The 101845-nt window shown below is 41.6% G+C and overlaps 2 protein-coding genes across 4 annotated transcripts; one reads left to right on the top strand and one right to left on the bottom strand.

The window, feature by feature from the left end:
- The first annotated feature begins 15281 nt into the window (after nucleotides 1–15281).
- On the top strand, nucleotides 15282–57706 carry SMAD9 (SMAD family member 9). 3 transcript variants are annotated; one of them, XM_056487625.1, is made up of 7 exons: nucleotides 15282–15455; nucleotides 29539–30165; nucleotides 36266–36523; nucleotides 38999–39136; nucleotides 40918–41139; nucleotides 45259–45515; nucleotides 49903–57706. In XM_056487625.1, exons 2-7 carry the CDS (start codon nucleotides 29754–29756, stop codon nucleotides 50044–50046), a joined length of 1431 nt encoding a protein of 476 aa, XP_056343600.1. In that variant the 5' UTR covers nucleotides 15282–15455; nucleotides 29539–29753; the 3' UTR covers nucleotides 50047–57706. The 3 variants fall into 3 exon arrangements, with proteins under 3 accessions (XP_056343600.1, XP_056343619.1, XP_056343609.1); XM_056487644.1 differs by having other exon boundaries at nucleotides 15337–15455; nucleotides 38999–39109; XM_056487634.1 differs by lacking the exon at nucleotides 15282–15455 and having other exon boundaries at nucleotides 29516–30165.
- Nucleotides 57707–58171: 465 nt separating this feature from the next.
- On the bottom strand, nucleotides 58172–67945 carry RFXAP (regulatory factor X associated protein; the record flags this gene model as incomplete). The annotated part of the gene is made up of 3 exons (XM_056491660.1): nucleotides 58172–62855; nucleotides 64720–64827; nucleotides 67298–67945. Coding segments are annotated over 3 exons (867 nt in total), but the record flags the coding sequence as incomplete, so codon positions are not given.
- Between the last annotated feature and the right edge of the window lie 33900 nt (nucleotides 67946–101845).

The raw sequence follows: 101845 nt of genomic DNA, 5'->3' as shown, positions 1-101845 counted from the left end.
GAACAATCATTCAGAGGCAAGAGAATGGGGTTTTATCTTACACTGAGAAGACTGAAGGAAGGAAAATGTAGTGTAAGGCTCACTCAATTCCCTGAAACCATGGATGCTCTGCCTCCAATAATGAAAGGTTTTGAAGAAAGTAGTGAGGGAAGAGTGGTCTTGCTCTGTGCACCTTTGCCCATCACAAAGGAATTTCAGGAGTGCCTTGAACAGATCTACATGGTTACAGGAATCTAATTTCACATGTAATGATTTCTCTGGGTTGTAAAATAATGAAGCATTCTTTCTATTCCTGGCTACTCCTTATTTACTCAAGATTATACAGTAAATCAGTCTAGCCCTAATCTGGAAGATGGGCATGATAATTTAATTACCCTCAAAAAACCTCTACTGAATTTTCCAGTGGTAGGACAAAAGATTTTAATATGTTGGAATAGAAGCACCTTGCTGTGAACAGCAAATATTCACAGGGAATATGAAGTAATTTTGTCAATTACCTGGGACCCCAATTACCCTGCCTGCAGGCTGCACTAAAGATCCTGGGGTTTTAGCTCCTCTCCTCCTGAGATGTTCTCTATCAATGCAAGCATTAGGCTTATAGTTCTGTAGGTGTGCAGTCAACAGCAGGCAATTACACTCCCCACTTTAAAGAAGCTTTATTATGCACTGTGATTACTTTGGGGAGAATACTGCCTTTCCTACTAAGTGCAAATCTAATGGATAATATCACTGCACAAGTTCAAGCAATGTGCACGAGCTTTTATTTTTCTATCAAGCAAGATGTTTGATGTTTGGGGAAAAAATGTGCACAATGGTCATTCATAAAGCCACTGCTGCACTCAGTCAGATATTTTAGAGTTAGGAAAATTCAGCAGGAATGTAGGCTAATGTTCTCAGCTGTGCCTAGATAATAATTTACAAAGACCTTTAAAGTTTCTTAGGGAATTCCTAGCTCTACAAAAGTTTTATTTTTTCCATGTTGCTAGTGCATTCTTGTCAACATTTTTTCCCCAGTTTGATCTGCATTTATATTCACTCAGAGTTGAATCCCATACTAAATGGGACTGTGTCCTGTAGAGATTAATTCTTTATTCTCTGAGAAGAGGACAGATGAATGTATTCAGTGCCCCTAAGATGGCTGCTGTCTTTGTAGTCAATATCACCATAAAGAACTTCAAAATAAATTGACTCAGGTTTCACAGGTCTTTCCTTAACACAGGTAAAATCTTTCAGGAAACATTCACTGGATGTAAAGTCAGTGGCAAATATTATCCTTCATATCTGAGAGATAATGTAATTAAAACAAACAAAAGAAAATGTGGTTGTTACTTTGCTAGGATGCAAACCTGACATCAAAATGCTATGTGGCCAGCATACCATTTGGTGTTTGATAAGCACCAAGTGTGAGGGAGCAGCCCTTCAAGAAGAAGGGTGTGCAGCATGGCAGTTTCACACCAGAAACTGGCCAAATTTCTGGTGTGGAGCTGCAACATGGCAGTGCTACCAGTATTTTGCTTTCCATTGTGAGGCATTATACATGCACACTGTATTTCAAATATAGCTGTCATTTAGTAGATTGATTACATTAGTTCAAGGCTTCTCAAGTTTTATGATGCCATGGCTTTCTCAACAGCAGGGAGCAGTCACTCTTACAGATCTACTACATTTTTGCCAGAAAATAAAAGGCTAATGACTTGAAATATGAATGCCACAGTAAGGCCCATGATTAATAGCCACTGAGTAATAAAATCATTGCTGACAAAATATGTCGAATGACAAGTTTAAATCTTTTCCAATGAAAAGTTTAAATGTCCCCTTGGGAAAGGAGTCCTCTGTCTTTTTTCCAGTGCTGCAGAGGCATTTTATTCAATTGCTTCTCAGGCAAGTGTTGTGAAGCAGTTTCCAGCACATGGACAAGAACCAAGACTTCCCATTCTCAAACACATTTTTCTGTTAAAAGGGAGGGTGTGTAACTCTCCACTTTGTCTGTGTCCTCAGGAGTCCTGCACTCCTTGCTGAACAGTGGCCCAATAGATTTCAATGGCCTCATGCTGAACTTTCCATAGCTCAATGACTATTTCAGAAAGGAGGTACCACAGATTAAATTCCTTTAAACTAAGCTGGATCCAAAACCTGTCTGCTCCATTTTGTTGTAGCCATTATGTTGCTGTGGTGACACAGCCCCTACTTCCTACTTTCCTCAGATGATGGTCTGGTGCTTACTCCCCTACAACTAACAAGCACCACCTCTTATGCCCAACAGCTCTCAACTGAGGGACTAAGGCAGACAAAGAGAACTGCTCTAATTCATCAAGGCTGTAAAAAAATGAATTATACACCCACGTTGTGGAAATCAGATCTGTTCCCCAGCTCATCACTAAGAGGGAAAATTAATTGGGAAACCTATGTTTTTTAGCATAAGACTAAATGCCACAGAATAATTGGTTACTGCTGCTAGAGAAAACTAGATAGGAAGTATCATGGGAAAATACTGAACTAGAAAATTTTTCTAAAATATGCTCATTTCTTCATCCCCTGAACTATATGGTAGTTGTTTAGAGTGGTCAGTCCTAAGACTTGTCTTCATAAGATACACAGTACAATACCCCAGTAAATAGCACCAACCTGCTGGAAATACCAAATTACATTAAAGAAACCTGAAGGGAGATGTTGCTTCAGCCAAGAAGAATGTGGGGTAGGTGACAGGCTTCAGCTTTTGGAGAGTCTGCCCCCCAGCTGAAGAGTCCTGACTCTGTCTGTCACATAGTCAGCCAGAACACAAGGAGAAGATCTGACCTGACATCCAGAGAACAGAGGGTAACAGCATCACACCCTGGCCCCTACCCACACTCTCTTCACATTATCACCCTTGACCTAAAACCATCCCAGCTGTTGGCCCAGCTGGGTATAAAGGGAAAATAGCAACCACCTTTTCTTCTAAAACTTTTTGAGTAATCAACTTAGTTGCATCAGTTGTCTCTAGGGCACAATACATGAGAGTGCAATAAGCATGAAGTGCCTGCCCCTCATCTTCCCTGTCAATGTCTCTTCCAGCAAAGCCCCACAAGGCTAAACCCACAGTCCAGCCAGTCCCAGTGCAAGCAGCCCACACAAGCATTACTGCTGGCTCCTCCTTGCTTTCAGGACACCTCTTCAATGACTGTCACTATTTTTACTGGTCCAAAGCTCACAGCTGCTGCTCTTTCCACGTGGGGATTGCTGAGTCCTTATTTCCCTAAACTCCTGCCTCTCCACCTGCATTTTCCATCACCTGGAGGCTGCCTGGCCAGAGAGCAAGTACCTCATATATGCTGATGAAGCCTTCATCAATGTTATCTAAAGCCACAGAGGAAAGGGGCAGCCCTATCCAAATGCCAGCAGTGGCACAGCAGGCCCTTGCCCGTTCACATCACAAGTGCCATTCCTCTAGGCAGACCTCTGTTTCCCAGGACTTCCCCACACAACCTTCAAAAAGCAAGCAAACCAAAAAAACCTTTAAAAATAAGCCAGCTAGGGTACAGATTCCTGCTGGCTCCTTAAGACCTGCAACCTAGTTTTCCAGCACTGCTGGTCTGCTGGTGGGCCCACACACAGGCTCATGTCAATACAGGCTGATGTACAAACTGAATTAGACACACAGCCCTTAAGGGAGCAAAGGGTAACAGAGCGGTGGTGGCACTGCAGAATGTATTGAAAATCAGGCATCTTTGCCTGGGACCTGGTATTTTGCACAGTATTATGATGTTTTGCACACTGAGACAGAGATGCCCAGACCACATCATATTTTCTCTCTCATAAGAGCTTAAGAACTCTGGCTTCCCTAAATGTACATGGAGAGTTTGAGGAAACACAAGCCTTTGATGTGTGTGGGGAGATGTAATGCATTTAGGCAGAATATTTTAATTATGTGAATTACAACAGGACAGCCTGCTCTTTTTAGCATGCTGAGTCATTTCCACTTGGACTCTGCAAACATGGACCCTTGCTCTGAGTGTTTAAGTATTTGGAATAAACAATTAATGCTGTGCTCCATCTTTCGCAAGCCTTGTGCAGAATAAAGAGATCAGTCATTTTCTTCTCTCTTTCCTTGTGCTTGTTAGTGCCTCCTTTGGAAGAGACTGGAGCTAGCTGGGCACCCCAGTTTGAGATACACAGTGCCAAGGGCCAGTTTGCTGAAACTATCTCACCCAGTTCCCAGGGACTGACTTCTGAGCCTTCTCTGAAGCTTTCAGTTGCCATCCAGTCTCATTTGTGTACAAAATATGGAGAGATGAATCAGAGTAATTTCTCGCCCTTTATGAAGAAAACCTGATACCTCGTGCATAGTTGTGGTAATTCTACACAGTTTACATACTAGCCACCAGCCTAGTTTTATTTTTCCTTTGAATCTTTTGATTTTTTTCATGCAGTAATTGTTCTGCTGAACTCTGTAGCTAAATGAGGTGTTTATTCAGCATCTGTGCCTTCTAAATATTTACTAATGAAGATCTTTTTAAAAACTTTTTCCCTCAGCTGGTGTACTGGGCAGCGTAACTTTTTCCATTTCTTTGATCATGAAGCCCCCTTTATTTTAATTATCCTCCCTTTGGCAGCCAAAGGAAAATGTAATATATACTGAGCCCTTCCTCACCCCTCCAGTTCACAGAGATACCGGTTGTAGATCAAAGAATCCATCAGAACAAACTGCTTCCTATGCAATAAGCCCTCTGTCTCTGGAATAAGTGAGTTTATCTTCATTGTGCATTCCGATAAGATGTTATTATAGCAGTGACTTTAATTACATTTCTCATTATTACATTAGTGTGCAGTAACATAGAGTTTCACTGAATCTAAATGTGTTAGATTGTAAAATATGGTGCCTTTAAGTCTTGTGATGGAAGCCACAAAACAAAACAAAATAAAACAAGAAAATAAAAGGCCCATTTTATACTTGGACAAATGTTTCTGTGAAAAGAATGATGAAATTTTTCTGGAATACGGTCCGGAGCATGGAAAAAGATGAAGAGACATCATGAAATAGCAACAGTATATGCATCATGTACTGTAATTCATCTCTGTAATTCAAATGTGGTAAGACTAGAAAATAAGAAGCTCCTTTATGACTTAAGGAATAGATACTTTTTGTCTGAAGATCATACAGTGATATACCTACAGTTATGCTTTAGTGGCAAATCTTTCAATATTGATCTGCTTTCCTCCATAAGAAATAGCTTCTTTCCCCCTTTTTTCTCTTTTGGTTTGTTTGGGGTTTTGTATGGTAAGACTAGAAAATGTAAGACTAATTAACTATCTCAAAGTATTTCATCTTAGGCATTGAGTGGGTTAAAAATGTTTGTAGGTATAAAAAAAATTCTTTAGGATTTGTACATTTCAGATGTCTAATAGTCACTGAACAGATGCTGAGTAAAACAGTTCTTTATGTATCTCAGCTTCTCTGATAACTTAATTAAATGTGAGGCCTGGTATTTGGTGCCAGGTGTTTCCCAGAGGAGTGAATTTATCACATGCTTAGTCTTGCAATCCTTATTTAATGATCTATAACTTAATGAAAATGGTGGTGGTAGTTCCTATGAACTGCAGTCAACTTTAAATCAGAGCAGGTATTACCAAATGCATCTCCCTTTGAAAGGCACAGACCTCCAAGCACTGTTTCTGCTTGTCCTATGGAATGGCAATAACTTCATCATCTCCAAGACAACAATATATTTGTAAGAAGTGGATTAGAGTGCAGTGGTCTCCTCCTTGGATCTCCTAAGCAAAATTCTTGGTCAGTACCCAATTTGTTTCAAAGCAAAGCCAGGGTAAAATGATGCACTGCTTGACCCCTATTGCTTGAAGCAACTATAAGTTTGTCTTTTTCCTTCTGTCAGATAATAAAAACACAGATAAATCTGATCCATATAAATCCAGTTTTTAATTAAAATACTTTGAGTTTTCTAATACAGATGGCATTTTCCCTTCTGCTCACTGCAACTGCTTTAATGCTAACACTGAATAAATAAGATATGTTTATCAGTGCAGTGTTCTTGTCTGTCAGATATCACTGAGGGTTTTTTCCTCTTTTTATATTTTGAGTTTTAAATAGTCTAGTTTATAAGGATATCTTTTTCTGTCCCCTGGCAGAAATGTATACTGTCTTTCTTTAAACTGTGGGAGTGTTTTAAAATAAAATATTATTAAAGAGATGTTTGCCATCAACATTAATTTTTAACATCTTTACATGTTTTCATCTGGAGAGGGAAGGCCGAGGACACTATTTAGTGATAAGGGTTTCAAAGACCTTCCAAGATGGGTTTTCTCCAAAAGTGAAACTCATCTTTGCAGTCTCTGTTTTAAGAAATTTGTTAATGAGCTTTTAAGTCCATTAAAAAAGAAAGGGTGGGGGAGAGGGGAATTACTGGCCTGTTGTTGTTGCAACTATTCTTTTCCCTTCTAGAGCAAGAATATGAAGAAATCATAAGCATGTGAAAATCCAAGTAATTATACCTTCTAAGTAAGCAGAACGCACAAGGGCATTTTAGGATAACTGCTCCACTATGAAAGATAAAGACAAAATAAAGTTTCAAATAAGATTGGAAAATACCTCCAAGACCACAAAATTCAACCTCCAACCATGCCTACTAGATCATATCACAATATACCAATATATTTTCTTGGGTTTTGAGCACTTGCAGGGATGGTGACTCCACCATTGCCTGTTCCAATGCTTAACCACTCTATCCCCAGTTTTGCCTGGGAGAAGTGACCCACCCCCACCTTGCTGCAACCTCTTTTCAGGTACTTTTAGAGAGCAATGAGACTGTTCAAGCTGAGTTTCAAACAGAAGGAGGCACATCAGAACTGAAATTAACACATCAAGATGACCCCACTGAATATTTCCAAAATCTTCTTCATACCTCTTCATCATTGACAATGTGGCCAAGAGAAAATAATATCTCTAGAGACGCACTTCCAGAAAGCAGCAGGTCAATAGTTTCTTCTGAAACGTTCTGCTCACTAAGGATGGCTTCCCTGGCTCCAAAAATTTAGTATCTAAGATGGAAGGAATATTTGTTGGACTAAGTCTTGACTTGCAGAGAAGCCTAACACTAAAATACAGAGATTACTTTACGGAGATTGCTTTATTGCAAGGTATCATGACTTAATTGCATTTGTGATATGTGATCAGGAGATAGTTCAAACAGCTATACATGTTCTTGGAAATAAAAAAGAAAAGAAAAGAAAAACTTTCACAAAACAAAACAAAACAAAAAAAAAAAAAAAAAAACACAAAAAAAAAAAAAAAAAAAAAAAAACACCAAAAAAACCCCACATCAAACCAAAACCAGAAATTCAGTCTTACAAAGCTGAAAGCATTTTGAAGCAAAATCAGCTGAAAAGAAAGAAAATAAATAGAAAGGGAATAATAATTAGGAACTGCTTAAAACATTCTAGGAGATGCTTTCAAAACCACAATCCAACTGAGAACGGAGGCTATTCTGGTTAACAGAGAACAGACAGACCCTGAATGAGTATGAATGCAAATATGTTCTACAAAACACACAAGACAAAAAATAAATTGAGATTTTAGAAAAAAAATCATAATGGAAAAAAAAAAAAAAAAAGGAGGATAAATCCATGGATAGTGAAAGTAACAGTAAGAAAGGAGTTCCAGAAGTTAAAGTAATTCAAACAATTATTTGTTCAGTACTAGGTAGAAATTATAGTACTGGGAAAAATAAAGATTTCAAAAACTAACTGGGAAAAAAAAGAGTTTGATTATTTATACTGCAAGGTAATAACATATTTTCTATCTTCACAATAACTGAAGATGATGTTTAAAAGCAAACCCTGACTTAAGACATTTTGAAATCGTCAGGTCAATAGCTTCTTATGAAAAGTTCTGCTTACTGGATTCCCTGGTCTTAAAAATTCAGTACCTAACACCTTGTTCTTAAGGATTTTAAATCTGAGCACTAATGAACTCCATGACCAACTCATGCTACTTCAACAGATTTTGAAAGGCCAGGAACATGAAACAGAAGACAGCTAATATTATGCTGGCATTTTGAGATATATGGAATATGTGATTCGAGGTCTTTCAGAGTTAAAAACAGTTCCAGGTAAAGCAATGAAACAGTTAAAACAGGTCATGGTCACTAAAGGATTAAGGGAGGACAACAGGAGGACAACATATGTACCACCATTCAATAAATATATCTGGTGAAATTAAAACTGAATTAAAAGATTAGCTGGTAAAGGAAATGAGTTTGATATTACAGACTTTTCTGAGGTATTCAGCTTCACGCTACCTGACATTTTAATAAGGAAATTAATGTAAGCTGTATTGAATTTGTATTATTTTAAATTGATTAAAAACTGACTAGTTCTTAGGTCTGAAAACGTCACCATAAATGGGGAAAATTTTATCAGCTTGATGGATTTTTAATGAGGGCTCAAAGACATAATTTCTTGACCTAGCAGTATTTAACTATGTTTTTAATAATGACACAGAGCAATCTATGAAGTTGTTACTGAGAACTTTGCCAATGACACAAATTATGGCATTGTTGAAAAAGGAAGAGAAAAAAAATTGAAGAGAATATGTAATTAGTCTGTCAGTGGGGCAGGTGAGGAACTCAGTCATTCCATCCCTTCCCATTTCCAAGAAAGAACCAGCTGTTCTGACAGATTTTTGCCTAAAATGTTCTTCAGAGGTAGAGTTTCTCCCTCAGCAATGGGGAAGTTATTCCAGTACTTGCTTGTAAACCTGGCTCAAGAAAACAGCACGTTTCTGCACACTGTTCCTATCTGTAAGGTGATATGCTGGAGTGGAGAATTTTTGCAGGTCAAGGTATGAGAGGATGGAGAGTCTAACCTAGAACCTAAATAAATCTTGGGCTTCATCTCAGCAAGAACCAAAATTATTAAATACTGGTGTGAACTCCATAGGTTGAAATAGAGACATACAAGGTCAACTGTTCTCTGTGTATGTCCCCTGATGTCTAGTAGCGCTGGAGAAGGCTGGCTTCTTGATGTCCACCATTCAAAAAATGTTGAAAATTTGAAGACTCAAAGGGGAGCTCAGTAACTCTTAAGATGATAAAATCACCTGATATTTAAGGGTCATTTCCAAGTGTATGGAGGAAAAGGTAGCATAAGCACCGGCTGTAAAGGAATAGACATGCAGAAATAATGAACTTTTAGTCCCATGTGAAAAGACACAAGATCAAACTGCTAGCAGCTGAAGCTAGAAAAGTTCAGAGCAGAGAAAGACATTTTTCTTTACAGCCAAGGATAAGCCTGACCACGGAACAACTTAGCGAGACTTGTAATGGATTTTCCTTCACTAATGGTTTCAAAATCTCTTTTTCCAGAAGATTTGCTCTATCTCAACCATAGCTGTTGGCTCTGATGCCAAGGTTCAGGGAAATCCTGGGACCTCTGTATATATGTGAAGTCAAACACAGTGGTTCATTCTTACCGCCAACAAATCTTTGTGTATTGTTTCTTTTCTATACCCTTTCTTTTCATCCAAACAAGATCAGCAACAAGAAAACTGCTCAGGTTAGTAAGATAAAGAATGGACTGAGATAAAATGGCTGAGAGTTCATCTGATTGTTCTCAACATTAGGTGTGAAGTTCAGAAGGTGAAGTGAAGGCAGGGGATTACAGTGGTTCTTGAATCAATGCCAGCTGAGCCAGAGGCACATAAATATTTCATCCAGGTCAATCAAATATCAGGGAGATGATTTATCATGGGTTTCAGCCACTGATGGCTAAAAAGGTGGAAACAGAATCCTTCCAGATTTTGCCTTCTAAGATTCACTAAGTCATCAATGCTGCTGTGCTAAAGGAACAAGAAGAGCAAGTAGGTTACCTCTGCCCTTTTCCTCCACATGGTCTCATAGTTTTGAGGAGAAAGTCTGTCAACTGGAAGATCTTGTTCTTCCCACTAATCTAATTCTGGGGTCGATCCACATCTCTTGGAATAAAAAGACATCTCAACAATCATATTGTTCTGAGCATCTCAAGTCTTATTCTCTGCAGCAGAGAACAAACTGCACGAATAACAAGGCAGGTAGCTGGATTTCAGTGTACTAAAAGCTTTGGAGAATAAAAGCCAAGTCATTGTATGTTGACCAAAGAAAAGGAGAAAATCAAGGGACCCTGTGGAGCTTTGATGTTATAAGATGAATACAAATTTCCCTGGAATTTCTTAGGATTTATGGGGTTTTAGCTCAGAGCAGAAATCGCCCCCAAAATTTTTAATCACAAACATGATTTCATTCTTGTGCAGTTACTTTAGCCAATACTTACATACACACACTAACAAAAATCTTGTTATGGTACTGGATAGGAAATTATTCTTTTCACTTATGAAAACTAGTAACCTGGCCAGTCCAAATATTTTGCAGAGTCTTTTTCATCTGATAATTGAAAGGTACTGAGAGCAAGTTCATTTGTCCATACCACAGTGTGTTCATTCACTTTTTGACACCTCTTTCAACCCTGGGTGAAAAGTGCCATGAAGCAAAATGACAAATTTCAGATCTCACTGGTCATCTGACCCAAAAGGGACAGAATCTCCATTCTGATGGCAGTACATGAAGCCACTCAGCCTGCTCACCTCTGTGTCTCCCAGTACTTCTGAACTATTGTTTTTCAGTCTTCTCAAGTGGTCCTTGTTACTCCATCAACTCTACTGCTGATTCCCTTTTTTTCCTTCTCTCCATTTAAGGATGTACCTCCAAACCTGCCTGCCTACCTCTTTCTTCTGCCTCTCTGGATTTACAGCTTCACTTGCAGAGTCTGAAGCAAAGAGCAGTGAGATGAGCAATTGTAATGCCTTTTCTGTGACAGAACAGACCACCCAGCTGTGCAGCAATGCTGCATTCATCAACATGTTGCACAAGATTGCAGCTACTTTTTCCACCTGTTACTCTTCTGAGAATTAGCATCTCAAACCATAAAAATGCAGGAAATTGATGTGAGTAGCACAAAACATGTTTGTAAAAGCAAATGTTTCATCCTCCTGGAAAATATGTGTGAAGTAAGACTCCCTGATGGTTCAAGCGTTTATTTTTAGACCTGATACAGATGTGTCCAAACTGTCGGGAACTTGGTTAGGATACTGAGATATCCAAACTGCCTGTGAATAAGAAGCAGGGTAAGCTCCAAGCTTCCAGACAGCACAAGAAATATCAGTCAAACCTGAGGGTAAGTAAAAGATGTGGAGCTAGGCATCCTGGCAGGGTTTGGGCTTGTGGAAGAGTGAGAGAGTGAGGTGGTGACGGCTGCTGCCCGAATAGTCAGCTGCTTCTTGGCAATGCTGCCCCGCACGTCTGACCCCACCCTGCAATACAGGAACAGCCCGCACTTTCCAGGGCTCTGGCACAGGCAAAGCGGGCAACAGAACCACAACTATGCTGTTCCCAGAAATCTGCAGCCAGAGGCAAGTGCCTGCTGTGTCTTTGCCTGGAGAAAGCCCTTGAGGAGAATGTAAGTCACGCAGTAAATGCGAGATACTGTGGCCAGGAGTCCTCTGGTGCCCGCAGCAGCACTCTTGGAGCTGCTCGAGGGATCTCCATCGCACGGCACACGACACTGCTGTTATAACAGCTGCTCCTTGTTCGGTGGGGACAGCGCCAGTACTTCACTGGAGCCCTGCAGCAGCACATACAGAGCCAGTATATTTACAGTTCTCAGGAACTCGCAGTTCCCTCCAAGTGGAAAATTCATGTTATCCTATGTTTTACACAGTATCAGTGCTAAAAGACATTAGAACCCTTCCATCCCTTTTACAGCTACATCCAGTCTTTGCTATTTTCTGTGTAACTTTATACTGATTATTTTCTTTACAGCATTACCCAGTACAAAAAGACAAAATACAGACCAAAATAATAAGAATACTCAGGGTGTTGCTTAATGAGTAAAGAAGGTTGGTCCATGTTTTACAGGAGGGGATTTGAGAAGGAAAGTTACATCATGTGCAGGCTAAGGGAGGGCTTTTACAAAGGGCAGGATGGGAAATGAGGCACTGGAGAGAGATAATGGCAAATGAGAAATGGAATTAGCAGGGCCCAGGCAGTGCAGAGTAGTGACAGGTGATGAGTCGCACTGGCAAGAGGAGCAGAGCCTCACAAAGGGGACCCAGGCTTTGAAAGCCATGCAGAAGATGATCTGGGCTCAGGGATTTGGGCTCTGAAAGTGTGTGTGGAGAGAGTGGAAAGGACAGACAGGATATATGGGCACTTCTCCTGAGGAGATCCATAGTTCCAAAGGTTTAACAGATCACAGGAACACGAGTATATATGCAGCTCTTGTAATAAAATGTGTGTGTGCATGCCACATCATCTGAAATACAACTGCATACAAAAAAAATATAATATATGCTATATAATCTATAATATATCAAACTCTAGTAAGATATCTACAACTATATATATATATATATATACACCCATGTTACCTCTGTTAGCTAGACTTTTTTTCAACATGGCACAGTTAAAACCACCATCACACAAATAGAAATGCAATTAAGCCATTTCACAAATAATTTATGCCTGTTTAAACGGAAGCTTCAATCCAAGTAAAGTTTTAGGAACTGACAGCTCAATCTAGGCAGCAGCCCTGCTGCTATCTCCTCCCTCCACTGGTTGGGATCACTCCAATAGCAGTACTGGTATTTTAATGTACCTCACCAATGAAGATAGACTGGAGATAGCACAGCAGGCTGTGCTCCAGAGTGGCAGGAGTGAAGACCCACCTAAAGACTCACTTTGTCCTGCCACCCCTTTTTTTGTTAGCAGAAAATGTGAGCAGAGGCATGAGAAACCCGAGGTTTCAACACCTGGATGAGATGCAGTAAGACCCAGCAGAATTTGGTTGTGCCACAACACACCACACCTCTGCTGAGCCATCCCCCCTACCCCACAACTGCCAGTGCATACATTTGCAGTGTGATGTCTCCAGCCAAAAATAAACAGCATTGTGGACATAAAATCTGAAAGCATGCCGAGTTAGAACGTATGATTGGCACTTTATGAATATTTACAGTGACTTTAAATTAACAGCATTTCTTCTGCCACTCATCTGTCGAGAAGTCTGCTGTAGGAGAAGCCCGACAAGCAGCGGGGAAAGCGCTGGTATTTGAAGACGATTTAGTCCAAAGCGGGAAACTGAGATATTTTGAGTCATTACATTGTATCTCCCTATTGCACCACAGCCCTCACCCACGCATGCTTCGATAAAACTACGCTGCGGAGCTCTAATTGCATTGTGGCTTTTTGATGTCTACTCAAACAACATTAGCTTTGCTGTCATGTTTTACAATGTAAAAAATTTTGGTGAAAATGTCAGCAAGATAGTATCTTTAATCATATTTATTGATTGACCTCAAAAGGCACAGTGCAATTTAACTGGAACCCCTCAATGCAGCCAGGGTCAGGTTCAGACAGTGCCTGTTCCTTGCACTGCCTGGAGCCCAAATTTCACGAGTAGCTTTTATGTCTAATGTCCTTGACTTCCTTTCTTTCAGCCCTTCCTTATTACGGCTAATGCGATACGCTGCATAGCTAGAGATGCTTACTTCTAGGGAATAGGAGGGTTTGAAAGGTAATCTCTGGGGCAGGAAATGCATCTGCTCATCGGTGCCAGCTGCAGTTTGCTGTTCTCTGACCAGTCCGATGCGGGATGGGACCCCCGCACAGCCCGGCGTGGGAAGTCGCAGTGTGATCCCCAGACCCGCCGCAGCTGTGCTGTCCAGCCGTCCCACAGGGGCGCGTCGATCCCAGCTCCTTGCGCGCAGCCGGCGTTTGTCGCCTGTGCCCAAAAGCCGGGGCAGCAGCGCTCGTAGCAGCGCAGGACGGGGCTGGAGCTGGCCCACGCCCCGTTTGGCCTCTGTGTCCATGCTCGGGGCTCGGAGGCTGGCGAGAAGCGCCCCGGGGAAGGGCCGGCTGCGGGGCACTGGGGGAAGGATCTGTCACACGCACAAGTGCCTCGCCCTCACGGCACGGCCCCGGCAGGGCAGGGCAGGGATCGGGGCAGCCCCTCCGCGGGCAGCCCGGCAGGAGCGGCGGCTCCCGAGGCGCCGCGATCCCGCGGGGCGCGGGGCTGGGGGCGAGCGGCGGCGGGGGGTGTGAAGGGCGGGCTCCATGGGGGTTCGTGTGTGCCTGTGCCTGGGGACAGCTCTGTCACCGGCAGCCCGTGTGCCGGAGGGGCACAACTCGGCGTGTGCGGAGGGGTGAGCCGGGCGAGGGCCGGCGTGCGGGGAGGTGCACGGTGCGAGTGTGCGAGTGAAACTCACCGCGGGCGCGTTCCTGAGCGCGGCAGTGTGTGCTTGAGCGTGTGTGTGTGTCTGCATCTGCATCTGTGTGGATGTGCGAGCCTGTGAGCGGTGCAAGTGTGCGAGCGGGTGTGCGCTTGTGTGCGAGTGTGTGTGTGTGAGGGTGTGAGCGATCCTGTGCGTGTGTGAGCGATCCTGTGCGTTTGAGCGATGCTGTGTGTGTGAGCGATTTGGTGTGTGTGTGTGAGCGTGTATGTATGTGAGCGTGTGTGAGAGATGCTGTGTGAGTGTGTGTGAGCGATGCTGTGTGTGTGAGCGTCTGTAAGCGACGCTGTGTGTGTGAGCGTGTATGTACGTGAGCGTGTGTGAGCGGTGCTGTGTGTGAGCGGTGCTGTGTGTGAGCATGTGTGAGCGCTTCTGTGTGTGTGAGCGATGCTGTGTGTGCGTGAGCGATTCTGTGTGTGTGAGCGATTCTGTGTGTGTGTGAGCGTGTATGTGTGTGACCGTGTGTGAGCGATGCTGTGTGTGTGAGCGATGCTGTGTGTGTGAGCGGTGCTGTGTGTGTGAGCGATGCTATGTGAGTGTGTGTGAGCGATGCTGTGTGTGTGTGAGCGATGCTGTGTGTGTGAGCGATGCTGTGTGTGTGAGCGGTGCTGTGTGTGTGAGCGGTGCTGTGTGTGAGCGTGTGTAAGCGATGCTGTGTGTGAGCGATGCTATGTGACCGTGTGTGAGCGATGCTGTGTGTGTGAGCGATGCTATGTGAGTGTGTGTGAGCGGTGCTGTGTGTGTGAGCGGTGCTGTGTGTGAGCGTGTGTAAGCGATGCTGTGTGTGAGCGATGCTATGTGACCGTGTGTGAGCGATGCTGTGTGTGTGAGCGATGCTATGTGAGTGTGTGTGAGCGGTGCTGTGTGTGTGAGCGGTGCTGTGTGTGAGCGTGTGTAAGCGATGGCGGGGGCGGGCGGCCGGGGGGGCCGGGGGCGGGGGGCCGAGGGGCGGGCCAGCGGCCGCGGCGCTGCTGGCCGCGGTCCAGCCCGGCGCACTAATACAGCCTGGCGGCTCCCGCCTGACTGACGCCGGCCGGGGCTGCTGCTGCCGCTGCCGCTGCCGCTGCGCCCTGGCCCCGCCGCCGCGCAGCTGCAGCCGCGCTCCCGCCCGGCGCGCCGAGACCCCGGCCCGCGCCCGTGGCAGGTAAGAGCCGCGCTCCGGCCGCGTCCCGGGAAGGGCGGAGGGGGAAGCGCGGGGGACGGGGAGCGCTGCCGCCGCCGTCGCCCCGTTCTTGGCGCCGGGGCTGCCCCGCATCCTCCCCGAGCGGTGCGGGCGCGGGGCGGAGGCGCAGCCGCAGCATCCCCCCGCGCTGCCGGCGGGGCAGGAGCGGCGGCGCCCCGGGCCGGTGCTCCCCCGGCGGCGGCCCCGGCCCCGCTGCGCCGGGGCGGTGTGCGGGCGGGGGCTGGGGCCGCGGAGCAGCGAGATGAGACAGACCGACGCCAGGACGGCGAGCGAAAGGAGGAGCGCGGGGAAAAACATTTTTATGGATGGCTAAACGCTGACAAGTCTTCCCGCTGTCAGGGTTTCTTTCTTTCTCGTTTAAGTAGGAGAGAGAAAAAAAAAAAAAAAAAAGAAAAAAGAAAAGAAACAACAGAGCCCCACATGACACGTTTGGAAATACTTTTCCTTTCAGAGGTTATTTTCTGTTCAAGAAATCCCGCTCCTGGACGCGCTCCCGGGCACAACGGAGCAGAATTGCTACGATTCGGGGTTTTTATTCCAGCTACGAACGGTGACTCCGATTGGCTTCTTGTCTTTTGGCTCCGAAGTTAGAACGCTACATGTTAGCAAGTAACCAACATTTCCAAAAACAATAGCCCTCGATATGGCAAATTATAAAACACTGTAATTTTATCTCCGTGCCCAGGCAGCTCTAAATGGGGGGAATTCGGAGTTGGGCTCATTGGTAACAATTCGGATATTGTTTGGTAACTTTGTGTTTTCCTACTTCGATTTTATGGGCAGATTTATTTGATGCTAGCCAGGTCTGCTTTAAAAAAAGCATTAGAGTGAATAAAAATAAATGACACACACATGGACACGTGTGCACGCAGAGACACGCATGCTTGCTGTTAATTACTTGCCTCTTATAAATTAGTGAAAGAAATATTTCAGCCCAGAATGGTCAACTATTTAGTGAAGAAGATCTCCCTTGGCAGAAGTGGGAAACTGTGTGCACGGCTTGGGAATGTGCTCAAGTTTGCAGTGGTTTGGGAAGGACACTGCAGATAATGCAAGTTTCGGTACTTTTCAGCATCTCTGGTGTGTAGAAATGTGACTCTCTATATGTGCAAGTCTTTGTGCAGTAGGACTAATTTTCCCATCTTCAGGAGCATAAGATGAAGAAAGTGCTGCAAAATTATTCTCCTCAGCAATGGTAGGACAAATGTCATCACTCAAACAAACCTCATCCGTTTTAATCTGGCCAGACAACTCCCTTCTTTCAGATTTGATAAGTACCAGTGTCTGGCTGGTTCATCTTTGCTTCCTGTTAGATTTTAAAGCAGAGGCTGGGGATGTTTGTGGTTTGTTTTTTGGTTTTTTAAATATTGAGTTAATTTGACTTAGTAGCTAAAATAAACATGCCCAAAAATACATTTCAAGTCAGTTGTATCAAGAAGGATGTGTTGTATTTACTGGGTTTGGCAGTAGTTCCCATTCCCGTCTGGCCTTTGTGATGGAATTAGAAACATTTTCTTCTTCACTTTGTTAACTTGCACATAAGCTGATAAACAGTAATTCTGCAAAAAATGCCTGGAATAAGGGTCAAGTGTATTTTATCACAAATCCTTATCGTATCTGTATGATATATGGGAACCGGGAGATTTCCCGATGGATGCATAGAATCTGTGTCAGTATTTGTAAACTGATACAAGGTGCAGATAGCTTGTATTTACCTGCAGCAACTGAAACGAATATGCACAAAGCTGTCAACTGCACCACTTTGTGAAGAAGTTGAGAATTAGTATTTCACTAAGAGTCATGCACACACACTCCAAGTATCTGCAGAAGGTGGGGATGTGGTGTAGAGGAATTCAGTAGCACTTCGGGTTTGAAAGCTGCTCTCACAGAAACTGGCAGTGCCCCATCTTCTCTTCAGTGCGTACAAGATGAGGCCCAGCTCACTAAAAGAGGAGTGTAGAAGTGTCAATATAATGTATCACATAACATCTGGGCAGTTAATCCTCCTTTCTCTCCTTCTATTCTTTTACAGGCTTTCTGCATCTCGCATTTGAATTCTTAGCTATCTGCTGTTATCAGACAGGGAGATAGTGTGTCATGCAATCCTCTCTCCTGAGTGCTAAAGTGCTGTAATTTTGATGGCCAGGCTAATCTGTCGCTATAAAGTTTTATTTTTCCATTGTTAAATTCAAAGGACAATGACTACTAATTACAAGTGACCTCTAACCAAAACACTAGCACACTAGCTAGAGTTTATCACCAGTGCTGATACTGACTAGCAGTAATTCCAGCATCAGCAGTACTGGGTAGCCTGTTTCAAAGAAACTTAAAAGAATAAGGGGAGACAGAAATATATGATATTTCACAAACACACACACATATATATATATATGCTCTATAATTTGTCTGCTGCAAAAAATACAGTGATAGCATAGAGAGATTCAATTTTTTGTGTAATATATACATGCACTTTACAAATAATAATTACATGGTTGGGAAGAAAAATACCCCAAACAACACATCATAAATATTTTAACTGAAAACAGCACAGCAAAAATATTCATAGTAAAGGTTGTTCTGCCTGATTTCCTGATATAGCAGGTATAAAGAATCATTAGTGTTATTGTACATGAACAGCAAGGGATAGTAATAACAACAATTTGACATAATCATTGCAGTCCTATTACTGTCTTGAGAACAGTTGTAGGAAAGCACTAGACTTTGAACACAATGCAACAAAATTAATTTTTCAAAAGTATCCCAGATTATTTCCCATCTTATATTTTGTCTGCAATGTTTGAATGGTTAATACTGTGGGAATTTTGCAGGTGGAAAGGTGACTTAAAGAGACTTGAGCCCTGCGTATTTATTATAGTAGCTAAAAATCTGTCTGTGCTTTTGCAGATGAGTGGATTTAATAGATTGCAGGATCAGAGCCCAGACAGAGATCCTGACTAGTACATGTTTGCATTTTAATTAATGCAGATGAAACATCAGGCAGATTGTTCTACAGGACTTTTTGCAGGTTTCTGCACCTTAGACAGATGTAAGGTTGAGCAGTTCTCTTTGAGGTTCAGTTCCTCTGGACAAGGGCACAGCAAGGATATGGTGGAGGTGGACATGGAGTGAAGACTTCCCAATTTATACAGCCCCCCTACTTAAAAAAACAAGAGAAAAAACAGAAGAAGAAAATCTGCTAATTGATCTCTGTTTTTCTGAAACAGCATTAAGATCAAGGTGTGTTTCTGATTGGGACAAGCAAAGCTTTATCTTTCCCACATCTTTCTATCCAGAACTTGTTTCCCTCCCACTCTTTTTACCTTGTCAGAAGCATCACCATCCTCCCTCTGCCAAACATAGCATCATCTTTGCCTCTTCTGTTTCCTCACAGGTCATGATATTCCAGATATCTCTTGACAGTTTTTCTTCGTGTTACTTCTTACATTTCTCCTTCCTTTTGTTTTCAGATGCCAAAGCATTAGTCCACACTGTGGCAACCTTCCAGCTTGATACTGCAACCTCCCATTTCCCAACAAGCTCTCTTCTCCCACCTACATTCTGCTCCCAGTCACCATGACCCCTGCCAAAATCCTGCATCTTTTGCTTTTCTTTCTGAAACATCTCCCATTCTGGAGTCTCTCTATATGCCTGGCCTTTGTATAGGTTTTGAAAATACTCCCCACATCCTGATTTCCCCACAGCTGTTGGCCTCAAACTCACTGTCCATTAAAAGAGAGAAATGAGGAGGAAAGAAAATTAACAGACCCGTGGGTCATTAGAGTTTGTTCTGCTTCAGGCTTCCTTTCACCCTCATTACCTGGCTACAATGGGAGCCAGATTGGCCACTTCTTGATGGCAGTGGCTGTGTGTTTGCTCGGGCTGGTGGTGTGCTGGGTCACTCACTGTGCTGTGCAGAGCAGCAGCAGGAGCTGGCATGGAGGTGCCCTTTGCAGAGGGCCTTGTCTGCAAGCAGCAAAGCTCCACCTAATGAAGAACCCTTCATAATGTGAATAACCCTGCAGCTGAGGTCAATACATTTCAACAACACTTAATCTTTTCTTACGTGTGTTTTCTTGCTGTGCCTTCACTTAACAACCCCCCCCCCCCAAAAAAAACCCCAAAACCAAGTCAAACAAAAAACAACTAAAAGAACAAACAAAACCCCCCAAAAACAAAAAACCCAACCATTTTATCTTTTCTTTTAAACATTCTTTTGCAACATTCCTTATCAGAAGAGCTGATGATGCTTTGCAAAGCCATCCCTGTCAGGTACCCACCTGTGGCACAGATGCAGAAATTGAGGCTCCTGAGGGAAAGCTGTTTACCCTGAGGCTTGTGGCAGGAAGCAATCCCACACACTGCCCAGCAGGCACTAAACTGACCCGAGGCACAAGCAGTTCATGTGGCTTTTCAAAACTCTCTTAAGGTTACTTGCTGGTCTTGCCTGTCCAAACCTACTTGTCTCTGTCAAATTGCTCTGGCCCAGCTGCCAACGTGCAGTTTCTCACCCTGCAGCACATATGAGGTAGCTGATTATCTCTCATCAACAGATCTTGAATTACTTCACAGAGAGGCCTTCACAGAGACATCTAGAGTAGAGAAACCAAAATCCATTCCCATGGGAGACTGCAGCTGTGGCTCCCATGCCTATCCTGCTGCATGGTCCTACAGGACCACCTCAGGTTCCTTGGGAACCTTAGGCTGCAGGGGCTGCATGGGCCAGTGGTGAGTGTTAGTAGGGGAGAGGAAGGGCAGAAACAGCCATGAAGAAATGGGGTATTCCTTGGAATACTGAGATGGATTTGGAGAGTGAAATATTTCTTTTAAAGACTCAGGGCCTTTGTGCCTTCAGCTCAGTGTTTTCCAAAGCTGGTAGTTAACATGACGTGTCATCTAACATGCTAAAGAGAATCCAGCCTTTGTTTTTTCACTCCCAGGCTCAAATGTAGGCATATGAAGCCTGCTTAATCTCATAAGCAGGTCTTCTGGTTTACAGGGAATCTTTGGCTGAAGTCACTGGGAATGGCCAGCTATCTCCTACTTTCCCCCACAGGAGGGAACTAGATAGGCAAGTTCTTGCTCCTTTTGTTCTTAGCCCTGTTGCTGGGAAATAGCTTCCACAGACACTCCAAGCATATCCAGATATTTTTTATAGAAAATATCCTGGTGCCCTGACCAAGGCACTCCCTGCCACTGCATCAGATCTTTACATGGATAAAGCACACTGATACTAGTGCTTACCTCTTCTCCACACATTTATTTGCTGCAGTTCTCCAAGATGTAGGCCCTGTGGATGCTCCACCCTTCCTCCCCCTTGCAGGGTTTCACAAGCCTCTGAGGGCTCAATTAGCACAGATGACTGCAGATGTTTTCAGGAGAACCTATATGTCAATCTTATTGCGTTAGCAATTTCCCACAGTGATGCACAATGGAAGCTTTTTAGGAAAAACAGATTTGAATGTGATATGGTTTGAACACAATGAAATGCTGATGTGATTCCATGGACACCTGCTAGTGTGATGTGTACAGAAAGTGTTTTGTGTGTGAAATCTATCCCCCCTATGCAGTTGGCCAGGCTGTCTCACCTGGAGAGAAGGAGAGGTGGCCAGCAGCACTGTTGGTTCCTCCCCAGGTCTGCTGCCAGAGGGGAAGCACTTCTGGAAGTTCTTCCTTTTGAGTATTTTATCCATTATCCATATGATTGATTTATCTGTATTTCACTTTCCAAGCTATGATGTGCTAAATCATCTGCAAAAGATGTCTGCTGTGTTAACACCAGAACTGAGTAATGCTTCAGACAGACCTCTCTGAGGTGGGATGGGCTACCATACAGTATGAGGAGAATATTTGCTTTATCCTTTTCCCCATGTGCTCTGTAAGGCATAACTAGGTCTCCAAAAGCATATTCTTTTCTAACAACTCAAGACATGAAACTTCCAGAATAAGTTTCCATCAGACTAGAGTGCCACATCCTTGGTGAAGTAATTGTTCTTTAGATATATCCTTATTCACAACATTCTTAACATCTAAATCTAAGCAAATCCTAAAATGAGTATTTGGGAATGACTCCAAGAATGCCAGTGATTGATAACAAGGATTACAGGATCTGATTAGTGTGGCCATAAACTTTAGAACAGCATTGAAGCTGAAATTCTTTTCAAGTCCCCTTCTTCCTTTGTGAAGTGTTTGTTCTGGAGGCACTTGGCTGCATGCTTTGTATTAGAGACGAATCAGCTTTTATTTTAAAAGCAGGAATTCTATTTTTTTGCTTATTTCTAACCATTCCATTTTTAGAAACACCAGTGGGCTTTTCTACAGTTCCTGGGAATGGTGGGCATGTGAAGAATGCAGGACTGACTGGCTTTGAAATGGGGATAGCCAGAGCCATTGAGAAGACATTTTGACAGACATTTTGAGAAGACTTTGGGCAGGTTGATGCACCTCCTCATCACCCCAATGCCTCCTGCCTTCTCCCACAGATACATCCCCAGAGCTCCTCCATGGCATGAGTGCTCCTCAGCCTTCAGCTGAGAGAGGGGCTCTTCCTCAGAGGTGACAGTGTGAGTCTGAGCAGGGCAGCCTCAGGAAGGGGTAAGGCTCTGGCTGAATGGGTCTTTTTCCTGCCTGCAGGGAGCAGGGTGTGAGGCAGAGAAGAGGATGTGTCCCTGTGGGATTGCATCTTAGAAACCTCAGTGTGGCCCAGACAGGGAGCACTGTGCGCTTCACTCCTTATAAACATCACAGTCACTGGTTTCCTTTAAATTTAATACCAAGGAAGGAAGTGCAGTCAGAGAGAGATCATAGTGATAAATTGGCCCAGTTTAACAGTTTTACATAAACTTTGGTTGTGGTAATTTTGTGGGGTGCCTTCAGATATTGTGGGGATTTTCAAAGATTGGTGGGAAAGTCCAGTGCTCTGGTTTGGGTTGCCATCCCCAGCAGCTGGATGCAAGTAGCCCAGGGGTCAAAGCCAATGCAGCCATGCCAGCCCAGTGCTGCACCTGAGGAGAGGGGCCCTTTTGCTTGGTTGTAGTAGGGGATGTAGGGACATAAGGGCTCATCTCAAGGGGTTTTCCAGTCCCTTCTTCCTCCCCAAGGCCAGCACAGTTATTCTTGAAGCAAGCTGTGTAAAATGCACTCACAGACTTCCAGCAGCAACTGTCCCAACATATATCCATCCTACTCGTGTACTCCTCCTGATTTTTCAATAGATTGCCCCTATCCTGTCTGCAACTGCCTTGGCACATGGGGCACTGTCACCATGCCCATGCACCCCTGTTCTCCCCATCATATACCACAATAACAAAGCTTTGTAGAAGCATCTGCCAATGTGCTCATCCAGAGCAGTCCCACAGCAGGAATTGGTATACACCTCCCTAGTCAGGCATCATGGGCATACCAAACATGATCTGGGTGCTTAATTTTCTTTTGCAACAGAATTTATGCTTTGAAACACTTGTGCAAATGTTTGGCCTGTGGAAGTGCATGTAGCTGTGTTAAGGTGTGCAGCTTATATGCTTGAATCTTTCCTTCTTTATATCAAGTAACAGTGTGGTATTCCTGTCAAGAGAAGCTAAAAGATGCTGAGTAGATGAGGTAATAACTTGAGTGGCTACAGGAGCTCAGAAAAATTATGTGGATGTCACAAATTTTTAGTCACTAGCATCAGATTTTGTTTCTTCTTTATTTGAAAGGCAGTGAGTTCAGGTGGAGGCTCCTCAGGATGAGCAAGTGACTAGAGAGTCAGATTTGCTGTGAGATTTGCTTTGTGATATTGATGCATGCCCATAAAGTTCAGTGTAGAAGGGCTTTCTGAACAAACTTGAAAAAGAGTCAAGAAAATGAGTTTCAGAAGCTTGCATTGTTCATTTAAGCTTATACAAATAAACTAGATGTTGCCAGGGATGTGTGGAACACAAATAAATTTGAGCCTCAAACACACTATCTCCTATAATTACATTTTTAGTTGGAGCAGTCCAGGGTCAAACTGGGAAGAAATTTAATTTCTTAAATAAAAAAAAACCCAAACCAGCCTTCTTTACATCTTATTAAATGAAAATTCTAGGTGTTAGGTTCTGTGGTTGTGGAAGAAGTTAGTAACATTGTAATGAACAATTCATTCACTGTATTTTCAGTGGTTCCAGATAGATTCATAACAGCACTCTTGTCCAGTGGGTCCAAAGGACAGCAAGAAGCTTTGGGGGATCCCAGCTGATTTTGAGGATGCCATGAGTGGAACAAGTGATTTACATGCTTCAAAAATAGCATGTGGCCAGTGATGCTGAGCCATGAGCTGATGACTGGACTGTGCTGCTCAGGCATCTGCTTTCACACTGCTCTGCTGGAATGAGAGTGCCTGTGAAACCTCTGCTGCCCAGCTCCAAGTTGCTCTGCAGGCACCAAAACCAAAAAGGGCTGGTGCATGAGGCCCAAGGGAGGGTTGGTGAGGTTCACCACTCATTTGAGACCCACATATTTGTTTGTTTGTTTTTTGTTTGTTTTAAACCCCTTTTCCCTGCTGATGTTTAGAGATCCCCATAGTGAGTGGCAGTGATGATTTGACTCAGGAGGTTCTTTGCCAGCCCTGGGTGTGTGTGGGCTGCTGCCAGCTGGGCACATTTGAAAATACACCAAGAATCAGTTAATTTCAGCAAACTCACATGATTCTCTCTTTCATAGTAGGTAGAAGTAACTGAAGCAGTGCTAGGTAAAAATAACTCACCAAGAGCATGGTCACTGCATTCCTCTTCACACTGATTGACTGAAACAATTTGCTCCCTTCCAGTTCTGTTGTGATTTAGTCGCTGAGTGTCAGACTTCCAGCTATAATTGTCACACTGCTCTGTTTTCCAGCCACATGCATCTCCAAGAACTGCTCAGCTTATGTCTAGACAACCCTCTGAGAAATCTCCCTCTGTGGCCTTACTTAGCTGTTGCAGTGACACTGAGACTGATGATGTCAGGCATTCTCGAGACAGATAGCCATGCCTCTCACCAGGCAAGTGCTGGAGTGGAGGCAGCACCTTGAAGCTTTATGCTGAGAGCAGAAGCACGTACACATCTGCCCACACCTGTACTTACATACACAGATATGCTTTTGAGGGAGGTTGGACACTCTGCTTTTACACAGTGGTGTCTTAAGTCTGTTTTCGCTAGCATCTGTGAAAATTTTCCTGTTTGACTTCTGCAGAAAGCTTACAGTGAAATTTAATCAGGACTGGTACAATTTCCCTGCTGTGCCTATGGGAGTAAAATTCCCCCAGCCTGAGGAAATGGCCTGAAGCTTTGTCAGGGGAGGTTTAGGCTGGATATCAGGAAAAGGTTCTTCACCCAGAGGGTGACTGGGCACTGGAACAGCTCCCCAGGGCAGTAGTCACAGCACCAAGCCTGACAGAACTCAAGAAGTGTTTGGACAATGCTCTGAGGCACATGGTGTGACTCTTGGGGTGGCCTCTGCAGGGCCAGGAGTTGGCTTTGATGACCCTTGTGGGTCATCAGTATATTCTATGGTTCTGTCATTCTGTGACAACTGCATTAGTGGAAACTCATCAGCGTGTTGGACTGCACAGGCATTCTGCTGAGGTGTGATGTGAGTCTTCCCTGACACTATGGATCCTTTTTACATTAGGTAAAATCTAAACTTCACAAAATCTTTCCACAGTGGAGATGTCAGCATGTTGGCACAAGACACAGAGGAGGGCATGTTTAATTTCCCTTTTGTTGACTTCATCAGGACCTGGCTGCAGTTAGGAAATCATAAGCCCACAATTATGGTGGGCTTTCCTCTGCTTCTGGTGTATCAAGCTCTTTAGTACCACAGTAGAAGTTACTGAAGTGAAGCTTCTAGAGCATCACATTTCTCCTGTTCACCTGAGGACCTACAGACTGTTTCTACTCTGGAAGGTGAAAAATGGGCATAGGAAAAGGAGAAAATATCCTAGTCCCTTCCACTCCATGTCCATTTTCCTGGCTCTTAGTCTTGCAGTCATTCAGACTTGAGGTGCCTCATCTTACATAGAATTAGCTGTATGCAGTGCCTGATTTTGCTATTTTTTTTCCCTAGATATTTACCTTTAGGTGGAATGGTCCATGCCATGTACACACATATTTTTGTCAAATACATATTTAGGGACTTGGGGATGAGTAGGTCAGATATGTGTGTCAGAAATTTGTGTTTATGTGGCTATGTAAACTCTACTGAAAGACTGCTTCTACACCAATAAATTAATCATGTCTTATACTCTTCTTGGCCTTGAGGCTTACTTGCAATGTTTGTCTCACCCTCCAAAACATGGTGGCTCTATGCTGACTTATTTTTAGGAGTGACCCCTGTTCCCTCCTAACTCTTGAACTATGCACAAGAGTGGTTTGGAGGAGTGCTGCTGGAATAGACCGAAGCCATTCCAGATGCTGTGGTAATAACATGCTACAGGTAATAAAGTGCCTGTGCCCAGAGATGTTTCCCACTGCTGTTGTGCCACAGCACTAGTAGACAACCCTATGTTTAGGGAGAATGGAGCCTGTGAACTGGGCTGACATGTTTCCAGTCCCACCTTCTGCAGGCCACAGAAACAAAAGGGTGAGTCCATGCTTACTTCCCATATGTCTTCTACCTCTTCCCTAAATCAAGGCTAAACTCAGTGATGGAATAAAGATTTACAGCATGGAAGACTGACTGTGTTTCGTGCTGCTCAGTCACTTAGCTGACAGATAGACAAAACCTTCCTTGTAGTCCCAGAGGAAGGAATTGTGTTAGGAATGTATCCTGAAAGATGCCTGACTCATCCTCATGGTAGCACATCATATTGTCACTGAGGGAGATGGAGCTGACCAGACCAGAACTCCCATCATCCTATAATGGACATGTGCTGGGAATATGGATCAAAACTGTAACACTTCCCTCCCTACTGCCACTCTAAACTGCACCGAGCATCAAGAAACCAAAAGGATCACCAGCACAGAAAATACAGCAGGTGTGGGTTTGAAACATTCCAGCTGGGTAGGCAAGTTGCCTGTTACCAAAGGCTTACAGCTTAAGCAACTGCTGTCCTGAAAGACTGTTAAAATCAAGCTGTGAATTGACATCTCTGTTGTTGCAGCCCTGGAGCAGAGGGGCTGCCTCGCTGTTTCGCAATGGAGAATCTAAGCGTAGCAACACGAGGCTTAGTCTGCTGAATAGTGTGCAGTATTATGTAATTTAATTACATTAAACTAGGAGGCTCTGATAATATTATTTGAAAGCTGTTTAGTTTATTTAATACCATTTATATTTTATACGTCAGTTGAATTTGGGGGAAAAAGATTTTAGAAGAAGCTGGGGGGAGTGCGGTAGGAAATTGTGCAATGTACTTATCTGAGACTACATCACATGGTCTGCAAAGCACAGCTTTTGCTTTTATACACATACTCTTGGCGACTCTCCCACTAGCAACAATAGTGCTCAGACTCATACTGATGTCACTGTTGAGTTATTTAATTTGACTGAACGAGATTAATGTGTTTATTTAAAACCGTGGTCAAAATGGAAAAGAAAATCTCGGGACAACACTTTTATGTGAACATGTATGTTTTCACATCTGATGATTGTAATGCTGCATTAACTTATCAGGAGCAGTTGTTTACACATGCCAATGCCCAGGAGACCCCCTCAGATAAGAAGTGTGAGCCGTTTTCCCTCTCAGCATAGAGCAGACTTCTACACTGCTACTGGTCCAGCTTTCCTTGCCATCCCAGGCTTTCCTTGCTTCCTGTTGCTGCTTTTAGGTTGATCCACAGTGATCCCAGCATTGTTTTATTTTCTCAGGTGAGGATGGTGCCGCCAGGCAATGACAGCAGTGGATCCTCCACAGGCTCTCACCAGGGCAGGGAGGGCAGACACCTCCACTGCACAGGATGTCTGGATGGGGCTGGCACTGGGCTCTGTAGGCTGGGCCTGCTCCTGCAAAGGCTGGAGCCTTCCTGCCTAAATTTTATCCACATTATATTTTACAAACAGATTGAGATTTTTTTGTTTTTTTTTTTCATGTGATAAATTGCTCTGACTTTACTTCATTCTCAAAGTGTACCCTCTAAGTGTTTGGAATAGAGTTTGGTTTTGTCTAGAGGCATTATTAACTATGTAGTTAGATACTCCAGGTCATTGGACTTTTACTAATACAGAGCAGGAAAAAAATCTGAAATCTGAAGTTTCTTTTTGTATGGTGGGGCAGGTTTCCACAGTTCCATGGAATTGATCTTTGGCTGATGAAGAGCACAAGCGAGGGGGTTTCTGCCGTACTCTTGTCAGTCAAAGTTGAATGGACACACACATAGGTTGATAATGTAGAAATTGCATAAGCCAGAGCTCAGTGCTCTGGTGGGTGCCTGAAGCAAGGTGTGCCTGTTCTGCCTTCCAGTTTTGTAGTTCCTCTGTGCATATTTTCATGGTGCTTGGCACATGAAAGTCTTGGGGAGAAGCAGCTGCTGCTGCCAAAGGGTTGCTTCCATGATTTCTCCTCTGTGGGGCCAAGTGCTTCCATCCTCCTAGTGCAGTGGAAGGCTTTTGGGACTTTGAGCCCCTTCCTCCACCACTGCTGTTGTGGAGGAAGGGAAAAGGCTTGTTATGTTTCCATGTATCTGCATTTCTCAGGGTGATGGGCATCTGAAAGGGTAATGCAGTGGGGCATAGGGATGGGCATGAGAACAGAACAGAAGAGCTGAGAGAAAAACAGCTGTAGGCAGTCCTTGGTCCTCAGTAAACAGCAGAGCCTGTCCAAGAGGCTGTGCTGCCCTGGGCCATGAGTGCTCACACTGCAGCATGCTCCAGAGCTGCGTGGCGCCGAGGGTATCCGCGTATGCCAAGGAACCAGTCCTTGGGACTGGCCTCCTGTCTCACTGTGCTGTACCTGTGCCTGCACACAGTGTCCCCAGGTGCCCTTTGGACTCTTACAAGAGCTGTACATTCAAGGAAATTGCACAAAAATACGGTTTGTGAAGCTCTGCCACTCCTTGTGCTGGTCAGTGGCTGCACCTACGTGGTGCTGAGGACTGAGAGCAGGGCTTTACTTCTGGGGGCAAAAAAGTCCACAGGGATGCACTAGGGCAGTCATGGAGCTGCTTTTCCAGAGGCACCCATTTGGAATCTGCTCCCATCTCCTGTGCCTTCTGTGTAGTTCAGACCTTTGGACTTGCCATGCACAGGGGTCCACGAAATGTATTTAAAGCAGTAAATAGCTTGACGTACAAGGGCATTTTTCCTCAGAGTTCCAGTCAGTGGATATACGTAATTTTCAGCTAAAATTAGTCTGGCTCCAGTTATATGAAGAAAAAAAATAAGGAAAAACCCTCAGGAACTAAACTCTTTCTGTTGGACTTTGTCTACCAAAAATAACTCAGGATCCATCCAGCACAAACTATGTCCAAAAGTCTGTGATTTGGATCCAGAGAGCTGTGAACTGTTGAAGAAAGAGAAACAGAATGTGTAGGCAAAACAGGTTCTTCTCTTCCACGTAAGAAAATATAAATAAGTTTAGAGAATACTAGTAAATCTTTCAGAAGCCTTAAATGAAAACTAGGAGTAGTTTAAATTAATTTTGCAGTTAATATTTTACAACTCTTGACAGTACAGCGAGATTGGAGTGGTAGAGAGGGGGTTGAAATCAGGACAATATTCTATTCCTTGCTTTCATAAAATTTGATATTACAGATTCATTTTCATAGAAGATGATTGAGCTGAACCTACAGCTACCAGCATATAAAAAGGAGGGTTAATTTTCTTTTGTACTAAAAATAATCTTATCCCCCCCAGCCATTTGCCTGGTGCATTGAACTCTAAACACAAGTTGAAGTGACTGGATAGTTAGCAATTTCCATGGTCCAACTCTAAAATGAGTGGGGTGAATAGTGGGGAGGAGAGGCTTGGGCCCAAAATAAACATCAAAAACCAAACAGAAAACCACTGAAAATTAACTACACATTTAGAATAATTTCTCTTTCAAAATATTTTATTGAAGGAACAATGGAAATAGTGTGTGAAGCCTAACCATGTATTGTGTTGCTGTTCCAGGCTTCATCAGCAGTTTCTTGATGTTTGGAAAGTTCTGAGACCCACCCTGTTGGACTACTTGTAACCAGTGCCTAAGACTACAGAAACGTACGTGTGGAAGAACCTTTCCTTGAAGGAAGTGTCCATCACAGCACTGTGGAAACTCCTTGCAGGCCTAGCAAGGCAGGAGAGCAGTTTGTGCTTCTGCTGAGGCTCGTGTGTGATCTCTGCTTCTTATGCACTCCAGCACCCCTATCAGCTCCTTGTTCTCCTTCACCAGCCCCGCAGTGAAAAGGCTGCTGGGCTGGAAACAAGGAGATGAAGAAGAAAAGTGGGCAGAAAAAGCTGTGGATTCCTTGGTGAAGAAGCTAAAGAAGAAAAAAGGAGCCATGGAAGAACTGGAGAGGGCTCTGAGCTGCCCGGGCCAGCCCAGTAAATGCGTCACCATCCCTCGTTCCTTGGACGGGCGGCTGCAGGTGTCTCACCGCAAGGGGCTTCCCCACGTCATCTACTGCAGAGTGTGGCGCTGGCCTGATTTACAGTCTCACCATGAGCTGAAACCGCTGGAATGCTGCGAGTTCCCTTTTGGCTCGAAACAGAAAGAGGTGTGCATCAACCCCTACCATTACCGGCGGGTGGAAACCCCAGGTAATTATGTCATCTGCAAATGATTCGCATCCCTGTGTTAGCGCCTGCTCTGGCAGGTCTAGTCTTGGTGCATCCTACAGCTGAGCTCTGAAATGTGAAAAGGCAGGAAGCATGCTGGGTCTCACCTGCCTGGTGCTAGCACAGCTCTGGCAGCAGGTCTAGGGAGGGAGAAAGGAGCCCCGCTCCCCTTGGGCTCTGCATCCCTTCGGACCCCTGAGGGCACACGGATCTTGTCCAAGGTGCTGAAAGCAGATTCCTCTCCCTGGTGGGTGCTGATCCTCCCTGTCTGAACTGGTGGCCATTCGCATGAAGTCTGGCCGCCAGCCTGGCCTCACCACCGTGGTGAGATTTATGTCTCATAGAAAACCAGCAGTTGACTCATTAACCCCCAGGAAACACTACCTCTCTCTTTAAAGATAAGAGTTGCAGTAAGATGGCATATTTTGCAGTGAATACGATACCAGGTCACTTGATTCTTCCTAAGTTACCTGGTGGCCTGCCTTAAGTGGAATTTACTTATCTAAATGGAGAGTTTATGTGAAATAAATCCACCAGGTTGCCATAGAACTTTGAAATTTTCCACTGATAATCCTCTTTGGACTGTACTAAAAACTTATGACCTCACTGAAAGGTCATTTAATTGGGCTTTATGTTAATTAAACAGGTGTTTTAAAATTGTAGTGTTCAGTGTTGACTTCTGTAGGGATCTTAGAAAGCAGGACTGGCAAAGGTCTTGAGCAGTCATCCTGTTTTCCTCTGCCCAGACTCCCAACCAAACCAAATTACCAGGTACATTCCTGACAGATCTTTTCTTAATGAGCTCTAAAAATCCCATGTGATAAAGGCTCTACAACCTCCCCAGGCAAGTGAATCTATTGCTTTGCTATCCTTACAGTGCAAAATGATTTCTAATGTCAAACCTAGCTCTCCCTTGCTGCCAAAAATCACGGTAATTTAATTTACTAATGGATACAGTTGGTAAATGTATACTTTTTATTCTGAGATTACTCCTTGTCTGGCATGAACTTTACTTTGAGGTGACATTAGGATCAGATAAGTGAACTGTGGGATGTTTCTTTTCACACAGATGAAATAAAGGAAGGACATTTGTTGACATTTGTTAAACACCAGGGGCTGCTTCCTCTTCTGATAATCCTTCCAGTGCAGCAGAGCTGTCGCTGTGAAGTTGCATCTGATCTGCTGTAAACATTGTCAAAACTTTTACGTTTCACAGCTACACTTAGTGATGCTTGTTGTCAACAGTTTTCAGTGGAAAGAGCTGATCTCAGCCTTGCTAAAGTAAACTCTTCAATAATTTAAGAAAAGATGCCCATAAAATATCCCATTTTTTGTTTATTGCACTTCTTTATTTGCAGGCTGCAGTCTTTAGTGTCTTCTCATTTCTTCTAGTGTAACTTTGGTGCAGTTAATGGAGTTTCCTCAGCACAGTATCTGACAGCACTGAGCAGTGCTGATTTCAACGCTGGTTTTCTCATCTGTTCAGTGCCAGCTAACAAACACTGCTAATGGAATAGTCCAGCAGCTGCTAAATGGCTGCCAAAGCTTGTTGTTCTGATCCTGAATCTCAGAAGCTTTCAGCTGTGAACTTCTCTGTTTGTCTGTGCAGCAGACTGGCAGTATCTCTGCTAGTAAAGGGGACAAGCTGCTGGTCTGGCTGCTGCTGAATTGGTGACATGATCCCAGGAACAGCTTTGACCCTGTGGACTTGTGTGGACTAGCAGCTCTCTGAGTGCAGGGGTTAGCCCACAGGAGGGCACTTTGGACTTGGCCACTTGTTTTGGTGGTGAAAGTGAGTGCAGCAGTGAGGATACAAGCTGTGCTGTGCCAGTTCTCCACAGGACCCAGGAATTGTTCTCAGGCTGTTGTGTTCACTCCTACAACTCTGCTTACAGGGACAACTGAGAAGCTGAAGCTCACAGCTATAGTACATATTTGTACAGTTTAGCAAAGAGTGCAGCCCACTCAGGTGTTCTGGGGCAGCAGCAGCAGGAGACAGAACTTGCACTGCTGCAAGTGGCGCAGTGCATCTACAGGAAATCTGCAGCTTGGCTGTTGGTGATCTTCAGCTTATATGAGATTCTCTGAGTCCCATCCTCTGGAGTTGAGGAATCTACCTATTGAATAAGTCAACACTATTTTTTATAATCCACCAGAAAACAATACCAGTTCTGTTCTCATACAAATGTCCATCCTTTGGGGGATCAGTTTCCATCTTTCTTGTGTGAAACAACTAACCAGATCCAGTAACTTCAATCCAGAACTAATGAGTTGTATCAAAGCTGGGAGGGCCTCACCCTTTCTTTGACAGCCTGGCAAATCTCTAGACCTCTGTCACTAGAGTACATCTTTGAAATCTGGTCAGAGATTCAGGGATTTCATTGCTTCTGCTGTGTCCTCAGGCTGTCCAGTCCCATTTTAGGCTGTGCTACTGATATGGCATAGATCACACATGGATTTATTGCTGCTACAGGTATTCCTGGCAGATTTCTTCTCAGGTCTGCTGAATAGCAGGTGCAGAAAATATTTCCTCTGTGTGTGCAACATCCCACTGCAGAGAGGAGTTAGGCCACCTAATCTGAAGGAGGTAGGTATGCTGGTTATGCTCTGCTTCCCACTTCATTGTTGCCTTCAAAGAGCTCCACAGAAGTCTGGTTTGTTGTCAGCAGAAGCTGCCTAAACATCTACCCTATTGTTTTTATATGAGATCATTCATATGTAAGTATTGCAAATTTGAGGGGGCACCATTGCTGTAGACAGGACAATTTTTTACTTAGACTCACTGACTGCTTTCATGAAACCTGAGTGGGACTAAGATGTGATAGCCTCCCAGGTGGAAGATCTCCTGATGGCCTCACTGTTGGCCATGTGTTTGGGAGTAGTCATGGGCACGGGGAATAGGTGGATCTCACCAGAGAATGGTCTCCAAAAGCAGTAAACTATGCAGAGATGGATTAATGTGTGAGAAATTACAGTGTGGATGTTGTACCTGAAATTAAAGTGAGGCAGATAAGTTTGCCTGCTAGCATGTGAAGTCACAGGCTCTGGGCACAGCCAGGTTCCCAGCAAGGACTGTTGAAGCTAAAGGGAATGGGAAAAAAGGCATGAAAGGCAGTGACATGAAAATATTTTTCTTCAGTTGAACAAAGATCATCAACACTTCAGTATGCATAGAAGGCAGGACCCACCTCTGGCTCTTGGTGGACAATAGCAGGTAGAAGAAAAGGACCCCAATGAGCAGAGAAAATGTGGGTAATTCATGAGGACAGACAGGTCCCAACATAATCAGTTACTCAGTTTTCTGCCTCTGGTCACACTTCCTTCGGAGTGGTTGAGCCCTGGAGAGTGACATGTTACCAAAAGAACAAAGAGCATGAGGCCCTGAGGGGTACTTAGCCACAAACAACAAAATCTCTGAATGCCTGCCCACCACAGAGGCTTTAGCCCTCTAGGCATTCACAGAACAGTCAGTGGAAAGAGTGAATGAGGTGGCAAAAACTGTTCAGCAGAGCAGAAATTAAGACTGCCATGGTCAGAGTTGGGAAGGAGTTCAAGGCTTGAAAATTCTTGCTGCTGACTCACTCAAGGCGAATCAAAGGCTTTCCCTGGCAAGCGCTGTTCACACATCCAGATTCTCAGCTTTCACTTAGAGAAGGAGCTGAGTTCTCCCAGGGCTGAAGGAAGCAGCTCCCTTAGCTGTGGTACCCACAGTGAGGTGTCAGCCTCTCAGCACTGCAGACATTGCTATACACAGCTGCCCCTTGCTCAGCACCTCTGCTCCAGAAGCAGCAACAGCTCACAGCCTGCAGCTGTTCACAGGAGCATGGGATGGGAGGAATACAGCTCACCAAAACCATATCTGCAGTGATGGTACTGGTCTTGTCCCAATAAATAGCATTTAAAGAGTTTATTCCTCTCCACTGGCTGTGAAGAGATCCACAGGGGACTGAGCAGTGCATGTCAGATGTGAATACTTGTATTGCCTGCATTACCTGGATGTTTGAAGCTAAAAGAACAGTAAAGAAACAGAAATACCTTTCTCTACTAAACGACTTAAGAAAGTGGCAGCAGATTCTTCATGCCACAAATGGAGAGATATGAGGGGCAGAAAGAAAGAAAGTAGTCTCCAGAGCACCACTCCTTGTCCTGGCCAGAGGCTAATCAGCAATGCATTGGGCCAGAGAAGCATGCATGTGTAGTGTCCTAACATATCCCAGTGTTTCCAGGCAGGTGCAAAGATAACTTCTGCAGTGAACTCCCTGCCATCAGTCCAATCTTTTGCACAGTTTTAGGGCTCAGATCTTCAGGTCATGGGTGACAGGCAAATTCCCACTGGCATATTCCAGTGTGTGGTCAGACAACCACCCTGCCCAAGGGTTAACCCTTGTTTAACCCTGCCTCTACTGCAGCGTGGTGCTAGATCAAGCAAGAGGCTGTAAACCCACTGTTGGTACCAGGCACTGTAAATGCCCCAGCTCTCTGAGTGACTGGTGTGCATTCCAAACAGCCTCTTCTCAGGCACATGTTTTGCATTATCTATACATTATTTGCTTTATTCAATAGCTATTATTACACTCTTTCATTAAGCTGGATAAATAAGAGTTTGCTGTAATTAAAAGTTGTTAGCTAACCTACCTAAAAAGAATTTGCCTTACCTAGACAGAGCTTTTTGGCCCAAGCAATCTGTTAAAACATGTTCAAACTGTATACTCCCATCAACATTTAAAACCAAGAGTGCACACTGCTATTTGTTTCCATGAACTAGTAAGGATAGACTGGAAGATGATGTGCTGATGGGTTTTAGGCCAGAGGAACTCTGAATACTGGGGCAGTCAGTACAAGCCTGCTGAATTGTCCCTAATGCTGGGACAATTCATCCTTCTCACACTAACTCAAATTGCCTCCTTATCTTCTTTGGTGACTTTTAGAGCTGCATGATACCAACTGGGAAATCATTCCCCCTACCTGTGTTGAAAGCCTTAACTAAGATAAGTAGGCACTATGTGAGCCAGTAACTAATAAAGAAATTTTGGTTTACAGAAATCACCCACTGAAGGTGCTGCTCTCCCCACCAAGAGTATGGAAGACACAGTTAAAGCATCAGCTTGAACTTTCATATTCAAAATTATTTAGCAAGCCTTCTTGTGTTCCAGCCTAGGGGCTGCATGTTCATAGGTATCTCACTAGTCAGGATTTTCAAAGTGTTTTGAGTCTTAATTCTACTCTTGCTTCTCATATGTTAGAATCCAAAGTAATTTGGATCAGCTTTGGGTTTTTCAAAGGGGCAATGCTATTAACAGCACTGACAGTGTGAGATGAAAGTGAAGAGAGTTTGGGGATAGGCAGTATCTTCTACTAGACTAATTTTTAAATGGGTTAATTTGGATTTCAGTTTTTTGTTGTGCATTTTTCAAGTCTTAAATACCAAACACTGACATATGCCTTCTTCTGCTAGATCTTTTCTAACAATATTGCAAGAGCTAAATTGATATTGCTGCAATGTTTGAATTGCCATTTACATTTCCTTTTAAAGATCCCACTGTCTGTCTGGCAGCATTTTCAAGTACCTGAAAGTACATTTTAGCTCTGGTGTCTGGATTCAGGTCTGTACTTCCTTTTATCCATCTGTAACAAGCTGGTGGTAAAATATGCAGTGTATTGCAGAGCACTATTAATTGTTGTTAAACCTGGCTGTGAATTTGGCACATCCTGGTGATAATATTTAGAAAACTCCTGATGTATTCAGTTTGTGAAGAAGGAAGGAAGGAAGAGGTAATTTTTAAAGGGAGAGATGTACCGCCTGAATTTCTGCATACTGTACCTGTGAATTTTATGGTATCTTGCTCAAGTTAAGATTCCTTATTTTGGATGTGGAACTGCTGTAGCTGGCTGCAGATCTGGAGGAAAATGTCCAAGAATTCAGCTTTTGATTCTTGGGTTTGGATGGGTTTGTTACTCTTCGGTGACTTGTATGCAGACAGCAATATTTGAGCAGCATGGAATATGCCTCTTTCTAACTTACAACAAGATAAACTTTCAAGAATACAGCTTTAATAATTTTTTCTGTTATTTTTGTTTTCAGTCCTACCTCCTGTACTCGTTCCAAGACACAGTGAGTTTAACCCTCACCTCAGCCTGCTTGCCAAGTTTCGAAACACTTCTCTGCACAGCGAGCCACTGATGCCGCACAATGCCACTTACCCGGATTCTTTCCAGCACCCTCCTTGCACTCCTTTTCCACCATCCCCCAGCCACCTGTTCTCCCAGTCACCCAACAGCATCAGCTACCCCAACTCACCAGAAAGCTCCTCTGGACCAGGAAGTCCCTATCAGCTCACGGGTAAGAATGAGCTTTGGGATGCCCTGACTGAGGCATTTGAGCATCTTGCCAGGGCCTGGGGTCAGATGACAATTCTGTGCTCCCCTCAGACTGCAGCTGCAGATTGAGTGTTGGATAGAATGGACTTGGAATGTGATTTCTTGTGATTGTGTCTAGTATATTGTCCCTCAGTCCTTCTGACAGATGCTCAAGAGATTGAGAACTGTAGTAGTGCCTGGGTGAGGTGTCATGATTACTGTGGGGGAAACACTGGGGAGAGAAGGTGCCAGGCCACCTTCTGTTCCAAAGCTGTCCATCCAAACTTCTGGTACAATTAATGGGAAAGAGCACTTGCAAGACCTAAGTTAGGGACTTAGGAGGGTCAGGGTAGGAACCTTTAGAAACTCCATCAGGACCAGGATAAAATGGGGAAATGGGTGTGCAGATTTTTTTTTTTTTAAGTTTATGGAAATCCCACTGATTGTAGAAATTTCAGAAAATTAAGATGTTTAACAATCTGGCCCAACACTTGGAGAAATCACCAGGCAAGTTCCTATGCCTTTGAAACATGTTCTGCAGTTCTGAGATTAGGTTTATGTCACTCAGATTATTTCTGATGTGAACTCCTGACTATAGTATAGCTCTAATTACCTGGAAATTTAACCAGGTAATTAAAATCCTTAGCTCTGTTAATGCAACACAGCTAAGAGCTAGTTTTAATATCACAGCATTGTTTGTATTCACTTCAGCACTCTAACTTTCAAATAGTTTCATTTATGTCACCTTTTTCACAAAGATGAATTTAGGTCAGAATCTTGTAATTTAAGATTTTAGTGTCTCAACTATGAAACATTTAAATTCAGGTCCTTAATGATATGCCTATTTAATTTTAAGAAAGGTGTTTATTTTACAAGGTGTTTGTAGCATTTGAACTTCATTTTAAGCTGAATACTTTCAACATGGTGTGATGTTTTTCCTTCCCTCTTCATTCATTGAATGTGCCTTCATTCATTTCTTCTCTAGATCTGCATTTCTGATTAAATCATATTTAGCAACACTGCAACTTTTCATCAAGTAGTAAGACTTGTTTGTCTTCTCCAGTATTTTTCTTTCACCTCTGTGTAACTAAGCTGGATTTGGAGGAGCTGGTCCTGACAGGTAAATCAGGCCCATTCCAGCTGTGTAATGACTCTGACTCGTGTATTTAACTGAACCTGGGACCTTGCAAAGCTGCTTAATAATGGAAGTGGCTCAACCTGAGCTCCAGTATATCACAGCACACAGCATACTGATAAGCATAATTTGCCTGTGTAACAATCAGGGATGGAAGGCTATCTAATGCAAACTGGAGTGACATCAAGAGCCTTGAGAGGATTGCTGTGACCAAATACAGATGTCAACAATGCAGGTTTCTGCATCTCATGGAATTGTCCATACTCTCCCTGTAATCAGTGGAGGAAAACAGACACTCCTAGAATAAGATTCATTGCATCTTCTTGTATATGTCCAATACACTGTGTCTGCAGGTTCCTATTTTTCTTTAGTGGGTATAAGGAGACTTAAGTGTGACTAGTTTAGGAGTAAACATCAAAAATATCCATGTAACCACATGATTCTGTGGTTATCCCTTTCTTTAACTTATTTTCTCTACTATTTCTTGATTTTGTTTTACTATTTTTTGTTGAAGGGCTATGTCATCTAAGTGTTAGAAATATCATATAGTGTATGAAATTTTTAGGTCCTGAACAGTGCTTAAATAGAATAGAATAACATGGCTTACTGGGAAGATTCAGTAGTTGTCTCATGAGACAGTTCACAGTTACCCACTCTGGGTCAAGTTGCTCCATTTTGAGGGCCAGCCAACTGACCCCAAACACAAGGGGGAATTTCAGTCTGGAACCAAGTTAAACCCTTCTTAAAGAGGCCCTTAGTTCTGTGAGCTTGTATGTGGCTATAATTTGCATATAAGCCCATTGAGTTTCTGTTCAAATGAGACAAAACTACACAGTTTTAGTGCTTATGCACTGAATGTTGACATTTTATAATATGAAAATGAAGTAATTTTTAATTTGGCTTTTTATAGCCTCCAGCCTTTCTGGATAATCCCCACTATAGAGTCACTTCTGTTTTCTAGCTCATGTTGCTGTAAATGAAACAAATCAGGAGCTGAGCAGTTGTGACTTGATACTTTTCCTCCCAAAGTTTTCATGACATCTATTGCTTGATGATGGGAGACTGAACAAACCAGGAGAGGGACAGACTTCCCTTGTAGGACAGAGGAAAAAAAAAACAAGTCTGGAGGGGGTTTTGCCAAGTCTGATGTCTATAGCTTTCTGTAGGCTTTTTTTACAGATTATGGAGAAAGAGAGCTTTCTCCCAGAGAATCAAACAAAGTGAGCTTCTGCTCTCAAATAAAACCAGGGGGAATTTACCACCATACTGACTTAGGTGTCTTTCTTCCTTTCTTTCTCCTCTCTTTTTTTCTTTTTTCTGTAGTGGAAACTCCCCCTCCACCCTACCATGCAAGAGAACCTCCAGGAATCCACAATGGACGGTCAATGGATGCACTAGCTGAAAGTCAACTAGTGCTGTCTTTGCCCAATGGAGGTAAATCTGCCGATGGAGAAGCTGAAAGTAAATAACCATTTGTACTATTCTTTAAATAAAAACTGTTAAGAAAAAAATATGTTAAAAAAATTGTTATTTGCAGAAGAAGGTTTAGTGATCTGTAAGAATAAGTTTCAGGTATTTTTGCAGGAAGGCTATGTGCTAGACCCACCCATTAGCTAGCAGGATTGTTTGATGTAATATTTCCATGAATGATATGCAGAACTACAGAGTTTAGACCTTATTTGCATCCATGGACTATTACAGTTAAAAAGCTGTTAATGAAAGCAAACACTGTTATCTACATTGTAAAGATAAACATATCAAACCAAGGATGGTGGGGCAATATAACACACAAAAGCATTATCAATATCAGAAGTAATTTCTTTATCAACTTCAGCTCTAGGTTTCAAGTACTTTAAAACTTTATGGTGGGGACCTTTTTACTGCCATCTTTGTATTAATGTTACATTACTGGCTGGCTAGAAAAGAAAAAGACACTTTTTAGTGGAGTACAAAGATATTCTGACAGAAGACCAAAGTCTTTGTCGTCTTATAAGAATTCTTTAGTGGGTGAGGCAATCATGGTCAAAGAAGGGTCTGGGGTCCTGCTTGCACCCTTCAAAGCAACTTGATGTCCTCTCTAGCTTGGCCTCTGCTACCTTTGGGCTAGTACTGGCTAGTACTAATGCCTCCACCATCCAGAGCCCATTGCTGCAGAGTAGGAGGGGGAAATGGAGTTCCTCTGCTGGCTTTTGCTTTGGCTTCCTCTTACTGCAAAGGAAAAATCACCATTGTTCTTTTAGTCCATCATATTGTGTTCCCAAAGAAATGTCATTTCTAGAAAGAGGACTGAAAACTGCACACACATGAACATTAAAAAATATTGCCAGCCTTCTGAAAGAGTGAGGAGTGTGTATGTAGTGTGTGTATGGAGCAGAAGGAATATGAGGGGATAGTGCTAATTATAGATGGGGACACAGAATGGCCAGATAATAACAAGTTATCAGACACCAATACTTTTAAATAAATTGTCAGGCTACTTTAATCTCTTTATCACAGCCTACCATCCCTGATCACTATCCTAGTGCATATTAACTGGAAGTTTATTAGAGGTTATGCTCAGAGGTGCTCTGGGGGCAGGCAGGCTCACATGCCTGTGGTGAGCAGGCAGGATGAAGTTTCCTACTAATTCCTGTAGGACAAATGAGGCTCAGAGATTCTGTTACATTTTTGAGTCTCTGACTTAAAAAACCTGGGCAGGGATAGATCCAAAAGAAATGACCTTGCTGACATTTCTGCTTACAGTCTCACATGGAAGAGGAAAGCTGAAAGCATGCAAAAACTGGAGTGATTTATTACTTCTGAACTACAGAGTTTAGGCTGAAGGCCTAATACCAAAAAACTTGGCTCAGTTTTGACTTGCTTTGAGCCCATCTGTCATCCCTATCTCCTGGTGGTGTGCAGAGCAGATGTATCCCTTACTATTTCCAGTGTATAGTTTGGGCCCCAGTTCAGCGAGCAATGTCAGTGTGGTTGATTTAATGCAGTGGAGTTTCCACTTTAAAGGAGTGGGGCTCCTCAGAGGCTTAGAGTTAAGCTGGTGCACCAACCTTTTGCATGTTTGGGACTTCAGTCATAAAATCAAGAAGCAATGGAAGCTGCTGTTGGGATAAAGTATGACATAAGTGATTGTTTAGATGAAGGGATGAGGGGCTGAGAGTGGGAGGGAATGAAAGAAAACAGAGAAAGATTGTTTAAAAAATATTGCTGAAGTTTGAGCAGCTGCTTAACTTTATTTCCTACAGACTTTCGGCCTGTTTGTTATGAGGAACCCCAACACTGGTGCTCAGTTGCCTATTATGAACTCAACAACCGGGTAGGGGAGACTTTCCAGGCCTCCTCTCGAAGTATCCTTATAGATGGATTTACAGATCCTTCAAATAACAAAAACAGGTTCTGCCTGGGTCTGCTCTCGAATGTAAACCGCAATTCTACTATAGAAAACACCAGGAGACACATAGGAAAAGGTAAGAGGAAATCCCCTCCCCTCAGGAATAATATTCAGAGCTTAGAAGATCCATGCACTCACTGCCTTAACAAACCTAGCTGATTCACCAGATGTGCTTGCCTTAAAATCAAACCTCTGACATTACTTCTGAAATAGAAAAAAAGCAGAGGATTCTTTTCTGACTGGATAACAATCAGCAGAGTAACTCCTTACAAAGGCTATTTACTTGGCCAGCGAAGAGAAAAATGTTGTTTATAGTTGTGTGTTCTAATTTAGCAGTATGTATTTTCATTTTATTTATTAGAGCTTCTGGCAACTGGGAATATTGCCATTGAAATGCCACTAAAAGGATAATTGCTGGTGCCTCAGGGCTGCTTCTCCTCCCACCAAATAACAAAGGGAGATGGATGAAACACTTAGTAGTTGAGTTACTTAGCTGAAGAACTCTGGTAGAATTGTGTTTGTAGCTCCCCCCCACCAGTCCAATTCCCTGTTCTGTCAGCTTTTCAGTAGTAAAACTAAGGTTTGTATTCTCCCAGAAGTGGTTGCTGGTGCAGCTCTGTGTGCTCCACCTCTGGTGTGCATGCAGTGTGACGTGCTGCTGGTGCCAGGTCTGAGGAGAACACACCTGGGCACACACACTCCATCCCAGCTCCCCAGGGCTGTGTAGGGTTTGATATTCTCCCAGAACTTACTGTTCCTTGTGGTGGTGAGTCAGAAGCCCTGTGCCAGCCACTTCTCCATGCAGATGAAGCTTTGCCTCTTCTGGTATATCCAGTCTAGACTCATTATCTTGCCAACCCAGCCTCTCACCAGTAGCTGCCTGGGAATGCATTTCCCACTGGGCTAATTAACTCTAATTGTTCCACTCCTATTATCTTGTCAACCTCACCTCATTTCCCAGGCCTAGAGCAATATTTTAATTGGTTCTTGATAGTCTAGTGTTGAATGACTGAATACAAGGGAGCTCCGAGACAAGTGTGATATAGTTTTTGTAGAAGGCAGTGGACCTGATGGCTGGAGCAGGCAGTGTTGTGCTAAGCTCCTGCACTTTTTTGGAAGATGCTTATGTTGCAGATGCTACACGTGTGTGCCAAAGTGGTTCATTGTGTGGAGTGCAAATGTATTGAACATCTATCTTACTCAGAAAATAAAGCAAAGCTTTATGTCCTATCAGTGTAAGCTGTTAGAGGGATGTAGATCAAAGCTGAGCCTGGCCCTAAAAGAAGAATGACAAAAGATCCCAGCTGTCATTTGGCAGTGTTACAGCCTGTGACTTTCTGCCCCCAGAGACAAAGAGACAGAACAGAAATAAAGTTAGGTAAATACTAATGGTCTTCATCCCTTTAAATGTGAAGATCTGTCCTAAAAGTCCTTTAAAGTCCTACACCACGAATGTGCCCAAGGGAAGGGAGCAGGCTGCCCAAAGAGGAGCTTAATATATCAGAGATCCTTAATTTTACTGCTCTTCCCTGTTTATGCAAATCCTAAAAAACCATATACAAGTGGAATACAAGTGGCACCAGTGCCGGCATGCAGAAGAGCACAGAGCAGCCCCAGAAGTGTATAGTTCAAAGGCATGGTGGACAGATGAAAGCTGCTGAAATGGATACAATTGTCACATGTTAACACGGGAGAAAAAAGAGTGAGTAAACAAGATTAGCTCAGTAGGATAAGGATATGTGATTGAATTGTCATCTAGTGTATCAGCGTGAAACCATTTCCTGGAAATACCACATCAAAGCTAAAAACAATCCAGAACACAATGCAACATCTACGAGCAATTGGACCTGTTTCAGCAGTCAGACTTCAAGGACAAAAAAGGAACTTTTGATGAGTGTCAAAAAGATGTGGATGCTTGGAGACTGCTGAATTTTCAGTTTCTGCAGGGAGCAATGAAATACCACTAAAACATATGGACCTTTGATTTCGTCTTCTATGAATACATATTTAGCTGGTTGGTTTCCTTTAGGGTGCTTTCCTCTGGTGAATGAATACTAGAATAGTAGGAGTACAACTGATTAGTATTGTATTTATTGCTTTTAAAACATTCATAAGAAAATAACAATTTAAATTGCTTCTGCTTTCAGAAGTAGCATTGATGTTTTTGTTAACGTAGCACAATTTTTGGGCAATGCCTTTGAAAGCATTCATTTTTTTTTCAGAAAATGGGTTACTTAATATACTTTGAAAACCCAGCCTTTAAAATTTTTCACCTTAGCATCTGCTGTGGTGACCCTAAATCAGTAGCTACACCTGAAGATTTGAAATGTGGTAGACATCTATGTCCTTCTTCTTCTTCCCCTACCCTCTGTTCTCCCTGCATCTGATTATTTCAGAAAGCTATATGGACTCCATCAAGGCCCTTTCTGTCCTTCCCTTTTATCCCTTTCCATGGGAAGGAAGGTGAAATGGTAAGAGCCAGGTGTGCAGCACACCCCAGTGCCTGGTGCAGTTGGAGCTGATGCTTTCCTGTCGCTGCTGTTCCCAGTGCAGTACCAGAGAGCTCCGAGCCACACCCTGCCACTCGCAGCTCCTTTCACATCTTGTGGGTGCTCAGAAGTCAAGTGATGGCTTGAAGACAGACTTAAAGGTTCCCATCTGAGTCACCCTGGAAGACTATGGGAGAGTGTATTTTTCCCAGATTCTTTTCCCACTCAATGTGCTTTCCCCTGTGCCATTCCCACTTCTGTTTAGAGGCTGGTTTTGTCCTAAGGATGTGCTGCTGCCGCTTGTTGTTGTGACTGCAGAATGATGAACAGACTGGGAATATTTAACCAGTCTTTGTATGAAAGACACCAGAAATAAAACTAATTGCAGCTGCATTATTAAAGCACAGTTACCAGCAGCTTTGCAGTCAGTCTACTGAGGCTCCGTGAACATTTATGTGTGTTTGAAGGGCATACCTAGCATTAGAGAGAAGGATTCATTTTTATTTCGTGGTGGTTTTTACAAGAACAAAGAACTGAGTTCTTCCACCTCTCTTGTCCATGGGAAAGGTTCATTTCCCCTAATCCAGCCATGGGAAGGGTGACTGGGCATTTTCACAGGATGACTTGGCTCCCTTCAGGTTGTGGCTTCATGCTCACGCTCAAGCAGTCAAGGTCCCCATTGCCACACTTGCATTGATGGAGATCTCACAAGATCTCACTGATAATAAATGTTGGTTTGTTTGTTTTGAAGTTTATTAGCTGGTTCAGTTCCTCAGCCTGGACAGCAGCCCAATCCTCAGCTGTTGCTGCCAGCATGAAAGCAGGTGTGCCAGCAGGGGCAGGGAATGGGAGAGACTTTTCAGGACCTGCACAGACTTCCATGGCTTTAAGCTGGCTCTGAGCCTGCACTCAGTAGCAGGTGGAGTGAATCACTTGGTCACAGTGCCTCTCTCCATCTATCAGCTAGAGAAGGCATCTACACGGTTATCATTTTAGAGATGATCCCCAACTTCAAGGCTGATGAATTAGGCTAAGATAAATTCTCCCACCAATTCAGGTATGTTTTCATGCAAGCAGATATCCTTCATGGATCAGTCTTTGGAGGGATAGAAGTGCTTCCACCTTAATTTCCCCAAGTCACAGTCAGAATTTGAGTTAGTATTGGTAAGTCACTTGGACACAGAAAAGTTCAGAAGAGAATCAGTAATTTTCTTGCTAAAGGTCACTTGGAACAGAATCTGATGAGTAAGTCACATCATGTAAATGCAAATACGTGGTTCTGATGAGGCAGATGAAGCAAAATACAGAAAAGCTATTTTAAGTACAGGCCAGGCTGTGTTTTAAATGTATGACAGTAGGATCCTGCAGTAAAACAACAGCGTGCAGTGAAGTGGGTCTTGGCCAGTGTGCATTTGCTTTACAGTAAAAATACATTTAGCTGTGTAATGCAATAGTGATTTTTCAGTTCTTGGATAGTTTTGATTGATGTTTAGGATATGTTTGACATGTGTTTGATGTTTATGTGTGTGTATTTTGTCTTAAAGTACTATGCTGTTGGGTAAAAGTAAAGCAACCTGCACTGAGAAACAAAAGATCCTGGATGGATCCTGAGCTTGTGTGCCCAAGCCAGTAAAACAATTAATTACTGGCAGAAAGTGTGTTGTGAGCAATGGAGAAATAATGGATGTTCTATTTTGTTTTTCAAGGTGTCCATCTTTACTACGTGGGTGGGGAGGTTTATGCCGAATGTGTCAGTGACAGCAGCATTTTTGTGCAAAGCCGCAACTGCAACTACCAGCATGGTTTCCACCCTGCCACGGTCTGCAAGATCCCCAGTGGCTGCAGCCTCAAGATCTTCAACAACCAGCTCTTTGCCCAGCTGCTTGCCCAGTCAGTCAACCACGGCTTCGAGGTGGTGTATGAGCTCACCAAGATGTGTACTATTCGAATGAGCTTTGTGAAAGTAAGGATTCTTTGCTTTCTCTTGCATCCTTGCTAGCTTTGGTGCAGAACTAGATCCCATCAAATCCAAGGGAGGATGTAGATGCCCAGCTTTTGAATAGCAATTCATACTGAATGTTTTCCAGTATTGCCTTAAACTTATAGGTGCTCAAAATCAAGAGCTTCTGTGGTCAACATGAAAATCTCTTAGATGACTAAAATTTAGGTATTCCGTAGGCTCTCTGTGGAAAATAGGCAGAGAATGCATGGTGGTGTCCCTCACTGTTCAGAAAGCCCAACTCAGAAGGGTTTAGCAACACAGAAATATTGTTACACGTATCTTAGGCAGTTGTGATCTCTCCTACTGTTACTTGCCTGCAATAGAGCTTGATAGAGCCATTGATCTGAAAAGAATGTCCTTATGTACTTAGGCTAATTTACAGTCTCACCAGTACCATAGACTGGTAAATATTGTCTCAGTCAAGAAACACTGGGTCCTTTTTCATCTCTCACTGAGCTTGCAGAGAATTATTGTTATTTGCCATTTACCTGATCCCTGACAATTATTGTCTTGCTTTCTGATGACATTCACTCTGGCCAGCCACACAACCAGAAGGGTTTCTTGCAAGCAGAACAGAAAACTCAAATGAACATTTGACCTTTCCCCTGTTATTTGGAAGAGACGGGAGGCCTTCAAAGCCATTACTATTCTGATGTCCTTCATATCTGAATTTCACAGTCTGACTGCTCCGTAGTCAGTCTTTGTGGGACTTTCTCAAATCTTCTGACTGGCTTCTCACCAGAATGAGATCTCTCAACTCCTTCTAGCACTTAGGATTTATTTACATGCCTGTTGTAGCATCTAACCCCTGAAGAGTGGCAAGTGTTTTGAGATAATTTCCAGATGATGTGATGCTAGACCAGCTTGCTATAGAGCTGCTGGGGAGAGCTGGCACCAATGTTCATCCTGCAGACTAGAGCAGTTGCACCTTAAAAGCCTGTGGTTGTGCCAGGTACCATAAAATTGGCTTGAGTATGTTCCTTTGTCTTGCAGATTTGTTTCTATACAAATGACTGAATTGAGATGATTGAATTCACATCTAAGAGACGAAAAAGTGCTTGAGGCTCAAGTCCAGTTTCCTTAAGTTCTACAGAGTTGAGTCCTACATATCCTTTTGTTCTAACTTTTTCTAGTCATCCTTGGTGACCCATCTTCTTAAGTCTTCAAGAACATTATAAGAGTGCCCTGTAATCTCTCCCAAGAGTCCAAGCCAAAATCTCCATGACTATGCTTTGCTTTGTTCTTGGGAGGGAACTGATATCTTGTTCACATACAAGCATTGAGGCAAAAAAAAAGAAAGCAAGAAACCCAACAAACAGCATTTTCTTTAATGGAAGACATGAATGGGCATGTTGTTTGTAAAGGCAGTGTAGCCAGTTATGCAATATTTTCATTATCTCAGCGATTCAGGGGCAGGCTCTTTGATGTGTTATCTGCCTCCATGCCCAGCATGGCAGCAGAAATGGTGGTGTTGATGCACTATTATAATGCTGCTGCCATATTATCACCTTGCTTTGTTGAAATAATAGCAGCTATTATTGTGCCTCAGGCACCAGAAGACCAGTGCATGGAGTCATTTTGAGCTCTTTCCCATGACGTCTGGAAAATTGCTATGCAAATTTCATCTAGACTCTTTCTTCCCAGCCTGCAAATACACTTTTCTGTATTCAGTCCTCCCAAAATATTTCCCTCCCAAGGAGTGAGCCCTCCTGTGTTCAGTCTGGGGTCAGGAGTGACCCTGGGTGTTGGGGTTGCAGTGCCCAGAAGGACCTGTTGTCTGTCAGTCCAAGAGAGCCCTTTGTGTGCTGGGCAGTGCTGTGGCTTCTCTGCTGACTCCTGTCCAGGTACTGCTGGTCACCTGCAGTCCAAAGGGCTGGAGACCCTGCCTCTGACCCCACCAATGCTTGACATGAGAAACTTGCCAGGACTGTGCCATCTTCTGGATGCAGGGCATGGGACAGAGGGAGGTGAAGGTCTTGTCCCCTCTGATGCCCTTTGTGTGCCCATGGAGCAGCTGAGGGGAGCTGAAATGTGGAAGTATCATCAGAGAGAGCAGCTTCCATCCCATGGGCACTGCTGATAACCAAAGCAGGATGGCTCTTGCCATCTCTCCACAGCTGAGGCAGCTGAAACACAAAGGGAAGAGATTGAGAGTTTCTCCAAGCCGAGTTCTAAACCCAGCAAAATCCCTCCTGCATTTCCCTGGTTCTTGGGGCTAAGGGGAACACACCCAGCAGACTTGAAAGTTCAGCACTCTGGGACATGGAGACGAGACTTGAGAGAGCTGTTGCCCACAGGAGGTGGGAACTGTTGGCAGGAGCAGCAGGACCTGTGGGGGTACCAGAATCCTCTTCCCACCGTCTGTGGAAAACACCACTGCAGCTTTTGAAGTTGTACTCACTTTATTCCCTAATTAAGAGAACTCCAGCCCTGGGCCCCTCTCAGTCCTGGGGGGAAGGAGGCTACCTGCAACCCAAGAGTGATGTACAGGGAGCACTGGGCTCCTTGCCCTCCTGGCATTTCCCTGGGGGTGCTCGAGCCAGGGACAGCATCACAGGGAGTGTTTGGCAGTTGCCAGCAGAGGGAGATGGCCAGCCACCTGCCAGGCTCCCCCAAATCTGGCACACTGTGCTTGAATCCTGTCATTGCTGTCCTCTGGATTTTCTGTCCTGCCTGTCAGCAAGGTGTGCCAGCTCCTTTGACACTTGCTCTCCTGGCTGTGTATCTTCACTGCAGTTGAGTACTTGTGACTTCACAATCTCAGAAGTCTGACTGTGCTGGCATTTTATGCAAACATTTACAGAATATCAATCTGAGGTTCTGTGAACACAGGCTCTTTCTAGTCTGATAAATGCCCTGCAGTTCAGAAAAATGCTGCCTGTTTGGAAGCACTCTTCGGGGTTTGACAGGTCCATATCTTACTTTTCTGCTTTCTTTCTTCTTTTCTTCATTAATTAGCATGGATTTTATCCAGACCACTTATGGTGACATCTCGTTAAAGTGTTGATCCCAGATTTCCAGCTATCATCTAAAGAAGTGGCTGCTCTGGCAGCCTCAGTTGTCTGAGCTGCTCAGCACTAAAATTTTGGTGACTTTGGCAGCCATCAGTCTTAATATACCTCCATATCCTTTTTTCATTACAAGAATACCAACCTGCCTGCCTATCATAATGACAGGTATGACTCAGTGACTGATCAGCATCCCACAAATGAAGATCCTCATCCTGTAGTGAGACCATGTTTTGCACATTGCCCTGTGGAAATCTGAGTTCAGTTCTGCCAGTGAGACATCTGGTGAGCTGCAAGACTGGGCTGTGACTGGCATGCCTTGTGTTGCTGTGACGTCAGGCTGCCTGCTTAGCACTGCTTGGACACTGTGCCTGCTTGTGAATCATAAATATGCTGAGTTGGAAGGGATTCACCAGGATCATCAAGTCCAGCTCCTGGCTCTGCACAGCACCATCCCCAAGAGTCACACCCACGAGCATTTTCTGAATGCTTCTTGAACTCTGCCAGGCTTGATGCTGTGATCACTTCCCTGGGATGCTTGTTCCAATGCCCAACCACCCTCTGGGAGAAAAGCCTTTTCCTAACTTAAACCTGCTCCTTGAAGCATGGGTACTTCAGGTTTTCTTTTGTCCCTGCTAGCACCCCATCCCCATCTCCTCTCAGATGCTTTATATCCCTTATCTTGCTCAAGAGAGCTGGAGAAATTACTGCAGGACTTCCCACACCAGACAGCAGGAACTCTTGTTGGGAAAGAGGACATTCAAGGATAGAAAACCTGAGGAAAATATTTCTACATAGGCTAAGTATGGTACATAGGAACTGCTGGAAGTTTCCAGGGGTTTAGATAAATACTTAGAAATTCTAAGGTCTTAGACTCACAGGATGAATCTCTACCAATACACGAAGCAGTGCCCAGGACCATTCCTAGTTCTTCTAATGAAAGAGGCTGGCCTGCTTTTTGTTGGTGCCAGACAGCAGCCTGCCAGACTTTCCTGGGCATGTCCCTGGGGTGCAAACAACAGGCACCATTCCCCATTGGCTGTTTGCAGGCAGCCAAGCTTAGAAACAGGCCTTTCCATGCCAGTTGTTCTCAGCACCTGGAAGTGTGACTGATATTTTTAATTTAATAGCATCAAGTCCCTGGTAATTATGATCACAATGACCTTAAAAAGGAGCAAAGTTTCTAAGGAAAATTATCCCTAGGATAAAGCATTAAAAATTGGGAAATTGGGTGGTGGATTATCTGTAGTTGTGTTAGACTATCAGCACTGGAGTTGTGATTTAATGTTTTGGGTGTTTTTTTTTTTTTTAAAGCACCTTATTTTTTGGTCCTTTTGTAGGGCTGGGGAGCAGAGTATCATCGCCAAGATGTTACAAGCACACCCTGCTGGATTGAGATCCACCTGCATGGACCATTGCAATGGCTGGATAAGGTGCTGACACAGATGGGCTCGCCTCACAATCCCATCTCCTCAGTCTCTTAAGAATCATCTCTAGAATTCCCTTAGGATGGATGCTATTGCAGGCAGTGGCTTATAGAATTCCCATGAACAGAAGCTTCTATATGTAGATGTATGTAGATGTAAATATATCTATACATAGTCTACTACTTTTTTTTTTTAATTTTCATTTTGTGGTTTCTAGTTACTCTGATGCCAGTACAATAAGTTTAGAAATTCAGGTATAGCATATCTGTTCTCTAGTACAAAATAAGCCAAATTCCTGCAAAAGTGTCAAACATTTCCTGTGAGCATCTTCATTCCCCAGCCAAGCCAGTAAATGGTGTAAATTCCCAGCCCTTTCACATGGGTTCAGAAACCTGGCTGTAGCTGTTCCTAGTAGGTGAAATTCACCCCTCTGCAGGCAACCAAAGTCAGATCTCTGTGCCATTTATATTCATCTTACATCCTGATATCAAGTCCAGAAGAGGACCTTAGGTGATGCACAGGACTCATGCACAGAGGTGACTTTTACCTAGTGAAACTGAAGGACTAAACTGCAATTCCAGTCTGTCTCCCTACTGCAGAACATGATGGGACAACACATCCTCTGAAGAGCTGAGGCACACCATCTCTCCTGGGATTTGGCAGGAGGAGGGAGCCCTTGGGACATGTTCAGCACAGGAAGCTTATCTCAGAGCATTCTGGACAATCCAAGTAGTCTGGTACTGTTAACACAGTTGGGTACTATACAGCTGCACTGAAAAGCAACAAGCTCCTAAGAAAATAATAATAATTGAAAATATATGCCCATAAGCTAAAAAAAAACTAATTAACTTCCAGTGCTTTTTTGCAAAGTACATACATACTTGCATAAATGTCCAGCATGTAAACTGAATCCTATCCATTCTACAGTATTGATGTAATTTGTTTTAAAGTTAGGACTGTCTGTATTCAGACTGCTGTGCTGATATCAAAGGTACACCTAAAAGAGACTTGAACTGTGATTCAGAAAAGGGAAATTAAGTGTGCATTGAAGAAGCAAATAATTACTTTATCATTCATCTTGGGAACAGGAAGCCCCACACTCAAAGGACACAATGAGAAAGAGGTGGGAGTCAGCCATGTCCGTCCCCTGTGCTGGGCCAGTCCTGGGGATCTGACTGCATTGCTCGTGTCTGAATTCAGAGGGCTTCCCTGCCAGTCCCTGCATACCTTCCCATGGATGGTCTCTCATCTTAGATACAGCTTCTTCATTTCCTGAGCTTTTGCCTTGCCTGCAGAGGATAGTGAGGCAGAGTAAGCCACGAAAAGGTGAAGAGGAATCTATGTGCAGAACCTTGACTGTGTTCCTTCTGCAAGCAGGGAAGCTTATCACCCATACCCTAATCCCATCCTTACGAAATGCTGTTCACTTGGAAACCTTTACTGATAAGACGGGTGAAACTCCTGCTACATTTTGATGGTCTTCACTTTTGCTGAAAAAGTTGAGTATTATTTCTTTCCAGGCATAATAGTCTACTGAAAATTGTTTTTATTTAAGAGTCAGAAAGAGTGATAACATCTCCAGTATCATTCCTCCATAGAACACAGTGGATGTATTAGTGGAAAAATAATGTTTTCCAGAATATTTATTTTCTTCTCACACAACATCTGGTGCCTCACATTCTGCTGCATAATTAAAAGAGGACACCTGAAATCTTCAGCAGTATCACACATGCAAAAGGAAATAACATTCACTGGAAAGAGAGTGAGTAAACTAACAGTGTTACTTCATTTGAATGCATTTGTGCAGCATTAGCACAGCACAGAAGGATAAACTGTTCTTAAGTTTGAGCAGTAATAGCAAGTTGTACAGGAAATTTATAAGTGTGAAGAACACTATTCTGTCACCATTTGATGTCAGCAGTGTCACTGTGAGATAGGAAAAACTTTACAGTCTCTTGCAGCAATGAAATCTAATAATAATAATAATAATAATAATAATAATAATAATAATAATAATAATAATTAGATATTCCAGCCATTTACTGCCATTTACTATTTAGCAGACTTTAGAGACATCAGTTTGGAAAAATGCATTTTCCTTAGCTCCCTCTGTTATAAGTGATCAGATACTGGTAATGTTTTTTAGCATGTTTATTGCCCCTCTTCTCCAGTTGCACCTTTGCTCCAGAATGAGCACCTTTTGATTTTGCTCATTCCTTTTTTTTTCTTTTTAGCAGCAAAGCACAGAGGAAATCACCTTTATTGTCCACGATCTAGCTCTGTCCCTTATCCTAGATTCTTCCTTGCCTTTTAGGCTGAAATATCCTTCCCTTTTACTATAGAGAGAAGCCTAGGAGTTCCTTTTAGACATTCCCAGCATTGTTACCTTCCTCACAGCGAGCAAAAGGAAATGTTCTAAGGTGCACCTGCTTTGGGCAGTTCCAGAACCTGGTTTTCCCTTGATGCTGCAGAGAAAAACTGGATGGCCAGTGAAGAGAAGCAGCTTCTTCTGGGGCATTATTTGTTTCCTCACAAGGTATTTCAAGTAGGTGAAATACACTCCACTCTGAGCATGCTTGTGTCTTCCCACTGAGTATAACGGGAACCCAGGCTCACAAATGCAGACTGCTGCACTGGATGTATCCAAAAACAGATGAGGGAAACCCTAAGGAAGATGTGGTGACTTTCCCAGCCTAGTAATGATGCTTGCTCAGTAAGTGTTTGTTTGGTTTAAATGGAAGTTGGTAAAATCAGAGCAGTTTTTCCTTTCCTTTATGTCTACTTTTATGTAATCATTTTACAAATAGGATTTGGCTTCCATGCAGTCCATACATGCACCACATTTAATGTAGTCACCTTAATACTCCCTTACTAGTAAGAAAAGAGGCATTTCTGGAGCATGATTCTCCTGACCCATTTAAAATGCCTGTATTAGGATGAGATGAATTTCAGCAAATTTAACTATTTGCCGAAAACTGGATCAAAGCACGCGATTCTGGGCAATTCTGGCAACAGCCATTTCAGTATTTAGCCTTGGGGAAGGCTGATACCACTGTGTTAGTTGTTTCCTATTTTGGTGGTTTCTGGGGGCTTAGCTCACTGTGCTGTGCAAACATGCAGAAGCTAACAGCTCCTCCCCAAAGCCCACAGTACTTGAGAGAAGAGGTAACAGTGGATGAGAAAAAAAATGTAAATAAGATGACTCCTGCCCAGATGCAGAGATAAAAAGCAAGGCTAATAAACCACTAATAAACCACTTTCTCTTTGAACAAAGTTTCTTTTACAGGCTTCTCTAGTGTGTGTGAATTTAAATTGGTTAAAAAATCAGATTTCTTAGAATTTACAGCAATATAACTTTGGATCTCTAATGTCTTCCCCAAAGGAGATAACTTCTGCTGAAAGGTCTTCATGAACCTTTAAGCCTGTAGTCAATTTAAAGTCATTATAAATGTACTACTCATTAATACTCAAGCTTTCTCAAGGAGATAGTCTTCCTGAGAGATTTAAAACCACTTACAGCAAGACTCCTTAGTTGAAGGCAGATTTTTAAAATGTTTTTTTTCAGTCATCAATGGTTCATAGCCTCTTAAAAGTTTCTGTTGAGGAGTACCATGCATCAGCAGGCAGTGGTGGGAGTCTAATGAGGCAGAGGAGTAAAGCACATTCAGCATGATATGTAGACCACTTGTTTTCCTATTAAATAGGAAAGCCCAGGGAAGATGACTTTAGTTGCTGCCAGTGCTTCAGCAGCACCAGTACTAACGTGCTGTTTGCACCCAGAGGTGACAGGAGCAAGTCTCACACTGACTGCCTGGAGCCATTCCATGGCACTGCTGCTTGGGTGGCTCAGTCCCATCCCCTTGCCTTGGAAAGCTGCCCAGGCACAGCACAGCAGTGGCTGTAGCACTGCAAGGTGCAGCACGTGCTTTCCCTCCCCATCAGCGGCTATACCACCAACGTCTTTACTCCTCATCAGAATGCTCAGTTGGAAGGATAATGTATCAGAAACATAAAGGGGAACTGTGGCCCAAAGTAGCACCAGCTGGAGTTGAGGAAATCCCTTCCATGTCTCCAGCAGGTGTACTGTGCCAAGACTTTCACTGCCCTGAGCAGCTTTCTGCAAGCAGTCCCTGTCTGGAGCAGGGTGTCAGACTTGATGCCATGGTGAGATCCTTTCCAGTATACTCTGGGTCTCTGTGGAGGTTCACTGATAACTGGTTGCCACAGGAAGGAGCTCTCTGTTAGCAGAAGTTTCAGGATGAAACATGTTTCTCCTTAGCTATTTTATATAAGTGTTCCCTCAGCATAAAATCAGCACTCCAAACATCTCTCACTGTGAACATCATCTTCACCACACCCCTTTTAAAATGCAGAAAACAAGGCATTTGTGACTGTAACCTTATCTAATCTGCCCTTGTTCTTCCTGGTTTACAACACCCACCTTTGTCTATCAGCTCTCAATCTCAACAGTGACTAAGGAGTTGCACGAACAGCTGGATTTACAGAGGCAGCTCAGGCAGACAGTTTGCTTCTTGACTGCATGGAAACAATTAATAAAACAGTCTGATCAATTTAGGAACTTTAAAGGGGTATCAAGTATAAGACAATTTTCTTGGATTAAACTGCTCTGGTGCAACTATAACTTTTAGGAATCTTCTGTACTAGTCACCTCTTCTCCTAGCTTCCCCATAACCTAACTTAGTACAACCAAAATCAAATACAAGAAAAAAAGGTCAATGAGTCATAAGGTAATTAGATACCATTTCTCAAAGTTGAGAAGTGTTGCCCAAAATGTAGATTTATATCATGAGAAGGCCATGTAGTTATAGGACAAGTGGGTAATGGCTTTAACTGAAAGAGGGTAGTTTTAGTTAAGATATTAAGCAGAAATTCTTTATTGTGAGCGTGAGGAGACACTGGCACAGGAAAAGTTGTCCCAAAAAGAGTTGTGAATGCCCCATCCTCAGAAGTGTTCAAGGCCAGGTTGGATGGGGCTTTGAGTAGCCAGGTCCACAGGAGGGTATCCCTGCCCATGGCAGGAGGGTGAGATTTGATGATCTTTAGAGGTCAATTCCAACCCAAACTATTTGATGATGATGATGATGTCCCAGATGCCCGCCAAGCCAGAAGCAAGACTTCCTTGCTCTGGAGAAACCTGGAGAACAGGCTGTTTCTTGAACATCTGAACCCAAGGCCTTTGGAGTGAGTGGAACACCCCACTGAAGGGGCTGAGAAAGTTTTCACAAAGGATTTACAGTTCATGGGTGTTCCCCCAGTAGCCAGAAATGCACTGAGATGATGAAGAGACTGAGGATGAGGAGGGAGTATACAGCCAGGTAAGCCCAGTGGTCATCACTGGAGGCATCAAGGCAGTACATGCTCGGGCAGCCACTCTGTTCACTAGAGCTTTTTATATTCAGATCTGAACTAATCGTCAAGGCCTGTCTTAGGAGCAGCTTGGAGTACCACAATCCTTGCTCAGGTTTTTCCCTGGGAAGGTGTGCCAGCTTCCTGATTAAGCCATTCGATACAGTGGGGCAAATGGTGTCCCACGTGCTCCAGAGAGTAAGCTCTGGTTGCATTTGGGAACCATGCTTGGAAGATTACCCTCTGTCTCACCACAAGATTAATGAGGAGCTCAGCTTTGGGGCACTGTTCAAGGACACAATAAACACATCTAGTATGTGCTCCTCAAAGAAAGATGCAGTCAGAACAGAAACTGCACAACTGAAAGATGTGGACTATATATGGAGAGAGCATCGAACCTGGGAATTGTGACAAACCAGCTAATTTCAAGATAAGGTGGAAATTGCCATTCTCAAAGGAAAACAGTCAGCAGGAACCTTCATGAGGACTCCTGACTATGAAATCACATTTTTAACAGTACATAAGGATGGACAAGTGTGCTTCCCTAAGAGCAATTGAGAGATTAAGCTACTATGAAAAAAGAGCTTGACAGAGTTGGTCTCATCTTACAGCAGGGAGAGAGATTCTGTAAGACTTTAGATCCATGAACAAAAAACTTCTCAGCCTGGAAGGTACATTGCAGCCACTGAAACAGGGTTTGTTCCTCATGGCAACTCCAAGAGTACCTTTGTTCAAGATACAGGAAGCCTGAGTGGCCATTTAGTCTTTCTTCAGTTGAGAGAAATCGCTTTGTGTCTCTAGTACAGACAGACACTTCTGCATGTTGAGGACCAGCACAGAACACAGCCTTTGGTTTGCACCCATCATCTACCACAGGAAGCTCCAGAAGAGCCAGGAACAGCCAGAATCCTGCCATGTGTTCACCCCAGGGCTTCCCAGACACCTTGCCCAGGCGTGCCTTACATTACAATGCCATACTGATGCCACACTTCTCTGCCAGGGAGGTGAGACACATGAGAATCCTAGCAGGAGAACACCTCCACTTGCAGCTGGGCCATGCTTGCAAACTTGGTGCCTGTGCAGATGAAATCTAATTTGCAGGCCATGTCTCACGCAAGGTAGACATATCCACTGTTCTCCAGAGTCAGCTACTCTTCCTTTACAGTCAATGTGAACATTTGCAGATAATTGTGAACACATTCTAGATCTTCAGTCATAGTGTTTTTAATACCCATGGATGCTGCTACTTTATATTCTATGTTAGTATTCAAATAATATTGCATATGAATAGCATAGGGTAAAATAGACCAACCAGTTAATAATTTTAAATACAGACCTCATCAGCAAAGAAAATCTAGAAAAACCTTGGTAAAATCTGACCCCTTGCACTTTCACAGTAGTGAGCGAGCACATCATATTTCAAAGTGGTTTATTTGATGCTGATGTGTGTGTTGTCTTATTCACAGTTATGTCCATGAGAAGCTTTGCAAATGAGAGCAAGGGAACAAACAATGATGAGCAGAGATAATGTGCATTTAGACATTTTTTCTTGACTTACTCAAGCAATTGGAGTTTTTAATTATTTATAATACTTTAAAAGTACAAATTAAATGTACCACAGCCTGCTTTCTGCAGATAAGTCAGTGTTAGCAATTTAAACCTTCATTTCATATCACCTCTGTGATATAAATGGGGCTGAGAAGTGAGAAAAGAAAGAGAAGAAACAGGCCTTATTGTGTGGATCAATGAAGCCATGAAGTTGCAAAGCTCTACAAAAGGAGCTAAAATGATGGATTTGAGCAAGGTGTGTTAACTATGGGGTTGTGTTGACTGTGACCTATCAGTCTGGTGAGAAAAGCACTGAGTCATCCGTAGATTAACAAGAGTCACTGATGTCTATGAATAATTCTGCCCTCTGTTTCCCATCAGAAGCAAAGCAAAACATCTGCACTATCCACAAGTATTACTTATGGTTTGAGACATTCTGTAAACCAGCGTAGGTCGCTGTATAAAGAACAATACTTGGGTCTTGCCTCTGGAGAATGAAAAATTGCAGACATAGCTTCAGGAGGGCAAAAGATCCAGGCAGCTCAGAGTCCTCCAATCAGCCCCAGAATACTCTGTTCCATGCTGTGTTGTACCAAGGATGGAACGACTGCTAACCAAGGGGACACTTTCACAAGCATTCCTCCTGCTGCATTTGATTTGAGGCATTCTGAAGACAACACATTTAATCTGAACAATACACTTTTTAATGCACTCCACTTTCTTTGGCCGGAATTATTCTATTGTAAAAGGGATTATTCACGTCTTGTGTTTTACTGTTAATAAAGACATTTCTGTTTTAAGAGCTCCTTCCCTTGTTGTTTCCCATTCTTCTCTTTTAAAGAGATTGGCTGTAGGTCCCAGTATGACCACAAGTGGCTTTGGGAACTGGAGCATTTAGAAAACCTTTCTTTATTCATACAAATCAGTCTTAGGCAAGAGGAATTAGTAATTGCATTAAATGAGTAATGGATGCTTGACAGAAGAAAATGTATTGAAAATTAATTCAGCATAAAATCTCCATGTACAGTATATGAATCCCTCACTGTCCTGTGGTAGATTTGATGATTCATGAGGATGGTTAAATTTTTTTTTGATGGGGACAGCTTTGATCTGACAGGCAGTCAATGAACGGTGATGCTGCCCTGTGACAGGAGCCTTCCCTCTGGACCAGACTGACATTAGTGGAAAGACAGACTTGGAGCTGCATGGCTCTCTAATTGCTCAAGAACAAAGAAAGATATAGTAAGAATGTAGTCTTACAGAAGTGTCATGTTTTCATCTTCCTAAAATTCAGATTTATTCTGCAATTCCAAAAGGGAGTAGACAACATAAAGGACCTCAGAGTTATGCAGACAGTGCTGGCTTGGGAATCCCATCCAATCTTCTGCCCAAACAGGAGCACGCTGCTACCAGCACATCTCCCAGCGTCTGCACCAGCCTGATGGTGCTGCTATCACAGACTACCAAAATACAGAATAGGTACTGAACATGCCTGTGCACAGCTTCAGCAACTTCCCTTTGTTTTGACATAAACAACTTGTTCAGCACTGTCTTAACAAACATGCCCTGTGCCCATTTTCTGCCCTGATGGTTTGGGTCTTTTAAAAGTTTAATCATATTTCTCCTCACAAATGAGCTGTTCATCTTTTATAAGTTGACCATTTCAAACAAAATCAAATACATTATTCTACAAATTTTCCCAATTATGTTTTCACATATATTCTTATATACTAAAAAGTAACTTGATTTTGCTTAAATCTAAAATAACTTTCTATAACAAGACTTTGAAAAGCAAAATGCCACCTAGTCAAAACTGGCTATTTTAGCACAGGAAGAAAAACCCATACAAATTTAACAAAACAAAAAAGAACAGACTTTTTCTAAAAGAAAAACCAAATATTTTACTCACTTATTGGTCCAGAACTGTTTGTACAAAGTTTTTCAAGTTCCTTTTTAAAGAACAATTTGCACAATGCTAAATACAGTAAATCCCTACAGAACAAGTTTTGTACATACAAAAAGCAGAGCTTGTAAAAATCCCTAAGACTAACAAATACTGCTGAAAGAGATATTATTTAGTGGCTCATACTGCTACAATATAAAAGTAGTCCTTGATAATAAGCACCTAACCCATTTGGATAAACCTTTGTTCAGAAGTGTGGCTTAATACAAAACTGTTTTTACAAATAAAACATGGGATTTAACACTTACATAATACAATGTTTGGATTCTTAACCCAGTCAATTGCAAGTTCATTTTAATTGGCTGAAAACCTGTGAAGTTTAGCACTGCAGCTGATTAAAGATCTGTTGTCTTAATAAAAGAATTGTAACTACACCTTTTTGAGAAGAAAAAGACTAGATTTTGAATTACTTACTATTATGAGGTAAAAGCTTTAAAATTTAATTTAAACACTTAAAGATTAGTGGTATTCTAATCGGTAATTAAGTTATATTTCACATATAAGAAATTAGAAATTTCAATTAACTCCATGTAACAATGTCCAACTTCCAGTTTCATACTTTTCACCTAATACTTTTTAAAGCTTTTTGCCATTTATCACTTTAAGAACTTTTAAATGCAAATTCTTTTACATGCTATGCACAATGAAGCATTTCAAACCTACTCAGCTTGCAGATAATGAACAGATGAACTTGTACTTTTCTGAACTGCTGGATTGACTTCTTGATGTCAATGATTGTCTTGATGACTTCTTTAGTGCAAGATTCTACAGGACATAAATTTCTCATATCCCTGAGCAATTGCTGTTAGGTAATGCCACTGGACTGACTCAACTTCAGAACTTTGTTTCACAGTGTCCACGGAAAGTAACTGACTTCCATCAATGATTGTCATCAAAGACTGACTTTAACTGTAAATGTTTATATAGAAAAATGTCAATTTATTATAACTTTGGTAGGAAAAGGGTGCACAGCTAAACACTGCTACCACAAACAAATTTTTATTAACAAATTAAATATTAATTTGTCCACCAGAGCTGGACAAATCATTGAGGCTGCTGAAGGAGAGAAGGCAAGTCAAGCCAGTTTGCAGAGGCAAAAGCCATCCAAACTAGCTAGCCTCAGAGACTGTTGACCAAGGAAAGTGACCTGTCTCTATTCTGACTCCTGGATGGTGGCTCATGTCTTGTGGAGGTGGCTGCAAAAATGGAAGAAGACCAATTGGCATCGCAGGGATAAACCTATCTGGGATGGACTACACCTGCACTTGGGCAGGACATCAGTGCACAGGCCCAAAACATGACTGCAAAGGTACATCAGGTAGATGTTCACATGCCCAAAAAACATGCCACTGTGGTGCCTTAAGTTTTAAGTTTTTCTGTTCTGGTTTGGTGTGCAGCTTTTAGTTTTATATTAAGGGTTACTAGGATCTTTTCACAGGGTGGTGAAGACAAAATAGTCCTATTCCAGCTGGGGACTAAAGGACAATCTCTTCAAACTTCAGGCCCTAAGCATAAACAAAGTGAAAAGAGGAAGGTGGGCAAGCAAGCAAGCAAGGAGGATGAAACTTCATGATTTGAGGCTATTAATTGGACAGTTGACTCCTGCATGCCAATGGACTAAAACCTATAAAAATGTGAGATCTTGTGACAAAGCTCTCTTTTGCTTCCATCTTGGAACCATCTGGGCAGGGCCACGACTATGAAGGCCTTTCAATAAATATCCATTTTATTCCTCTTAACTCTGTCTAGCCTCTGTTCCAGCTCCTCTAGGCATCAACTGAAGAACATCAAAACACTGAACAGGTAGATAAGGCTGCCAAAACTGAATTAACTTAGGTACACTCGGACTGGGAGTGGAAGGGTGAGCTATTTATAACCTGATGGGGCCATGAAACATCAGCTGCAACAGACAGATGGGCTCATCAAGGGATGGACCTGACCATTGCACAGATCATTCATGAATAAGAAGCATATGCTGCAATCAACCAAATCACTGAAATAAACTTTCCCTGGAACAGAGAGCAGCAGGTGGGTTTCCAGTATGGTAAGGCCTGGCAAACTGAACCATTGCCATAAACACACCAAGGCAAGAGCTACATACTCATCATGGTAGAGGCAACAACTGGCTGGCAGCATACCCTATAAATTATTGCCACTGCTCAAGACACCATCTCAGGTCTTGAGAGACACATTTTGTGGCAACATGGTACTCCAGAGAGAATCGAATCAGACAATGGGACTCACTTTCAAAATAACCTCATAAACTCTTGGGCAAGAAAACACAGCACTGAGTGGACATCACATCCCTGATCACTCATAAGCCTCTGGAAAGACTGTGTGATATAACAGACTGCTGAAGACTGTTTTGAATGTTATACAATGGGGAATGGAAGGATTGGGATGCAAGTTTAACAGAAGCCACTTGGCTCATTAACACTATGGGATTTGTGAACCTCCCTGGTCCTGCCCACACAAAACCCCCACACACTGGGGAAGATTAGGTCCCCGTACTATACATGGGAAGTGGCTGGGAAATTCAGAGTGGATTCATCTCCCTATAAGAGAAGGTAAACCCATTTATGGGATTGTCTTTGCCAAATGCCTGGGTATACTTGGTGGGTAATGCAGAAGGATGGGGAGACCTGGTGTGTGCTCCAAGGAAATTTAACCTTGGGGGGAAAATAATTTGTGGTGTAAGTTGTATGTTGCAAAAGTAAAGCAGCAAAAATGACATTAACTGATGAAGCATGAATTTTGTGAGGAATAAGGAGAGTGGGAGGCACAGGGGCAATGTTGGTGCCCAACAATTAAGTGTGCTGCTTCTCCTGTTCTGAGCACCCTTCTTGATGGAACCTAGCCCAAGTCATGGCCTGATTTTGGATATCTGGAGGGGTGAGGATGCTCTTGAGATGGGAAAATAATACCTGAAGGGAGCCTAGAGGAAAGAAGGGAGAGGGACTTTTTACAAGGGTGTGTAGGGAGAAGATAAGGGGAACAGATTCACACTGAAAGAGAGCAGGTTTAAATTAGATATTAGGAAGAAATTCTTTCCTGTGAGGGTAGTCAGGCACTGGAACAGGTTGCTTAGAAAAGCTGGGTACATATACCCCCTCCCTGGAAAGCGTTCAAGGCCAGGGTGGATGGAGCTCTGAGCAACTTGGTCTTATGAAAGGTGTCCCTATTCACAGCAGGGGAGTTGGAACTTGATCATCTTCGAACTGTTTAGGAATACATCTGGTGCAGGTAGCTCTTTGCATAACAAAAGGCATGAAGATGAGTAGCTAGCCAGGTGAATGGATGCAGGGCCATGGCAGGAATGGAAGACTCAGGAAGAAGAGCAAGGCTTGCCTTAGACTGTGATGGTATAAAAGCCCAGGAGTTCCTTTGTCTGAGATCCCTCCTCTGAGGCACCAGCCTAGGCAGTTTCTGTGTTATTACACTGTTAATAAATTGCTTTATAGAACAAGGTGTCTGAGACTGGGGTCAAACCAGTAAGGGAGCCTGGTCTGACTGCAAGCTGGATGTGCAGGGAGTCAAGTGGGGCACCTGCCAGATCACTGAAGCTACCTGAAGTGAAGGAGCTTTGGTCCCAGAAGTTAAAAAGTCTGTGGCACTGGGAGAGTGAATGTCAGAGAGTCTCATGAATGGTCAGACTGGGAAGCTTACATAACAGAAGCCAGGCCATTCTATGATTTGCTCAGAAGTTTGCAGGCACCCAAGCAGCTCAAAACCTCAAAAGTGCAAACAAGAAACAAAAACATAACAACAGCAACTTCCATTTTTGTTTAAACACTGAGATTCTTTGTATTTATACAAAATACAGATCCTGTCCCTCCTTCAGCACCAGACTCATTTGCAGATCATTGATCTTTCCTCATTACCCAGGTGCTCCTTGAAACTGCTGCTGCCTTTGCTCCAAAGCTTGTTGACTTAACAGTTGCTGTTGTTTCTGTAGAAACTGCACTACTTCTGGGCTTCTGAGTAGGGACTGAAAGAGAGAGAAAGTGAACTTTACTTTACAAAACTCACATATGTTAAATAGCTACCATTGTAATATTTTTTCCATTACATTCATTTGCACATTATCCACTATTGTTGCTTAATATCACAAAAACCCTGTAAGTATAGCAAACAGGAGTAATCTATTGATGTACTAGAACCAAAACATCACAATTGTGCTTTGGTTCTACAGCTGTGCTTCAACTGAGCTAATTTCTACATTTCCCACTGTAGATAGCTCAAAAAACAGTTTAATAAAATGAATAATATATTGTAATCCTGCAGCAAAGCTTATGTGCCAGAGTTCAAGCATCAGTACTACACCCATAGCACATATTTTAGTTTTAGGCAGTCCTGCCTAAGGGACTAGGAGCAGGGAGTTGGACTCCATGATCCTTGTGGGTCCCCTCCAACTCAAGATACTCTGTCCAGAATTTCCCAACATTTCAAAACATCAGTCCATCCACTGGAAGTGAGTTAAAAAACTACTCTGCATTCAAAAGACAAAAGTATCTAAAAATATTTGCATCTGGCTCCTGGAACAACTTGGGTTGCTCACTCTCATTCCTGCACAGTGGCAGCATAAGTAATTATAAGGTTAAATGGCAAATAAGATTGGGAAGTGATGCTTCCAAAAATTAATACAGGAAAAGGTTTTTCAGCAGAATGAATTCCATAGATGCTTATTCATTTTCCATGGTCACTGCATTGGTATAACCAAAGAGGTATTGTAACTGCAAGAGGAGAAAGAGAGAAGCAAGAACGAGATCAAGGAGAATCTGAATTTCAGGAATGCTGAAAGGAATCCTGAGTTCTTAAAGAGTCTTGACATAATTAGTGCAAAAGCTCTGAACATCTACTAAAAGAGCTTCTGGTTGCTGTACTTCTATAAAAAAAATGTTTAATTCATAAGATACCTTTCAAATTTAATTAAAAGCCACATCAATACAAACAGGAAAGGGGACAGCAAGCCAGTAAGTGGGACATGAAGAACAAGAGATAATATGAAAACTTCTCCATAGTTCATTACTTGTTTTCTTCATAAAAAGTGAAAAGCTATGAATACTCCTCTCAGTTTCAGACACAATCACTAAAAAGGTACTATCATTGAGAAAGAATTATCAAGAAATACATCTAGGTAGTTGTATACTTAAGACTGACATGATGTTTGAGGCTTTCCAAATTTCTGAACAAACACTACAGCCCTATATAATGAGGATTGTTAAATTGTATTGCACCGGTAACAGAAAGAAGACAAACAGTCCCAATAGCTTTTAAAGAATAGGGACTGCAAAAACATGCAAAAAAGAAAGTAGTAATGAAGAAGCCTGAACAAACTGTAGGTACTGAATGATTTCTCTGCACTGGGCTTAACTTGTTAAAGGAGAAAGCAGTGTTAAAAAAACTTATGAGACAAGCCATTCACGCAGTCTGCAAATAATATAAATCACACTGTTTGCTTTGAGTTTGCTTTATCAATGCATATATACACAACTTTAAGTTTGATATGATACATCTACAACTTTTAAAACACACCATAGTAAAGCTTACATCATTGTTGTACCTAAGGCTTTGAGTTAACAAGCTATAATCATCTCAGTTATACAGTAGGCACTATTTACCCTAAAGAAACCACCACATCTGTTACTACCAAAACTTCAGATCATTAAATTCAGTCATCCCATTATTCTTCACAAAAAGGCTGAAGCACACCTCTCTGAAGCATGTTTCAAATTTGAAAATATGCACATGCAGTGCATGCTTATTAGACTGATTTTCTTTTTCCACAATGGTGACAGGTAAACATTGTTACACTGCCTTTGAGTTCAAAACCTCTTGAAAACAAGACTTACCAGCCTCTTTTTATTCAATACTTGTTCTAAAAGAGTAGGTCTTGCTGGGCGATCTCCAATGGATCCTGTTCTCTGCTTTGAAACAGATGCTGAACCTTCAACACTATCCTGCACATGACAGAAAACAAAAAAGGGTGGTCAAACTATAAACTCTGATACAGTGATACACAGAAAATCCCAAGAGTAAAGAACGTTTGCCTCCTTAATCTGCAGAGGAAAGTAACAGCACATGAATGGAAATCTATCTATTTAAGACCTGGCCTCTTCTTTCCAACTCCTTTCACTACTTCAGCAAGAGTGAAGCAATGCAGGTGAGTTAGTCTTCTATACTGCAAAACTAAACAGGTTACTAGGGCTAGTTAATGTCTTCAATTTATTTAATTGCATTTCTTAAAAAGGAAGTAATTCACAACAGGTCAGCCTCCAGCTTGTGAAAATGAATGATATTTACCATTTGTAATTGGGCAGGAATGACAACAATCCTTGTAGTACCAAAACAAAACATACTTGAGAACACGATGATGAACTCACCAAAGCCACAGGCTGTTTTGTTTTCACCAAGTTTATTCTGTTCCCTGTACAATCAACAATCATCTGAATTAGACATACTACAACTACATGGATCTACAATCTGCTATAAGGAAAATATAAAAATTTTGGAAAATTTCAACAATGTTGAATCCTATGTGTATTACATTCAAAACTTACTGACACTTCCATGTACCTCAAAGGGTTCAAAAGCAGGAACAACAAAAAACTATCTCAGTATCTTTCACTTCTATCCTGTCCAAAGAAGTGAAAAACAAAACTTCTACTAGGAACTTCTACTGAAAATGGCCTTAATAAACACCACTGCAAAAAAAAAAAAAGGTAATTTCAGCACTAAATACCCTGCTTTCTTGCAAGTTCAGGCCCTAACTTCCTTACATTCAAAGCACTCACACCAACTGGGAAAAGAAAACCCACGCTCTTCCAACATGCAATAATCACTATTTCATGCTACAGATCGAAAAGTTTTACCTCACCACTACATGAAATGAAGGATTTTTACCCTTCTCCCATACTGTCCCCTTTTCTGAACTAGCATAAGTATTTGTGTAGACACATCATGAATGGAGCAGGATGAACTATCAGGAAAGAAAATGAGAAAAGTCATGCTTGTATTATAAATCTAAAATTCATTCTCCTCTTGAATAATGTGTGTAGCTTCTCTTACCTCACTGAAAAGAGAAGTAGCTACTAGAATTAGAAAAGGCTCACAAAACAGCACGAATTATAAAAGTGCATAACTTTTTCCTTGGAAACAACTGTACTATGCCTTTTCAATGAGAGAAGGAAAAAACTTAGAGGCAAGCCTTCCAAGTATCACAAACACAAAAGGAATTGTTCTAATGTAAACACTACCTGGCAAATTAGGTTGACACCAACAAGATTCAAAAACAAGGTGAGTATTCAAAAACCAGGTAGCAGAACTGAAGAAACTATCAGAATATAACAGAGGCTCAGAGCTTAAAAGGGTTCAACAAAAATCCTAAATACTGTATGGAACATGTATCACTTATAGTTAAAGAACACATCAGGAAAACCTCAGCAAGTCCTCTGAACCGAAAGAGAAGACGAGAGAATATTCCCTAGCAGCATCATGTACACTTTCCTTATTTAAAGCACCTGCCTCCTGGCTTTTACAGACATGCAAAAGAAGGTTCTTTTGTGTGACACCCAGTATGGTTACTATATATTTACATGAAAGAAAACAGAAACAGGAAAGACTTTGATGGTCAGTTTGCAGTCAGATCAGTTCCCAGTCACAGAACTCCAGATACAGCTGTGATGACATAAAAGGGCTGCTTTTAGCAGGAGCGCCAGGTAAGATTTTTTTTTTCTTCTGGCACTCACTATTTTACACCTGCCCCTTTGAGCATAAACTGCTCAGCACCTTCAAGTGTAAAACTATTTCCCTTTTTTGGTCTCATCTAAATACAAGATCCCAAACACTAACTCTGTAAAAGTGACCATCAGAGAAGTGTGTGGTCTTAGTTGAGTCACAAACTGTAGGAAAAAGAATATTTAAAAAGTTGAACGTTACCATCAGTTTTCCCACTGACAGGAATTCACCATCTAAACAATACACATAAGCTTATTCAAGTTAAATGCTTGTTAAATGTTTAGCTGTCATTTATATAAGAGTAATAACCAAAAAGCGTCTTGAGGAACCTACACCACTGATTTTTATACACCTGATACCAGATGGCCTCTGTGACTTTAAAACCCCATGCTTCAGCACCAGCTGAGAAACAAGTCTGGTATCTTTCTCTCACCTATACTTTTCTACCGGAGGAAAAAAAGCCACGCTGCAAGCGAAGCATCTCCTAGCGATATATCTTTTCCTGGAATCTTCTGGTATAGCTGTAAGCTTCTAAAATTTACGTCAGAGCAGAAAACAAACAGTTTGCTCTGGCGAACAGGAGGAAGAGCGAGCTGTAGGCCGGCCCTAGATCAGCTCCCTTTCCCCCGGCCGTGTGACAGAGCCCGGCATTCCAGGGAGCACCCGAGGCTGGCCCCGCCGCCCCCGCCTCACCTCGGCCCGCGGGCCGCCCCCCGCGGCCGCCGCCCCGCCGCCCCCCAGGGCCTGGTCGCTCTTCTTGCGCTTGTACTTGTCCTTGTAGATCTTGTTGCGGTGCCGCTTGCACATCCAGGGCTTGCGCTGCTTCACCACCTGCGTGGTGGTCTCGCTGCAGCCCTCGTACGTGCAGCTCTTGCACTCGCCGCCCGCCGCCGCCTCGCCGCCCGCGGCCCCCGGCGCCGCCGCCTCCTCCTCCTCCAGCTCCTCCGGGCTGGCCGTGCTCTCGCCGCCCGCCGCCTCCGCCTCCTCCTCCACCACCTCGATCTCGCCGGTGGTCCCCAGCTCGTAGAACACCATCACGCCGCCGCTAGCGGAGGGCGGCAGCTGCGGGTCGGCGCTCGGCTGCAGCACCACCCCCCCCGCTCCCTCCTCCTCGCCGACCGGCTGCATGACATACAGCGTCAGCTGCTGCTGCTGCTGCTGCGGCGGCGACGAGGAGGAGGAAGAGACGGAGGAGGTGGGAGCGGCGGCGGGGCTGCCCTGCAGGGCGGCGGCGCCGTGCCCGGCCCGGCCCGGCCGGTCCCTGAGAGCGCCGCGCCTCCGCCGCGCATGCGCCCCAGTAACGGCGGGAGGGGCCCCGGTAATGGCGGCCCCGCCCCCGGTAATGGCGGCCCCGCCCCCGGTAATGGCGGCCCCGCCCCGGCAATGGCGGCCCCGCCCCGGTAATGGCGGCCCCGCCCCGGTAATGGCGGCCCCGCCCCGCCCTGAGGGAGTTTGCGGAGCGCTGCCGTGTAGCCTTTGTGGCCGTGTTAGAGCCGCCGGTGCGATTTGGCCCCGCGTGGTGGATGCTCGTGGTAGAAAGGAGCTGTGGAAGCCAGAGGGTCTGCAAGTGCAATCAGGAAGTTATATGAGTATATTACACGCTTGGAGTGGGAATTGGTTTGTTAGTCCCTGACACACGGCAGTGGGTTTTGGATAAAGGGGCAGGGTGAAAGGAAAGAGGGAAAAGATGAATTTAAGAGGGGGTGAAGGGTCAGAGAGAGGAAAAGAAAAAAGAAAATTTAAAAAGGAGAAAAAAGAGGTGCTGCCCAGGCTTGGAGCGCGGTACCAGGTTTCTCACTTTCTACGCAAATTAATTATCGTGCGCACTCTGTTCTTTCAGATCTTTTGGGAAGCAGCTCAAAGTGCTTCGAGGGACCTGGATGGTCTCGATCTCCTTCCACAGTCCACGCCCACATCTTGCCCTCATTCCTGTGCTCATGTGATACTGTGTTGTGCTCATCTCCAGGAATTACAGCAAGGCTGTTTGTCCTGGAAAAGTGCCGCTCTCCTTCCGCATGGGCCCCGTCTCCAGCCACATCTTGTTCTTTCTCGCAGAGTGTTAACACCAGCAATCCTTGTCTGTTAGTGCAAACAATGCTTGTTTGGCTCCATGGCTATCCAGCTATCGTTTTTTGAGACATACATATTATCCCGTGATCTGGGATTCTACGCCCTGTCAGCCTGCTCAGGCTCCTCTCCTGCTGTGGTTATGTGGCTCACAAGCCAAGCTTTCCTGCCACTGATCTTCACAAGTGCTGTCTCCAGGCTGTGCTTGTATCCTTGCTCTTCATCCACTGTCACTTGAGAGTGCACATAAAGGGATGCAGTTTGGCTTCTCCCACTTTGCCTTTTTGTTGCCTCTAGGGACAGCCCATGCATTATCAGCATGCTGCTCCTTTCCTTTTCTTCCTTTGGGTATCAATTCTCTCCTTGGGTTACTTCTGCACGCAATTCCATCTCCTTGATCACCTGCTCTTGGCCCCCCTTTATTTGTCGTACCTCCTTTCTTTCTGTGGGTTCTTGCCTTTCTCATTGCATAGAGCAGTTCATCCCATATTAAAGAGCCCTTCTGACTCCATTTATTCCCTGGCAATTACAGCAGCTTCCTTTTCGTGTCACTAAGATAAATGATTATGGTTTTCTCAGTTGTAGCTATGCTGTTTCACCTCAATCTTGTCATAATACACTTCTCTCTCGTTTGTCAAAATAGTTAATGATGGGTATAGTCCTAGAAAAATCGCAGTGAACTGAGTAATTCTGTCCTCATTGCCTTTGACCAAACAGTCAAGGGTGAAATGACCAACAGCTCCAGGGTTTAAACTGGAATTACAGACTATTTTTGTCAGTGAAGACTTATTTTCCCCGCATCTGCTTCAATATCTTTTGTTTCTGTTACAGCCATGCTGGGACAACTTGCCAGAAGCTTTCTTTAGGAGGATGTATCCTTGACCTGTGTCAGTAGTGAAACATACAAAAATTACACACAGCCTTGTTTTCCTCCTGCTTCTTAACTATTTTTATGTCATCACAATTTTTTTTATTCACATTATAGGTCCATTGAAATAATTTTAGTTTATATCTTTGACTTTAAATGCATCTTGAAAGAATGTCTTCCTAAAATTCTAACTTCTCCTGACACTAATTAAAAATAAAATCCAAAGTAATAATTAATCAAAATAAATCACTTTTTTCTCCAGCCACACTCCCTGCATGTATAGACATGATAACTAATTAAAAGAAACAGGAAACTGATATCTTTTAAATTCCAGGAAGAAGAGTTGTTTGGGCCCTTCATCCACTTCTGGGAAGCTCCACTGAGCCAGCAGGGTTTGGCATTGACCAGTCTGAGCAGCAGACCGGAGCAGCTAAAGCCTGCATGAGAAAATTAATCATGGAGTTGAGGTTTCCAGCCAAATGCTCTACTGAAAACTCCCTCTCTTGTGGACAAAGTTGAAATCTACCTTAGACACTCTGGTAACACACGGGGACTTTGTTGGAGACTATGCCTGGAAGCATATTTTAACTCTGTGGTTCTCATTTTTGTCTTCTGAAGAGCAAAGAGCAACGAAAAGCCACAGAAAGCTAACAGTACATTGCAAAGATATTGAAAGGGTTAATGAATTAGCAAACCAAATTGATATTTACTGAGTCTATTGCTGTACTGAAATGTGAAGTATTATACTTTTTTTTTTTTTTTACCCCAGAACCTTGTAATCTGTTTGCTTGAGAGCATAGAAATATACACAGGTCATAAATTAGTGAGAGCTAACAAAGCAAGTCCTTCTTAAAAAGCTGTCACTGGTATTCCCTTATTCTTTTCTGCCTGGTTTGCTCAGAAAAGAGATACACTCTGATAGAAAAGAAATGCAAAAAAGTATTTGTTTCCTTGAGCTACACTTCTGTAAATCTGACTTTTGGAGAAGGAAGATCATGCTTGGAAAATTTTATTACCAGTATGTCCATCATTGCCATCCAGCCAGGTGCAGTTGCATCATGTTTTGTATTCCCAGGTGCAATTAAAAGGAGAGGACAAATAAATTTATTGAAATGTAATAAGTTCGTTTGTCCTTAGGCTGACATCTCTAAATAAATATTTAAACAGATTCTCTGATTTTCTGCTGTCTCTTCATTTGTGTTGGTGAAATAGTTAATTTAATGTTCTAGATTTCTGTGATAGTTCTTACTTGTCTTGGAAACAACATGTTTTAAAAACAGGTTAAGATTCAGAGAGGTAATAATCATTGAAGAAGCTTTGTCCTGCTTACAAACCAAGATAGTACTAATGATTATAACTGTGTGATGATTATATATTCAAGTTGTTAAATTTACTTCAGCACTCTTCTGTAAGGGACTATATGAATTTTGTTCAGTTAATATCTGCATGTTTATCTATCTATCTATCTATCTGTCTATCTATCTATCTGTCTATCTATCTATCTTTTACACAGAAATGCATTTGCCTTTATCATGTGCTGTAAGAGCACAGGCCATACTAAGAACTTCTGTGAGACATGTGACTCTGAACTTCATACATGCAATGTTGTGATATCCCTACAAACATAATCTAAATGCAGAGTATCTTGTAATCTTATTGCTATTGATTGTCATAAAATTAACAGCTCAAGTCAAGGAGAACATCTGGGTTTTTAAAACAGAAATGAGTGGTACTTGAAAGATAAACAGAAATGAATGAAGACTGCTGGAGGAAGTTGAGAACTAATCATTTTTAGAATACGTCTCTTTAGAACACATTGTTTGATGAGGGAATCCAAATGCAAGTATATGGTCAAGAGAGATTTTTCTGCTTTGTTGCACCTTGTACTGCTTAGCCAACTCCCCATTTATTCTTCCTGCTTACTCTTGATGTTCAATCCAAATTGCACAGTGATACAGTCATGGAAAGATTCAGAAGCTCAGCAGTCTGAAAACAAATTTACACTCGAAGGTGAGGTGCAGAGTGATCAATGTGCTCCCTGATAAGCCCAGGTGCCAATGAGTGCTGAAGTCTTACCATAAATAGCAAGGCAAAAGTGTTTAAGCTACTGTAATCAGTCTGTTTTTCAGGTAAGTGTACAGAAATTTGATTCCAGTTTCATCAAATCTGATAAACATCTCTCTGCACTGTTCAAGTATAGAAAATGAGTGTAATCAGAAACTCATTAAGCTTTATGAATTACAGATATTTATTTTTGCAGTCATAGAAATAAAAAACTAACTAAACAGAAGTTTGGTTTGCATTATGATATGTATTCTGATTTTAATATATGTGTGACAAAAATGGCCATTAAAAATAGGTTTCTTTACTCAGGCCCCTCTCATTTTATACGGTTACCTTTGTCCCATGACAACAGATAAATTAAATAATATGCTGAAAGAAAATCTCCCCTTCCATATATTTACATGTAATTAGAAATAAATCAATCAGCTTTTTAAATAAAATTAGCATTAGTAAATAAAATTAGCTATAGTAAAACAAATCAAAAATAGACATGAATGAAAGTGTATAGGACAGGCATTAGACTATATCTCAAATCTCACATTGGGCAGTTATTATCCCCCATTCTCTCCACAGCTTTAATTACTGGAACACTACTAAATTTCAAAACAGTGTTTCTTTGATGTTCTTTTACATTTCTGAAGTAAAACTTAACTGCGGCCCATTTTGTTAGTCTAGGTGATTTCCATTCACAGTGAATGGATCATGTTTATTGCTTCTAGCCTCTGGGTAGGATCAGTGTCATTCTGGATGTTCCCCTATGCAGAGCCAACATCCTTGAACATGTCCTGAGCTGTCTCCTAGTCTGAGTTGTTGTATATGCCTTTGTGGTATGGAACAGTGAGCACCTTGGCAGAGGTCAGCATTGCTAATTCTAGTTATTACTGTTTCACAGGTTGATTCCCTCTCAATATAAATCATTGAATTCAGGCCTACTTTAAAATAATATTTCTCTCCTTATAGCCAAGAAACCATGAATAACAGAAAATTGCTTACTGTAGAAAAAGTAGGTGTAGTCACTATGCTTAATGAAGCAGTAAATATCAAAAATGGGATAAATTTGCAAAAATGGAAAAAGAAAAGCAGTGAGCTCAGTTTTAGACTATGGAACATTCTCTTTCAGTAGAAGTAGGGAGAGCTTTGCTTATTAAGAAAGTTAAAACTAGATGGAAGCAAAGCTCTAGATAAAGGAAGCAATCCTCTCCTGGCAGGGAAACATGTCAGATTAGCTCTGTCCATTGCCAACAGCTGTGCTGCCAAATAAAAGCAACTCATACCTGTGTCTGAATGTCTGTATCTTTTCCTTCCATTCTTATAACAACTGATAACACTGATTGTGTGTTCTGGCCTTCATGCTGATGTTCATAGAGTAACAGAACAGTTTGTGTTGGAAGGGATCTGACAGATCATCTAGTTCTAACTTTCCTCCATGGACAGAGACATCTTCCTCTAGACCAGATTGCTCAAAACCCCATCCAATCTTGGCCTTGAACATTTCCAGGGATGGGGCATCCACAAGTTCTCTGTGCCAGTATCTGACCACCTTTATGCTGGGCACCCCAGAGCTGGATGCAGCACTTTAGGTGGTGTCCCACAAGAGTGGAATAGAGGGGCAGAATTCCCTCCCTTGACCTGATGGCCAATTCCCTTTTGGTGCAACTCAGGATATGATTGACTTTCTGGGCTGTGAGCAAACACTGCCAGGTCCTGTTGAGCTTCTCAACAGGGGCTCTGTTTCATGATCTAAGGGAGTCACACCCTGGGGTCACTCACCAACTTGTTCACATGTTGTGTTCTGAGTAATCTTTTATCACTTGAATCAAGTAGTGAAGTATTTCTCTATGGTTCTCATAAATACGTTTTGCATGGCATTTCAAGCAAAAGTTGGAAGACTTATTTCTGGCATAGTTATCTGGACAGCAAAATTTATATTTTCTATTTTTGGCTTAATGTCACACATCTCCAATGTAAGTGTTATCAAAGGTGTCTAGTTTTCCTGAAAGATGTATTTCACACTTGAGAATCCCCTTAGTGGAAAGGGTGCCCCTCATCTATTAACAGGAATTTCTTTCTTGAACTAGAGCTATTTTTGCATACTTTTCTAGCTTTTTGTTGAAGCTGTGAAATAGCAACTTTGTCTTTTACCCAGTCATGGAGGCTTTTCTGGTTTGTTTTTCAATATCAAGTGTGTGTGTGTGGGGAGGTGTTATTTAATTTTCTCAGTTTAAGCCACCATTCTTTAAAGAGCAAGAGAATTACAGTGATGTAGAGGGCACCCACAAATCTAAGGGCAGAGGCATAGAGTGTTCCTGGCACAGGAAAGTCAAGATGCCCTGGTTTGTGAAATTGCATAGTAAGAACTGTCAGTAAATAAGATTTATTGGCTCCTCATTTATATGCTTTCCTAGCCCACTCTTCCATTACAGAAAGTCAGGGAGAAAGGAGTCAAATTTTTTGTTATGTTCTGCTCAATAATTTATTCCTGTTCTCTTTGAAATGCTTGGCAAATACAGGTACAAAGGAAGTTCATATGTAGCAACTTTATTATGATCAGATTCAGACTATCAGGGACTGCAAGGAATTCATTTTTGCAGGATAGAGGGGAAGGAGTTATCAGTGTACAGGACTGAATCATGGCTTGATCCTCAGTAAATCATGTATCTGTGCCTAAGAAGCTATTCTCTCCTTTTTCAGACTGACATTACAAGACTTTTCTTAGGTACAGGAATAACATTTTCTGGACAAGTGTGCTGTCTCTGTACTGTGTGCATACAGCTATTCTGCCTTTCCTCTTGGCAAACAAGAACATGTGTAATTTGGATCTGAATGCTGGCCCTGAAGCATCCATGATCAACGGCCTGTTGGAAAGCCCTTGGGGACCCAGCTGTTTTCAAATCCATTCTATTAAAACTGGATGTTTAAACAGTTTAATTCTGGAGGAGTCAGGACCCAGACTTCCAACTACATCAAGCTGGTTCCAAGTACAGGAACCTGAAACCAGCATTCAGGGAGCCCAGAAGGGATTCATTAATGGGCCATTAGCACACGGCTTAGTCATTAGCTTATATCTTCTAATTACAATTGCCTTTATCCCTTTTCAGAGATCTAGGGACAGTTCATTGGTTAGTTACCAGATGCCCTGGGACTGCTGCTTCACATGAAACATTTTCTCAAACATTGAATTTCTTGGTCCTGTCATGCAACATCACCTCAAGCATTTGTATTGATCTACAGTCATTTTAGCATTCTGGCATTGCAGCTACATATACCTGATGCACACATTTCTGGAGACATCACACACTTGTACTTAAGCATCAAAATTTATAGGCAAAAGAGCTCTTCCATGTATTTTTACAGAAGGTTTTTGTGAACCCAGAAGTCCCTGGTGTCACCATTTGGCTGAGGCACATCTGTTTCTGCATAATTTTTTATGCATTCCTGCCAGAAGGATTAATGTTGTAATCCACAGACTGAACTTTTCCCAGTTGGGGTCAATGGCTTGTATTATTCAGGAGACACTTGGACCTTGTTCACATCCTGGTTATTGATTTTGAAGTAGCTATTGGCATACAGAAAAATAGAAGTTAATTTGGTCACTGCAGACTTAGTAGTTATGCTGAGAAATGCTACTGGTTTCATATTCTGGTACAGGAATGTTAGAAAAGATTATGTCCCTTTGTACATTGGAGATGATCACCTTCAGATGCAGAATTTTTACAAGAAGAGGCTGATGTTCATGGAGCTTTGTAAGGGAGTTACTGTGTTACAGCACCCAGAGGAGACACTCTCACTAAAGAAGCAGAGCACAGTTTTCCCTTTGAGCTTTGCGACCCCAGCTGCTGCGGATTTCCTGTAACTCTCTACAGGAAAATCAGTGTTGGGGCTGCAGTGATGGAGCTCTGTGTCATGCTTTTTTATGAGTTGACAATAGGTGATAAACATTATGAATGGTACAGAGTAACTTGCAGAACTTCCCAAGGGCCACAAGTAATGTCCTAGAGGAGAAAATGTTGAAAATGCAGAAAGCAGAGAGATTCATGGATAACTGCATGGGAAACATGGGAAAAGTGCTGAGGGTTCTTGGCGTATTAAATATTGAGGGAAGTAAGGAGAAGTCCTCCATTAGGACTCAGTATGTGTAATTGTGAAGTTGGTTTTCTGTTCTAAATAGATGGCAAATCATAGGCTTATTGAATTGCTAGCATTAAACATCCTTTTTGTGTTTTGTAAGCATAGTGTCATAGTGGTCTGTGCCACATAATCTGTTGAGTGGTGTGACCTAGACATTTCTGTCCTCCACTCTCAATTTCCTAGACATGTGCATCCTACATAGAACTGGGTATTTAAATTATTGAAAGCAGAGTAGAAAGCATAAAATGCAATTTCAATATTCTCAAACTGTTAAAACATTTTGTTCAGTTTTCCATATATTGACATAAGGATAATTATGACATCTTGTCAACATAATATTTTACATAAAAAATCTCACTACTTCTAAATGTTCCTCTTTATATTGCAACTCTTGTACAATCCTTTTATTGCAACTGTTGAACAATTCTTTGTAATAAAGAAAATGGTTCCCATAGTATTATTTTATTATTATAAATTATTCTTCACAAAACAGCTTTAGTGAAGACCCCCCTATTCCAAGTAATTTTTAAAAGTTGATTACGGACCAGGTAATTCTCGCTCAACTGCTTTTTTTTCAATAAAGAATTCATGTTTAGAAACATGTCAGGGTCTGAAAACTGTAAATTCATTCCTCTTTGCTTTTCTTTGGCACTGTCCCTTGATCAAGAGTTTTCTCTTTTTTTTTTTTTTTTATATACTGAAATGAGGAGGACCAGTAGGTTTGGACCAGTGCTGTGAGGATAAAACTACTTGACATTCTGCAGTGTAAAGAGTATAGTTCTACATTTACAGATGCAGATTTTGGACTTGATCAGTGGTGATGAAAAATGCCAATACTGTGCTTTGTATAACAAACACAAGTTGGAAGCTTAAATCATTAGTTGGAAGCTTAAATCATTATGCCCCTCTGAAACTGAAGATTTTTACAGAAGATTTTTAGATGCAGAGGATCTAGATGTTAAAGTCTGCACTTTTTTCGCTTTTAAAGAGGCACTATTTATTTGATTGCTTTCAAAACAGTATGTACAAAGTGAGTATATGTCTACATACACCTGTCCACTGTCTGGTGTGAGGAATGGCTGATTGCAAAATCCAGCTCTGATTTAAAGCCTTAACACTCACACTGAAATAAGTAAGAACAAAATCAACCCTTCCATTCCACACAATTGCACAAATACTACTCAAAGCAGAATTTGGGCCTACAAGCCTTTCAATTTTTGACAGTCTCTTCTACAACTTAAGCCTTACTCTCAAGGAAATCACAATGCTGTAACTTAGGCAATATCTGGAAGATCCATACTTCCTGTGGAAAGAAAAAGAAAAACAGTAAACAAAAATAAGTCACCACTCCCAACTGCAGTGGGATCCCTGAAGGCCAATAACTTATTTCACTGTATTTAGTTCACCTACTTTCCCCACGACCTGGATCTCTTGTTACAAGAGTGTGTCAGATGTTTGTAATTGCATGACCAATTGCAACTGAGTTTGGCCTATTTCCACTGCCAAGCATCAGACTTGAGCTTGTATGTAGTGCCCTTAATTTCTTGGTAGCTTGCTGACAGGCAAGACAGCCAGCACGATTTTGTGTATTAATGCAATCCATGAGAATTTCTCTTTAACCCATGTCTAGCCTTGTTGGGCTTATCTGCTTCTTCACTGCCACATAATAAAGTTATTGTACTTAAAAAATGGACTTTCAGGCATGTCCTAGTCAGGCAAATCAACACAACTTTTGATCTTTTAACGTTTATAACAAATTTGTTTATAACAAATACATCATCCTATTACATTAAAAGCATGGAATACCAAGGGAGGGTTTAGATGGCTACTGCTAGAACATTATTACACCTTCTAAAAATTAGAGATAGTAATATATTTACATGAGGGATACTAAGTGCCAAATTTTGATAAAGAAGAATAAATCATAGAGTAGAAAATCAGGGAGCCTGCAATCAAGACTAATTGCAGTCACCAGTGAAAAAAATTACCCTGAACAGTAATTATAAAAACATAAGGATGCATATCACATGTATAGGAGGTAACTTTAAAACAGGAAAAAAAAAGGTGAGCAAAATAGTTCAGGAAAAAAAAAAAGTAGAAAATAGTTGATTTATAAGAAGATTTTATTAGATGGTTAAAAAAGACAGTGCCAACCTATCAGAAAGGACAGCTTTGGCTTAGAGCCAATCTTGGCTCAGTAATGAAGCCAGGCCAGGCCTTGTGAATATTAAATTATATATAATGAAAAATAGGTAAGGAGGCATATATGATCATGAAAGGTAGAAAAAATGTTAGCATCACACAGAAAAAATGAGAAGCTGAAGATTTTCAGAAAATATATTCTTCCTAGACCTGCTGTTAATTGGAGATGATAAAGTTATTATGAAGGAAAAAAAAAAATAGTGGCTTAATAAATATTTCTGTTAATTCATTGAAAATATACCATGCTATTTTCCCATCATAAGAGGAAATTAAAAGTATTTTCTAGTTCTCTACCAACTCAGGGGGATATTGAGCATCTGCAAAAGAAAAATTTTGTTAAGTCTGCAGTCCTGTATGATTTGTACCCAGAGAAATGAAGAACTGGTTGAAATTTCCTTCTAGTAAATCTTGGATTATAGCTGTTCCAAGAGGCAGGAAAACTATAGATGCTGCAACACTGTTCCAAAGACCTTGACAATAGCTCAAATCAATATATAGTGGTTATCCTGGTGTAAGTCACACATGTATAAATCTTCAGTAGTGAAGACCAGACAGGAATTATAAATATTAATGTGTTGGATATAAAATACAGAACAAGTGGCAATGAAGTTTCTTTTTCATTGGAAATACAATTTTAAAGTTGAGTCTGGTTTTTGTTTTGTTTTTAAGTTGCATTTTTAAGGGATTGTATGTTTGAGAAAAGTACAGAATGTAAGCTATAAAGGCTTTTTCAAGTAATTTGGCATTATATCAGTGCATTCTGATTAATACCAGTATACATACAAACTGTAAAGAAACAGTAAGAAAATAGTATGAAAAGTGATTTTTAAACAGATTCCAGTCATTAATTGTCCACACAGGGTCATAACTGATTACGAACATCTATAGCAGAATTTTACACGAAGTAGTAATAATCCTGATATTTTTCAACATTTTAATTAATTATGTGAAAGTAAATACAAAGAGCTGATGAAATTTTGAGACTGCATGAAGATACATGGTATGGTAAATTACAATGAGGCTGTGGCTATGTCCCTGCCAACCTCAAAACATGTACTGTACTGTACTTTGTGCAGTAAAAAAAAAACCTAGGAACATGAAATTCAGACAAAGTTTACAGAATGGTGAACTTTTACTGCAAGAACATTGTTCTGAAAATTATTTAAAGGTCACAAAATGCAAACATTTCACCAAACACTCCTACTGTCATGTTCATGTAAAAATGGCTTTCAAAACAAGTTTATTTTCCTTTAGAACACTGGTGAAACTTCATCATGAAATAAGACTAAGAAACACCTGAATTTTCTGTTTTATAACTAATTTACAAAAATCTAATATATGCAAAAAACCAATTAAACAAATAAAACCCAACATCCCCCACCCTTTAAAGCAAAGATTTAAGGGCAGTGATGACTTTAGAGTGAGGTATAAGTTCACTCAAAAAAATCCAAACAACTTAACATGCAATATAATATCAGTATAAGTAGATTTTTGAAGATAAAATAACAGCAAGTGAATTAAATTAAGTTGAATTAAATAGGAAAACCTCACCAAAACAAAAACCAACCAATGAAAAACCCCCACCATTTTCTGGAAACTAAAGTCATACAGATTCAAATGGGATATTAGGCACAAATTTTTAAGAGTTAAGATGATTAATGGCTGGATTAAGCTAATAAACCAGTGGTTGATTCTTCAACTTTCTGTTTTTTGGATTCAAGCCTAGCTAAATTGCTGGAAAATGTGTTTAGTCAAACACAGGATAGCACAATAAAAGGGGAGCTGTGAGATACATCTGTGAAATGGCTTGTGAAATACTGGAGATTCAAATCAGATGATCTAATACCCACTTCTCATGGTAAACTCTGTAAACCTCCTTCAGTCAGCTATAGGAACTATAAATTTTACTATACCTGGTGGTACTCAGGTTGTTAATATCAAAAGACCATAGATATCAGTCATACTAGCTAGAGCAGGTTGTAAAACTGCTATTTAAATATCCTGATCAAACCAAATCTAGTAGGAAGATGTTCTGCAGAGATTTCTTCTCCTTTCACTCCATTCTTGGAAAGAAACATTCCTCTCTTATGTAAAGTTGTGTTTTCCTCACTGTAGCAAACTTGGCTTCTTCTCCACTTCTTCCCATATATTACCTCTATTGTTTTCCCTATAATCACTCACAGGAATTCCCTTTAGCAGGACAATGGTCAGCACTGCTACCTCTGCTGTGCTTGTCCCTAGAGCCTTGAGAGAAGCAGAGATGGGATGTTGACAGCTGAGTAATTCCTTAGCTGTGGAGACAGGCTCCATGGTTTTGTAGCAGTAATGCTCTTCTGTGCAATTGCTGGGGCTTTCCACAAGGTTTATAAATGTCTTCACATTGGACAGCAGTTTGGGAATTTGTATCTGCTCTTGTGTGAGTTAGATGGAGCAAAGCATAGCTCATGCAAAACTGTAATTCAGATAATGGTGCTACTTCACATTTCAAAAGAGGCCCAGCAATGAAAGACCTGGTATCTTTGTACACAACCAATTCTGTATCTGAAACAGTCCAACCTGAAACATCTTACAAAGAGGAGCGTTTTCTTACAGAGAAGTTGCTGGTGTAGTGACTTTCCAGCAGGCTGAGACTACAGAAATACAGTCAGGGTGAGGGACAGGTTTTGCAGATTATGTGGGAACAATAGAAGAAACAGCAGCATTTTCTGTCTCTATCTTTCCTAAGATCCAGACAACCCCATGGTGCTGCTAGTTCTGGCAGCCCTCACCAGGAAAGGACAAAGCAGTCTCAAAATCTTTCTGAAGTTCTTTGTACTTTGAGTTCCATTCTCTCCTAAAATAGTATTTCATCTTGCTCTTCCCATGTGTATGCCAACAGACAGGCTTCCCAGCAGAAAGGCTTGGCTGAGGGGTTTATAGCTGGCAGAAATCAGGAACTGTAATGTACATTGACATAATTCTCTGTACCATGCAGAGTGTCATTTCTACTTTTCAGAGCCATTCTGTGACTTCTGGCCCAGAGGAAAGAAATTGGACAGAATTCTAATTCTGAATATTCTTGGCCTGGGTTTTCCTGTTAAAGGTTTTGTGTGAAAGCTAATTATTTTCTAGTCCCAGTATGTGATAACAGTCCATACTGGTACCCATCTAAAGAAATTAATATGTTCCAAAATTAAAGATTAAAAGCTTCTATCTTGAGAAAACTGTTTTTGCAGCTCTAGCTGTGAATGTTTGAGGTTATTTGCAGAAAAGACACCTGTACTTCACAGAGAAGAGAGAGGGATGAGGTATGATCCATCAAGAAAAATTTCTTGAAAAGAAAATGTGTTAGGTTCCTATTCTCATGTGGGAGAGGTATGTTTTATCTACTGGATCATGTTCTGTCTGGTACTTACCCAGAAATTCCTGTGACACAGAGACTGTCTCTGCCATTCGCTGTGCTGCACCTACCAAAATCCCAGAATCATCAACTGACATTGCCAAGAATCATCACACAAAAATGGCATAAGCTAAAATTATCTAAATATGCTAAAAGCCTGTTAAAAAGGCTAAATAAGTTAAAGCCAAACACATACAGGTGAAAACCTCTTTGTTAAATGCCTGAATGAATAAAATGTCTAAGAAATTAAACTTTCTCAATGGTCTCAAAACACAATAATAAAAGAATCAATTAGATAAATGAAAATGTGATAATAGGAAGTGACCATTGCTCTCCTGCTGAGTAAAGTTTGCTTCTCTCAGAGATTGTGGTATCAGGAAGTAAACTACAGTGCAGTAAGGAAGGAGGGCCATTCACAGCCTCTGTATGACCAGAAACTCCACCAAGGATAATTTCATCCAGTAGGATTAGTTTCCTTTCTTTCCCCTCATTCTTGCGAAGTTTAGAGAGCTGTTACTGAAATAGCAAACTCTAGTCTTAATTTGAAATTAACTTATCTTCTTGATTCAAAGATAAGGGATTTAGATTTGTCTTCAGACAACTTCAGGGGATCCTCTAGTGAATTAAAATGTTCCAGATTTCCTGAGAAAGTGGTGCCTGGCATTGCGAGTGCCACATGATACTGGTGGAGCTGCAAAAGGTTGGTTTGGTGAGTCTAAATGTAGAATGATATGTGAAAAGTGAATGTACTTTTAAAACTTTTACTTTTTTTCCTTTTCTCCACAACAGATCTGTTCCATAGATAAGGCCCAAGAACGGGAAGTGCCCCTTCAGCATCAGCATCTCTGAATGGCTTCAGTAAATCAAGCTGAACCTGGTACTGAAAATGTTATGGATCACCCATACTGTTTTTAATTAGTCCTCTCTCCTTTAGAATACTTTTTCCTTTTTTGGTCATTCTCAAAAGACACATTTTTTTCAAATGTGTCTTTTCCCAGTTTTCTTATGTGTGCCATAAAAGTCTCTCTAAATCTCTGATAGCATGACCATGGCACTTCTGATTTTGCTATCATTCAGTTGATGCTAACCTGTCTCTGTTCTTTACATATTCATTTTCTTGTTTCCCTGATTAAAATTCTGCCTGTCATGACTCAAACTTTAAACCCTAATTACTTGTCAAAGCCATGCAAATTCTGAGAAGATATCTCCTCATAGTGCTGTTCTCCAAACAGTGCCTCGTGTTTGTGTTGACTCCAACCAAATCTGTATGGAAAACACTGAATTAAGAGAATTACTTTAGCATTCAAAACCTTTTGCTGAATCAAAATTAAATCCATCTTATTCACTGTAATTATAAAATGTGGAAGCATTTCCTCCCAAAAAATGGAATTGGAATTCCTCCCAAACTTGAAATTGCTGGAGGCACCTCCTTCTGGGGTGGTAGCTAACAGTGTCAGGGAGCAGCAGCCTCAGAAGCCAGGTAATTAATGATCCTTAGGAGACTGTCCTCTCTGAGAGCTGTAGAATCTTAATCTAAATCTCCTTCTGGTCCAGTGAGTCTTGAAACACTGATCAAATGCCAGCCCCTTGGAAATGTCATAGCCCTTCCAGAGAGCAGTAAATGCTGTCAAGGAAATAATAAGGTTAATCAAAACTTTACTTCTAATAAAACCTCTCATTTAAGACAGTTCCTCAGGGGTCAGTAAGAGACATGAGTTATGAGCATATGTATGACTTCTTTACACCTCTAGCATCTTTGCTGCTCTTGCATTTGTTATCCCAGCATCAGTTAATTGGTTCTAAGGAATAACCTGGGCTATTTTCTTATAATTTTTCTAATTTTTTCTATTATTTTTTTCTGTTTGCAAGCAGAAAGAAGCTATTGTATGAAAAATTATTAGCACAGCAATGGCAAACCAAAAAGAAAATAATGTGCACAGTGTGCCTCTTGGAGGTGCTCAGTACAGTTCTCATTCTATCTCAAGGGTGATGACAAAACTGGAAGAGGTACACAGATAAGGGATAAGGAAAATCAAAGGTATGGAACTGTTACATAATAAATAGACAAGTTGAATAGACTGGCTGAGAGATAACTGAGAGGGTAGAAAGGACTGTGAAAACAAGTGGCTAGAAAAGACAATTATAAATTTTTATTAGAAACTGTTCCATCTTATACAAAAGCAAGAGACCTTCAAATGACACAAGCAGATGACTAGATAAAAGTAAACAAAAGAGGTGAATATTCATACAATATTCAGTCAAGCTGTGAAAAGTTTCCCTGCAGAAAGTACTGGTTGATACAAGTTTACATAATTCAAAGAGTGGTACTGGACAATTTCATGAAAGAGAACTTCAGCCAAAGTAAACTGCCAACCTATTGTGATATGTGCAGTGGTACTATACATAATGGTATACATGTTTTTATGTTTAAAATATCCATTGTGTACACCACAATTGTATTAAACAATTGCATAATACAGTTCTAATATACATAGTGACAATATCTCTGGGTCAGGAAGTCCTCAGCTGATTATTTGCTGGATGGTTGCCATGAGAACATTTGGAGGAAGCACTACTGTGAGTGTACTGTCCTTGTTGCCTTCATCAAGTATGCTAACTGCTGTTCTTCTGGGGATTGTTGTTGTTTTCTTCCTTTTCTTTCCTCTCTTTTCTCCTGCTCAGGAGAAAACTAGCCTTACTGAATTCAGTGCCACAATCTGCTCTATAAAGTGTTTCACCAAACATCCCTTAACTAGAGGGTATTACCATCTGCTCCTGGCACCTTTGAAGTTTGGCTGCTGTCATGGGCACAGGATTGACTAAAATGTTGCCCCACTCCACTGGATGTTGCTTTTGTCAGTGAATGGGAGAAAAGGGACTAAAGGGAGGTGTTGGGGTTTCCTAGGACCTTGTCTACCACTGCCCTTGTATTCAGATTCTGTGATTTCCAAGAGCACCAGTTTTGGATATTGGCAATTAGTTATGATCCATGCTTCTGGGAAAAGGACAGCTATTGCCAGGAGGAACATAGCTATAGTGAGGCCAGGTGTGCCACATATCAAGGGCTGCCTGTGACAAACAGTGCAGTAACACCTTTGGAAGGCTGAATCCTGGGCTAGGTGGATCCTTCTGACTCTTCTGGCCAATTTCATATTCTCAACATGAGGAAAATATTTTTCTTGATCATGCTACAGTTTCTTCTTAAGCTGACTCTTTCACAGTAACATTTGTAGAATATTTCATTCAGAATAATAGCTAAATATCCTAGTGAACATGAGGTTTATGAGATGAATATCTTGAAAAGGCTGCTGTGTTGGTTTGGAAGGAGCATTGTGGTTATTGTAGACAGCAGCTTGCAGCCTGTCTGGCCTTGATTCCATATCCATTTACAGCTGGATCAGCAAGGCTCCAATAACTCCAGACTTGTGTCTGTAAACTAGGCTTGAGTCCACAGCTCCAGATCCACAGCAGCAGACTTGATTGAATCCCAGGGATCCTGCATTAGCCACAGTCAGAGTGATCAGTGGAATTCACTGAAGTTAAAAAAAATATAACACAATGTCAGTACCTATACCTCTTTTTTTTTCTTTTTTTTTTCCTTTCTTCCAGTGACTGGAGAGGAATAGGAACAACAAAAACAGCTAATGCACTGGGTGCTATGAAAGTGGTACTGGGAAATTGTGCTAAAACTGGCACTTCTGGCTTCCTAATACCTCCATCTGATATATAAAATCATATGAGGGAAAAACTTCTTTGCAATATTTTGCAGTTTTTTGCAGCATACAACTAGAACAAAATTGTCACTATAATTTCCTCCATCTGCTCCCTTTGGCTACAGGTACAAGACTGTCAATTCATCATACACAAAAAAAAAACCTGGGGCCAAATTCTCTGTTGGCATAACTCCACATAAGTCTTGGACTTGATCTTCCCATGAAGAACTGATTTGGAAAAATTCAGTGGAAAAACAAGAGAAAAATGGAAATAGCAGTATATGGCCATCTTTTCTCATAGTTCATAGAATCAGATAAAAGATCTCAGGGTATTGTTTGTAACAGGTATCTGAGGCAAGTACCTTCAAGAACCAAACACCAACAAAGTGCTGAAGCAATAGGTCATGCTTATTTCTGTATGCAATAAGGAATTCATGGCATCATATCTGTAGCAGATGCTGGATGCATTGTCACAGAATTTTAATACTTGGCCATCCCTTTTTGCAGATTGCTGTTCTTGCTATCAGAAACACATTTGATGTCTATCTATTAATCAGTCTGTGAAATGTTTTGGAATAAAAGATGGACAAGTGGACCTGATGGGGTCCATAGTTTTTGATGCCATGTCTAATATAGAAAGATTTTAGAAGAGGAAAAAGAGCCCTCTGTTGTCTCTTGGTCTTGAAGTCTATTGTGTTTGTCAACTGTAGTATTAGAATATTTTGTTCCACTAAAACAATTTGAAGTAGAGATTATCATTGCTACAGGAAAGTCTACAGAGAGTTTCAAAGCAAAGACAAAAGTGGAATTTGAGGTGGGACACTCCCCCCACCCAAATGTCACATTCCACATGGAGTACCTTAAGACCTGAGGGTCTTGAGTGAAGTAAGGTCCACAGTAGGCAAAAGATTTTCGTTTATGGTCTGTGTTGTCTCACCTGAAAAACTGAAAACATAATAGGTTGAGAGGGTTGTGCCTGTTTAGTCTGAAGAAGGCTCTGGGGAGAGCTACCACAGCCTTCTAGTACCTAATGGGAGCTTATAAAAAAGAGAAATGTGACTTTTTGCACAGGCAGATTGACAGGACAAAGGGGGAATGTTTTTAAAATAAAAGAGCAGATATTTACACCAGATGTTAGGAAGAAATTCTTTACTGTGAGGACAGTGAGGCACTGGAACAGGTTGCTCAGAGAGATTGTGGATGGCCCAGCCCTGGAAGTGCTCAAGATCAGGCTGGATTGGGCCATGAGCAACCTGATCTAGTGAGTGGCATCCCTGCCCATGGGGAGGGGGGTGGAACTTGGTGATGTTTAAAGTCCATTCCAACACAAGCCATTCTATGTTTCTCTAGAACTACATGGCAAATAAAACTTGCATCCAAAAGAGGATTTCTATATAAACACTGTCCTATATCATTGACATGTTATTATCAGTTACAGTGAATATTAGCAGTGTCTAAAGCTTAGGTGAGCCTTGAGTCTCTAAGAGCCATTTGTAAGAAAGAGCAGAACATACAAAAATTCCAGAATAACCATTCTGTGTTCAACTGCTGGTATTGGAATTACAAGTATATACTATACATTACAGATTCCTATTTGGCTTGTAGCACCTGATTTTCTGCATGGGAATGTAGATATGTGCATATTTTTGAATGGCCTGTGCTGGTAAGACTCTGCCATCAAGGCAGGATGAAAGGATGAGAGAAAATGGCCCTCAGTTGTACCAGACAAGGTTCATATTAGATATAAGAATTTTTTTTTTTCCACTGAAGGAGTGGTTAGGTTGGCTAGGAAGGTTGTGGAGTCACCATCTCTGGAAGTATTGCAAATGTGTCTGGATGGGGCACTTGGGGATCTGGTTAAGGGGTTACTGTGGTGGTGTTAGGTTGACTGTTGGGCTCAGATGATCTTGAAGGTCTCTTCCAATCTTAACGATTCTGTGATTTCATTACCTGACTGTGTCGATTCAGAAAACATGAGATATATCCTAGGAACTGTAATTAGTCATAAATCACTGCAACCCTAACAGGATCAGCATCCCTAAAATGGTAAGTTGGCAATTAATTGTGCACAGCATTTGGATTGTCATGACTCATGACTGACTCATAATTCTCTTGCAGATGCAGCTGGCACCAACCCCAGGAGAGGTGACTGGGGGTGTGAAAGTAAGAATCTCGTGATGGGATCATAGTATTGGTAATGTATTCAAAAGCTGGGGAACAGGGATTTTGAAGGACTGTGATACAGGTCCCAGTAGCAGTTACATATCTGTCTTATATTTAGATTTCTGGAAATTAGGAATCTAACTACTACAGGGACATTCGACTGAAGTTGATGTGCTGTGAAGTGCTGTGACTGAAGCTGATGAAGCTGATGAATATGATATTAATTTGATAGCCACAAGACCTGCTGATATGCCTCCCAGATAGGTATTACAATAAAAAGTTGGCCTCTAGCCTTAGCAAAGAAGTCAGAACATGTAAATTAGGAGCCAAGGCAGACAGTGTGAAGAGTTAAGACATGGAGTACGTGAAGCAATGCAGGAGCTGCTAAAACCATTGTTAGAGTGATCTGATGGAATGCAAATGCAGGAGAGCACTTCATTCTGTTTTCTGCATAAAGCATAGGCATGCTTTGGGCTGTTTCCAAAGAGCAATCTACAAAACACAGGAGTTAGTGTATGGGGAAAGATTGGTTGAACTCCAGTCCTCCTCCACCATTAGAGACAGTAACTCACATTAAGTGCCTCCATCAACCTGAGTGCTGGATACAAGTACTTCATAGAGCAGAGCTTACCTCTACTATGAGTCTAAATCATCCAGAAAGTGTGCAAATTAGATTGAAAACCCTCCTCGATCTCAGAGGAGGCAAATCATCTACCCTTCCTTCCAACAGTGTGTTTGTCTCAGTGCTGTACATGTGAGAGGCTGAGGTTGCTGCTGGAGTTGGGGATTAGGGATGACCCTTGTGGTAGGAGAAGAGGAAATGACTTTAAAATAAAAGAGGAGAGATTTAGATTAGGTATTAGGAAGAAAATCTGTCCTATTAGGGGGGGCAAAAAAAAATCTGTCCCTATTAGAGGCACTGGAACAAGTTGCCCAGAGAATCTGTGGATGCTCCACTCCTGGAAGTGATCAAGGCCAGGCTGGACTTGGAGCAACATGATCCAGTAGAAGGTGTCCCCTCCCAAGGCACAGGGGTTTGAACTGGATAATCTTAAAGGCCACTTCCAACCCAAACCATTCTATGATTCTATGATAAGTTGCAAAGTCATTCACCTATAGATTCAAAAGTGAGCAAGCACATGATCCAAGATATTTTTAAAAGTGATTCCATGGAAAATCTCGAGGGTTTTTAGTGGTCTGTGGGGAATTGCCTCAGCCCTAGACCTCTTGTCTTGCTTTGTGTACTTGCTATTTGAACAAAGAAAATAATGGATTTATTAGGAGTCTTTAATTCCCTCTTAAACATAGCTAGTTCTACCAAATTAGGAAGGAAATAGCTGAAAAAAAGGAGTCTTTGTAAACCTGGAATAATTTTTTGTATCATCTGATAAACTAGCTACTTACATAAGACCATGCTTCCTCATTAAGAGACAGAATGATGGCCCAGGGAGATGGCCAAGACCATGCTAAGGATTAAATAGCAGCCAGGTAACAACAGCAGTCCATTTCAGAGGCAAGTGAAGATAAAAAGCAGCAGTTACTGGACTCGCTGTTCTACAAATATGTGGATGCAGGCACCACCACGTGCTGTCAAAGGATCAGCCAGTGCTATTCAATGAATGGAGCCATCAGGGTTGCTCCTGTAACAGAGCTGCTGGTGTGTTCCCTGGCAGGTCACACGCTCGTGGAGCAGCACAAAGCCAGCCTGCATCCAGACCCGAATCGTGACAATGATGTCAGGCAACAGTGAGGAGAGAGAAAAAGTTCTCCATCACCTGAATGCAGCTGTCAAAGCTTTGATTCATGCCAAGGGTTTTGCATGTGCAGCAGTTTTCTGTGCTGCTTGATAATGCATGACAGAGATGTTTTATTGGAACCCTCTTTTAGGACATGCCAGCTGTGTGATCAAGTACTCTGAAAAGTTCAGTGATTACACTGCTGCAGGCTTTCAAAAGCCAAGCCATCAGGAGCAATTTATGGCCCAGCTCTCTCTTTGTTGCCATGTTTTTCTCCTGATGAGATGCAGAATCCCTGAGGCCCTGGTCTTATATCATGTGAATGAGTAAAGCTTTGAAAAATTGGTATTTTATAAAATCCATTTAACTGATAACACTACCCAGTCACCTTCCAAGCTTTCTTGACTGTCCTGCATCTCTCATTCTGATTTAAAATGGATTTTGTTCTTCAGAAGTACACAGTATTTCCCACTGGTGATTTTTACTGATAGCTTACACTAGAGCTCAGCTGTGCTGCTCCTGAATTTCTAATCAGCTTAGCAATGATAGAAGAACTGTCAGAGAATTGCACTACACCTATTTTACATTCAAAACTAGACAAGCAAAAAAAAAAAAAAACCAAAAAACAAAAAAAAACATAAAAATATCTTTCTATACTTTATCACAAAAAAATAGGATAAAATAAAAAGAGGTATCCACGTTTCACCCATGGGGCATGTCTTCTGCTAATCTTTGGAAGTTAGCATGAACAAGTTACTGCAGGGCAAGCTGATACCACAGCTGCTATTCTGTGAGAGCCTGTCAGAATGTTTTCAACCCACAGCAAATGTGAGGTAGCTTAGCCTGTACTCACCAAGGTGCAAAACCACTTGACACTTAACCACAATTTAAGGAACAGTCACTGCAGTTGCAAAGTCACAGCCTGTGTCGCCTTTCAGTTTGTGTTGCTGCATTCAAAGCATCAGAGAGGTTATCATCAAAGTGGTCTCCACAGGATGCCTAAATGCTGTAAACAGAAATCAGAGACAGTGTTTGGTTGTATTTTTGGATGCATATTTATCATATTCCAAATTTCTTTTCTGCAGACTGGTCAAAGACTTCCTGATGACCTTTAGCAAACCATTTTGTCTCCAATCCTCGGAGATAATTAGTCCCACACTTCCACTGAATTAATGATTAATCAACTTTGGTGGTCTAGGATTAATCCTTCATTTCCTCAATTGAGGAATAATAGCAGGAGACAATAACATCCTTCTTGTCCTTTTTGTCTATACAGCCTGTAATGTTTTTGGGAATAAACCACAATTACTGCAGTGACCACAATGTAGTGTAGATCTGCCTAGATTTGAAGTAGGTGTTTTAGTGTTCTGAGTTGGGTTTTTTCCTCAGAGTAATAGCTCCATGGTGGGAGACCATGCTATGAGGTTTTGCAGAGAAAAAACACATTTGTCTCCTCTGATGGCTGTCACTTTGAAACCAAACCATCTCATTTAAAATTCATAAAAATTGCCAGCTACTGATCATCACATTCAAATGTTTATTCATCTGTTTGCCCAGGAAGGGATATGTGCCACACTTGCTTAGCAGTCAATGAGGAATGAAGCTTTCCATGGCATTTATTTTGGATTTTAGTGACTAAACAAATTTGGAACTTGTGAACTGGATGCAAACCTACTCTGAAAGAATCTAACCTTATTTTCATTCTACACCCACATTCACACTGTGGGTACCTCAGACCATTTAAGGTTTTTAATCAGTGAGCAGACTAGCTTAAAACCTGAATCTGTAATCTCTGTAATGAGCAAAAACTACATTTCAAAGGGACAAATTGGTTCAATTCTCAATAATTGTGTGTATAAGGACTGACACATCCTTCAACTTGGTTTCATCTTTCTCTGAAAAGCATCAGTCTGTTGTGAAAGAGCAGTGGATACTATGCACAAGAGGGGACAAGTTCCTTTCTATTCCTCTGCTCTCAGTGAACCTGTGTCAAGTCACATGTCAGGTTGCCTAATCACATGAAGTTGCAGAATTGTGCAGGGATGTAGAGAACAATGCTGCAAGAGAAATAATTTCTGGCTCACCAGCCTGTGCTGAAGGTATTAGGATGACTTATCTTCTATTAGTGTCAAATATCAAAATCAGAATGGTTCTATTGCTAGAATACATTCATGGTATGCCAACACTGTGTGTGGGTTTTATGTCTTTTCATGTGAACTAGCATAGGGTTAAAAAGTTTAGAAAAGTAGACTGACAGAGTATGAACCTGCAGTCTGCCAAGCTGCTGAGCCATCCACTTAGTGTTTCAACTGTCCAGCACTCTAGATAGATGTCAGTTTTGGCTCTGGGTGGGACAATACAGGGTTTACCTTCCTGTAGTTTCAGAAATAATTGTCCCTTAAAAAAAAACTCCAGGAACTTAAAAGGCAAAATTTAGGTGTTCCTGCATTTAGAAAAAAAAAAAATGTATTGGTTCAGGAAGACAAAATGAACATTGTGTCTTGAATTTAAGGCATCCAACAAAAAGAAATACGCAGTTTTGTTTATCCCCACACTTAAAATTACAAGTGTGAGCAAAACATGCTCACATTCTCAGCAGACAGCTCATTCTTGGGTTAAAAACCAGTTAGAATAAATGTTCTCCTCCGTGGAGGAGCTAAAATGACTGTGCATCCTTTGTGACTGCCATCACACAGAACACAACAGCTGGCATTTAAAGAAACTGTTCAGAGTAAACAAATCAGTTTAGCAGGTGTACACATATTGATTCTTTAAACAGAATAATTTGTCTCTTTCTATAAAAGATCTGCCATCTAGTATTACAAAGGAACTCTAGTAGGTAGTTTTCTTCTATTTTATAAATTTATTATTTATTAGGTCCCTAATAATTTTTTTTTCCAAAGCCTTTTCCCTTTGAGAGTTTATCTGTACTAGCAAAGAATAGAAAAATTCCTTAATTCTATAATTTTATAGTTATTAATTCGTAATCTTAATTCTATAATTAACTAGCCACAGAGGATTTAACAGCAAATGCTGTTGCTCTACCTGCCATTGCTATGGCTTCATTAATTTCACAGAATATTTCAGAGTGCATTAGTCTGATGTATTGTCAAAAATAATTATGTAATCATACTCTGGAAAGCAGATATGCAAAAATACACACAGAGCATTCCTATGAGCATACTGTCAGGTCTGCCTATTTCATGACAGAAATAGTCTTTTGTGTGTTTCAGTCCTGTAAGCACCTTGTTTACATAATATCAATAAAACTGAATGTGTTGAATCCCTCAAGGGCATTCTCATCACACTGATCACCAAAACTGGGGTCATGGAGTTGTGCACAAATTTTAAAAAAGCACAGCTGGAGGATCTTAGAGCTGATGAATATTGAGTGAATTCACAGCTTGATTTTCTATAGGCATCAAAGCAGACATAATGAGAAGATAATCTAGTCTGAGTTTCAGAAGGCAGGCAGAATTTCCAGGGCTAGCACAGCATGTCTCTTACTGATCCAGGCAGTGTGTTTGATCTGAGAGTAATTAAGCTATAACAAATATGGAGCCCCAGAATGCCATTTTAAATTACTTCCATTTTCAAAGAACACTGCAAAATTAATTTCTAATTGTCCAGTGTAACATTTTATTGTACAAGAACCTTGCTCTTAATCATTTTGCTTCATTTTTGTATTGATTCACATAACCTAACATTGTAGGATGTTCATCTTTGTTTATTGTTAACTTCATCCTTGCAACCCTAAGTAACTTAGTTTTATCAGAAATATCACACCAGCCTATTAGCCACCTCCTCTTCCATCTCTTTCCCTTTTTATGTCAAATACCAAAATAATCCCACATAGCTTCCTCCAGCCTGAAAAGAAAACAATTACTCCTGTTTTGTTTTCTATCTCTTTGCCATTTACTCATCCATAAAAGTACTGTCCTCCTTGATCCATAGTTGTTTAGTTCCCTAAATTATTTTTGGCAATGGGCTTAGTCAAAAGTCTCTTGGAAATCCAAGTAGTTAGAATGACCATGATCATCTCCATCCATATTCTTGTTCAATCACTCAGAGACCTTGTTCATGAGGCAGTATTTCTCCTCATAAAAACCTTGACTATTCTACTCAATTAGATAATTTTTATTCAAGTGTTCACTAATTCTAATCTTCATTATACTTTCATTTAATTTGCCTCATAGAAGCATCAGGATTACAGACCTAGAGTTCCTCAAATCTCCTCTGGAGTCATTGTTGAAATTGACATCACACCAATTTGCCACCCTCCAGGTTTTTGGTATGAAGACAATCCAGCACAGCTGTTTCCCAGACTACTGGAATTTATTTATTCATAGAAATGTAACAAGCAGAGAGAACAATATTGAACCAAGCAGAGCCTTTATCCTTTTCCCTCCTTCCAAAGTCACTTATTTTAAAATTTAGGTTCCTCAAGATTTACCCAAGAAAATCATCCTACAACTTATTTTGTCCATGTCTCTGCTGATCTTCCTGCAACCAGTTGCTGACAAATCACCTCTTTTGATTTCTTCAGGAAATGGTATAACTCTTTAATAACCTTGGAGAGCAAGCTTTCAGTCTTAGTTACACCATTGCTTAACTTCATTTGGAGCTTTGATATTTCCATTTTGCAGACAATAGCTAATTGTTTTATCTCCATTTCTTTTTTTTTCTTCCCTCTTGGGCTGTTTCTCATTCAACCCTTCCTACCTGCAACAGCCTGGTTACCAAAGCAAGTCAGTATTTGCTCCATTGTGCCATAGCTATACTTTGTGAGTACCTAGGAAGATATTCATAATATTGCCTGTGAGCTCTCCTTGGTTCCCACAACCCTCCCACAATGGAGCTCTGCAAATGAACTTTAAGTGGCTTGAGTAGTCTGTGCTGGTTTTCCAGCCATGAAGCCAGCAGGACAGAACCAGGAGACAAAATCTGCACAGCTGGCATGGTTCAGAAGCCAGCCAGCAAAGTTCATGAAATGGTAAAAAGGAGCTCAAAGCTCATCTTAGGAGGGCAGAGGATCACAAGGGAGCAGAGTAGAATAATCCCATGACATGGGCTAGTTCTGGAGTCACAGGTTTTGATGAGGAGTGTTAAGACATAGGTTTATAAAGGCCAGGTGCAGCTGGCATTTCCCTGAAGCTGGAACACAACCCTCCACTGCTATAAATGACTGTTCAAGCTGCTGAAGAGATTCCAGGAGAGTCTGACATCCTGCACTGGCTCTGTGCTTGCTGTGCCATGGTGCATTGAAAACAAGGGTAAGGGTGGAAACAAAGGATTCCTCAGCTTCCCTCTCCTTGTGCAGTCCACTAGGATGCAGCCAAGCTGATGGATGTAATAGGCATCTGTGCCTTATGTTTAGCAACTGGATGTGCTGGGCTTGGCCACAGGTGTTTATCTTCATATAATTAGCAGAAGTGACAACAGCAACCTTTAATTCAGTGAATGCCATTAATTTTACTTAAATGAGAAACAAATGTGAGTTTTCACAAAAGGTGAGTGCAGAGTTTCAAGCATTCCCCAGGATACCAGACTAAACTGTAAACTACATCAAGCAATAAAAAAATTACCAGGGAAGAGATTTATATTTGCAACACTTTTCAAACAAATTGTGCAGGTGCTTGCACAACCCACACTTGGCAAATGGCCTGAGTAACAACACCTGGTAGCACAAGAGTGTGAGGTAAAGTGTGTGTATGTGTTGAATACACAAGCCTGGCTGGAGGACATTGGTCCATGTTAACTGATCATGTTAAAGATGAAGACAGCCATAAGCCCCAACCCAGTGGTGTTAAAGTGGAAGAGAGACCATCGAGGGATTAAACAATGGCCAGGGAACTTCACAGAGAGCTTAGAAACAAAGGAGGAGTCAGCCTGGAAAGAGGTATAAAAGAAGCTGAAAATTAGTTTGGGGAGACACCTTGAAGGGTGACCAGCAGTAGCCAAACCTGGTTTGACACTGCCAGAATCTGCCCTGTCAACATTGCTATTGCCACTTACATCAAACAGGTCATCTTCCTTAGGGAATTCCTCATGGAGCTGGTGCTCAACAGCTGGTGTGACTGGATGAGGCACAGCAAGTGGGGACCCACACCCAAGGTGCACATAAGGAGCTTGTGGAGGGACCTTTCTTAGCCTGTAGGAGGCATAGTTTATCTCTGGTTTATTTATGCCATTAAAGGTATTATTGGTATTGATTCCAAATGTACTGCAGGTGAGTTCTATGTCATTAATAAACCAATACATTGCTTTAATCCTTATTTGGCTTAAATGATGAAAGCTGAATAGTTTTCCCCTGCTTCATTATTTGGACAGTGGATGACAGCACTAGAGAAATATTTCCATTTCTTCTTTGCTAAAAAAGCTTTTCAACTATCTACTGGCTAACTTTGTATAAAGTGAATGGAACTTGCTTCATCACACACTGATGAAGAAGCTGCAGTGTGAGTTAAAAAAAGACAAAAGAGAGTGTTTAAACAGAGTAGAGTGTTTAAAAAAAACTCAACTTTTTTCTGCACTATTGTTTGCAGCTGTTTCACAAAAAAACAAAGTCATTGATCCCTGTTTGGTAAGGCTTGATTTGTGCAAAGAAGGGAGATGCAAAGCTAATGCAGTACATCTGCTCTGTGAGAGTTTTGCAAGCAAGGCCTTGAGAGAGCAGAGGTTTGTGGAAGTCACTTGCCCCTGGGTAAACCTCTGCAGTGGCAGCTTGAGCTAGTCAGTCAGGGCTCCCTCGACTCCTAGTATGTCTCATTTTCAGTAGCAGATTCTTATTCTCCCTTAACTACCAGTTAGTAACAAAAAACCCCCTAAGCCCAAACCACAAAGCCAACCAAAGAAAAAGAACCCCACCCTGAGATAATGCAAATGGAAATATTTGAAAGTCATTTAGATGCACAGTTGCACAGCTTGATATGATAAAGTTTTTTAACACTTTATCAGATGATGTGTAAAAGAGATGGCTACTTAGCAGTGAGTGTATGTAGCTTCTGTTTGCTATGGGGAGAGTGGTTTGAGAGCCTCTAGACAGAAAGAACATCTATGTTCTAAAAGAATATTCCAAGGAGAGCCTTCTCAGTGCAGTCCTGGATTCAAGATAATGAGGTCTGATCCAAGGTTTGCTATATACCTTTAATACAACCTTGGAAAAGACATTTAACATCCTGCTTGAAAGACCTGATCAGTTATCTGCAAAGAAAAAAAAACAGCTGTGGGAGTTTTATTTTCCCTCTCGTTTTGTTTAGATTGGGCATACTTTGGGATTGCCCTGTGCACAGTTACAATTTCATTTGGGGCTGCAAGTACAATAAAACAAGTGCAAAAGTCTGTTTCAGGAGCAGTGCTGGTGAACAAAAGCTGAGGTGAGGATGTGTCCACTGACACACTGCAAGGGTGTCCTGGTCTCGTACATCTCACTGTGAGGTCCAGCTGTGACACCCAAAGGTCAGTGATTTCCGAAAGCTGACACAAGGCAGTAAGTGGTGGCTACACAGCCTGCTTGCAGCAGGAAGGATCTCCAACACTGGAAAACTGTTCCTTTCTGAAATGGATGAGCAGGGAAGCAAAGTGCAAAAGTAAAGCTTTGGCAAAGGCTTTCAGTTCATGCAGTAAGCCCCACACTTCCATAAGTTCAATGATCTTTCCACATTTCCTTTCCATTTATGTAAATATATTCATGCCTCAGATCCACACTGAGACCTAGGCTGAATTGCAAAATACTCCAAAAGTCCTTTAAAGAAGATTTTCCTTTTATTACTCTCATAGAATTTGCTTAAATTAAAAATTGTCTGTTACTTTAAGAGGTAGCTTTGCAAGTCATTGCAGAAGTTACTGTAGTTGATAACTGAGACAAGCCACGGATTTGAAAACAACACTTTGAGTGGTTTAAATAAAGCTAAAGCTTTTTTTCACCTTGAATAATGCAGTCAGGCTTGAAATGTGGTATCTGATGCTCTATTAACTTTTCCTTTAGAAAGACAATCACTTTTTTAGGTAGTCTTCTGTCAAAACCTTTGTATTTAAAACAAAGGAAAGTAGAACACAAAACTGCTGTACTCTGGTCACCTCCTAAGTCATGACACCATGTGGTAAGACAAATGGCTCTGATATGACAAAATACCTTGAAGTATTTATTGTCACTGCTGACCTAGATAAGACAGAATTTAGTGTTACAAATAATTCTAACACCTTGAAAGGGCTGAGATTAGTTGAATTTGTGATTTGTGATGCTGCAGAAAACAAAGCCCTTCTGTGATTTTCATGTTTTTTCCAGCTGCTTAATAGCAATTTCAGTAAGTAGTCTGTCTGAATAAAAGTGGAGGTGTGTGCTCAGGGGTTGCATGCCACTAGCTGGGCAGCCAAGTGCCTTCAGTGGCCAGGAGTGATGTTTTCTCTTAGCATGGATAGGCAACTCATACCAGAAGGTTCCTGTGCTTTTATGAAATGTTTAATTTTGTGATTTAGGTTGAGATTTCAGGAATATTATCTGTATTGTTTTTTTCCCCATCACTCCCATCTTCAGGTTGAGACTAATGAGCTAAACAAAAGAACTGAGATTAAAGAAAACCTACACCAGTAGAACAAAATAAAAAGAAAGAATTGGCTAGAGCTTTTAAAGAAAAAAAGGTATAAGTAGACAAAAACAGTAGAAATGTAGTCAGGAAAGGTCAAAGGACAAATAAAAAATACAACACATTTTAATGAAGGCCACTTCCTGCCTGAAAAAAGGCTGCCACAAAGGAAAACATCCAGGAATTGGTGAGGGGACTAAATTTTGCACAAGAAGAGTTTTATCTGACTATAAAACAGTTATGTCATAATGAGAAAGGAAAATAGGAGCATTTAGGAAGTAAAGGAGATCTAATAAAAGACCTGTTAATTGCCAGACCAGACATGGACGCCCGGAAAATATAAACATGAAAAAGACAGTCAGTTCAGGTCCTATGGGGGCTGTGGTATTTATGCAGCAAATGCAAGGTTTAATTGGGAGCAGCCACATTGCCAGTTCCTGCAGAGCCTGAGCCAGCTGAGATAGTGTCTGGGAGAAGCCATCAATCCCAAGCAGCTTCAATGACACTCCCAGACTTGGATGTGCTTCCCAGACAAAGACTGTCTGCAGAGACACAGCGGAAAAGGAACAGTTTGCAAGAGACTTCCAGCAGTGGTTTAAGGGTCAAACCAGGAAGAAGGGGATGAAGAACAATAAAGAGACTGCCTGTTAGTTGGTAGTGTCAATCTTAGGGTACAGGAAACTTCTCAGTAAAGCAACTCAAGTTCTATGTTGCATGTGAACAAGAAGAGAAAATCAGATGTAGTTGGTTTCTCTGGAAGGAAGGAACAATCCTGGCAGTTAAATTTGGATGAGGATAAACTCCCACCTCACTTTCTGCAATGGAGGGAATTCTGAGGAAAAAAAAAACCCCAGATATCTGAACGTGAAAGGAAAGCAGGAGCCACTGAAAGCAGTGCTATAGATATTTCCTGTCCAGTGCAGCAGTCTGTAACTCCCCTAGCTGTGTCTGCTCCACAGTTTCTCATGGTTGTCCAAGCACCCTTCTTGTTCCCAGGCCCTGGCTCTGCCTCAAACAAGCAAAATTAGGAAGAAGAAAAGCAGGAGGCATATCATTCTTCTTTGAATGTAACATGCTTAATTCTGTTGATAGCTCTGACACTTTGCACCAATATAATTACATTTCAGTAATGCACTAGTTGTTTATGAAATATTACTCAGATAATTGTCTTGATAATTAATTTGACTGGGATAAAAACTCCCTGAGTTGTAAACAAAGGGCAATGATAAACATTAATGTGTTGGGCTGGAGCTTGGTGGCTTACTACAGAGACTGGTATTACATGCAGGCTTGTTTAATGATCTGAATGAAAGTGTTAACAGTGTTAAGAGAAATCTCGAGGGTGAGCTGAACTGGAACAAGTGGAGGCAAAGCACTGATGAAAAAATCTTTGAAGAAAAGATGGTTTGGGATTATTGGAGTGGACCAAAGTCTAGTTTTCTGACTGCACCATGCACAACATTCCTCTACCCAGGTTTTCAATGGTGCTGATTGATTCCAGAATCACAGAGGTGATGTGGGGCTAAAAAATTATGAAATGTGAGGTTACTACAAGATATGGCAAATTTGGGTCTCTTTATGTAGAAACATCCCCTTGCAAATTGGGAATCCTGCAAATACTCTCCATGCCTCTGGGGAGGCAGGAGCTGCAACAGGGAGTGGGATGAGGTGTGGGATGCTGAGTGGGATGCTGAGCAGCTTCCTAGAAAAGATTGAAGAATTCAGAGAAGAATGACAGAAGTGACTGGGAGGATTGAGGAGTTTGGTGGCATACACACAAGCACACAAAAATAGATGTGTGTATGAGAGTGAGAGAAAGTAAAGTGAACTAATTTCGCATTGTCAACAAATGTTTGCAGGATGTCAGATAAGCTTGTGCTGAAAACCATCACTGGGAAACTTGGTTTGGCCATAGCTTTGTAAAATCATAGCCTTGGCAAATCCAAAAACCTGCACTGAAAATGTTTCTTTAATGTTTTAAATCCAGATTTTACTACTGGATTTTGCAGGGCAGAAAAATAATCCCTAAATTATGAAGATGACTTGTTAATTGAAATTCTGTAATTCAACCCTGTAAACCCAAAAAATCTTTGGGCATTTCTGGAAAATCAGGATGCAGTGGTAAAGAGGCTGAACTACTCAGATGGGGGGAGAGGGAGCAGGGGGGGTATGAAAATAAGATAAAATGTATCTGAAATAACTTAGAAAATAATGTTTTCAGAATGCATATTTTAGGATAACACAAGCAAGCAAGCAAGCAAGGAAGAATTCTTTCAGAGGTGATCCAATCTTATAAAGCCTAGGTTTCTAGAAGTTCACTTAACAATTCCTTCACTGTGTATACTCAGCAATGACTAGTTTTATTTGCAGCACTCACCCTGGGATGTCTGGCTATCTATCTATCTATCTATCTATCTATCTATCTATCTATCTATCTATCTATCTATCTGTCTGTCTATCTATCTATCTATCTATCTATCTATCTATCTATCTATCTATCTATCTATCTATCTATCTTTAATAAGAATTAATATTGAACTGAAGAAATTAAATAGTCCCAGTGAATGGCAATAGAATATGTAGTAATGGTAAGGGCATTTTCATAAAAGGGCTCAGAATTGTGGCGGCACCACCTTTAAAGGTTGTAACTAATTGATCTTTATCTAACCTATCAAACATACTGCCCAAAATAGTATTTACAGCATTTCCTGATTTAACTTTTCCCATTAGAGACTTTTCCCATTGCATGCTCATCAGGTAGGCTCACTGAATTTACTAGGACTCAGGAGATTCTTGGAGAATCATTTCTGATAGAAATTCAAAACCCAAATGAGCTTCTGTATATTGATATCCAGATGAGAGGAATGTAGCTAAAAATACCCCTTGTCAACTGTGGTTTTTGTTATGCTCCAGCTCCACTTGAAATTTGCTACAGACAACAAAGATGAGCAGAGTCTGCTTGCAAGGAATATTTTTCCCTACCCCTTTGATCTAAAGCAGATGCTACAGATTATCAGCAGAAGGCCTGTGTTGCATGCTAAGATAGTCAGCACTGCTCAGTAAAGGGTATTGGTAAAGGTAGAGGGAGAGGGCATAGGCCATTTATGGCTGCTGTCAAATTACCCAACTGTGCCACTGCAGTTTTTATTGCAGAGGTTTTCTAGGCTCAGTAAATCACTGGAAGGTCAAGCCACACCTTATTACTTCACCAGAGTATAAAGTAGTATAAAGTATAGTATATTAGTATAAAGTGTCATGTACATAGGACAGGCAGTAATTTCAGGAAAAACAAAAAGACTAGGAAAACTCTAAGAAAATAGGAAAATGAAGTGTTCCTCCATACAAGGGGAGACAACTGAAGTCACTGTCATGTTTTATCTCAATAAAACCCAATATACTTCATGTCATTGCTGATGTTTTTGAGTCTCTTCTTTCTCCCCATGTAGGCTGAATTAATGGATAATGTGATTAGATCCATCCTGTGGACAACCCACAAATCCCTCTCCATAATGGAAATGATCTACTCTTCCTCTGTGCTGCTCCAAAGGTCTCTGTATGGCAGTGCACACAGTTCAGCTATTGACACTCAGTTTCTCAAAGCAGATGTTTTACACATTTTCAGGGATGTGGTTTTCTGAATACAAATTAGCAGAAGTGGCAACGGAAATGGCAATCGGTGGCATTTGTAACTCAAATGAAAACATTCACATTTACCAATTGCTCTGCTTCTGGAGCTCTAATATAATGTTAGCCATTTTTCTTATCTGATTACATTCTCATTCCAGCATATATTTCTTTTCCCCTTTAAAAGTCAGTAACTTTGTCTCTAAACAGCGGAAAAATTAAACACCAATTAGAGCAATTAGAAAATCACTAATTTTGTCTGCTGAGTCTGGTTCTGCATTCCCTTTAGATGTGTAACTTCCAAGGAGGTCAACAGAAGGTCTGTGTGCAAACATGCATTAGGGTCTAGTCATAAAGGAAAATTAGATTAAGATTTTATAAACAAATGACTTTTTTTTCCTTGATTGATTAAATAATTGAAAAAATTCATCACAGGTCTATTTGAAATAAATTTTCTTCACAAAAATTATTCTTTTTTTTTGTTTTTAAACAATTTTTAAAATCTACTTCTAAAACAGGATTGTTTAAAAGGGTTAAACAAGATTGTTTAATTTAATCTGTATAGACATGCTTTGAATACTTCATTTTAAAATAGATATCTCTGAGTCACCTTTAAAAATAGTGCAAAACAATCTGAGAACAGTGCTTGCTTCCAAAACGTTGTAATAAAACACTTCAACTAATAATGGGGTTTGTTTAATTCAAATAATTT

The sequence above is a fragment of the Oenanthe melanoleuca genome, chromosome 1 (genome assembly GCF_029582105.1).
Source record: "Oenanthe melanoleuca isolate GR-GAL-2019-014 chromosome 1, OMel1.0, whole genome shotgun sequence".
NCBI lineage: Eukaryota > Metazoa > Chordata > Aves > Passeriformes > Muscicapidae > Oenanthe > Oenanthe melanoleuca.
The sequence above is the reverse complement of the archived record's forward strand: the minus strand, read 5'-3'. Positions and strand labels throughout refer to the sequence as shown.

Excerpts from the sequence above, each read along its gene's own strand:
- SMAD9 (XM_056487625.1), top strand. The coding sequence starts at position 29,754 with ATGCACTCCAGCACCCCTATCAGCTCCTTGTTCTCCTTCACCAGCCCC. Across the intron at positions 39,137-40,917 it reads TGCCGATGGAGAAGCTGAAA|ACTTTCGGCCTGTTTGTTAT; the intron begins GTAAATAACCAT and ends TATTTCCTACAG. Across the intron at positions 41,140-45,258 it reads CAGGAGACACATAGGAAAAG|GTGTCCATCTTTACTACGTG; the intron begins GTAAGAGGAAAT and ends TTGTTTTTCAAG.